General features: G+C 46.9%; 6 protein-coding genes and 5 long non-coding RNA genes across 15 annotated transcripts; 6 read left to right on the forward strand and 5 right to left on the reverse strand.

Moving 5' to 3' along the window:
- Nucleotides 1-16,950: 16,950 nt before the first annotated feature.
- KEAP1 (kelch like ECH associated protein 1) lies at nt 16,951-31,730 on the reverse strand. Of its 4 annotated transcripts, none has more exons than XM_078623110.1 (11): nt 31,575-31,730; nt 28,719-29,528; nt 26,159-26,260; nt 25,201-25,446; nt 24,412-24,618; nt 23,730-23,876; nt 22,483-22,817; nt 20,841-20,924; nt 19,898-20,019; nt 19,282-19,458; nt 16,951-18,241 (listed from the first exon to the last, which is right to left on the reverse strand). In XM_078623110.1, the coding sequence occupies exons 2-11, from the start codon at nt 28,983-28,985 to the stop codon at nt 18,090-18,092; spliced, it is 1,839 nt and encodes a 612-aa protein (XP_078479236.1). In that variant the 5' UTR covers nt 28,986-29,528; nt 31,575-31,730; the 3' UTR covers nt 16,951-18,089. The 4 variants fall into 4 exon arrangements, with proteins under 4 accessions (XP_078479236.1, XP_078479226.1, XP_078479240.1 ...); XM_078623100.1 differs by having other exon boundaries at nt 31,505-31,693; XM_078623114.1 differs by lacking the exon at nt 31,575-31,730 and adding an exon at nt 31,285-31,414.
- On the forward strand, nt 31,401-36,165 carry LOC144740303 (uncharacterized). The gene is made up of 2 exons (XR_013589614.1): nt 31,401-31,691; nt 32,959-36,165. It is a non-coding gene; the product is annotated as an uncharacterized LOC144740303 (long non-coding RNA).
- WDR83 (WD repeat domain 83) lies at nt 33,597-41,159 on the reverse strand. The gene is made up of 9 exons (XM_078623140.1): nt 40,937-41,159; nt 39,228-39,348; nt 38,909-39,014; nt 38,569-38,617; nt 38,007-38,133; nt 37,582-37,649; nt 36,554-36,662; nt 35,559-35,673; nt 33,597-34,923 (listed from the first exon to the last, which is right to left on the reverse strand). Exons 1-9 carry the CDS (start codon nt 41,037-41,039, stop codon nt 34,762-34,764), a joined length of 960 nt encoding a protein of 319 aa, XP_078479266.1. The 5' UTR covers nt 41,040-41,159; the 3' UTR covers nt 33,597-34,761.
- A 4,048-nt stretch (nt 41,160-45,207) lies between these two features.
- CTH (cystathionine gamma-lyase) lies at nt 45,208-62,891 on the forward strand. Its single transcript, XM_078623133.1, has 12 exons — nt 45,208-45,498; nt 55,875-55,956; nt 56,355-56,450; nt 57,878-57,987; nt 58,438-58,569; nt 59,248-59,305; nt 59,487-59,564; nt 60,022-60,174; nt 60,775-60,896; nt 61,315-61,367; nt 62,159-62,297; nt 62,691-62,891. The coding sequence occupies exons 1-12, from the start codon at nt 45,343-45,345 to the stop codon at nt 62,742-62,744; spliced, it is 1,233 nt and encodes a 410-aa protein (XP_078479259.1). The 5' UTR covers nt 45,208-45,342; the 3' UTR covers nt 62,745-62,891.
- Nucleotides 46,570-48,940, reverse strand: LOC144740298 (uncharacterized). The gene is made up of 2 exons (XR_013589611.1): nt 48,732-48,940; nt 46,570-47,076 (listed from the first exon to the last, which is right to left on the reverse strand). It is a non-coding gene; the product is annotated as an uncharacterized LOC144740298 (long non-coding RNA).
- Nucleotides 62,892-63,924: 1,033 nt separating the features above from the next.
- LOC144740286 (uncharacterized) lies at nt 63,925-74,502 on the reverse strand. 2 transcript variants are annotated; one of them, XR_013589607.1, is made up of 3 exons: nt 72,262-74,502; nt 69,310-69,418; nt 63,925-66,844 (listed from the first exon to the last, which is right to left on the reverse strand). It is a non-coding gene; the product is annotated as an uncharacterized LOC144740286 (long non-coding RNA). The 2 variants fall into 2 exon arrangements; XR_013589608.1 differs by having other exon boundaries at nt 63,925-69,418.
- On the forward strand, nt 74,501-79,960 carry LOC144740278 (ly-6/neurotoxin-like protein 1). The gene is made up of 3 exons (XM_078623150.1): nt 74,501-75,201; nt 77,160-77,273; nt 78,634-79,960. Exons 1-3 carry the CDS (start codon nt 75,138-75,140, stop codon nt 78,789-78,791), a joined length of 336 nt encoding a protein of 111 aa, XP_078479276.1. The 5' UTR covers nt 74,501-75,137; the 3' UTR covers nt 78,792-79,960.
- Nucleotides 79,961-86,061: 6,101 nt separating this feature from the next.
- On the reverse strand, nt 86,062-88,021 carry LOC144740319 (uncharacterized). Its single transcript, XR_013589616.1, has 2 exons — nt 87,809-88,021; nt 86,062-87,221 (listed from the first exon to the last, which is right to left on the reverse strand). It is a non-coding gene; the product is annotated as an uncharacterized LOC144740319 (long non-coding RNA).
- Nucleotides 88,022-99,160: 11,139 nt separating this feature from the next.
- LOC144740311 (uncharacterized) lies at nt 99,161-111,270 on the forward strand. Its single transcript, XM_078623183.1, has 5 exons — nt 99,161-99,309; nt 101,116-101,154; nt 103,735-103,836; nt 108,374-108,454; nt 110,388-111,270. Exons 1-5 carry the CDS (start codon nt 99,246-99,248, stop codon nt 110,483-110,485), a joined length of 384 nt encoding a protein of 127 aa, XP_078479309.1. The 5' UTR covers nt 99,161-99,245; the 3' UTR covers nt 110,486-111,270.
- A 3,970-nt stretch (nt 111,271-115,240) lies between these two features.
- Nucleotides 115,241-121,010, forward strand: LOC144740327 (uncharacterized). Its single transcript, XR_013589617.1, has 2 exons — nt 115,241-118,019; nt 119,798-121,010. It is a non-coding gene; the product is annotated as an uncharacterized LOC144740327 (long non-coding RNA).
- A 1,813-nt stretch (nt 121,011-122,823) lies between these two features.
- Nucleotides 122,824-135,865, forward strand: DHPS (deoxyhypusine synthase). The gene is made up of 10 exons (XM_078623227.1): nt 122,824-122,915; nt 126,899-127,128; nt 129,754-129,939; nt 130,173-130,294; nt 131,198-131,294; nt 131,489-131,575; nt 131,993-132,098; nt 132,380-132,483; nt 132,871-132,996; nt 133,570-135,865. Exons 1-10 carry the CDS (start codon nt 122,885-122,887, stop codon nt 133,666-133,668), a joined length of 1,188 nt encoding a protein of 395 aa, XP_078479353.1. The 5' UTR covers nt 122,824-122,884; the 3' UTR covers nt 133,669-135,865.
- The last annotated feature ends 8,314 nt before the right edge of the window (nt 135,866-144,179 follow it).

The following is a 144,179-nucleotide window of genomic DNA, read 5'->3' on the forward strand; positions in this document are numbered from 1 at the left end:
AAGCGGGTAGTCTGTTTCTCTTAGACAACGACACGATACGTGTGTACATACGAGTTTCCATGTGTGTGTGTCTATACTGGGGTGGTTAGAATAGTTGTTTATGCATCACCAGTAACGACATGGAGATTTAAAAAAAACGTTATACAAATGGTTACCGGTTTGCCGCATGCAACATACAGCAACGTCTAGTAATAAACATAACAGTGTTGCAATTTTAACTGATTAAATATGGAGCTGCCAAAGTTGTGGATTTGTTAACACACTGGCTCGAGCAATCCAGAGGTCGCAGGGTCCTCGCTTAACGCGTGTTCACACAACGCGCTTTCACTATAACGTGGTTCTTCCATTTGGGGACACTTCAAACACAACGTGGAACGCGGCCGTTATATAACGCGGACTGCGCCTCGTTATAACGCGGGTTCAAAGCAGTAACCGACGACGAACTACTTTCTTGAGCTGCACGGCTGAGCCGTAACGATACAGTAACGCGGCGGCGTACCCTCAGTTATTTGTCTCACTGTGTGTGCATAGTACATCGCATCTCGCCAAACTTTATCGTTACATTGTGTATGGGTAAATAGTTTTTTGCTTAACGCGTTTCTCGCTAAACGCGGCACTTTGCAACGAGACATTACTGTTAACTGCTAACATTGCACAGGTTCCTGGCTTTTGGAACCGGTATTCCATTCTGAAAACGGTTCCTGACTTACCGGCTTATCCTTAAGCGAGACGATTACGTATGCAAGTGAGTTGGTATTACTCCTGCGTTGGCAGTGGTGTCAACGCCAAATCTCGGCCACGGCAAAGATGATTGGCAAGCGATATCTTGACCAGAATTGTCCACCCCTTCACAAACCCACACTGACCAGCGTGATTAAGTATCGTCAAACAATCCCCTTGACTGACGCCGTGGGGATGCCTTCATCCAGCAGTGGATTGACAGACAGCTGACATAAGACGCACATACGCACACACTCACACACTCGTTAACAGCACTTACCCCAACAGGCTGAGTCGGCTACACGGGGGATCTTTGTCTTATGTACTTTTGTGTACATTAGTGTGTGTGTCTGGTGCATATATGGGGTAGCGATAGAGTAGGGGTTAGCGCGTTGTGCTACGAACCGAGTTCGAATGGTGTTGGCCGCTCACTGCCAACACCAGTGACAATTATTTGAACCGGTCCTGGGCCTCCCCTAGGGCAGCACAGCCTCAAATGAGTACCTGGTGCAGGGTGTAAACATCGCCACGAGGGAGACAAAGACGTCCGGGCGTGGTGTTGACCACTCACCCCTTCGTGTGCTGCTCCAGCCTTCGTAGGAGCTGACTAACAGGACCCTGTTTGGGGTTAAGGGCTGAGAGAGAGGGGATATTTGTCTTTGTCTTATTTGGTGCATATGTGACCTCTGACGTCAACAATCATAATCCATGTAGGTGAGGTTGGACGAAGTGGGAGAGGGGTATGGGGGGGTTAGCCCCCACCCTCCTAATCGATGTGGAGTGAGGCATCTGGATCTGTGCGTGGCCTTTGATAAAAGCCATTAGAGAGAGAAAGTCCAACCGGAGCTGACCAAACAACTCCACGCGCGAGGCGCGGAACACGAGAAATGTCACGGCGAGTGGTGCGAGACACGCGTCATCTCCATCACCACCACCATCATCACCGCCACCACCACCATCATCAACATCACCACCGACATCACCGTCATTATCATCACCACCACCACCAACAACATTATCATCGTCAGCTACAGCAGCATTTTTCAACACCACCATCACCATCAGCGTCATCATTGTTGTCGTCATTATTATCTCCAACATCGGCATCATCTTAATCAGCACCAGCAACTCCAATTCCATCATCATCTTCACCGTTGACACCTTCATCATAAGCAGCAGCAGCATCATCAGAAGAATTATCAACAGCAATACTATCATCACCATTCCCACCATCATTATCAGCAGCAGGATCTGCAACAGCATCTTCATGAATAACAGTAGCATATCCAACACCACCTTCATCATCATCACTAAACTACTACAATCTCCACTACCAACATCACCACCACCAATTTAACCATCAACACCATCACCACCACTACCTTCACTATAATCTTCACCATCATCCCTTTCGCCATCATAATTGTAATCATCACCATAAAAACCAACACCATCAACATTACCACTACCATCGCCACCCAAGACAAAGATCTCCCGTGTAGCCTCTAACAGACTGTTGGGGCAAGTGCTGTTAGAGAGCACCTATTGCCGCTACCACAACCATCACCGCTGTAATTATTTTCACTTCATATGCCGATGCCCCGTGGCAGGGCAGGACTTCCTGAACAAATAAACAGAGGTAATACCAGACAAATATCACTAAATACCACTCGATACCACTCAATATCTTTGCTCGCTTCCATACAACACCATCACCAATACACACACATATACACACCGGGTCACCCAATCACGGTGGCTAGGAGATGTTTACTACCTCGCCTGGTATACAGGAGGTCGTGGGTTTCGATCCCGACTCTGACGCCTGTATATTTGGAGTATGTAGAGTCTCTCTCCCCGTGGTCGCGTGGATTTTCCTCCGGGTCCTCCGGTTTTTCTCTCCATATTTAGAAATAACACGCGTTTAGAGTATTTGGCTGTTGTACATTTCCACATGATAAGCCACTTCGTTGAGCTATCATATGTGGCCAGGTCGCTTCTGAAAAATCGCTATATAGTTCAGTGCGCCTTATGTAGTAAAATAAAAAAAAATTGTTTAGTTTTTAATTCCTGCTCACGGCCAACATCAGTGACCACGATACGACCCGGCCCTGTCCCTCCTCTCTCTCCGTGCCGCCGTATTTCGAGGTTTTCGTTGTTTTGTTCTCTGAGATTTGTGCCTGCACTGCGGTGACGTCAACATTTATCGTGTCAACATTTAACAAATGATCCAATCCGTGTTAAATGACAAGAAAACACCATCGTAAGATAAAATAAAATAGTACAGGCCGTGCAGTCAACCATACGGTTCAAACAATACACGGACACGTGTACAAAAAAAAAGAAAACTCATCCTCTGCGCATCAGGCAACAAAAACCATCAACGGTTCCTAGTGAACTGCTTTGCGGTCCTCTGCAAGAGCTGCATTCGTACGAATGAGTGGAACCCTCTGCAATGAGGATTGTCAACTCCAGCCGATGTCGCTCACGTGGAGAGGCTGCTTTGGATAACGAAGCGTGAAAGGTAAGATGATGAATCACACTCGAGCCTCGTTGGCCAAATCACCGCCACATGAAGGGGATTCGATTGTTGTCTCGCATCATCGCCGATTCTACTCGGATTGATCTTCACGAGCCAGAGAGAAGTGATCAACGTACATGGTCCAGAAGAGAAATCGGTGTGAGACTAAGGTTGCACAGACTTTAGTCGTCCCGATGTATTTATACGGCTAAGACGAGGTAATCACGCGATGACCCACTCACTGATATTACACTGGCTGTTATTGGCCCCAGAAACAAATGGGAACCAGCTACGTGATGCCATCTCGGGTGGTACCGACAAGTGAACGATCTGCTGTGTGGGTTCGTGAACTCACGAATGTCAATGCTGTACCCCGGTTCCTCCAGTCCGGAGCAAAAAAAAGTCCCAACCTTTAGAGGTAGCGAGGATGACCCACGCCTTTAGAGGCCACAGGCGCCAAAATGTGTTTTGCGCGTCGCCTCTGAGAGTAACCATGTGTGTGGGTGGTGGCCCTGAGACTTGGCCACATTTGGGATTCCATCTTAAGCGGACCTCTGAGAGAATCTCGGTGCATCAGGCGACGAGGCTGTGAAGGAGACCCCCGTGCTGCTGCTGCTGCATGGCTACAGGGAGAGGGTGGCCGTGGATCGTCAGACTGCGCGAACAAATGTTGATGTTGACAGATGTATTCTGATTAGGTTCCTGGATTTTTCTGTTTGCGCATAGCCACTTTAAGATGTTTTCTTGTTCATGTTTTTGTTTTTTTGTTTTGTTGCGGTTGCACCCGATTCAATAGCCGAATGGCTCACAGGGTTATACCAAATAAACTGAAACTGTCTTATTGGAACACCCTCGTGTATTTAGAGTTTGTTCTCCTATAACGCAATTTCTCAACATGTTATGGAGAAATCGCGTGAAAATAAATGATATAGGGTAAAGCAGAGTCCTGGGTAACACGTGGGATGCGTATGCACGCTGAATACAAACCGAGGAGCCTGGGCAGCATCTCGAAGCATCCAGCAGCATCCCGCCTTGTGTGACGCTCCGCCGAGGCAGCCGTAACAACCGCTTGTTCTTACACGCGCGACGTAGATCTGTTCACTCAGTCGCGTTATATCCAATTCGTATCCGCGTTATAAAAAAACGTGTTCCCTAATACATTCATCACGTTATGTCCAATTCGCGTTATGAAAACAGGCATTGTAGAAGAACAGACTGTATAAATAAATGATGGTTCGCAGGAACTTTATCCTGCACTCACTGCTGGATGAAGGCCTCCCTCCCCACGTGGTATCAGTCATGGGGTTTGACCATACTTCTCCAGACCGGTCACTGCGGTTTGGTGAAGAAGATGGCGCCGGGTTCGTTTATATCCAGTATATCACTCACAACTTTCTCTCAGCCGTATCCGGGAATGTAATGATGATCACCGAGTTCGTAGTTCACTGCACTAAGCACTGCACCACCGCTCTCCCGTCGCATATGAAGTACGTGTAAATGTGTGTGCTAATTCCACATTCCCATGCCGGATGCCAGTATCACCCATAGAACGACCGCTGTTGAGTTCCCAAAAAGTGGAGCTGCTCGTTTTATCGACCGCAGAGGATTGACGATGATGATGCGCGTTCATCATGGTACTGGTTGTTATCGATGATAGTACAGGACCAACACTGATTATGCGACTAATGATGGCGAGGCTGCTGATCATGTGATGATACTCGTGGTGATGTTGCTTTTGATGATAGTGATGATGACGTCATTGATCAAGACGATGCTGCTGCTGATGATTCCTCTCTGCTGATTATGATTATGCTGCTGCTGATGATGATGCTGCTGCTGATTATGATGCTGCTGCTGCTGCTGATGATGATTTATGATGAACCGAGTCGCAGGTATTCACTGTCAGTCGCGAGCCCCTCGCGTCGGCGTCACCGCGACCATGCAGACTCTTTTCGAAATCCAGTAATGGCCATTCCACATTCCTATGGTGGGGGCGGGCAGCGGGGGGGGGGCATTCTCTTCACATTACAACCACCAACAAAATGTATATATGTTGAACTTCTTTCGCATCGTACGCAACCAGCGGCGCTAATCCGAGGTGCGGGGACAAGACAACAAAATCGCATTCATGAAGTGACAGCATCCTTCATCATAAACTAACCCAACACATTCGTCAACAACACTGTGGCCAATAACACTTCGAAGGAAAAACATATATACAATAATAATTTACATTTGTAAGGCGCATTTCATCCCAGGATCCCAATGCGCCATGTAGGGAAAGGAGAAACTAAGACAGGACCAGCAGCGTACACGTCCAAAACTATGTGGGAAATACCATTTTAGAGAGAGGTGCGTTTCCAGGGCAGATTTAAAATAGCACTAAAGATGATGCTTGTTTCATTATTAATCAGAGGCAACGCGTTCCATAGTCTAGGAAACGTTTCGGGCAATGGCCCTGGATCATTTGCTTGAAGGTGCAGGTATTCAAGCATCGAGATCTCACTCTCTCTCCATGGTGACATGTGTCGCGCAGAGACGGCGTCTCTCGTACGTGCGAGCAATTTCGCTGACGCGTTTGTTATGGATTTAATTGACTTTAATTGCGTGGTTGAGGCTCGCCGTTTCACTGATGTTGTTCTAATTATTGCTAATGAGAGCTTAAACAATACCGCCCGAGATGAATCCCACGTGGGTTACGTCACGGCATTCACTCTCCGCTCACCGCTTATTCACCCACACGCCCGTTCGTTATCTCCAACTCACTCACCACTTCCCTGTATGTATACTCATTCACTCGCTCACTTGGCCACTTTATTCAGCCACGTACCCACCCACTAACTCACATGGTTTCTCACTCACCCACTCATTCACTCACCGCTTATTCACCCACAGACCCGTTCATAATCTCCAACTCACTCACCCACTACTTCCCTGTACACTCATTCACTCGCTCACTTTTCTCTCACTCGGCCACTTTATTCAGCCATGTACCCACCCACTAACTCACATGGTTTCTCACTCACCCACTCATTCACTCACCGCTTATTCACCCACACACCTATTCATAATCTCCAACTCACTCACCCACTACTTCCCTGTACACTCATTCACTCGCTCACTTTTCTCTCACTCGGCCACTTTATTCAGCCACGTACCCACCCACTAACTCACATGGTTTCTCACTCGCCCACTCATTCAATCTCACACTCACCACGCACTCAAGTCACTAGCACATTCATTATCTCGTTTATCCGTCCACCAACTCAATAATTTTACACTCACGGACTCATTCACTCACACACTCACTCATTCACACAGCCTCCAACCCAGTCGCTCTCTTAACCCAATCACCGACTCATTCACTCACACACTCATTCACTCACACAGCCTCCAACCCAGTCGCTCTCTTAACACAATCACCGACTCATTCACTCACACACTCACTCATTCACACAGTCACTAACCCAGTCACTCTCTCAATCCACTCAGACTCATTCACTCACACACTCACTCACACAATCACGAACCAATTCGCTCTCTCAATCACTCATCCCCCCACTCATTCACTGCTCAAAGATAGTTCCTATCGCCTTAACATACTGTTGGGGAAAGCGTTGCGAGCGAGTACCTACTGTAACTCACCAATATTTTTTTCAATCCCTCACCACTTATTCACTTACCTACGAATAAAGACAGTGCTGATGAAAGCTATGATGATGATGGGGGAGGAGTTCATAACCAGGGTGATGTTGATGATGGCGGCATTGATGTGGATAATGACGTTGACGGTGAAGATGATGCCCTTCACAATGATGGCTCGATGGTCACCACTACAGGGGAAACAAAGGCGGTCGGTACGACGACGGTTCCCATTTACGGCTAACTACCATCACACCGACCCTCACCCATTATTTCTCGAATGTTCAGCACTTTCCAATGCACCCTGCTGGATGATGAAAGCCACCTCACACCGTGTCGGTCGTGTTGGGTGTTTAACCAAACTACAGCACGCTGGGCATCGGTGAAATCGAGCTTCATAGCTCATCGGGTTGCTCCAGCATGAAGAAAGATTCTGATTCTGGTCAGGGCGAGGTTGGTGCAATTCGAGGCTCAGGGTCAATTCAGATGATATCACTCGCCAGTGAAGGAGGAATCCGATGAGCTATAAAGCTCCTTCTAGGCAGGTGTCCAGTCTTGGAGGGTCGGAACTGAAGTTAACGCAGTGCAGTCACCACTATGCCACCACTCACTCCACTCGTAATACCGTTCAATTTCCTGCCCTTTCTAAATCCACTGCTGGATAAATACCCCCCCCCCCCTTGAGTCGCATCGGTCGTGGACGTTGTCTCAAGTTCATCATGAATTTAGGGGCGCGGATCCGGTTTCACATTTCAGACGCGACTCAGCAGTGACGTCAGCCCTGGCTGGGAATCCAACTCCGAGCATCGGGCTCGTAGCGCAGTGCGGCCAACCCACCCCACCCACTGAATGTGAAATTGACCACCTCAATGTGAAATGTAGTTGGTGCTCTGCATCTGCATGAGCCATGCGAAAGAAGAAGACCCCACCCCGTCGGTTCATAGCTTTTAAATTTGCAGCACATTCTCGGTCCACCGCTGGATGGAGGTTTGTCCACTCGGTTATGGAAGTTGTTTGACCAAACTTCCCCACTCTGACCTGTGCGGGAACTGGTTAAATCGGGGGAACGGGGGGTCAGTACCGGTTTAGATTTCAGATATCATTGGCCACCGATGTTACAGCCGTGGAGCCGGGGAATCGAACTCGATGCTGCTCCGCACTTAGCCACCGCTCCACCTCGCAAAGCCCCGACCACCGTCATTAACAGAGTCTCGCAAACAGCGTCTCGGCTCGTCTCGGCTCGGCTCGCGTGACATTTGTGGTGAGAAGGTCGCGGCTGGAGGCGCGGATAGGACGCGGGGAATGAGGTGGGGGGGGGGCTCGAATTAAACCGCGCGGCGCCCTGACCCCTGAGCCGATTAGAGGCGCGGCGGCGCGCGGAGCCTCAACATCGACAACGCCAAACACCAAACATCCTGCCGTCACCGCCGCCTCTTACATCACCGTCCACCACCACCAACCATCAACACCATCACCGCCGCCTCTTACAACACCGTCCACCATCAACACCACCACCATCAACCATCAACACCATCACCGCCGCCTCTTACAACACCGTCCACCATCAACACCACCACCATCAACCATCAACACCATCACCGCCGCCTCTTACAACACCGTCCACCATCAACACCACCACCATCAACCATCAACACCATCACCGCCGCCTCTTACAACACCGTCCACCATCAACACCACCACCATCAACCATCAACACCATCACCGCCGCCTCTTACAACACCGTCCACCATCAACACCATCACCATCAACCATCAACACCATCACCGCCGCCTCTTACAACACCATCCACCATCAACACCACCACCATCAACACCATCACTGCCGGCCTCTTACAACACAGTCCACCATCAACACCACCACCATCAACACCACCACCATCAACCATCAACACCATCGCCGCCGCCTCTTACATCACCGTCCACCATCAACACCACCACCATCAACACCATCGCCGCCGCCTCTTACAACACAGTCCACCATCAACACCACCACCATCAACACCATCACTGCCGCCTCTTACAACACAGTCCACCATCAACACCACCACCATCAACCATCAACACCATCGCCGCCGCCTCTTACAACACAGTCCACCATCAACACCACCACCATCAACACCATCACTGCCGCCTCTTACAACACAGTCCACCATCAACACCACCACCATCAACCATCAACACCATCGCCGCCGCCTCTTACAACGCAGTCCACCATCAATACCACCACCATCAACACCATCACTGCCGCCTCTTACAACACAGTCCACCATTAACACCACCACCATCAACACCATCACTGCCGCCTCTTACAACACAGTCCACCATCAACACCACCGCCACCACCATCAACACCATCACCGCCGCCTCTTACATCACCGTCCACCATCAACACCACCACCATCAACCATCAACACCATCACCGCCGCCTCTTACAACACAGTCCACCATCAACACCACCACCACCAATCATCAACACCATCACCGCCGCCTCTTACAACACAGTCCACCATCATCACCACCACCATCAACCATCAACACCACCACTGCCGCCTCTTACAACACAGTCCACCATCAACACCACCACCACCAACCATCAACACCATCACCGCCGCCTCTTACATCACCGTCCACCATCAACACCACCACCATCAACCATCAACACCATCACCGCCGCCTCTTACAACACAGTCCACCATCAACACCACCACCACCAACCATCAACACCATCACCGCCGCCTCTTACAACACAGTCCACCATCATCACCACCACCATCAACCATCAACACCACCACTGCCGCCTCTTACAACACAGTCCACCATCAACACCACCGCCACCGCCATCAACCATCAACACCATCATCAAAGCCATCAACACCGCCACCATCGACGCCACCACCACCATCAACCATCAACACCATCATCAAAACCATCAACACCACCACCAACACCACCATCGTCACCATCACCACCATCACCAACGCCATCCACCGCTCGCAGGCGAGCGCGGCCAATGGGTGACGCGGGGATAATGAGATTAATTGGTCTGGAGCGAGCGCGCGCGGTGATAATGATGACAATTAGGGGAGGCGAGGAGCGAGGGGAGGGGGAGGGTGGGAGAATAAAATCTGGGGGACAATGAGAGACACATTAAGGCAAATACAAACACGCACAGACACAAAGACAAAGATGCCCGTATATAGCCTGAGAATACTTTTGGGGCAAGTGCTGTTCGTGAGCACCGATGAAGGCTGGAACGGCACGCGCACGAGGAGATGGATGGACAGCAGCACGCCCGGCGTGGCGATGTTTACAAACCGCACCGGGTACTCATTTGAGGCTGAGTCGACCTAGGGGAGGCACAGGACCGGTTCGGATAATCGTCCCTAGTGATGGCCGTGAGCGGAAATCGAACTCGGGTCGCCTGGTTGATAGCGCAGCGCGCTAGCCACTACACTACCGCTCCCACACAACACTGACACACAACACTCTGACACAAAGACACACGCACACCATACTCAAAACAAGCACGGCCACGAAAGTCGTCCCAAAATGTGTTTGACCCCCTCCCAGAACGATTTAAGTTTAAGGTGTCGGTAATTGAAAGCAAATACATAATGTTGTCTCAGTCGTTTGGCATGTGTCTGGTAAATGTCAAGGTTTCCCAGATTCTTATGCCTAAATCTATTGGTTAAGCTGTTCAAGAAAACGCCACCAAGCACCAATGACGTGGCCATGACCAAGAGGGCTTCGGGAAGGAGGGCATCGCCATTCTTGTTTCGAGAAGACGAATGGGCAATGCCGAGATCCACCAGCAATCCCTGCAGCTCTGTGCTCACGGCCTCGGCAACGGGGTTCACCCATAGAGACATTTTATTTCCAGTTAAGCATCAAGACGATGATTTTTTTTTAAGAATAGGCGTTTCCCCTTTATATGGCAATAAACCAGGAGGTGTTAAGATGTTCAAACGCCACGTAGATTCCTATGTGAAAGGCATCAAGTCTGCATTGACCACACGTACTTGTGGCAAAACATGCAAACAAAAATGATCTGATGACACAGGCATTTCCTTTGAAACTGATTGGCCTATACATCAGAGACCTGAGCAGGAGGACATGTTCATTGAAGACGGTGGATATTGCGCGTATGGAATGGTGGTGAAATGTATAAACAATGACGTTCTACCACACCGATTACATCCGATGAGATGGCAGCTTTTCGGGAAGACTCGAATACACACGCAACCGCCATTTACCATTAAGCAGAGCCGTAACACTCACACACATATCACAAAGATCCCCCGTGTAGCCTTTACAGACTGTTGGGGCAAGTGCTGTTAGCGAGCACCTTTGAAGGCCGGCACGGCACACGAGGGGGTGGGTGGCCAGCACCACGCCCGGCCGCCTTTGTCTCCCCAGTGGCGATGTTTACACACCGCACCAGCTACTCATTTGAGGCTGAGTCGACCTTGGGAAGGCCCTGGACCGGTTCAGATAATCGTCACCGGTGTAGACCGTGAGCGGGAATCGAACTCGGGTCACGAGGTTCATAGCGCAGTGCGCTAACCGCTCCACCACCGCTCCCCACACGTATAGATGTGATATGTACACGCAGTATCACACACAAGAGACAAAGTTCCCCCGTATAGCCTTAACAACCCGTTGTGACAAGTGCTGCAAGCGAGCAGCACCCATCAAAGGCCGGCACGGTGCACGAGAGGGCGTCAGCCTCGGCCGCCTTTGTCTTCCCAGTGGCGATGTTTGCTCCACCGCCCCAGGTGCTCATTTGAGGCTGAGTCGACCGAGGGAGGGGACGCCCAGGTGGCGGTTCACATATTCGCCACTGTTATTGGTCGACGCACATTCACATCGACGGACACAGGCACACGCTCCGTTAATTGCGTCAGACTTGGATAATTGGCGCCGCTAATTGCGAGCGTGAGCCACACAGCGATAGGGGAAGTGGGGGGGGATTTTGATTTCGACTTGGGGGGGTGGGGGGGTGGGGAGTCGGTTGGCATAATTCAAAATAAACAAACTTACGCAGTACACACAGACAAAGATCCCCCGTGCAGCCTTCACGTAATTTTGGGGCAAGTGCTGTGAACGCGCACCAATGAAGGCCGGCACGGCACACGAGGGGGTGGGTTGGCCAGCAACCACGCCCGACCGTCTTTGTACTCATTTGAGGCTGAGTCGATCTAGGGGAGGCCTCCAGAACCGGTTCAAATAATCGTCACTGGTGTCCAATAATTCCGCTCGCCGGGTTTGGAGCGCAGCGCACTTACACAGATATGCACATTGACGCACATGCCCATTGTGCGCACATACACAGAGGTTGACGCAACAAACGGCAAAGACTTACATTGACAATGCGCCCATAAAGTAACGAGCAGAAAACACGCCGGAAGCAACCGGAGCGAGTGGGAAGTACCGAGCAAGGGAAGGAGAGAGGAGAAGCAACGAAGGTGATCCGAACACAAGGAAGTGGAAGTGGAAACATTTGATGAGAGAGAGAGAGCAGAGAGAGAAGAGGGGACCAGACGGAGTTGCCTGTGGTAGGAGGAGTTCCAGAGCGAGGAAGCACCGAAGCTAAATGAGCGACCACCAGAATTGAAGCAGCGGATCTCGGGAGCGAGGAGGTCAGAGTTATAATCTTAATTTGGAGCTTTCGTGACTGCAGGAATTACTCTGGTTCTTTCGGTAAAGTCACGTAGAAAGATAAAATAATAAATTAAATAATAGCATACGACGTTTCGATTGCAACACAAGCAATCGTCATCAGGTATAAATGAAATAGCAACAAAAATGTAACCAGAAAACTATAGACAGACATATAAGCAGACAGATATCACCAAGATACATAGAGAGAGAATAACACATAGGCACAGAGAGGGAGATCGTCTCTGTGGCGAGGCCTTAAATAGACAGAGTTGATGGAGCGGAGGGAGCTGCCTGGGAGGGAGAGACGGAAAAGTTTGCAGCGGTAGGGAGGAGGGTCAAGTCCGTGGATGGATGTAAATGCGAGGACAAGGATCTTGCGGTGCACACGATCGTGGGTGGGAAGAACAGCGGACTGAGGCCAAGAAGTTTGGGAAGGGACCCGGGTTGGCGGTGGTTATAGACCAGCTGTCGTTGCTGAAGGAATTGTGAGGTGGCATTGGGGACATTCAGCCTGGAGCGTGACAAACGCGTGGCGTAGGGCCTCGCAAGCAGTGGGTGGGGGGGGGTAGGCACGGAGACAGGCGAGGAAACGCTCAGCGTGAGGATCGAGAAGGTGCGCCAAGGATGCGGACAATGGGACTGAGGCTGCAGTCGGGAAGCTTCAAGTAGTTGAGTCACGAATTTGTTGGCAAGAACCAAACATAATAGCTGGCATTTAGCTGAAAGAAATGTGAACTATTGAAAGCAGTATGATGATCAAAAGTAAAGCCCTTTTCAGGTCTTTGGCAGATAGTACATCAGCCACCCGCGCACTTCCGATTAGCACGTTAGACTACGTACTGCGCGAAAGAAGTTCAACATACATACACGCAGGGAGTTGGCTAACTTCCTCCAACCCTGAGAGCCTCTGCAATCTCCACGGGGTCGTCCTCTCCCGATGTCCCATGATGTTGTTTGAGATGAGGGGGTTTCCCCTTCCCTTACAAAACCTGTAACAAAAATTCTCAACAATTCTGCAGACCTGATCTGGTGGGTGAAAGACCGGATCGCCATTCCTTGCCCTTCAGGATGGCCATAGGGGTGGCGCTTCAAGTGGCGTGCTCGACAGCATGAATTCTAGATTTTAAGCTTTCGTGACTGCAATGATTCATATTCTTAGGTTTTTTCGGTAAAGTCACGTAGGTAAAAAATTAAAATTAATAAAAGTAAAATAAAATAAAAATCACGACGTTTCGGAGGCAACACAAGCTTCCACCTGAAGACGGAAGCTTGTGTTGCCTCCGAAACGTCGTGATTTTAATTTTATTTTACTTTTATTAATTTTTATTTTTTACCTACGTGATTTTACCGAAAAAAACTAAGAATACGACAGCATGAAGTTGGTGCTCGATGATCGACAGCTACTGGGGCAGTTCTCAAGTCCTCCAAAGCGGCCCACGACTGCCACTCGTCCTTGCAGTGTCAAACGGCTCTCTAACCTCCAAGAAAAGGTGACAAGTAACAGTGAAAACGGGCGTTTCAGGATACAGGAAGACTGAATCCCTTACCGAGGGAGAGGGCAGAGGTATGGACCGGGTAACCCGTGCTGTCATAGCAAACGCGTGAGCTACAGCCCAAATGTGTACCCAACTTTCCTGTTATATCTTGAGCGGGAGGGGGTGGGGGGAAGGTGCCAACCACAGCTCCAAGCTACTGTTGCATTCCATGAGAACCATTAACAATCGGCATACCTCAATGTCTTCCCATCACAAGGAGGTAGTAAGTATGCACGTATACGACGGACACATAGAAAGGATGGACAACAGGAAGATTAAAAAGTGTGTTGTTCGGAAAAATGGAAGGAACCGGAAAGAAATGAATACCTAATAGAGAATAGCTTGACGACGACATGAGAGATGTGGTGTCAGAAAGATGTGCACATTACTTGAGCATATTGGCACAAGACAGAGGAAAGTGAAAACAAATGACGAAATGTGCAGTGGACACCTACGGGGCTATCTGCCCATGGACCGTGGTGGTGATGATGATGATGAACAGTCGGCAGAGGCCAGGCTATTGTGGGATTGAATGAGGCTCGAGGTCACCTTGGCCCAATACACCAAGTACTGTGAGCGGCGTTGGTTGATCTCAACTCCTACCACAAGGCTCTGACCGACAGTCACCCGGATGGATTTAACCCCATAATGTAATACCGGAGAGGCGTAAAGTACGAGCCCCATCTCTTGGTAGAAGTTATTATTGTTAATAATAAATTAAAACCTAATTGGAGATTTGTATTTGCCATAAGCCGTAACGAAAATTGTGGTATTGTTATGGTTAGTTTGTTCTGAGATCCAGCAAAAAATATTCTGCAATCCGTGGATCGCGATCTATGTATTGGTCACAGCTGATCGAGGCAAATGTCTACACCGGATGGTACACCACACAGTTACAAATCAGCGAACTACCGTTCTTGTTGAAGCTAATCTGACCCCTTGCCTTCCAATCACTCACATCCACGTGTTTATATCATGACCCACCCAGGCAATAAAGTCACCGAATAAGATGGTTCTCATGAGGAGCCACCTTAGCAAACATTTTAGATAACAGGTGGTGTCAGACTCATGAACGTTACCTGCAACCCTGCACGGATGTAGCGGTTTAGAGAACCACCACCATCATCTTCTGTTGAGATGAACAACATCAGCCTTGAACTCATAACTTCCCAGCTCTCATCACCACACTCCCGGGTTTCTTTCAATCATTTATCTATCCAGAATAACTACTCCGTGTTGTCTGTTATCTTGCCCAGAGGAGAAGACTCTCCACCCCTCGTGGTCGAAGGAGCCACAGCCAGTCCACCGGATGATGGACTGCTCCATCTCCCAACAGGTGAAAGGAATGGCATTCTTTCCTCCCCAGCGAGCGTTCGGACATGCCACATGGCAGCCATAGCAATCGCCCGTTTCTGGAGGTCCTCCAACGGGGAGGAGTTCCAGTCGTCGCTTGGTTGAGCCAAATGGCATTTGACCAGAGGGCGTTACAAATAACTGTGCTCTCTGGGCCTCTGGCATATCCTTGTGACCTGACTGTCGAGGCTGGGCACGCCAGGGTAGACAGCTGATTACTGCCAGCCTGTCATCCTGATGGCAGTGCCCAACTTGAGCTTTTATCATCTGGCACCCTGATAGAGATTGGGGGTTGTTCTGCTGCTACACATTTGCTGTAAATATCGATGCATGTGGATACACAATGATGCGTACACATATACAGACATTGTACACACATATGCACCACGTCCGGCCGCCTCTGTCTCCACGATGTTGATGCATACAATCTTCTTTTTTCGTATGAAGGGATGGAAAGCCAAGCGTTTTGAAATGTGTTACAGTTGAATGCTAATTTACAACGAACTATATGCACATATATACCTACCATAAACGTGTGCAGTGTAACAACATATGTCCGTAAGCATGGGCAAAGGGGGGTATTGGGACATTATAAAGTTTGGAAATGTGGATTTGGCGAAGAATCGAAGATATACACTGGATAGCAAGCCATATAAATTAAATTGTAATATCAAACGGGTTTTGAGAATAATAAGGGGAGACCCAGGACCGGTTAAAAATATTCGCAACTGATATTGGCATGCGAGCAGGAACAGAACAGCTGGTTCATAGCACAGTGAGTCAATCACTGCGCTACCGCTCCTCACATTGTAGACAATGATCCCTCGTCTAGTCTCATCTGATTGTTGGGGCAAGTGCAGTTAGTGACCACCTCTTCAGGCCGACACGGCACACAAGAGGGGGGGGGGGGATGTGACCAGCACCATACCCATCCGTCTTTATCTGCACAGTGCTGATACTTACACACCGCACCAGCTACTGATTGCAATGACGAGTGGACATATTGGAGGCCAAAGACCAGTTCAGGTATTCGTCATCGATGTTGGCTATGAGCAGGAATCAAACTCAGGTCGCCCGGTGTGTAGCACAGCACGCTAACCACTCCGCCACCGATTCCTATAACACATACATGATGCATGCATAGCCACATATTTGCACATGTATATACCGTACACACATCTCCACATACAACTGGTATTGGTAGTATCAGGTACCAATTACATATACCGCACATAGAGGAAGTTAACACATACATTAACACAGACACAACTATAATTCACAAGTCTTAAGGCTCTGTCACATCACCACAGCGCTTGTGGCACTTTGGGGTCATGTGATTTGTTGATGGCTCGCTGGTAGCATGTCACGGGATAGACCCAGGTATTACAGGACATAGTCATACCCACATGTCCATACAAGCACAGATGCATTCTACCCATCATCCTGGGTCACATGTAATTAGGTAAATGGGCGATCAGGCCATGGGCTCACAATTAGATTCACGTCCGACTTCTTTATTTAAAGCAGCAAATTATTTCATCATCATGAACATCATCACCGTCATTCACACATCATCAACATCACAAACATAACTATCATCAACATATTAACATCGACATCACAATTATAAATGTGACCATCATCACCACCAATATCAACATTATCATTACAATTAACAGATGTGACATTATCACCGACATCATCGTCATGACTCCATCTCAGAAGGGGAATTCAAAATGGCAACCATTATTCCTCGCCAGCGTCCAGAGGTCGTGACCGGTCATTGGGTCACTATCTCCCAAGAGGGTCACATTCAGTTCAGGTTCATCATCAGTCATTGTGTTCATCATCAGTCATTGGGTTCATCATCAGTCCCGGTGGAGTGATGGCTCTGTGGTTGTGACTGGTCACTAAGTTATGATTGGTTAAATGGTCACTGAGCCAAGAAAGTGTAAGGGGGGTGTTGTTACCACCCACTGGATCTACATCAGTTTAAAGGTGAAGGGGTCACAAGTGTTTGTGACCAACCACACTCATCAACACTCCCTCAGTATCTCTGTTTCCCCATCTCCATGTCTCTGCATCTCCACGTTTTCATATCTCCAAGTTTCCATGGCTCCGTGTCCATATGTCCTTGTCTCTCTGTCTCATTGTTTTCATTTTTCCACACCCACATCTGAATTCTTTCATATGCATGTGTCTCCATGTCCCCATGTGTTTCATGTTTTTGTGCCTCTGTGTTTCCACGTCTTCATGTCTCCCTTTCCCCATGTCTCCATATCCCCTTGCCTCTGTTTACTTGTGTCCCTGTTGTCCCATGTCCCCGTGTCTTAATGTCTCCGTGTCTCAGGACTCAAGACAGAAGACACAGGGCTCCATGGAAAAAGAGACACCAGTCTCAGTCTGCTTAAACACAGTGGTTGTGCCTGTGTCCTTGTGTCATTGTGTTTCTGTGTCTTCGTGCTTCCGTGTCCCAGTGTCCTCGAGTCTCAGTACTCGAGACAGGAGAAACAGGGCTCCCATTGTCATGGAAAGACAGGCCCCGGTCTGCTCAAACACCACGGTCGTTTCTGTATCTTCGTGTCCCCGTGTCGGTGTCTCCGTGCCTCTGGGTGCATGTCCCTGTGTCTTCACATCTCAGTACTCGAGACGGGCGAGACAGGGCTCCATGGTGACGGAGACACCGGCGCCGCTGCGCCCCGACGCCATGGGCGTCTCCTCAGTCCAGGTGTCCAACTCGGCGTTGTAACTCTCGACACTGGCAAGGAACGCCTGTCCGTCATAGCCGCCTTGGGGCACGGGTAAGACATGGGGGTGGGGGGACACGAGGACATGGGGGGTTAGGGGAATATGAGATACATGGGGAGATATGGGAGGGAGAAGGGGACAGAAGACAGAGCATGGAGTGGCACAGCAGACAGAGGCACATGGAGAGGTAGATACACAGGTACATGTGGGGGTACGTGGGGAAATAACGAGACGTGGGGAGACACAGAGCAACAGAAGCGCACAGGTAGACATGGGGGATACAGGTAAACATCGAGAGAGACAAGAATATGGGGACGGGGGAAATATGGAGCGACGGGAACAGAGAGAGAAATGGGAGTAACGGAGACAGGGGGAAGTGAGGAGACATGGAGAGACATAGCGGGACAGAGGCAGATATATGTACGCGTGTAGGAAGAAGATGGGGCCAGGGGGATATTTGGGGGGACATGGGGACAGATATGGGGGATATGGGAACAAAATAATACACGGGGGAGACAGAGGGACATAGGAACACAAGGACATGTATGTACACTGGCACATAAAGGAGCACAGTGGGATATGCAGACACGTGAAGACAATGGTAGACACACAGAGACGATTACATTTTTGTGAGCCCAAGACCGCAAGACCCTGTCACTCTCCAGTCCCTGGTCTGATCATGTCCCCCGTGTTCTCCCTTGTCTGTGTTTCCATGTAGCCTTGTCCTTGACTCACCTACTATATAGATTATTCTATGTTCCCATGTCCGTGTCTCACCCAGCATGCAGATTCTATCCCGAAGCATATCCTTATGTCCATGTGTGTCCCCGTGTGTCTCACCCCACACGCATTCTCACCTCGTGTCCCCAGGCTTCTCCGCATGTCCCTGTGCCTTCCCCCGTGTTCCTCATGACCTCGTGTTATCCCCCCCCCCCCCCCAGTGTTCCCAAGTGCCCCGGTGCCTCCCCTTATGTTGCCGTATCTCCACGTATGTCTCCCCCTGCATCCCCAAGTCTCCCCACGTGTCCCCTTATGCCCCCGTGTGTGTGTCCCGGCGTTGTCGTGTGTCTGCGTGTCTCACCCAGCACGTAAATCTTCCCCCCAAGGACAGTGACGCCCAGCGCGGATCTGCGATGTCTCATGTGAGACACGGGCGTCCATATGTCCGTCTCCGGGTCGTAGCGCTCTACGCTGTCCAGCTGCTCCACGCCGTCGTAGCCACCCAGCGCGTAGATGTATCGGTCCAGCGCAACCACTCCTAACAACCACAGCAACGCAACTATTACAACCACAACAACACTTCACGAACACCACCGCACTGTACAACTATAAGAATTACAACCACAAACTATCAATTAACGCAATCGTCAATAGCACAGTCGTCATAGCCGCCAAGTACGTACATGTGCCAGCCCATGTAGAAAGACCTTTAAATGGGCGGTACTTATCGATGTACACAGCTCTTTTGTCAATCCACTGAGTGGTGACAAATATCTGAACCGGTCCAAAGTCCCCCCCCTCAGTCGACTCAGCCTTAAATGAGTACCTGGTGCTGCCCACCCACCCACCCACCCCCTCATGTACCGTTTCGGCCTTCATAGTTGCTCGCTAACAGCATTTGCCCCAACAGTCTGTTAAAGGGAGTACGGGAGATCTGTGTGTTTTGTATAGGTATGTGAGTGCGTGTGCACGCGTACCTGCTCCACTGCGCACGGTTCCCATGGAGGCGACCGGAAGCCACGCATCGTTTTCAGGATGATAACACTCAACCGAGGAGAGTCGGTGCACCCCGTCAAACCCTCCTACAGCGTACAGCAACCTACAACCACCCGACAACCATCACTCCTCCTATAGTGTAGAGCAATCTACAACAACCACCCAACATCCATCACTATACAACACTGATAAACCTCCTACAGCATACAGCAACCAATACAACTACACAAGCACTCCACAACAACCATTGCTATACTACCACAATATCATTCAAAGCCACCTACATCATCCTACAACAACCACACAACCACCATCATTATATTACCACAACAAAACAACAATCAAAGCCTCCTAAAGTACAAAGCAACCTACAGCCACCACACAGCAGCCACCACTATACGAGTAGCCACACAACAATCATCACTACACGACACTCGAATCCTCCTGAAGCGTACAGCAACCTATAAAGCAATGGCATAACAGCCATACAAGACCATCACTGCATCACCACAACAGCACTTAAACCCTCTTGCAGCGTACAGCAACCTACACAACAACCACACAACAACAACAACTATCGCACTACCAGTATAACACAATAAACCACAACAACCTACATTTTGCAACCTAAACAACATCACACAGAATACGCAGAGCTCTCCTTGTTGTCCCATGTCTCCGTATCCCCAAGTCCCCAAAGCCACGTCGCTTGGCCTTCCAGTGTACTCCCATGTCTCCCGCTTTCTCTTATCTGCCCAGTGTGTCCGTGTCTTTTATCTCAGTGTCTTTGTATCCTCGTGTCTCAGAGTCTATGTGTCTCTCCTGCCTCCAGCACGTCCCCCGTGTAGATCTGTCTCCGTGTCTCCGAGTCCCTGTGTCTCTCTGCCTCTCAGTGTGTCCCGTGTCCCCGTGTCTCCACGTCACCTGTTCAGAACGGCCACGCCGACGCCGATACGGGCTGTGGACATGGGCTCCACCCGAGACCACTCATCTCTCTCAGGATCGTACCTGGGACACGGGGACATAGGGATGCACGGGTACACAGGGACACAAGGATACATACAGGGAAACAGAGGGAAACAGGACACTCAAAACACAGGGTAACATGAGACACAAGGACATACAAGGACACATGAGTGGACAGGCCAAAATGACACAAAGGGACATGGACACACAGGGAGATGGGACACAAAAACACACATGGGTGTACAGAGAGACACAGGAAAACAGAGACAGGGGACTCGGGGACATACAAAGAAATAGCGGGAGACACTGGAACACACAAAGAGACAAGCAAGGGAAACAGACACATACGGGGATACATGGGAGAGCATGGGGAAAAGAGACAGAGGGGGACACGGGGACAGAGAGAAACACCAATCATGCACAGGCCTGGTGTCCTCCACTTTCAGTTTCCACTTCTCACGCTCGACACGGATGTGGTTTAAACACCCATGTACCTGTGTTTCCCCCATAGCACCCATCTCCACTTTCATCTTCGTCTCTCCACAGTGCTTTAGTTTAGACACACGTCTTTTCCCGTCTACCCACGTATACCTGTTACCCGTTGTTTCCCCTACCTGCCCTCACTCTCAATGCTCACGTGGTGCAGACACCTGGGTGAGGTGTCCTTGCATCCTGCTGTGTCCCCCTGTATTTGTGTCCTATATGTTTCTCCCTATCCCCCCTGTCAATCTCATCTCCACCACTCGACATTGCCATGGTGGAGACACCCATGTCTCCCCTGTTTCCTTGTCCCCCGTTTTCCCCGCTACACCTCCCGCCCCTCGTCCCGACCGCTCCACACTGCCGTGGTGCGGGTAACGCACGTGTTCCCACGTCTCACCCATATCCCCGTGTCCTTATCTCACCTGTCCACGCTACTCTTAACTCACCTGTCCCTGTATCTTCCCATGTCTCTTTCTCGAATCCACCATGTCTCCCTATTTCTCTTCACCTGCAGCTGAGTCACTCCCTGATCCCGTGACTCCCAATGTCTCCCCCTCTAATCCCCCCCATGTCTCCCTATTTCTCTTCACCTGCAGCTGAGTCACCCCCTGATCCCGTGTCTCCCAGTGTCTCCCCCTCTAATCCCCCCCATGTCTCCCTATTTCTCTTCACCTGCAGCTGAGACACCCTCCGGTGTTGCTCCCGCATCTCGCCAAACCCCCACCCCTGAGCACCCCCCCCCCCACCAACCCATGTCCCCCCCACCAACCCATGTCCCCCCCCACCAACCCATGTCCCCCCACTAACCCATGTCCCCCCCCACCAACCCATGTCCCCCCCCACCAACCCATGTCCCCCCCACCAACCCATGTCCCCCCCCACCAACCCATGTCCCCCCCACCAACCCATGTCCCCCTCACCAACCCATGTCCCCCCCCCACCAACCCATGTCCCCCCCCACCAACCCATGTCCCCCCCCACCAACCCATGTCCCCCCCACCAACCCATGTCCCCCCCCACCAACCCATGTCCCCCCCACCAACCCATGTCCCCCCCACCAACCCATGTCCCCCCCCCCACCAACCCATGTCCTCCCCCACCAACCCATGTCCCCCACCTCTCGACGCTGCTGTGGTGCATGCACCCGTGAGAGCCCCCCACGGCGTAGATGAGCCCGTCGATGACGCCGAGGCCGACACGGTTGCGCGCCACGCTCATGGGCTGCCGGCGCGTCCACTGGTTGCTCATGGGGTTGAAGCAGTCGAGCGCCGACGAGTCGGTGTTGCCGTCGGGGGAGTTGTTGCGGCCGCCGGCGGCGTAGAGCAGGCCGTGCACCACGCAGCTCGCCAGCCCCGAGCGCGGCACCGGCAGGTCGGACAGGCGCAGCCACGACGTGCGGCCGGGGCACCACGCCTCCACGCTCGGCAGGGACTGGCGTAGGTACCCGCCCACCTGCGACCACGGGGGAAGGGGGAGCAAGGGGGCGTGGGTGGGGGAGGAGCAGCAGGAGGAGAAACGTGAGGATGAGGAACAGGAGAGGGGGAGCAGCTGGAAAAGCAGGGAAGGCATCATTGGGAGGAGCAGTGAAAGGAGCATGGTGGAGTGTGCATGTACATGTACACGTGGTGCATAGTTACCATGTATATAAGCTGGGGCACGCCGAGTGTGCTGTCTGTAGTGTCGTGTATAGATCAGTGTTGGGCAACCTGCAGCCCTTGGGCCACATGCGGCTCATGGAGGCCCTTGTGGTGGCCTGGTCTAAGTGTATTCAGGGATATGTGTGGTCATGATTAGTGCACAAGCACGATTTCAAGCTAGCGGCCTACTGCGGTGAAGGAGGGCCACTCATGTGGCCCACCGACTCGTCTAGATTGTCCATCACTGGTACGGATGGTGTATGTGAGTGTGTGTGTGAATCTGTGTTTAGTGTATGTGGAGTGTGTGCACTGTGTGTAAGAGATGGGGCACTGCGGGGGTGCAGTGTGTGTGGTGTAGTGTGTAGATGGTGTGTGCGTGTGTGTATAGTTTCTGTGTTTAGTGGGGAGTGGCAGTTCAGCGGTTGGCGCGCTGTGCCATGAACCCGGCGACCCGAGATCGAATCCCGCTCACGGCCAACACCAGTGACAATTATCTGAACCAGTCCTGGGCCTCCCCTAGGTTGACTCGGCCTCAAAAATTAGTAGCTGGTAAGATGTGTAAACATCGCCACTGGGAAGACAAAGGCGGCCGGGCGTGGTGCTGGCTACGCACCTCCTCGTTAGCCGTGCTGGCCTTTCATAGGTGTTCGTGAACAGCACTTGCCCCAACAGTCTGTTAAAGGCTATAGGTCTTTGTACGTGTTTAGTGTTCTTGGAGTGTGCTCACCGTGTATACGAGCTGGGGCACGGCAGGGGTGCGGCCCTTGGCTGCGCAGGCGCTGGGCTGGTGCAGCGTGAGCTCGTGGAAGACGCGTGCCAGGTAATCCTTGCAAGCAGAGTCTGACCTCAGCAGCTCACACTTCTGTAGCTGAGCCTGCGACACGGGGACACAATAAACAGGTAGGTGAAGGAGAGATGAGGGAATGTAACACTCAAATGTCCGCACAGATGGATTGATAATCCTACTTTTTGTACTGCCTTCTGCTAGCCACCTCACGGCTCCAATAAATCTCTGTATGATCTGCTAACTCTTGCCTCCAAAGCACTGGATCGTGGGCATCCACCCACCACTGCCGCAAACATCAGCATTCAGGAGACAAAGGCAGCTGGGCATGATGCTGGCCACATTACCCCCACAAGTGTCATGGCGATCTTCATAGGTGCTCGCTCACAGCCCTTGCCCGAATGCTCTGTGTGGGCTACATGGGGGATCTTTGTTTTTGTGTACCTGGACAAAGCCTGTCCATTTACACACGTCCTTATGTCCCTGCACGCGTCTGTGTGTATTTGCACATGTCTGTGTGTACTACTTATGTCCCCGCACGTGTCCGTGTGTACTTGCACGTGTCCGTGTGTACTTGCACGTGTCCGTGTGTACTGGCACGTGTCCGTGTGTGCCCCGCACGCACCTGCAGGAAGCTGGGTGTGAGAGAGTGGCAGCGCACGGCGTTGATCAGGGCGTGTATGTAGGGCCGACGGTTGGCGCAGTCGTAGCGAACCCACTCGAGGCACGCGTTGTAGACCTCCGACTCGCAGCGCACGTTCAGCTCGTCGCGGCTGATCAGCGTCAGCAGCTGGCAGTGGGACAGGTTGTAGAACTCCTCCTGTTTGCACACCTGAGACAGCAGGGACAGAGGGAGATGGCAAGGCCAGTTATGGAGGACTTCCATCTGGAACGCAAGGGACGCAGGGAGACGGTGACACAGAGACAAGCGGGAGACAGTGGGAGATAGGGAGTTGGTTTGACACAACTCCTCCCATTTACACACTTGAGACATGGCAAGACGAAAAAGACATAGGAGACATGTTATAAAACTCCTGTTAGAAAACCCGAGATGGGAAAAACAGAGACACAGTGAGAGACCGGTTCGAGAAGTCCTCCTACTAACAGATTGAAGCAGACAGACCATACGAGAGAGATGATACAAACAAAACACAAAAATACAGCCTCTTGAGTGAAATCGTGATGCCAATGTGTACCAGCCGTAGTGTATATGGTACAGTGTGCATACCGTCACATATAATCTGTTTGTGTCGGAGTATATTGTGTGAGACATCTCATCGAAGTCGCATTAGACGCAGTTGCACGCGCCTCTCTGGAACTCTGCATATTGTGTCCAGTTGTCGTGCACACTCTCTTTGTGCACAGTGCACACAGGATAGTGCGCACGGTGTAGTGTACATGTGCGAGTTGAGACCTCGCTGAAGTGCCGGTAGATGTAGTCGCGCGCGCCCCTCTGCAGCTCCGTGCAGCCGATGTGCTCGGCGAAGCTGGCGATGCCGATGGCATTGCTCGGGTCCAGCTGCTTGAGCAGGAAGTCACAGCAGGCGGTGACGACGGCGTCCATTTGGTACATGGCGGCGCCGCTCATCACGTGCAGCACACAACGTTCGCCCACGGAGACGCGCGCCGTGTACGCAAACTCCACCAGCCGCTCCATCACCTAGACACAGACGTATACACACATACATATACACACCCACATATACCAAAGACAAAGATCCCCCGTATAGCCTTAACAGGCTGTTGGGGCAAGTGCTGTTAGCAAACACCTATGAAGGCCAGAACGACCCAAGAGGAGGTGGGTGACCAAGTACTAATGATTACACACTGCACCAGGTACTCATTTGAGGCTGAATCGTCCTGGGAGAGGGCCAGGACTGGTTCAAATAATCACGACTGATGTGAGCCGTGGGCAGAAATTTAACTTGGGTTACCGGGTTTGTAGCGTAGTGCGCTATGCACTGCGCCATCGCTCTACCCACACATTCACGCACACAAACTGACACAGGCACTGCATACACACACCAAACATACACAATCATCATACGGTGTGAGAGTGTGAGTGATCAGACGGTAAGTTAGTGTATGCTTTAGTGGGTAGATAAGTGAGTGGGTAAATATGATTGAATGCGTCGGTGAATGGGAGAGTGGTTTACTGAGTTGGGTATGTGTGTAAGAGGATGAGTGGGTGATTAAGTGAGTTGGTTGTGAGGGCATAGGTGAGGGGGTGAGGGGGTGAGGGAGCAAGTGGATGAGTGAGTAGATGAGCGATTGAGATAATTTTTAAGAGGTTTAGTGGCTGAATGTGGGTGGGTGAGTAGTAATGAGTGATCGAGTGAATGTCTAAGTGGGCGAGTTGTTGAGTGAGTGACCTTGGGGTGGACGCCCTCTATGGTGACAACCTCCATGGCGCTCTCCTTCAGCCCAGCTGTGAACATGGCTCGAAACACGGGGCTACAGGAGGCCAGCACCACCTGGCATGGGGTACAGGGACACAGCGGCACGCTCGCTTACCAACACACTCACTATACAACACACTGTTCAGGGCGAGTGCTGTTAGCAAGCAGCTATAAAGGTCGACATTGGATACCGTGGATAGCAACATGCCCGTCCACCCCAATGTAGATGCTTAGACACCGAATCAAGTACTCATTTAAGGCAACGTATGAGAGGTCCAGGACCAGTTCAGATATACGAAACTCATGTTGGCCGTGAGTGGGAATCAAACTCAGGTTGCCGGGTTTGTAACGCGGTGCACCAACTACGATGCTTCCACTCTCTACTTATAAACTCACTTACTCCCTCACACACATGTTCACTTACTCATGCAATCACTCATGCACTCATTCATAAAGTTACTCGCATGCTTTCTCACTAATACAATTACACATTCACTCATACACTAATGTATTCATTTACAAACAAAACAAAGATCCCATGTATAGCCTTAACAGACTGTTGGGGCAAGTGCTGTTAGCGAGCACCTATGAAGGCCTGCACGGCACACGAGGGAGTGGGCAACCAACACCACGCCCGGCCGCCTTTGTCTCCCAAGTGGCAATGTTTGCACACTGCACCAGGCACTCATTTGAGGCTGAGTCGACATAGGGAAGGCCCAGGACCGGTTCAGATAATCGTCACTGGTGTTTACCGTGAGCAGGAAACGAAACCCAGGTCGCCGGGTTCGTAGCGCAGCACGCTAATCGCTACACCACCGCTCCCCACTATTTACATACCCCCTTACACACTCACTCAATCATCACAGTAATTGGCATTTGCCAGTAAATAGTTGTGACGTCATGATGGTGATTATGTCTGGCTAGGTGCACCTCTAATACATACGAAGTGTCGAAGTTTTTCTGCCAGGAGACCACGGGACAGGTCCATTTATGATGGGTTAACTGAGATGACGAGCAGATGCTCCACTTGTTCTCCCCACTATTCAAACTTGATATGCTTTAACTGTGTTACGCTCTGCTCGTTGTTGTGAGCATCGCTCCTCCACCCTCCTTCGTTGCTGGATGGCAATTTTCTCCAACTGCCCAGTAGCGACCTTCACGAACTGCCTCCACAGAGACAGTGGCTGGACAAGCGGGTTACACGACCCAGCCAACACAACTATGCCTGCTGGGAGCTCACTGATGGGACTATGTCCAGATCTCTCATGGTTTTGTCAGAGATGTTTCAAACCGGCTCAGGTATTCCTCTATAGGGGTCCACATTTTGTAAGCATAGAAAAATGAGGGCACGACTGTGGCCGAGAAGACCCAGAGCTTCATGTGGAGCGATAGGCCAGCGTTAAGCAGCCAATGAAAAGAGAATTCCGCTCGACTGTTTCAGAGTAGTACCTCTGCTGCTGAACCAGAACTGGCTATAAGTACACTGCCCAGGTACAGGAACTCCTCCATCTTCTCTATGAATACCACATCGATTATGGAGAGCTGAGGGGCTGGAGTGATTGATGAAACAAAGTACTGAGGCAGGTGCTTTGTTTTGGTGTGGCCGACTGTTAAATAGTGATGACGTCAGTGAATACACCAAGGTAAATAGCGAACTCCTGGCCATATAACTTTACTGAGGCCTGCCCACCCCCATACTGCCCCATACCACCTTTCTCCTCCCAATGTAACCCCATGCCTCCCAGAGTTTCCCTGTGTTGCCCCAATCTCCTTCTGTCTCTCACTGCCTCCATCCGGTATCTCGTCTGGTCCTCAAATCCTCCCCGTGTCTTCCTGTGCCTATCTTCACCTTCCCCTCTGCCCGTGTCTCCCCATGTTCCCTGTAACTCCCAGCACCTCCCCTTACCCTGTTTCTCCCATATTTCCTTTCACCTCTCCATGCCTCGCATCAATTATCTGTCTCTCTTAAATTCCCATATCTACATATTCTTTGTCTTCACCATGTGTGCCTCAATGTTCCTCTCTTCACAATGTCTTGTGTCTCCCCATGTCTCACGGCATCTAAATTTGTACTTCTTGTCTCCCGTCTCTTCCTGTTTTCCCGTATTCCCCGAACCACCCAGCGTCTCCCTGCACATACCGTGTTACTTGTGTCTTTCCTCTCCCGGTATTAGCATCTCCCCCTGTGTTCCTGTCTACTCATGCCTTTCAGTGTCTCTTATCCACCCCTCCATCTTCTGTCCACCCTCCTGTGTGTCACTGTGTCTCCACATCATACATTTCAACGTTCCTCTTGTCATGTCTTCCAACGTCTCCTCATGCCTCCCTGCATTTTTCCTTGTTCTTTTGTGTATGCCTTCTCTTGTCCCTGTCTCCCTGTGACACTAAATTTACATAATTCCCTGCTTTCTTGAGTCCCCGTATTATCCTTCATATTCTCGTGTCTACCCCTTGTTTCCTTTATCTTCCCTATGTGCCCCCCCTAATACTGTCTTCCCTCCCGCATGTCCGTGTCATCCCTCCGTGTCTTTACCTTGTGCGCCTCCACGTCCTTTTCGTCCCCACCGGCCCGCACGCGCAGCGTCACGTCACACAGCTGCCTGCGCAGTCGCAGATCGTTGAGCACGGTGAAAGCGGCGACGGCGTGGCCTTCAAGCGAGTAGTCAAGAACGCCGGCGCCCCGCATGGAGGGCAGCACCACCGCCCCGCAGCCCCATGGCTCTGAGCCACACTGATTCCCCGGGGACGCCGTGGGGAGATACGGGGGGCAAGGGGAGTCGCAGTCACGGTCCTCAGACATGGCCAGGGAGATACGGGCCGGGGGCGGCACGGTTGGAATACTGGTGGGGCACACGGATTAAGAGAGGTGCGAGGAGATACAGGAAGAAGGAAAGCACAGGAAGAAGAAGGGAGGCACAAGACACAGGACGGCGGAAGATAGGGGGATATGGAAGTCACAGGAGGAGAAAGGTGGCAGCGGGAGATACGGCGAAATGCGTGGAGACACAGGGGCAGATGTGGTCGATTGTGGTTTTGGCGGGCTGTTGGAGAATATATGTACCAGTGTGATTGATTTTGTTGTGTCGTTGTGAATCGGAGACACCAAAACAGGTGTGGTCACTATCGTTGATCACGGTTCAGGTTCCTCAGCTAAGGGTGCGTTTGAGGTTATGGTTATAGTTGTGGCTATGATTATGGTTGTCGGCCGCAGTTGTGCAGTGCCGTTGGAGGTGGCGTTTTCGGATCCACCACGTGCACCCATCACTCGGCAATTGGTGCTGTCTAGTGAGACAACTCCCAGGGCATCATCTGCAGGCCACAAAGGCTGACTCGGGATCGCAACCTGTGAGGGACGGTAGAATAAGACGAAATTAACTGCGTGGGACATTCACGGTTTGTAAGCACATATCAAGGCTCATAAGGACATGTGTGTGAGGAGTGGTGGTGGTGGGGTCACGACAAACGAATGCCAACCCACCTTTGCGTCACTCTCAGTGATGAGATACACAACCATACTATTATCACCACCACAACCATTACCATCATAAGTAGCATTATGTAAATTAGCATTATTAGTGGGGGGGGGGGGGGGGGGGTAATTAATACAACACGATAATTACAATCAAAACTCCCCCAACAACCACAAACTACACTAACCACAACCATGAGACCAACCCATACAACAACCACCACAACTCCCACGAGCAAAAACAACCGCGACTGTCCTGCAAAAACTACATCATGACTACAACCACCACCACATATACAACACCTTCCTCTGTACAACAACCACTACCGTACTGTACTTACAACTACGACGACTAAAACTACCACCAGCACTATGATACGGAGCCGACCAACAACCACAACAATCACCAACAACCACCAACACCACAATTACAGCAACTACGAATAACAACCTCAACAAAACACAATCACTGCCCTCGACCAAAGCCTCAATCAGTCTCAACAATCGCACAAACAGTCGCAACAACAGCAACAATCACAGTGTCAACCAGTCTCAACAATCACACAACCAACAACAATCACAGTGTCAACCAGTCTCAACAATCACACAACCAACCACAATCACAGTGTCAACCAGTCTCAATAATCGCACAACCAACAACAACATCAAACCCAACACCTTCAATTGTCGATAGCCACACAAACCAGTTTTGACTACATCAACAACCACATTGTCATCAAGGCCCCCCCAACAACCAAGACGTCAACCACAGTCAACACCCACAGTCTCAACAACCACAAAGTAGCAATAGTTACAGCAACTACAATGTCAACAAGGCCTCTACAACCACAGTCCAGAACAAGCACAGTCTCAACAGCTACAGCAACCACAATGTCACCAAGGTGTCTACAACCACGATCTCAAACATAGTCTACAAACACAGTCAACAACCAGTCAACACCCACAGTCTACAACAACCACAATGTCGCCAATGCCTCTCTACAACACCCACAGTCTACAACACCCAGTCTCAAAAACCACAGTCTCTACAGCCACAGTGTAAACAGCTACAGCAACCACAATGTTAACAAGGCCTCTACAACCACAATCCACAACAACCATAGTCTCAACAGCTACAGCAACCACAATATCAATACGGTCTCTACAACCAGTCAACAACTAGTCAACAACCACAATGTCAACAAGGCCTCGACAACCACAGTCAACAACCACAGTCTAAAACAGACACAGCAACTACAATGTCAACAAGGCCTCTACAACCACAGTCAACAACCACAGTCTACAACAGACACAACAACTACATTGTCAACAAGGTGTCTACAACACAGTCAACAACCACAGTCTACAACACAGTCAACAACCACAGTCTACAACAGACACAGCAACCACAATGTCAACAAGGCCTCGACAACCACAGTCAACAACCAGTCACCACCCACAATCTACAACAACCACAATGTCCCCAAGGCTTCTACAAGCACGTTCTCAGCCACAGTCAACAACCACATTGCCAACCACACAGTCAACACCCACAGCCTACAACCGCATTGCCAACCACAGCCTCGACATCAACAATCACAAACCAGCCTAGGGGCCGCCACGGCCTCACCTCGTCTCTCTCTCCTGTCGTCATCTCTCATCATCCCCTCATCTCTCCTCCCCTCCTCATCACCCTCACCTCGTCATCTATCATCCCCTCATCTCTCATCTCTCATCCCTCCTCGCCCTCCTCATCACCCTCACATCGTTTCCCGCTCTCTGCTGCTCCCTCCCCGCCCCCCCGTCTTCCTGCTCCGATTCCCCGCCTCGCGTCTCCACCTCCACCTCACCTCATCTCTCCTCGCGTCTCTCCCGCTTCACCTCTTCCTCTCCACACCGCTCGCGTCGTGAGCCCCTCACCTCGTCTCTCCTCGTCTCACTTCGTCTCTCCTCGTCCTCTCGGCCCCGCTTCTGGGCCGAGGAGAGCGGCACAGTCACCGTGAGTCAGCAGTCGCGGCCTCGGGCAGCGACTTCACAGTAAGAGTCCCTCCCCTCCCTGCCGCCCATAGACCAGATACGGGCAGAACCTTCACAATAAGAGTCCCCCCTGTCGCCCATAGACCAGACACGGGCAGAACCTTCACAGTAAGAGCCCCCCCCCCCCCCCTGTCGCCCATAGACCAGATACGGGCAGAACCTTCACAGTAAGATTCTAGATTTGAAGCTTTCGTGACTGCAAGGATTCATACTCTTAGTTCTTTCGGTAAAGTCACGTAGGTAAAAAATGAAATAAAAATAAAACAACAGTAAGAGTCCCCCCTGTCGCCCATAGACCAGACACGGGCAGAACCTTAACAATAAGAGCTCCCCCTGTCGCCCATAGACCAGACACGGGCAGAACCTTCACAGTAAGAGCCCCCCCCCCCCTGTCGCCCATAGACCAGATACGGGCAGAACCTTCACAGTAAGAGTCCCCCCTGTCGCCCATAGACCAGACACGGGCAGAACCTTCACAGTAAGAGTCCCCCCTGTCGCCCACAAACCAGACACGGGCAGAACCTTCACAGTAAGAGCCCCCCCCCCCCGTCGCCCACAGACCAGACACGGGCAGAACCTTCACAGTAAGAGCCCCCCCCTGTCGCCCATAGACCAGACACGGGCAAAACCTTCACAGTAAAAGTCCCCCCTGTCGCCCATAGACCAGACACGGGCAGAACCTTCACAGTAAAAGTCCCCACCCCCTGTCGCCCACAGCCTAGAATGTACCCACCCCATGTGTCGCCCACAAACCAGATACGGGCAGAGACTTCACAATAAGAACCCCAATGGATCGTACAAATTAGATACGGGTATAGACTGTATAATAAGAGTTCATGTTTTTCTTTTTCTTATAACTCATATAAGCGCATTCATAATAAGTGCTCCCCAGGGTTTTCCTATATCTTGGATACGAACAGAACTTTCATAATAAGAGTTCCCCTGTGAGTCCTTTGGCCAAGATAATGCGAGAGCCTTCACAATGAGCGTCACTGTGCCTCCTTTAGACCACGCAAACAAGGTCAGCGTTTTCATAATAAAGGCTCCCGTTTATTCGATCGACCGGACACGGACATAATCTTATTAAGTTTGCCCTGTAGCTCCTCCCTACAGATCAGATACGGTCGGTGAGCGAACCCGTGCCTGCTATAAACCACGCAGGCAAGGTCAGAGCTTTCATAATAAGCCATCATCACCCACCCCCGTATCTCCAATCGGACACGAACCGAATCTAAAGGCTGATCAGCCTTTCATGTATCTCATACAGACCAGACAGGGTCGGAGTCTTCACAAGAATGTCTGCAGCAAACAACGGGCAGCGCTTTCATCAAAGGAGTTCCCGGTGTCTCGTACACAGGCGAATCATTCTTCACGAGGACCCCGCATCTCCTTTGGACTAAGTTCAGAGCCGACACAAGACATGCCCCCCCCCCCACTGGCCAAATGGCTCAAGAGACACGAGTGCCAAGTCGAGACACCGCCGAGAGGCTGGGTTCGAATTGAGGCAACTGCCTGTGCTTGAACAGAGTTCTCAAGTGTAGCGAGATGGTCTCCAGTCGGTCAGACATGACTTTTAGGCGAAAACCCAAACGTTACATTTAATTTTACTCTTATAAATTAGGCTACATTTTAGCTGAGAATTTGATCTATTTTATAATCATGCTATTAACATGATTCGATAGTGGGGCAGAGGGAAAAGCACTGCCCCCTAGCGTTACACATTGGTGAGTTATAATGGATCTCAAGAGGTAGTTCTGTGATGTTTACTTCCACGAACGCTTCTGTAATATGAACATTCATAGCTGATTCTTTGTTCTCCTGACAACGCCCAGAGCACAGCGGGTAAGAAATTGGGGTAAAAGTACCCATTGTCATAACCCTCCCACACAACCGCCTGACCCCAAATGACATTAAAAACTTTTATTTCAAAACGCGTGGTGTTTGGTGTAACACAGTATAAACAAAGTATATTGTACATTGCTCAACGGCATCATGCAGGGATATTGTGGGCAGCAGATGACTGTGCAGCAAAATCCATTGGATTAATATGCTCCCTTAACCAGTGCGATGTATATCACACTGGTATGTTAAACTTATTTCGCACCCTACGTAGCCAACAGCGCATGAGATGCAATTAAACCCCCCTCTGCCCCATGACATGTAAGGCATGAGGAGGACCTCAACCAGCAATGGACTGACAAAGACGAATGTACATGTAAATAGTGTATAGTGTGGTGTAGTGCGTGGAGCGTGTGCCAGTGGAGAACAGGTTGTGCTTCTGCCAGCAAGCCTTCGATACTTCACATAACCTCAACGTGCACCTAGCCTGGCATAAGCGCTTCGTGGTAAACGGGGGCTGTTGCTGTTCAAGTGTGTTTTTAATGTTTTACAGTGAAGTATAATGTGTCGTGTAGGTTGTGCGTTGTGTGGTGTAATGTGTGTAGTGGTGCAGGCCTTCGTTCGGTTCAGATGTCACTGGCCACTGATGTTGGCCAAAGCCAGGAATCTAACTCAGGTTGCTAGGTCCAGAATATAGTTCGCAAACCACTGTACAAATGCTCCACCCGTTGACCAATTTTGTGAAGTATAATATATAGTGTAGGTTATAATTTGTCTGTTGTGTAGTACAGTGTATACGCTGTCTGGTGAGATGATATCTCCCTTGTCACGTATACAGGTCATGGGTTTAATCCTGACCTTGAAGCCCGGAAATTTGGAGATTGCATGTTCTCCCAGTGGATTCTTCTCAGGGTCCTCCGGTTTTCCCTCCACATTTAGAAACATACATTTCGAGTATTTGGCTGAAATAAATTTCCACATGATAAGCCACTACGTTGAGCTGCCATTTGTGGCCAGGTCACTTCTGAAAAAGAGCCATATAGCTCAGTGGGCCCTTCCTAGTAAAATAAAAAATTGTTTAGTTTACAGTTTAGTTCAGTATTTTGTGTAATATAGTGTGTGTTGTGTGTTGAGTGTGCTGCGTTGTGTAGTATAAGCTAATGTCGTTTCTGTGGTGTAATACGGTGTGGTATAAAGTGTAGTGTGTGGTCGAAGTTGTGATCAGTGGGCCCTATGTTTCCCCCTCTTTCTCCTCGGCTTTCTCCTCGTCGCTCTTCGTCATCCACACATCCACCGTCCCCTCAGACGCCGTGAGGAGGATGGGGCTGCTCGGGTGGAACGAGAGTGAGTGGACGACTGCACTGCCCACGACGAGAGTGAGAGCGAGTGAGGCCTGCAAACAAGTAGACACAGACACAAGAGAGACGTGGACAGAGATATATGGTGACATGGAGATATAAGAAAACATGGTGGTAATGGTGTAATGAGGTATTGATGCTTACCTTTCCTATACTTTGCACTCCTATCGTGTTTTTGTATTGTTCGTTGTTGTAACTTTATGACCCACCCCAACTGGACATGTGAAAAAGAGCTTTATAGCTCATCGTATTCCTCCAGTGTACATAACAATTCTGATTCTGAAGTGGGCACAGGGCAGTGCTCATCTCCGCCCATGAACCTGATCTGGCAGTGGAAATTCCACATTCCTATGGCATGCGCCAGTCTCAACATAGGATGCCCATTGTTGACTTCCCACAGTTATTGTGGTCGTGAGGTGGCAGGTAGGTAGTGAGAGGGGGAGGTGAGGTGTATTGAGGAGGTGGTAGGGGGGTGGTGACATGTGAGGTGGTGGTGAGATTGTGAGAAGTTATAGTGAGGGGATGCAAATGTGGTTCATGTAATAAGGGGGTATGTGGTGTGTCATGAGTTGGTGAAGAGGTGCCAAGGTGATGAGGAGATGTAGGGTTGTGGTGAGAATCTAAATGAGATATTTGCAGTGATGCGGAGGTGGTGATGAGGAGGAATCACCTGCACGAGGTCCCAGAAATAGACCTTCCCATCCTCGGAGCCGCTCACCACATGGGTGTCTCGCTCTGAGAGAGCGCAGTCGAGGCTATAGCGTCCACTCACGTGTCCTGTGTACCTAGAGACAGAGACACAGACACACGGAGTCACTGAGAAGGGCGGCAGCAGGGTAGAACAGCAGTAACACTCGTGCCTCACAGCAATAAGGTCCTGGGTTCGATTCCTGACTCGGATGCCGTTCTGTGAGGCGTTTGTATGTTCTCCCCCCGTTCTGCATAGTTTTCCTCCGGGTTCTCCTGTTTCCTCCCATAGTAAAAAAAACATACAATGTAGGTAGTATTGGATAAACATCCCAATGCTGAAAAATTACCTGCAAATTACTAATTTTATATTACACACAGCAACATCACCCCCAAATGTAATAACTTGGCAGGACCCTCCTAAAATAGTGTCGTGAGACTAAGTGAGGCTTTCCTGGGTAAAACACAAGCGAAGAGCCAGACACTGAGATGCTGAGGCACTGGGACAGAGACACGGCAGCAGCGAGACAAACACATAGAAACATCGACTCAACAAGAATGACACCGATACACAGATACTGAGACACTGAGACAGAGATTGAAACTCAGATACAGATGATAGAGGTTGGTCTTAATGTTGTTCATGATAAAGTTGGTGATGATGTCCCCACCCCGAGGAGCTCCGCATGTCATTCCAATGATGTTGATGATTATGTTGACGGTGATAGTATTTAAGGTGATGATGGTGATATTGATGATGGTTATGTTGATAAAGTGGTTTTATTGTTGATCGAAGTGATGTTGGTGATGCGGTTGATATTGATGTTGATGGTTATGTTACTAGTGTTCATGTTGATGGAGGCGATTTTGATGGTGATTATTTTGACGATGGTGTTGATGGTGATATCGATTTTTTTATATGGTGATGTGGATGGTGACGAGGATGTTGATGGGGTTGATGGTGTTTGATGTCTGTACTCTGAGAGGAGCTCCCCCGTGTCATTGTCCATGAGCCTCAATGTCGAGTCCAAGGCTGAGCTCAGGCAACACTGAGAGTCTCGCGTCATCGCCACGCACACCACAGGGCCTAGTCAACATGGAGACACACAAATACAACAAAGATAAAGATTCCCCACATAGTCTAAACAGACTGTTGGGGCAAGTACTTTTAGTGAGCACCTATGAAGGTCGGCACGGCACACAAGGGGGTGGATGGCCAGCACCATTCCCGGCCGCCTTTGTCTCCCTCGTGGCGATGTTTACACATCGCACCAGGTACACATTTGAGGCCGAGTCGACCTAGAGGAGGCCCAGGACCGGTTCAGATAATCGTCACTGGTGCTAGCCGTAACCGGGAATCGAACTCGGGTTGCCGCGTTTATAGCAGTGCACTAACCGCTACACTACCGCACACACACAAGAGTATCACGTCAACGACAATCTCACATAATGGGCACAAACATCACGGGGCCGACAACATGCATAGTCCTATGCAGACATTAACATATCCACTTGCACATACAAAAACTCATACATGAAGTTACTCGCATGCTTTCTCACTAACCCAATGACACATTCACTCATACACTAATATACTCATTAACAAACAAACAAAACATATCCCCTGTATAGCCTTTAACAGACTGTTGGAGCAAGTGCTGTTAGCAAGTATCTTTGAAGACCAGCAGTCCACAAGGAGGTATTTGTTTACACACTGCACTTGGTACTTATTTTATGCGGATTTGACCTGGGGGGTGCGCAGGACTATTTATTTATATTGCTCACCACTGACATTACCCATGGCAGGAAATTGAAACCAGGTCATCCTGTTAGTGACACAGAGCACGAATCACTATGTCAATGCTCCCCACACATACATACATACAGATGCACTCACAAAAAGCTTAATTTGAACCTATCTACGTTACTTTACCGAAAGACCCAAAAAATAATCTCTACAAAGACAGGGTTAGGTCTGGGGTTAGGTCTGGGGTCGGGTCACTCACTGCCCACAAAGTCTGTGTGAAGTTGACCCATGCGGAGGTCGTACCTCCTCACCCGGCCATCCACCGACCTACATACCATCACCAACAACACTATCAGCATCATTATTAACATCTGTTATCGTCATTATCATTACCATGAACAACATCATAGTGTGGTTGACCACAGTACAGTTGAGTGGTTGAATGTGCTTAAGTGATCAGGTGTGTGGCTGTGCATGGTTGACTGAGTGTGGTTGTGATTGAGTGAATTTAGCATGGTTGAGAGTCGATAAGCATAGTGGAGTGTGCGGTTGTGAAGTCATTGTTTAAAGTGGTTGACAATGGTTGGGAGTGGAGTGTGTTTGAGTGATTGAGTTTGGTTGGCAGTCGTGAAGCATGTGTCCCCCATGTTGTCTCGTGGTGTTCCCCGTGCGTGTGTTGTCCACCCCGTGATGATGTCCCCCTGGGTGACATCCAGCCCCGTGACTCCATCTGTGGCTTCGCTCAGCGTCTGTATGGGACGTTGTCCGCGTGTCCTCACATCCCAGCACCGCACAGACGTGTCCTCTGAGCCTGTGGCAGGGTACACGGGAACAGGGGTTACAGGGATGCAAGGTACGAGCAGTCACATTCCATCATCTCATGGATGTCTTCAGAGTCTGGAACACAGGGACACGTGGACATGGGAACATAGGTAGAAACACGGGCACACAATGAGTCACATGCTAAATGTGTCTTCCATGCAGTGCCGAGCTCCAGCTCCTATTGAATGGGAGGAGGGGTAGCAGTAGAGTCGTTGAGTAGGCCACCATAACAGTGATACACCACTAAGGAATGTAAACTTGGGTGGGCCAAAGGCACAAATGGTGGTACAGGGCCCACCTCAGCAAACAGAGTGCCGACATTGCTTCTGAGCCTGGGACACAGGGACATGTGAACGTATGGGCACGGGGACATACGTTGTTTGGGGACACACGTGATGACATTGGACATGAGACTGTGCCGTACCTGACAAAATGACTGTTGATTCCTCATTAAAACGGACACAGCTCACCTTCTGTGGGGACACAATCACACAGAAACAGAAGAGACAAGTCCCCCCGTGTGTTCAAATGACCCTTTTTACGTTCATACACATATCACCATGTCTCCAAATACCCGTCCTCCTGTGTGTACTCATGCCTCTACCATATCCCTGTGTAACCCCTTAGCTCCATGTGTCCCCATGTCTCTCCTCTTACCCCCATGGCCCCATATCCCCATGTGTCCAGATAGCTCCCCTTTGTAACCCTGGATGTTAGTGTCTCCATGTACTCTGTGTGTGACCATGTCCCTGTGTTTCCCGTACCCCCGCATGTCCTCGTAATTTCCTCAGCATATGTCCGCTGGCCACATCCCACAAGGCGACCGTCTTGTCCGACGAACACGAGGTCAGCTGCGAGTTATCACACGAGCTGAGACACAGGCGGACACAAGATACAGGGAGACACAGAAACAAGGAGATGATGTCAGCTGATATTTATCACATTAACTGAAGACACATGGGGACTTGGAGACGCAAGAGACAGCGGAGAGTATTGCACAAGCTGAGACACGTGCACATGGCAACACACATAGACAAGGGGACACATAGAAATGGGGGCACACGCGGATAGAAGTTGTCTCACCCAGCCGCGTCCAGCACCTCGTATCCGTGTCCGCTGTACGTGTGAAGGAGCCTCCCGGTCTCTGGGTTCCACAGCTTCAGGGATTTGTCACTGCCACACGTCAGACAGTAGTTCCCATCCACTGCATCGCACAGACACGGAGGACACGGACGCATAGCGTCGAAGCGTCGTTCATTATACAATCTGAGACACGAGCACGCTGACATACGGCAGACACGGACATAAAGACAACCATCAGCTGCCGTGATACACGGGGGCACAAAGATATACCCAGCTGTGAACACGACTAGTGCTGGCTGGGTGGGTGTACCTCGGTTCGCAGTAGACGCACTGTGCTACTGACCCGGCGTCCCCAGTTCGATTCCTGAACACGGCAAACATCGGCGGCGGGTGCTATCTGAAACGGCGCTGACCTCCCCTAGGTCTTGTCAGCCTTAAACGAATACTGTACACCAGCTCTGGGGGAAGACAAATGTGGCCGGACGTGGTGTTGGTCAACGCCATCCAGCTCTGACGTGTCCCTTACCGGCCACTCATAAGTGCTCGCTAACAGCACTTGCCTCAACAGTCTCGAGAAAGAAAAAAAGTGGGGGGTTTTCAAATGTTCTTGCTGTGGTTTTCACACCTGATGACGATTGCTTGTGTTGCAATCGAAACGTCGTGATAATTTTATTGTTTTATTTTTATTATTTCCCTTCTACGTGACTTTACCGAAAGAACCAATAATTTGAATCCCTGCAGTCACGAAAGCTTTAAATCAAAATTTAGTCTCTAGAAAGTTTGAAAAAAGTGGCGGGTTTTCAAATTTTCTTGCTGTGGTTTTCACACCTGATGATGATTGCTTGTATTGCCATCGAAACGTCGTGATAATTGTATCGTTTTATTTGTATTATTTCCCTTCTACGTGACTTTACCGAAAGAACCAAGAATATGAATCCCTGCAGTCACGAAAGCTTTAAATCGAAATTTGGTCTCTAGAAAGTTAAACACACGTGCAATGTGTTCTTCTCTTAGTGTGGGGAGCGGTCACGGCCCACACCAGCGATAGCGGTTATCTGAACCGGTCCCGGGCCTCCCCTAGGTCGACTCGGCCTCAAGTGTGTACCTGGCGCGGTGTGTAGTAAACATCGCCACGAGGGAGACAAAGGCGGTCGGGCGTGGTGTTGGCCACCCCACCCCCTCGTATGACGTCCCGGCCTTCACAGGTGCTCGCTAACAGCACTTGCCCCAACAATCTACACACGCGGGATCTTTGTCTTTGTCTTGTCTGAGCAACATGAATTAGCACATTCATATAGCCGGGACCACATACCATCGATAAACAAACATTTAGTACGTCCCGCAGTCACGCCGCCTATTTTGTTCACATCAGAGGACTGCCGAGTGTAAATAAAGTAAAGTATGTTCAACACTAGAAGTGCAGTTTTAGTGACTGCAGAGATCCATACTTGACCGAAATAACCAAAGAGTTTGTTTAACACGTAGGCTTTCGCGACCAATATCATCACATAATATAGTTTTTCGGTAAGGGTTTAAATCGCGTAAATAAAATAAAGTATAACGATCGCATGCGAACACGAGACGGTGGCCTCTTGATGAATAACGTCACGAAGGTTTTGCCGACCCCCTGGATTACCAGGCCGAAGCCTGGCGCCTATCCTAGCGGCCCGCGGGCTTGACGAGAGCCCCGGCCCCGCCGCCGCGGTTACCGTTGAAGCGCACGGCTCGCACGGCGCCCTGCCCGCACGCCAGGCTCCGCGCGCGGTGAGACGGCAACTCCGGGGGCCGCGGACGGGGCAGAGGGAACGCCATGGGCTGGGGTGGGCTGGGCTGGGGTGGGCTGGGCAGCAGCAGGAGAAGGAGGAGTGGGGGGGGAGACGTTAGCGGGGGTCCGAGGTGGTGGTTGGGGGTGGCTGGAAGAGCACGGGGGGAGGGAGGCAGTCTCGGGGCACGGAGGGTGCGGGGGGGGTGGGGGATTGTGGTGGTGGTGGGGGGGTGGTGAGATTGTGGTGGGAGGGGGGTGATGGTGGGGGTGGTGGTGTGATGGTGGGGGGGGATGGTGGTGGCGGGGGGGATGGTGGTGGCGGGGGGGAGATTGTGGTGGGGGGGGATTGTGGTGGGGGGAGGGAGGTTGTGGTGGGGGGGATTGTGGTGGGGGGGGGGGGATTGTGGTGGGGGGGGGGGGATTGTGGTGGGGGGGGGGGATTGTGGTGGGGGGGGGGGATTGTGGTGGGGGGGGGGGATTGTGGTGGGGGGGGGGGATTGTGGTGGGGGGAGGGTGATGGTGGGGGATTGTGGGGGGTAATAGTGGGGGGTGGAGGTGGGTGGTTATGGGGGTGGGGAGTGCAGCGCCACATGAAATACGCACTACAATGACAATATTTTAAAGCGATTTGAAGCATGTTTTATTTTTGGGGGGGGGGGCAGTGCTTTGTAACGTCATAGTTGAGGGTGGTAGTCTGACTTTTTGTGACGCCGTATGACGAAGGGGGGGGGGTCAAAAATCGCCCAAAATCGCGTGACGTCATTTATGGACGGCCCCTTATTGGTCACCCTGTGCCCTTATAAATCTCAACCTTCATCCTACAAAGTCTCATCACAAGGAAAGAAAACTCAATTTCCCCTGTACAAGAACACGGGTAAACTGTGTGGTTGACACGCAATTTATCCTGTAATCATATTCGCCCCAGTATGTAAAGTGAAGCCACAACTGCCTGGGGGAGGGAGTTTTGCAATTACTTTGTCCCGCAAAAATTGGGCGGAGGAAAAACATTCGCAGGCACGACTGCCCTTAAAACCTCATCCCTAACTCCGAACTCTTTACCACCCAATCCGTAACCCCTGACTACACGAAAACTATAAATAATTCACGTCTCATCAGATTTAATCAGCTTATGGTAAACGCAACATGCCAAGCAAGTTCTTTCATTAGATTTAAAATCTGCCATATTTACTGCTTACAAGTCGGCTTCTTCCCCGAATTATCTCCATTAAAAAACCAACCACACTGGTTGAAGAGAAGCGATGGAGTGGCCGATTGATGGTGCAACGTGAAAATCAGGTTTTCCGATGACTTCTGTGGATCAAATGCTGACGTCGAGACGTCGTTTGATTGTATCAGCTGTTGTGCCCAAGTATTTCAATCACTCGAGGCTGCCCTTGTTTACGATTATAACACTGCTCAACACACTTTTTCTGGCATAAGGTATTCCAACGGTTTTAATGTAATTTTGGGATGCTGATTCCAAATCTGGCATCAGTTTTTGTCTATCACATCAGGTTTTTGAGATATCAAATATTGCATTTTCAATAAAAACTGCAGAAGAAAAATATTAAATAAATGTGGATATGTACATAAAATTATATTATAAACACACTATCCTAAAAATACAGCACCATATTTTAACACTAAAGCAGTCACTGACTCGCAACAACTTGCAATCATAAGTGACAGAGTTAATTTTGGGTAAAATAAATGAAAATGGGGTATGCCGGTAGCATAAAATGAGATGTGATAGAGAAAATCTGAGATCAGATTTGGAATCAGCACCCTGAAATTAGTCTAAAACAGCTGCAAAAGTCCAGGCCAGAATTTTTTTTTTTGTTGACCAGTATTACTCTCAAGCAGTGGTTCTTAATCTTTACTGCAGCCTTGTATGCCTTTGGTTCTCAATCGTTAAAACATGTATAATGTTAACAAATACGTAGGTTTGATGAAACAAAGTAGTTGTATTTACAGCTGTGAATAGGAAATCAACCAGTGGTAGAAAATCTTCATTCCTATGTCGTGGGACGAGTTTGTGAATTATGGTAATCACTATATACATTCTTGCTTCTGTCGATAAAGTCACGTAGATAGAAAATTTGGTCATCACTGTGGATTTCCCCACAAAGTGGTTACCCATTGTATTCAGCCCAGAGGTACATATAGTGGCTGAGTCAACCCCCAACGAGGATTTGAACTCGGAGCCTCCAGATTTCACGAGCCACCTGACCCCAAGTGTTGTGCTGATCACACTAAAGTGTTAAATAGTTAATTTGGTCGTTGTACAATATTCCTAAAGGGACCTGTACTCGTTCGTTCTTTGCAACATTGATTTTTTTTGTCATTATTTTGTTGTCGCTGCTGTCAGGCACCACTGATCTCACCTTGTGGAATAGCTAGGAAACTGGATAAACGGAATACTAATCCGTGTAACAATTCAAGTTTTCAGTCACCAAATGACGCAATGGCAGTATCATGTTTGACCAAAATTCACACTCATACGACCAATTCGATTCTTGGCATTTTTGGAATTAAAAAAATATTTTCCAAACGCATTATTTCACGCATGAGCACATTTGAAATGATGAACCGATGCCTCCATCCACCCACATCGTTACATGCCTAATAGAAAAATGTGGGTTACTCCCTGGCTAACGCCCCTAGTGATGGAAGGTTTACAAAATGTTGCATCAGCAGAGTTTGGGGGCTGGGCGGGTGCCAGGTTGAAAGTCCGGCCGCGTGTGTAAATTAGCAACGATTCTCATTACGATTCCGGTAATGGTTCTTTTTTAAACGGTCCTTCGTATTTAAAGCAGTGCCTAAATGATTGGAATTTGACCTACTGTTCTCTGGAGCAGAAAACAATTCGGACAACCGTGAACCAATGTCAAATTTGAGACTCGCGTTAAAAGACCGGGTTAAATGATTACCAAAATGTACTTCCTATTCGAGACAAAATACAAAATGTGAGAATTTAGGTTAGGTCATAGTCCCATATCAGCCACTATAACTTTTTCAATGACATCCACTTTTAGACAACATATGTTCGGCTGTCTTCAGTATAGATGTACATTATCCAGGGTGATCTAAATGTCTTGTGACCCCCATTTAATTATCTAAAAGTTAAATATTTTTTAAGTAAGGTTTATTTGAAACAAAAATTAATGTGCAAAGGAAAAACATGTTAGGGGTCAATGAATTGGAGGTCACGACATCTGGACCACCCTCTGGTGTTTTAATCTCATCAGCTAACATTCCTTAATTTGGGTTTTAAATTGGCTTGTGTGAATAGACACATGTATAATATGTATTGCAAACATGTCAAATTTATTTCCAAGAGAGAGAATGGGTTTAGTACTCTTGGAATAAATCACAAGTCATAATGTTGGCTCAAAGTTGATCCAAAGTCAGAGGGATAGAGTTGGGTGTTAGGGATTAATTCTAGATTTGAAGCTTTTGTGACTGCAAGGATTCATACTCTTATCTTCTTGGTTCTTTCGGTAAAGTCACGTAGAAGGGAAGTAATAAAATAATAAAAATAAAACATAATAAATGTTTTATGTTTTATTTTTATTATTTTATTACTTCCCTTCTACGTGACTTTACCGAAAGAACCAAGAAGATGAATCCCTGCAGTCACGAAAGCTTTAAATCGAAATTCATACTCTTAGTTCTTTCGGTAAAGTCACGTAGGTAAAAAAATTAATTAAAATTAATTATTATATATTATTATTGTGTTATTTTAATTTCATTTTTTACCTACGTGACTTTACCAAAAGAACTAAGAGTATGTTAGGGATTAATTTACGGGTTAGAGTTAACATGCTTTGGAGTTCAGCTTAGAGTTAATATGGCAGTGTTAGGGTTAGTGCTAGTATTATTGGTTATTTATGGTTAGCGCAAACATTATTGGTTCGAAAAAAAGCTTCGTGTTCATATTATTGGTGAGAGTTGGGGTGAGTGAGCGTTAAGTCAAGATTTATATTTGTTAGTGAACATAGGGTCATCATAATTCGCTGGAGTAGTGTTTTATGGTGTAGATTATCAAGGCTGGGGGTCACGGCCAGCATCTGGGTTGGACTTCGGGGTTGTGTTTGTGCTCAAATCTGCCAACTCATCACCAACTTTTGACCCTGCCTTACTGTGACCCTATCCCTCACGCTCTCCCCCCCGCCCTATCAAGTGACGTCACCCGCCAAGCCCCGCCCCTAAGGGGGTGTGTCAGCCAATGGGCGCGCGTCTTGGTGTTTATAACCGCGGTCCTCTCTCTCATCCACCCCTTCCTCTTGTCGCCCTCGAGCTTAGTTGCCCGGCGCGGCTCTCTCTCTCTCTGCCTGCAGGCACGCGACGATGGCGGGAGAGGATGTCTTCCTGCCGCCCTTCCCACACTTCGCCACGGATGCTGTGCACGCGGGGCAAGAGCCCGAGCAATGGAACTCCATGGCCGTGGTGCCGCCCATCTCCATGGCAACCACGTTCAAGCAACGGGGCCCCGGGGAGCACGCGGTGAGGGGCGGGGCGCGCGGGGGTGAAGGGGCGGGGCGACAGTCGCTGGGGGGAGGGGCGTACCTCCCGGAGACGCCCACATCCGGGCACTTGAACATCTGTTTCATTTTTCGATTTAAAGCTTTCGTGACTGCAGGGATTCATCTTCTTGGTTCTTTCGGTAAAGTCACGTAGAAGGGAAGTAATAAAATAATAAAAATAAAACATAATAAAATAATTATATTATTATTTTTCGATTATTTTATTATGTTTTATTTTTATTATTTTATTACTTCCCTTCTACGTGACTTTACCGAAAGAACCAAGAAGATGAATCTGTTTCATTGTCAGGAACTTGAACATCTGGGTGATCATTGGACACTTTTTCACATGGGTTGTGATCGGATACTTGTTCATCTGTCTGATCATCAAACACTTGTACATCTGGGTGATCATCGTGTACTCTGGCATCTGGTACTTAAATCATTCAATAGACCACCCGTGGTACCCATGTTAGGGACTTTTCAACACGTAGTTACTTTCCTATGAATCCATGTGATGAGAAAAAACCCCAACCAAGCACTTTTATAAACATCTGATATTGAAGTTGTGTTGGTGGATGGAGGGCAGTGCAGCAAAATCTGTAATACAGTACAGTTCTTTATTGATATGCTCCCACTTTTGTATGTACAGTATGTTGACATTATTTTGCACCGGAGGTGGAGCTATAAAGCACTTTTTCGCAGATGTCCACTAGGGGCAGACATCAGTGTCACCAGCTCTCCTCTGTATTTATCTACATTTAAGCAGCTGGGTACTTGAGTATTCGTCTGTGTTCGGCCAAAAGCAGCTTACCTCCACAACGGGGGTGGGGGGTGAATTAGGGAATGTGATTGTGACCGGTGAAGTGTAAAAAAACAGCACTCGTATTGCCAATCATTACCCAACACAACACTTTGCAGGAGGTACAAATGTCATCCATCTGGTGAGCCCAGATGCCACCAAATGGCTTTCCCCATTCAACATAGTACACAGTTCCTCGGTCGGTTGCTTTTCAAATGCCATACGAAAAAATGTAGCTTAGGAATCCAGTTTAATTCGTAAATCCATATCCAGTTTAATTCATAAATCCATGCATCGTTACGTAACCAGAATTTGTGAGAGTTTGTGCCAGGTGTGTATGCTTACTGTGTGTTGGATGTGATATATTACACAAGCAACTGTCTCATCTGCAAAACATTCCCGGTAGGATTCGTTTCAGCAGCAAACTATGGAGTGGTTTTCACTTCTCCTTGAGTCACATCAGCAGACCTCGACGTGATATGCCCCCCAGTAAGTGTGGATAATGAATTATTTGTTTAGTATTACACAGCCAGTAAGTGTGAATTCTGTATATTTCCCTGAGCAAGTGGGAAATAGTGTCGGGATGTGTTTACGATTTTGGAACTCGCCTGGAAAAATCTGAATTGTTTTTTTTCATTGATTCTAAAATGCGATATCATGCGACATGAGATCATTTCGTGAAATAACCTCCGTGCTTTCCCCACCGAAAGCCGATGAGTCGTGTGACATCATCTTTGTAAGTACAAAGACACAAATCTGAAAGAAAAAAAGATCAGAAATGTTTCATCAAATTGTCACCCCTGTCATGTAACATATTTAATATTGGCTCTGACCTTAGTGGGAATAATGCCACGTGTTTGAATTCTGCCCCTCTGCTGGGGAAGAGAGCCCTGATGATGCAACACATGTATGTATACAGTACTTGATGTAACGATCCACCCATTCATTAGTCAACATCGATTCTTACACGAATAGTATCATGTTTGTGAGACTTGATTATTTACTATTTGTGCAAATGATATGCCAAAGTTTTGTTTACGCTTAAGAAGCCTGAATAAACCTGTACAAAGTAGAAAATACAAGAAACAATACGAAAAAAACAGCTATTTTAATGAATGACTGATAATCATGACTGACATGGCATCGAATTGATGTGGGAGTTGACTCACATCGAATGGATTTGTAAAGTGTTGAATTTTGACTGCATCTCAAGTTTGTCTGCACTACTCCCCAAACGAAACATGTACACACATCTACACACACACACCTGCTATGTATACACTCTCCCACCGACAAAGCCACCCATTCAAATATTAAACCACATAATCAGCCATTTACAACACAAACTCACCTATTCAACCTTCTCAATCATCCACTCAACCATGTACACATTTACACAAACACCCATTTAGCTACACACATTCACATGTGATCGTCCACACAGCCTCACTTATTCAGCCACACACGCGCCGATGAAACCACACACGGACACGGACACCCACGCACTCGTGGACACATCCACACAATCCTCAATTCGCAGTACTCGCACACAGTCACCCATTCACTCACCCATTCACCTACACCAGGGGTAGGCAATCTGCGTCTCTTTAGGGGTTGCTTCGTGATGTTATTTATTAAGAGCCTCCGTCTCGTTTTTAGGACTTGCATTGCGGCTCTTGAAATATTTAGGGTTTTTTTATTTTACCGAATTTGGAAAAAAAGGTATCTTCTTGTTATTTTGCTTGCTGACCCCTGACCTAAACCCACCCATACACTTATGCACACATCCTCCCACAAAATCATCCATTCAGAGTGCACACACAAACACACACCCACACACAGTCCTCCAACCACACAGCTGTTTTGTCTCGTAAACACTTACCTCGTCACCTACGCTAAACAACAAAAATCCCAACATATCCATATTGTATAAATATCAAAACAAATTCAACACGTTCGACAATAACACTGCCTCAAAAGGAAAATTATATAATCTGCGACGTTTTGTTGAATAGCCCCTTTTCATTGTAAATTAATAGGCCAGAGATATTGAACAGGAAATGCACCATACATCATGCAGCTTAATAAGAATAATATATTTTTAAATCTTGATGAAAAGTTTTAAATTGACGTATGAATAGTTACCTATTGGTTAATGATGAGTAACGGGAAAACTGTTCAATAATGAGTCTGTTGGGGTAAAGTTGGTTACCAAGCATTGGTTAACAACTGGCACAAATAATGAGAGTTTAATTTCATGGTATAGCCCTGTGAGCCATTCGGCTCTTAAGAGAATAGCGTGGTAAGCACAACTTTGTTTTCCCAATGGTGATGTTTACACACACCACCAGGTACTCATTTAAGGCTGAGTCGACCTAGGTGAGGCCAAAGAAGTTTCTCATTCCACTTACCATTGATGTTATCTGTGGCAGGGAATCTCAACTCGGCTCGCTGGGTTCGTAGTGCAGTGCGATAACCCAATGCGCCACTGATCCAATCTCTCCCCACACACGCAGCTCTTGTGACTGGATGCCTCCCCCACACACAGGACTTTGTCACTGTGTAACCGTGGCCTCAGGAAAATGGTACAGCCCCCCTCATGTGGGCCCCCGAGTTGAACTCCTGGTATCACAGCCAATCTCAGTGGTTTTGCTCCGTCAGCAATATATGATATCGTTTGCTGTCGAGGGGGTGGGTAGTTTCCAAATGCTTAATCTGATCATGTTAATAAAATGCTCACAGTGACTGTGCTTTTCTGTGTTTTATTCATGGACATTAACTATTAAAAGAACACAGTGGATACACCCAACTGCTCCTGACGGGTTGTCTGACTTGACCGCCTGCATGTGAAATTGTAGTTTTTGCTCTGCATCAACATCAGCCATATGAAAGAAAGAAGAATAATTGTACTGGTTCTGCTTCACTAGCAGCACTCGGAGAGGTCGGGCCACTCGATATGCATGACACTATCCATATAAATAATCATAACAGTTGCAGTAACGTGTGCATCAACTTGGGACTATTTATCCTTTTGGGTTTTTTAGTGCACGTGTGTGTTTGTGTGTGCATTCGTTCATCTGTCTGCGTGTTTTTCTGTGTGAACATCTGTTTGTACAGCCGGGTTTCCGAGTAACACTGTTCTTGGGAATCTTACATCATATGCAAAATATTGTTATATTTTTATAGTTTCAGATACTTGGACCCTAACCATTAAAATGCAGTGTTTTCTAGCCTATTATTTATTTCATGGGCAGTTCCACGAATTAGGCAATCTCGCAGCTTCAAAATCACCCTAATTATCCATATTGAAAACAATTTTGAAGGTAATTACCTATAGTTTTAGGAAATATAGTTTATGTATGGGATATATTAATAGTTTTAAAAACGTACGCGAAATTGAATGCACCATCACCATTCCAGTGTTGATCGTGAAACGGTCAGTCTTGGTAATTCTTACACCGCGGCATTAGATGAGTATTTCTCCCTTCGTCAAAAAAGGTAGACAAATTATTTCTCTCTGAATCACAGTCCTAATTGGTCAACACGCTACGCTACTTCGTGATTATACCGATGATTACTCGCATCTCTTTCAAAGTGTTCCAAATTTGTGTCCAAATTCATGGAACTGCTCTTTCTCTGGGTGTTGGCCTTTTCTCAGTTATGCCAGTGCTAAGCGGGCAGGCATACGGAGCGAGTTTTTCTTGATAAAATTGTGTGTGGGTGTTTCCACTATAATTGGTGTGTTTTGTGTGGTTATGAATAGGTAATTATTTCCTGCAATTATGCAAGGTGGACGAGTACATCTTGTGACATTGGGTGTTGGCATTATTATTCTATTTTGAGTTTGTGTAATTAAGTTATGAATGTGTTCTTGTGCATACGTGCCGAATATGCGGCGTCTTTTATATGTTTTTACTTTATTATGTGTACAATTATAGTGTATTATCGTATTTCACGAGTGTTTATGTGTATAGAGAATGCTGAACAAGTGGTTTGAGCACTGCGTTACGAAGGTGCTTGCACGAGCTTTATTTCTAGCCAGGGCGAACATCAGTGGAGTGGCATCAGCAATTATCCTGGGTGCCTTCTTCACAAATCCACAATGACCAGCATTGTGAAGTATGGCTTAACAACCACTGTGACGAACATGGTGTGGGAAGACTTTCACCCAGCAGTGGATTGACAAAGGGTTGTGAAAATGTATACATGCGAATGCAAGGCAGTGATTACAGCAGTAGTGTGTCTATGTACTGCATATGCATGTATGAGTAATATGTGTGCCACAGCGCCATCCATGTCCTAAGCCTGGCAGAATGACTGGCGTCTAACTCCTGCACACAAGCTAATTTCATCGCTCCATCTCCACGGTGAACGTGTTATCCGGCATGTTCCACCTTTGCCTGCCATTCCATCATTAGCCTCTACCGCCGGCCATCATCCTTTTAGCAATATCCTGGCCAGCTCTCGTAGTTAAGTGAGTAGTATAAAAATAGGTTTTATCCTTTTTGGCAATGAAAAGGTAAAACCTATTCGTATACTTAGATACTGGCAAGAAAGATCCCATGCATAAGTGAGTAGTGTTTGTATATGTGTGTGTATGTTCGAAAGCAGGGCTGCGAGTACAGCAGGAGTGGGTTGTGTTTACAATCCGTGTATGTATTATGTACGTACATGATACGTGCGTGTGTGTGCGTCACAATACCATCTATGTCTCAAGCTTGGCAGTGAAATTTGGCACCACACAGCCACTCGCAGAGCTGAGCCAATGCATACAGCTGTCACAACTCGTATACACAAAGTTCTGAACTACAGGCGACCGTTTGGCCCCTCGCCTTTCAGAGGTGCTTGGCACTGAATGCTTCCACTGTGGACTAAGGGCCTCAAGGTCCCTGTGATGCCCTGTCCTTTGCCAGTTTATTTTGGCAATTAATTATGTATCACATTCTAAAAATGTTTACAGGCTACAATCAAATTTACAGGCTGTAGTCTTCTGCTGATTGAAGTCCTCCCCATGCCGTGTCATCATGGGGGTTGGTTGACCATACTTCGCCACGCTGATCAGTGAAGGGGTGGGGGGCCAGGGCAGTTCAGGAATTGCTCGCTAAGTTCAAGCTGCAGTGCAATAACCACTGCACTACCCCTCCACTCAACATATACTGTACCAATATATAGCCTACGTGTACCACTGCCTATGACTAAATCACCCAAAGCAACATGTTATATGATACCGCATATAAGAACAGCAGAGGGAAATGCAGAAACGTCCATTGTTGTGCTATATCTTCTTGGTTCTTTCGGTAAAGTCACGTAGAAGGGAAGTAATAAAATAATAAAAATAAAACATAATAAAACAATTCTCACGACGTTTCGGCCACAACGCAAGCAGCCATCCTCAGGCGAAGGATGGCTGCTTGCGTTGTGGCCGAAACGTCGTGAGAATTGTTTTATTATGTTTTATTTTTATTATTTTATTACTTCCCTTCTACGTGACTTTACCGAAAGAACCAAGAAGATGAATCCCTGCAGTCACGAAAGCTTTAAATCGAAATTTGTTGTGCTATACTTCTCCTATTTCTATGATGCCCATCTTCACCAACCCACACTGACCAGCATGAAGTATGGCCAAATACTCCCCACGACCCACGTGGAATGGAGAGGCCCTCATCCAGCAGCACATTCAAAATAGAGATGTACATATACACACGAATGCACAACGCAAGCCCAGTCATTGATAGGGGGGGGGGGGGGGCATCGGCTTGTATAGCTCCAGCATGAGACACCACAAACTCAAAATTCTGCACCTGCCTCTGTTCGTCGTAATGGTGCTAAACAACGACAAAGGATGTCAAAGCCTCTCTCAAGAGTAGCAATCAAATGCTTCTCCTCTGTCATGGCACTGTCACCTCTGTCCATGGTGCTGAACATGCGGCCGTCTCACTCTGGCCTGGCTCTGCCTTTATATCGGGACTCGCCCAACCAGGACCCGCCCAATCAGGATAGGTCTCCAATCATCCAAGTGTGCTCACTCAACTAATGGCTCAACAACCAATGGCGTGGCAATGGGTTTATTTTGTTGGCACCAGTTGAGTGCCCAAACAAAGATGCCATTGTTCAGTCCATTGTTTGCTCATCATGAACGTTAAGCTCCCTGATCCTCTTTCTAAGAAAGAGAGATTTGCTTTCCCTCCTGCTGCACACTATAGTCCAAAGCCCCGATGACCAGGCATACAATCCCACATTGTGTACAGATGGTTTCCCCCCCCCCCACCACCCCCCCCCCCCCCCCCCAGTGTGTGTGTGCATTTTATCACCAATCATAATATATCCACTGCTGGATGAAGACCTCCCAAAGTCATCATCATTAAATCTTGACTTAAAGCTTTCGTGACTGCAGGAATTCATATTCTTTTGGTCTTTTGGTAAAGTCATATAGATAGGTTCAAAGAAAATAACAAAAAAACTACGACGTTTCGATCGCAACACAAGCGGTCGTCATCAGGAAAAGGGGATTAGCTTCTAAAGACAAACTGCTTATAAAGCATTGAAATGGACGTAGCCCAAATGTCAGCAGCCAGTGCCAATGCAAGTGGTGGGCAGCGACCGCGGCGGTGGTGGGCTTTCCAGCAATCAAAGGACTGCCAGGCAAAACATATTTTTTCACATGATGACGAATGTTTGTGTTACGATCCAAACGTCGTGATATTTTTTCTATGTACGTGGCTTTACCGAAAGACCCAAAGAATATAAAGATTAGCATGTCAATGCAAGATCGCCGAGCATCCTCCACGGCGAGTGTGCCAAGGTGGCTTTGTTAATGTGAGAGATTAGCATGTTAATGGGAGATCGTGAAGCAGTAGCTTCGAGGATGGCGCGAGTATGGCGCGCGAGGTAGCTGTGTTAGTGAGAAATTTAATCTGTTAATGTAAGAAATCGGAGCCGAAAATAACAACCAACATCAGAAGGTGGTTGGATGGGAACATCACAGCCAGTTCAGACTTAAACTGGTTAATAATGTCCTTCCAATGATTGCTCAGTTTGTACTCATCTTCTCGGTTGAAATGGTGTCTGTGTCTATATATATGGATGGCTTCATGAACGAATCTTTGTTGATAGCCAGTGGGTTTGCAAAGTACCTTCGTCTTGGAGAAAAAAAACATTTGTTTGAGCCCACCGCATTAAAACAATGATCAGCCACAGCCGAGGTATTGGTCCTACCGTGTTTCAGATCTGCCTTATGTTCACGAACACAGTCCGAGACATGTCATCATTGTCATCTCACAGTCTTGCAATGCTCATGCACACAAGCCGACTTCATGATTTTACCTCCGTGGTGGGCATTCTCTTGGGTGTGTTTCGACCTTTGAGTGGCAAAGCCATCATTAGTCTCAACCAACGGCCATCATTTCTTCCATGTCAGGTATCCTGACCAAGCTCACTTAACTTTTCCCAATGGTCAGTAGTGTTTGCATAATTTGTATATGTGTAATGCGAGCGCAAGCGGGGTTCGCTGCTGGCCTTTGGGCCAATCACATGGGCCGGGGTATTGGGGGGCGGAGCCAGTATGGGGGCGTATGTGAAGGTCCCCGCTCACCTCGGGTCCAATCGGAAGCGAGGTGAGTGGGGGCGGAACCTAGGGGCGGAGCCAGCAGGGCGCAATGCAGAGGCGAGATCTGGAAGGTTCGAAGGCACGTGGTGTGAGGGAGGAGACAGGGTCACGTGGCGACGTCCGTCATTACATATGTGCGAGTACACGTTTCACGTTATCTTGATTAACCAGGTGAGAATTCAAGAGGCCAGGATGGTTTCATTTGCAAGAGTGACTTGGGTATTTAGTCTGCCAGTAGGAGACGATATGATTGCTATGTATAATCTCAATTTAGGAATTTGCGAGTAATTTTCGAATTTGGACCCTGACGCCAGCAGACAATTACCTACTTTTGCAACAAGCAGTGAACACGCTATCACTAGGCCATGTTACCGCCCGTACAGCAGCAGTAGGTTGTGTGTGTGTATTTGTGTATAATGTGTTGGTGTGCAGTGACGGTCCGTGTATTTTACACCTAGGCCTTCAGTGCTATCCTCCCGCAATTAAACTGCCTTCGAATAACCTCACAATGACATTAGGGCTATAGGCTGTTGTCATTCGACGTAACCACCCCATATTCACAGTGACAGTAACCTTTATCGAGTGGAATAAAGTCATTTAACACGAGGCTCAACACCTGAGAGTTAAAATACACTAATTGCAGAGACATGAATACATGGTAACTGAAACCATCAAGGATGTACCACTATTACGCAGTATGACAGGATGCTGCATCACAAATATACATCGCATAGCCCAAATCAATGTCATTACTAAAGAAACAAGAACAAACTCAATAACCAGTCACGTTTACTCATACGACCACCAAGCAAGCAAAAATGCCGTAAAACACAAATAACACAATCAGGATTCAACAGACTTTCCCACAGAAAATAAAATCTAAAGCACTACATCTAAAAATCTAAACGTCACAAAAGAAAGTTTAAATAAATCTTAGTTGATGCTACGTTACGTGCTAGCTAGTTTTACTTCAGTTAGCTAACTGGCCCTCCGATCACGCCACACGAAAAATGCTGACGTAGGCGGCTAGGCCAGCTAGAGGGCACCGGCGTGCCAAGAACACGCCCACCATGGCAAACTCGACATCTGATTGGTTAAAGAAATGGCAATCGACAACATCGTCCCCATTTGCTTCAACAGCAGAGGGGTTTCACTAGAAATCTTGAAGGCCTCCGGGTAGATTTTTCACCCGGAGACAGCACAGGCGGAAAATCTGATTGGATAAAACCTCTAATTTATGAGCTGCACTGGAAGCAGTACAACCGAGGGAGAGAGTAGCAATGAAATGACGTGAATTGACTGATGGGAACGAACTTTGTAAAATACATATAGCATTAATGAAAATATATACTAAATTATACAAATATTATTTTCAGATTCTGACAATCTCTAGGCCAGCAGAGAAAGCCTTGCTGGCTCTGACGGGGCCCGCCTTTGTAATAATAATAATGGTGTGTATATGTGTATATGTGTGTGTGGGGAGCAGTAGTGTAGTGGTTAGCACGCTGCACTGGTGACCCGGTTTTGATTGCTTACAGACAACACCAGTGACGATTATCTGAACCGGTCCTGAGCCTCCCCTAGGTCGACTCGGCCTCACATGAGTACCGTCGGGCATGGTACTGGTCACACACCCCATCGTGTACCATGCCGGCATTCATAGGTGCTCAAAACAGCACTTGCCAAAAAGTCAATTCAGGCGATAAGGGGGATTTTTGTCTTTGTGGGTGGATTCGTGGCGCAATGGTTCATACACTGCGCTAGATCGACTCGGGGTTAATTGAGTGGCGAGTGTGTCGTCCTGGCATCACCGCCCCCTCGTGCATCACTTAAGCCTTATAAGGTACTCGCTAACGGAACTTGCCCCAACAATCTGTAAGGCTACACGGGACATCCTTACATATTATATAAACATTGTCTATGTGTGTGTGTATGTGTGTGTTTCCAGGGTTTTGAGTACAGCAGGAGTGGGAATCCTACCAGGAACTGCCTGGAGAAGGCCGTGGCCACCCTGGATGGCGCCAAATATGGCAAGAACCTCATTAATGAATATTCATAGTCATTAATATAATTATCTCATGTATATTCGATGCATAATTAATATGTCCAGTGTCTTAGGTTCGATTGCCATTCACGGCCAACACCAGCGACAGATATATGAACTGGCCCTGGGCCTGCCCTAGGTCGACTCAGTCTCAAATGAGTACCTGGTTACGGTGTGTAAACATCGTCACTGGGGAGCCAAAGGCAGTCAGGTGTTGTGCTGGTCACCCACCCCCTCGTGGACCCGTATTGGCCTTCATAGTTGCTCACTAACAGCACTTTCTAAAAATGTCTTTTAAGGCTATAAGGGGGATCGTTGCCTTTGTATGTGCCTGTGAGTGTCCCTGTGTGTACATGTGTGCGTGTCTCCTTGTGTGCGTCTCAGCTATGGCGTTCTCATCGGGCCTCGCCGCGACCGTGACGGTCACTCACCTCCTCAAGGCCGGCGATGGCGTCATCTGCATGGACGACGTTTACGGAGGTTGGGACCCTCGCCACACCTCGCCAAAGCCTCTTGATCGCTGACGCCGACTCATCACGATCATCACCTCCTCCTCATAACCATCACTTCATCCTCATAACCATCACTTCCTCATCATCATCATTTCCATCTCATCATCCGCCACCTTGATAACCCATTATCTCCACCTGACCATAACCGTAATCTCATGTTTTTCATATCTCATCCTCCTCACCACCACTTCCCCATTTCCATCACCTCACACTTCCCCATCATCTCCTTACTCATCACAATCACCACCTCTCCACTTGCTCCTCATCAGCACCTCGCATTTCAAATGACTCCACGTATGCACAGGGTTCTCATTGCAGCTGGACAGATTTCTTCACTCACCTGTACACACGGGGCTGTGATCTCACCTGTGTTGTGTGAGTGCGTTAGTGAGTATATATCTATGCATGTGTCTGTATTGTTCTTGGCCCATTGTATGCCGTGCCGGCCTTCATAGGTGCTTGCTAACAGCACTTTCCCCAACAGTATGCTTAGGCTATAAGAGGATATTTGTCTTTGTATGGGTCTGTGTTTTGCATGTCATTATGTGTGGAATGTATCTGTATGGGTGTGTGCAGGTGTGTATCTAGTGTAGCGGTTAGCGCGCTTCGCTATGAACCTGGCGACCCGGGTTCGATTCCCGCTCACGGCCAACACCATTAACGACTATCTGAACCGATCCTTGGCCTCCCCTAGGTCGACTCGGCCTCAAATGAGTACCTGGTGTGATGTGTCAATACATCGCCACTAGGGAGACAATGGTGGCTGAGCGTAGTGTTGGCCACCCCCTCGTGTGCCATGATGGCCTTCATAGGTGCTCGCTAACAGCACTTGCCCCAACAGTCTGTTCAGGCTATATGGGGGATTTTTCTCTTTGTCACTATTGTGTGTGTGTGTCTGTGTGTGTGAGTGTCTGTGTGTGTGTTTGTGTGTGTGTCTGTGTGTGTGAGTGTCTGTGTGTGTGTTTGTGGATGAGTTGTGTGGGGGGTTCACACATTGCACTACAAACCCCACCACGGTCAACTATGGTGGCAAATATCTGAACCAGTCCTGGGCCTTAGGTAGGTCAACTCAACCTTAAGATTAGCACTGGGGAGACAAAGGCGGCTGGGTGTTGTGCCGACGAGACCCTCCCTCGTGTGCTGTGCGGACCTTCGTAGGTGATCGCGAAGAGCACTTGCCCAAGTAATCTGCTCAAGGCTATTTATGTGGATCTTTATCTTTGTTTTGTCTTTGTTTTATACTGCATGTGCCTGTGTGTGCAAGTGGATACTTGTGTGTCTATGTATGTGTCTGTATCTGTGTGTTTGCGTATGCAAGTGTGTATGTGTGTGCGTCTGTGTTTAGTCTTTTGTGTGTTGTTGTGTCTATGTATCTGTGTGTATCGTGCGGCACAGGTACGAACAGGTATTACAGGCAAGTTGCCGCTAACCTGGGCATCCAAGTGTCTTTTGTCGACTGCTCTGACCTCACGGCTTTGGAGGCGGCGATCAAACCCAATACACGGGTATGTGAGCGCACGCAGTGTAGAGGTGTATGAGCCAGTGTGGGTGATCAGGTGTGCGAGTGAGCAGGTGTGTGGATGAGCGTGTGTGGGCGAGTGTCTGTGTGAACAGGTGTATGTGTAGCCCCATTAACCCCTTACTCAATGTGCTGTGTGTGTATTGGTCGGGAGCAGTAGTGTATTGGTTCGCGCACTGCTCTACGAACCCGACGACCCAAGTTCGATTCCTGCTGGCAGCCAACATTGGTCATGAATAGTTGAACCAGTGCTGGGCTAAATGAGTACCTGGTGCGATGTGTAGATATCAGCATTGGGGCGACAAGGACGTTCGGGCGTGGTGTTGACCATTTTACCCCCTCGTGTGCCTCGCCGGCTTCATAGGTGCTCGCTAACAGCAGCTGCCCACCTCAAGTCTGTTAAGACTAATGGGAGGATCTTTGTCTTTGTGTGTAGATGGTATGGGTGGAGAGCCCCACCAACCCCTTGCTCAAGGTGCTCGACATCCGTGCCTGCGCCGATGTCGTCCATGCCAAGGGTGACATCCTCCTCGTCGTTGACAACACCTTCATGTCGGCCTACTTCCAGGTGAGTGTGTGTCCCCGTCTCTCTGTGTCTCCCCAGTGTCTGTGTCCCTCTGTCCCCGTGTCTGTCTCTCTGTGTCTCCCCAGTGTCTGTGTCCCTTTGTCCCCGTGTCTGTCTCTCTGTGTCTCCCCAGTGTCTGTGTCCCTCTGTCCCCGTGTCTGTGTCTCTGACTGTCTGTGTCTCCCCAGTGTTTTGTCTCCTTGTGTCTTTTGTGTTCCCATCTCCGCGTGGCTCTCTCCCCACACGTCAGGGTGGTGTGTGCTTATGTCTCATCACAGAGTTCCCACGTCTACGTGTTTCTATATTTCTCTCTATGTCCTCAAGTCGGTGTGTCTCCTTCTTGGTCCGTATCATTGTGCCTCCGTGTCCCTGTGTCTCTGACTGGCGCTCTGGGCTCCGTGCCTCTATGTCTGTCTGTCCTCAAGTTTTTGTCTTTGCCCCAAGTGGCCCTGTATGTCCCGTGCCTTCGTGTGTCCACGCTTATTTCTCATGATATATTTGCCTTTGCCTGGGACTTTTTGTGTGTGTCTGGGGCCCCATGTCTCTGTATCTCTTCTCTCCCTGTCTCCTTATCTTTTCCGTGTGTCCTTGTGTTGATGTGACGTATTCCTGTGTCTACTTGCCACTGTCCCTTTACCCACATGTGTCTTCCTGTGTCCCTGTGTCTCTGTGTGTCTGCAGCGCCCCCTGTCCCTGGGTGCTGACCTCTGCATGTACTCCGCCACCAAGTACATGAATGGTGAGAAATGCACGCAGCAGCACATCCCACAGAGCCATGCCACTTGCACTCTCTTGCATTGGCGCGCGGTGATGGTGTTCATGGTGACGTCACACTGACGCGGTGAAGTTGTTGATGTGACGGTCATGTGGTGATGTTGATGGCGTCTGACTTTGATGTCGCCGGTGTTGATGTGGTTCAGGTCACAGTGATGTGGTGATGGGCCTCGTCTCTCTCAATAGAGGCGATGTGTTTGAGAAACTCAAGTTTCTGCAGAATGGTACGTGAGCAGCACCTCGTGTCCCTGTCTCCATGTCTTTCTGTCTCCTTGTGTCTCTGTCCACGTCTCTCCGTCTTTCTCTCCCCACATCTCCACCCGTAGAAGTAGTGTCCTTCCCCCTTATCTGTGTGTTCCCATGTCCCTATGTCGTCATGCATTCTGTGTGTCCTCGCAGCGTGTTTCCATGTATCCCCGTGTATTTTTGTTTGCGCCTCTCTTCATTTCCTTACGTCTCCACATCCCCATGTCTCTGAGTTTCCCCTGTTCCTATCCTAAGATGTGTATCCAACCTCACCGTGTGTCCTTGTGTGTGTGTGTGTGTTCCCTGTGTGTCTCACTATTTATATCCGCGTCTCAAAGAGTGTCTCCACATCTCGATGTGTTATCCCCGTTGTCTCACCAAGTATCTCCTGTGTCTCTCTGTGTGCGTGTCTGCTTGTCCCCCGTGCATCTCTAGCTGTGGGTGCCGTGCCGTCCCCCTTTGACTGCTTCCTCGTGTCTCGGGGGCTCAAGACGCTGCCCGTGCGCATGAAGCAGCATTTCCACTCGGCAAAGGCGGTCGCCATTTTCCTGGAGCAGGATCCCCGCGTCACCAGGGTCCTATACCCGGGTACGCGCACATCCACTAGGACAAAGATCCCCCGTTTAGTCTTTAACGTGGGCAAGTGGTGTTAGCGAGCACCTATGAAGTCCGCAACGGTACACAAGAGGGTGGGTGGCCAGCACTACGCCCGACCGCCTTTGTATTTCTCGTGCCGGTGTTTACACACCGCACCAGGTATACTCATTTGAGACTGAGTCGACCTAGGGGAGGCCCATGACCGGTTCAGATATTCGTCACTGGTGTTGACAGTCAGCGGGAATCGAACCCGTGTCGCCAGGTTCGTAGCGCAGCGCGCTAACTTTTACCCTACCGCTCCCCACACGGGGACACACACGGGGACACACTGGTTATATACCCGGGTACGCACAAGCATGGGGACACGGGGACACACACGGGGACACACGGGTCATGTACCCAAAAGTGCAGGGACACAGAGCCACAAGGAAATGCGCATACAAGAATATGCACACACAGGCGAGCACATCGGTGACACGGATACCCGTGGGGAGAAGGAGACACGAGGACGAGGAGCTATGAAGGAGATGCGCGGATATGCCCTTGAGTAATGGCTGCCGTCCCCGTGTCTGTTTGTCCTTGTGTCTCCAGGCCTCCCGTCTCACCCGCAGTACGAAGTGTCACTGAAACAGACGAGCGGTGCCTCGGGGATGGTGACGTTCTACATCCGAGGGGGCCTGAAGGAGTCGAAGACATTCCTGAGTAGCCTCAAGGTAAGAAACAGGAATTGGTGGAAGACACTGGGAAAGACGCAGAGATGTGGGGAGAGGTGAAGAAGTCCAAAGAGTTAAAATAAGACACAGGTGGATTCTGGGGGAGGTGAAGAGAGACACAGGAGAGGTGAAAGATGACAGAAGCATAACTGGTGACATGGGAAGGGATGGGAAGATATGACAAGGGGAGGCGGATATGGGGAGGCATAGGAAGGTGAAGGTATATACGATGACATGGAGACATGTGGCGAACTGTGGAAATGATGGGACACGAAGACATGGGCAGGCACGGAGAGGTGAATGGAGATATGGGGCGACACAGAGAGGCATGGGGAGACTTTAGGACAGGACACATGATGAGTCTTTTGTTGCAGTGTGATGTAGCCATGTGCAACCCGTGTGTTCCCGTGTATCCCAGGTATTCACTCTGGCTGAGAGTCTTGGTGGATACGAGAGCCTGGCAGAACACCCGTGAGTGCAACAACCACAACAACAACCACACCAATAACAACAACTCCCACATTTACCATAACCACCACGCAACCAGTACTACAATCGTTATCAATCACAACTACAACACAGACACCAAAACTGCAACAACCAACACAGCAGCCACAACGCCACTGCAGTGACAACCATTACAATAACAATGTCCCTTATTTAACCCGGAAAATCTCGGCACTGAGTCTCAAGAATCTCTATGCATGAGCGTCCTGAACTGGGATGTTTAAGTCAATTCTGTTCACGAGAGTTTGGCTCGTGTCGGCCAAGTGTATGTGCGAGCAGGTAACACTCGAAGCTCCGCACAGATTGATTTAGGAATCTCCTGCTGTGCCTCTATCTGTGTGTTTAGTAGTTGTGGTGGTTCTTGTTTAGTGGTTGCGTGGTCGCTGGTGTGTGGTTGTTGCTTGTTTGGGGCTGTGATTGCTGTTAAGTTATGGTCGTTATGAGTATTTTTTAAGTTGCTTTTGTTGCGTGTTTTGTTGTTTAATTGTCTTTGGTTGTTGTTGTTGATTAGTTGTCGTCATTACTTTCTTGTCTGTGGTTGTTTTTGTGGTTGTTCAGTTGTGTCCGTCCGATTGTTGTGCTGTTTTTATGGTAGTGATTGTGTATTTTTCTTTGGTTGTTGTTTAGTTATTTGGTGATTGTATCGTTGTAATTCTTGCTCTTTGAGTGATTGTTATTTACTTCATGCTGCAGTTGTTTAGTTTTTGATAAGTCATGGATGTGGTTGTTGCTTAGTTGTTGTCATTGTTGTGCAGGGCCCTCATGACCCACGCGTCTGTCCCCGATGACGTGCGTGCAACTCTGGGAATCTCGGACGCGCTGATCCGTCTATCCGTGGGGCTCGAAGAGACGGAAGACATGATTGCGGACATTGACATGGGACTGAGACTCGCGGTGAGACATGAGTACAACCGCCACTACACAGACAACTACTACTATTTCAAGATACACACAATGCAACGACCAGTATACTATAACATCTAAATACTACAACCATCAAATACAAATATTACAACCACCATCAGTCACCTCTGTCACCACCATCAGTGTGGTTGATGAGATTGCTAGGATTTTGATTGTTGGCACTGTGGTAATTATGTTGTTGTGGTTGTTGATCAAGTGTTATTATTTTGGTTGCTTTTTCTAGTTGATGACGTTTGTTGCTGTGCCTGTGGTTGTCGACGTGAATGCTGTTGTGGTTGCCGTGCTTTGCGGTTGTTGATGTGGTTGATTCGTAGCTCTGCTTTGGAGTGGCTGTTGTTGACGGGATTTTTGTTGTGGTTGCAGTGTCCGGACATCCCCGTGCCACCGTACAGCACCAACAAGACATCATCTCATTAACGTCTGCTCTTTAGAGTCTCAATACCTCGTTACAATTACCTCATTAACTTGACCTTGTTAGGAGCCCGTCCACTAAACCGTTGTGAGTTTGAGTCGAGGCTGTGAATGTAACATACAAATAAACATGACAATGGCTTCCAAAGCAAAGACCGGGTACTTGTGCATGTGTGCACACACACTTGTGCACGTGTGCACACACACGTGCATATGTAGTGAGCCCAAAGACGAGGGAGAGCCGGTACTTGAGGCAACAGTTTATTTAACAAATAACTCGACGCAAGGTCCCTACTATGAAGGGCAACGGCCCCCTACACCTGCTACCTGGGGAGGTATGGCCCCAGGGCTATCGTGCCTCCTGACACTGGGACCCACTCTACACTCAGCCCTCCGGCTAGGGGCTCTAGGGGAGGCGATCCTGACCCGACCCAGCCAAGGTCCTCGGGTCCTGGCCACTGGCCCACTCAGTCCCGGCCCTGACAAGGAAGTCGGGTCTGGGGGTACCCAAGGTCCGACCACTGTCCCACCTCAGTCCCGGCCCTTAGAAGGACAGCGGGTCTGGAGGTCCCAGGGTCCTACTCTAAGCCCGGTCTTCTGTCTTCGGCTTGAGGACGACTGCCGAACCCGTTCAGGGGTCCGGCTTTTATACACTTCCTCGGGTCTCTCTGCCCCTGGCCACGCCTCCCTTCCAGAGTGTTCCAGGGGATCCTAGAATATTCCCCCAGCCACCCTCTTGGGGTCTGGGGGACCTCGGTGGCCCACATATCACCCCCTACTGACGTATGCCCGCTAGTGCAGGTAAGTACACCGTGTGTTCATGGCGTTACACATACATACACAATCACGCAAAGATCCTTAACAGACTGTTGGAGCAAGTGCTGTCAGCGAATGTCTATCGAGGCCAACACGGTGCACATGAGGCTAGTATGGCTTACACTACACTCGGCTGTCTTTGTCTCTCCAGTGCTCATGCATACACACTGCGCCAGGTACTTCTTTATGGCGGAGTCGACCTAGGGGAGCCCCAGGACCATTTCAGATATTCATCACTGATCTTGGCCGTGTGCAGGAATCGAACTCTGATCGCTGGGTTCATAGCGCTGAGCAATAACCACGATGTTATCGCTTCTCACACGCATGGACAGAATACGTAACGCACATGCACACAGACATGCGGTTACAATGTACAGCTTCACACGTGGACTCGTGTACACGTGTCAAGTTTATTCCATTAAGCAGGTGAGAACGTGTACTCACATGCATGTACAAATACACACGCACTTATGTTTATACACTAGATATGGATTAACGCTGACATGCACAAATAGTCATCATTTAGCCTTATATTCTGTTGGGATAAGATCTATTGGAGAATGAAGCCAAGTTGAGGCTCGAGACGGCATCAGATACCACCTGCTACTGGTGTCATGAGGCACGTTCCCACACCCACTTGGTAAGGTTGAGGCCAGCACTTAAAATAAATGTTAGCCAACCTGGAGCATTATTAACTCGGCTAATGATGCAACGTATGCATGTTGAACTTCTTTTGTAGCCAACCGTGGGAATCGGAGATGCGGGAAACGCACAAATATCAAACTCAACATCTGTTAATCCACCAAATTTGACGGATCAGTTTGGCAGTTTTTTTCCAGCCCGCATCCCCCCCCACGATCGATGTTGTTGATAGGGCCTTCGTCTCTCAACTTTACAGTGTTAAAACAGGAAGTGTGCCGTGCTCGCTGAAACGTTCCCCAACAGCTTAGAGCGTTATGCCTTTTGGCATATTTTAATGGAGTTTTCATGACCCGTGTGTTAGAGAAGGATTTGAGTACGTTGGACGGCAGTGTGGCGTCGTGGTAACGACTGTGGATTCACAGCAAGAAGGACCCGTGAGTTTAAGTCGGGCCCATTTCTCTGCGGAGTTTGTACATTTCCCCCAGATGTTTTCTCGTGCCTGCCTACTGCTGCCAATTACTCATTTGGCACCACTGCCAGGGATGAATAAAAATATTAATACGATGGAGTCCATTTGTCGGATATGTCGGGTTCAATTTCAAGTTCATGTATTAGGTATAGCCCTGTGAGCCATTCGGCTCTTGAATCGGGTGCAACCGCAACAAACAAAAAACTAAAATATGAGCAAAAAACATCTTAAAGTAAATATTTTACTAAGTGTGGCATGGGAGGGTATCCCAGAGTTCTAACGATAGGAAGGCTCGTGGCAGGCTTGTGCTGAATGAACTCAAGTTGAATAGGGTTGAAAAACATTGTATTCGTACTTGAAGATAACGCACGTGGTGGTGGGGGGGGCACAGAGCGTGTGAGGTAATAACGTATATTGAGTTATGGCCATCATGAGTAGCAACAGCATTGCCATCAGGAGGATCATCATCAGTGGCAGCAACGGCACGTCATCGGCAGTGACATCGGCACTATCGACAACAGCGGAACCATCGGCATCATCAGCAGAAACAACAGCAGCAACAGAAGCATTATCTTTCGATTTAAAGCTTTCGTGACTGCAGGGATTCATCTTCTTGGTTCTTTCGGTAAAGTCACGTAGAAGGGAAATAATAATAAAATAATAAAAATGAAACAATAAAATACAATTCTCACGACGTTTCGGCCACAACGCAAGCAGCCGTCCTCAGGTGAAGAACAGGTCTGTCGGAAAGACAGCGTCAGAATGAAAACCACCAAGCTTGGCAGCGTATATTTAAGCAGAAGCATTATCGTCAACAGCGGCATAATGCACGGGCATATTATGACTTTGAAACCCCCCGCCCACCTCCTATGTATTCCACAAGTAATGACTAATCCCATATCTGCATTTCCCATAAATATGCTAAATTCCTCTTGATATGCAAATTATTTTGTCAAGGCGCTCTTCCCCCTGCAACCCAGCTTAAATATACGCTCCAAGCCTGGTGGTGTTTCATTCAGACGCTGTCTTTCCGACAGACCTGTTCTTCACCTGAGGACGGCTGCTTGCGTTGTGGCCGAAACGTCGTGAGAATTATTTTATTATGTTTTATTTTTATTATTTTATTATTTCCCTTCTACGTGACTTTACCGAAAGAACCAAGAAGAAGCGGCAGCAGTCTTCATCACCACCGCCGCCCGCTCTCACTGTGCACAGAACACCATTCTCTGTCGGTAGATAAGGTATTTGGTGTGCTATGCAGAAAGGCAAATTAGCCGAAACGTCGCCCTTTGTACGCATTTGACCCTATTTAAGGCGGCGTTATTGACGACTGCGTTGTTGAGTTGTGTTGCATCGGTAGAGGTCGCTATGATCGCAGGGTGCGCAGATCGGCGTTTGGAGAGGGCACGAGTGAGGACGGACGAACGGCGTCGTGGCCCAGGGCTGGCACGTGCCAGACGGCGGAACTTGAAGCTGTGCACAAAGATTACTCTGCGGGTTGTTCAGCTTGCCGATTAAACAGAACGCACAATTCACTTCGCGTGAAATGCACAAAAACATCGGTTTTCCATCGCACGAAACAATTGTAAACGTAGATGGTACAAATTTTGATTTAAAGCTTTCGTGACTACAGGGATTCATATTCTTGGTTCTTTCGGTAAAGTCACGTAGAAGGGAAATAATAATATAATATTAATATTAAACGTCGTGAGAATTTTTATTGTTTTATATTTATATTATTTTATTATTTCCCTTCGACGTGACTTTACCGAAAGAACCAAGAATATGTAGATGGTACAAATAACATAAAAATATCGACATCGCGTTGCTAATCTTTTCACTGAAAGATGCGTGGTATCGACAAACTTCAACACACCTTAGGACAGGGCATTTCAATTGCTGGTGAACTGCGCAAGGATTCTTATCTCTGAAGATGTGGATCCTCACCCTAAGAACTAATGGAGAAACAGCGTCATCGAGCAGAACACGGAGACACTCGGGGAAATATGTAAACGTTTTTGTTTATTGGTCCAAACGTTTCGATGTTATGCAGCAAACCGGTAACCGTTTATTTTCCATGGGGTTACCAATAATGCAAATAAACCCCACTTTTAACAACCCTATTGGACACCATCACTTAATTACACAGCAAATCAACACATTTGTCAACCACACCGACCTGTAAAGGAAAACATAATATATGTGACTTTTCAGAAATAGCCATTCTTCATATAGCACATATAGCACATACATCGACATGCCAGAGAGACGGAGTGAATAATTACAGTTGGAGACCGCACTTTACCCCATGGGGCCTCTGAGAATTAATCTGCGAACTTAATTTGGAGCTTTCGTGACTGCTATTATTTAATGTATTATTTACTCTTTATACGTGACTTTACCGAAAGAATCAAATAATAAATTTCGATTTAAAAATTTCGTGACTGCAGGGATTCATCTTCTTGGTTCTTTCGGTAAAGTCACGTTGAAGGGAAATAATAAAATAATAAAAATAAAACATACAAACATATTCTCACGACGTTTCGGCCACAATGCAAGCAGACGTCCTCAGGTGAATGGACGCTGTCTATCCGACAGACCTGTTCTTCACCTGAGGACGGTTGCTTGCGTTGTGGCCGAAACGTCGTGACAATTATTTTATTATATTTTATTTTTATTATTTTATTATTTCCCTTCTACGTGACTTTACCGAAAGAACCAAGACGATGAATCAAATAATAATTCACGTGCGGTTTGGGAGTTAAATGTTTTAAAAAATATAATCAGATTCCCAGTTTTTTTTATTGGCATACGAATCGTTACCTAACAGTGGCTATTGATTAACAAACCCTTCAAAAATCATAATGTATTACTACACAAAATCATGTACATTAAAAGTAAAGTATTAGAATGTTGCTGGCACACATTGAATTGTTAATCATTTGTAACGGAACACTTTTATTGAACAAACAGGGTAGCCTCGTCAGTGTATTGGAAAACACTACGCCAACAGTAAAGAACTAATGGCTGACTCATCGTTCAATGTTGTGGCTTTTATATGTTTTCCTTTCTTAACTTTTTTTATTTATACATTATATATGTGCTACTTTGGCATTTAAAGGTTAGTGTGACCTCGCAACATTGAAAAGTTTCCCGACGTTTGCATGGGGACGTTTGCATGGGGAAAAAAACGCATTTGAACCACCTCCTAACTGCAAGTCCGCGATTACGAGGTTATGCATGTTGAACGTATTTCCCACCGTACGTAAGCCAACCGTGCTAACCGGAGGTGCGGGCCGGACTGCCCAGGTGGCCATCGCCAGACGATTTTAATCAACCACCCGTGATTTAAACAGAGTTCTTTCAAGTGTAGCGAGTGAATGGTCTCAGCCCGATCACTGGTGACTGGATTAGTGGATCGAACAAATGTTGTTAAACTCCCTTCCCGTGGGCGTCGAGGAGGTGCCATATCCTGGCTTGTCAGGAGAAGGCAATACAGCAAATGGGCGAATCTCAATCTGGTATTATCTGTTTAACACGTAGGCTTTCGCGACCAATATTATTCATAATCAACGTTTTTGGGTTTAGATCGCGTTATTTATAAATGTGTTGTAACCCTCCACCACCCGACACGGCCAATCAGCAAAAAAATTGTCACGTTGACAAAAGACAAATAGTTCACTACTTTAGCCCACCGGTGTGTTGAAGCGTGAAACCACAACATTTACAATTTGAGTGCGACGTTTCGCTGGTGATTGCATCCAGCATCATCGGGCAATTGCCCGTCGTACTCAAATTGTAAATGTTGTGGTTTCACGCTTCAACACACCGGTGGGCTAAAGCAGTGAACTATTTGTCTTTTGTCAACGTGACACTTTTTTGGAGGGTTACGACACATTTATAAATATCGCGATCTAAACCCAAAAACGTTGATTATGACTGGTATTATCTGTATGGAGATCGAGCGTTGACCCCTCGCACGCGTGGCTTTTCTGCAGGTGCTCCGGTTTGATCCCACACGTTAAACAAACACTCATCATGAATTAGCTGAAAATATCTCAAACTAAAAACCCAATGCAGGACCCTCCTAAAAAAATTGTACTTCCGTTCAGTGTGGCTTTCCTAGAACAGGACCCTGCGGGGTGGGCTGGTAGGAATAATACTAATACCGGTACAGGGATATCGACCGCACACACACGCGCACACACACGCACATACACACACGCACATACACGCACACACGCACGCACACACACACGCACACACACATGCACGCACGCACACGCACACACACACACGTAATGAAGTTGTGTTGCTACGCTTCCAGTTCGCCGTGAATAACGATCCGAAGCCCAATAGCGCCCATTCATCACGCCGCTCGAATGGGCCGGACACGCACACACGCACGCACACACACACGCACACAGTCACACATATGCACACAGTCACACATATACACACACGCACGCACACACGCACACACAGACACGCACACACACGCGCATACACACGCACACACACGCACGCAAACACACACGCACACACACACTCACACATATACACACACGCGCATACACACACGCACACACACACTCACACATATACACACACGCACGCACACGCGCACACACACGCACCTCTCACCTGCAAGGCAGCGGTCGCCGCTTCTCCTCCCACATCTCTCGTCGCGGCAGCTGTAACGATGGTGCAAGTTTGTTTTTATCATCAATTCCTCCTCCACCCCTCCCCGCCACTGTTCACCCACCAGAATAAATGAGTTCGCCCATAGTCAGTCGATCAAAAAGTTTTGCCGTGAGGCGCTGGAAGCGACGGCCATCTTGTTTAATTCACGATCAAGGTGTTGATGCCTTCAGGGAAGTCGTGTACTGTATACGCAACTGCGCATAATTCTGTGAGTCACTCATAACTGCTTTGCCGTTACTTATTGCCAATTATGGACTATTGTCCTATCATCTCATAGAGTCCCTGGCACATAATAATATGCTACACAGTGGCAGTGGGTGTCGCAAAATGCCGATTTTTTTACTATTAAACCCCAATGATCCGATCGAAATTAGGGATTTCGATGGGATCATTGGAGGGGGCACGTGCCCCCCCCTCCTCCGCCAGTGAGGAGGGGGGAGTGGAGGGGGTGGACGTCGCGCCCCGCCCGCTCACAGGGAGCGGGGAGGCGGGCGTCAATCGGTAATGCCATCCTCTCTGTCAGTCTCACTCCGATTTCATTCCAGTGATGCTTAAAACTTGGTCTGCATGCCTTCGGACTGTTGGCGTCAAATAATAATGGCAAAAAAAATATTTCGAGTCATTTTGTCAATCCACAGCTCCACTGCTATAGGAGGCCCTCCCCACACCATGGGCCAATGCGAGTGATTTGACCATCCTGTACGTTACCACGCTGGTCAGTGCATCGAGCATAAATAGTCCTGTGCAGTCCAAAACACCAACTTTAATGGGCGACGTTTGGGCCAATGGCCCTTTTTTCACAGCACATAAGTACAGTACGACGGTGTATTTCGCTTCAACGCCCTCTGCTTCCAACAACGTAGCCCTGGAAGCGAGATGTTAACTCCGTTGCCTGGTATGCAGGAGGTCGTGTGTTCGATCCCGACCCTAACGCCTGTATATTTGGAGTCTGCGGTGTCTCTCACCCCGTGATCGTGTGAATTTTTATCCGGGTGGTCTGGTTTTCACCTCCACATTTAGAAACATGCGTTTAGAGCATTTGGCTGCTATAAATGTCCACATGATGGGCCACTTCGTTGAGCTATCAATTGTGGCTTAGGTCGCTTCTAGAAAAATAGCTAAATAGCTCAGTGACCTTACCTGGTAAACTAAAACATAGTTTTTTTTTGTTTAGCTCTGAAAAAAACTACAACACCGGTTTAAAGTATGGTGGTCGCTCATCCAAGCACTATGCAGATTCGTCCCAGCTTGGCTTTAGAGATCTGACGAGATCGGACATATTGTGCATGATTTTTCCATAGCCCCTCTGCGCATTCATTCGTTCGGCCAATTATTTTAAGCGGTAAAATGTTTTGCTTCATGTTCGAGGAAACTGAAATGCCCAGACCTACCCAGCACCTCCACTCAGTGGAAAAATCCATGAATTCGATTCCCGGTTGGGTGCCACTCAGCCCTATTATAATCTTCATCACCATCATTCTTTGAGGTCGCTAAAATGTGTCACCTGTTGTGTATATACCCCCTTTTTATATTTTTTTATATTATTTTTTTTTAAGAATTATTCTGCCAACATATATAATTATTTTTTTTAATAGACATGGGGCAACGTGGAACGAACACGCCCCCACACTTCCACAGATGCGCGCATACCTCACCTCAAAGGGCTAGAGGGCATGAAAGAGGGCAATAAAGGCCATAAAAACTCCCCTAATTTCACACAAGAGGAACAAGGGAGGGGGGAATGGCAGGCGGAGGGTCAGGATGACATCCTTTCGTTAAAAAGCCTTACAAAAAAAAACCCTTTGATAAATACAAAACCAGGCCACGAAATATATAATTATATTCTTAACAAAGGAAACAACATTGACGACAAAAAGCACAGACGGGTTTTGAACCATGTTAGATAAACAAGTTACCAACTTAGCCATGAAGATTAAGCAAACAGTATCTATCCTCACTCCAATTGGAAACCAGACTACAGTCACCAGGGTCGCGACCCACCATTGTTAAATTCCATACGGACATTATGTACACTTGGTAGTTCGACACGGCCGGGCCGAAGCATCAAATAATAATTATGGCTTGGGTCACTCCAAAACAAAAATTCCTAGCCGGGATATCAGATTAAATAATCACAAGAAGTCAAATAATAAGTACGGAATTAAAGTGGATCTCCTAGAGGAGCTAAGGGCGGAGAAGTCTCTCATAATTAACCAAACGCAACACCCCATGAGAAGCGAGCAACACGGCCGTCTTTGTTTTCCCGAAGAGGATCTCCACACGCAGGCACAAAGCCAGGAAATGGCCCCATAAAGATCGTAGCGCGCGGGCAACGACTCGAGAAAGGAAATTAATAAATAAAACACGTGCAGGGCGTTCCAACACGGACAGCAGGATTTGCACACGCGAGCAAATAACATTTCCATGGGAGATCGGGTCATGATGAAACATCAGGAACACGGTTTCGGCATAACTTGGGCATAATGGAACTAAGCGCATTTCAACTTCCAAACCAAAACAACTTAAGCTGTGTGAGACAAAAGATATGATCCCCGAGCAAGGGAGGGAATAATTAAGCTCGCTTAACGTGTAGGTTTTCACGACAAATATTATTCAGAAACAAAAACATGGATTAGAATATTTTTTTTATATAACTCGATGCGAACGCAATCGTCGGTCTGGTTAATGGATAACTTAGGTGGCGCCGTCGCGAGGCCCCCACCCCTCCTTCCAGAATAATTACACAGCTGTGTCTTCAAAGCTAATAAACGAACATACGAACACGCCCACAACGCACACGAACAAAGAGAAAAGTTATATGACACAGCCTTTGAACAAACTCGGGAACACTAGTGGACTTTCCCGATATAAGCAAAGGCAAAATCCACCCACCATCTCGTCTCCGGGGCTTCAGCCCCACCACAGACCGTCACGGGGCGTCGGTTCCACCTCCTCTCGTCACCGCCAACGAAGAAGTTTTTCGTCATCCAGAATGACGAGGTTTGCGGGGTAGCGACGTGCAGCAACAAGCCGAGGTCTGCACCACCTGAGAAGAATCGCTACCCTGAGTCGCCGAGCTGCGAGTGAAGCTGACGGAGACTCCAGCTACCACTCCCGAGTCAACACAGACACCTGCAACAAACGAAGCATCGCTCCTCGTCAGAGTGATGACCAGCGAACAACCCGCAGGAAAGGCGGAGATCGCCAAGCGAGCAAAGCAGAAAGCGCGAAGCAGTAGAGAAAGCCTGATTGAACGGCTCTGAGGAGGAGGACAGCGCCAACGCATGCGCCGTGTGTTTGAGGCGCACACCGACCAACGGCCAGTGAGAACAGACTATACGTCCAGAGCGACGGCGAGCATCGTGCCGACTCAACAATCGTCCAGCAGTGGAGAAGCCGGGGGCTGCCACCAAGAGAGAGCAAGAGCTATCGAATGCGCAGTGTGTTTGATGCACACCAACACCCAGTGAGCACCACAAGACGTCCAGCAGCGAGGACGGAATCATCGCGCAACACGACGGCGAGCGTCGTGCAAAATCAATCGAGCAGTGGAGAAAGAGAGTCAAAACCTTCAGAACGAGCGCCGCCAAGCGCCGCCGCTCACCTCGCAGCGGAGAAAGTCTCGGCTGCAACTCGCACGGACAGAGGAATCTCCTAATCGGTCGTATCGCTCTCCACACACAGACTCAAGGAAGCGCACAGAGAATATCTTGTCAAACCGGTTTCTTTGTCAGAGTCTCGCCAAAGAATTAATTAAAACAGAGCCAGATTCGCTCTCACACCACCACACACGCCCTCACCCACCATTGACTCAAACATTCCGTTACCAGATTTAATCTTGCCAACGAATCGATTGAAATATGCTTCGCTTTCGGGGTACAATAAGTGCTTTTACTACCGCAAAATGAAGTGTGTCATGCTTGTTTTCAAACTCGGTCAGTCGCCGATTGTGATCGATACATGGGGGAACTAATGAGATGCCTGGTGAAAGGTAGAGGTTAGAAGTGTTTTTAGTCATTCAATTTCGTAATTGCATAATCTCGCAAATGCATAAGTTTTTGTCATTCATATTAGTTCATTGCATAATCTTGCTCATGAATTATTGACGCATGTTTGACCTGCATGATAGAATGTCACATGCTTGTTAGAATAAAATTGTTATCACAGAAGCATATCGAGTGTTCCTTCCAAGTCCATGCAAAACTGTCTTATTCTTGAGAACTGTATCCTGTGATGAGATCTGAAACTGGAGACCTAAAATATCATAACACACACTAGGATGATCGGTAAATGTTTAATCAATGATAATCGTGTTATCCTGATTGATATAACTCTGGATAAACGAAACTAAGCCTAATTATCATAACTGCACATATTAACATAGTCGCAAGTATCCGCATAAATTACTACGATTATCTCCGTGATTATCATAATTTATGCATATAATTACTTACATTATCATAATTTATGCATATCGATACACACATTAACATAATTAATGCGATTTGCGCATTTTTCGGAAAATTATTATTTTTTATTATTTTTTTCAAAATTTCATAACCCAACACATACAACACACCACTCTGTGGGACGTAAACAAGCAGTGGTCGTTTCCCGCCATAGGAATGTGCCATTTCCAACACTGGTTCAGGAAAGCCAGTGAAGATGAGGGCTGCCCTCTTTCCTTGTATGAACAAAATTCGGTTCAACTTTTCAATCAGTGGTTCTGTATCGTAAAGTAATCCTGGCTGATGATCATAATGATGATGATGCAGATGAAGATATTCAGTTTAACACGTAGCCTTTCGCGATCAATATCATCAATAGTAGAGGTTTTCTTTCTTGTTAGATTTTGTAAATATAAAAGTGTCGTTAAACCCGCCACCACCCGACACAGCCAATTAGTAAGGTTTGTCACGTAAACAGAACATGCCAATTCGTTACTAGTAAATGTTGTAGGTTTGCTCTCCAACACACGGGTGTGCTGTACTAGTAACGAATTGACACATTATGTTTACGTTGTAAACCTTACTAATTGGCTGTGTCGGGTGGTGGCGGGTTTAACGACACGTTTATATTTACGGGATTTTACCCCCAAAAAAAGATATTATGGAGATGAAGATATTGTTAAAGCTGGGACTGCTGCTGCTGATGATGATGATGGAAAGAGGCATGATACTGTAATGAAGCTTTCCTGGAAAAAGTACATCAATGATTATGATACCGCTACGCTGCTGATGATATTTTTCTTGCTGCTGGGACTGTTGCTGCTGCTGATGACATTCTTATGTATGCGTACTCAAGAGGATTTCCATAGGTAAATGAACATTGTCATGATGATAATGATGAAGAAGCTGTTTCTTATTCTTATTTATATTCCTCTTTCGCATTTTTTGGGGTTGCAACAGATTACAAATTGAACCTGCAACTGCTGTTTTTAATGGCGGCGACGATGATTATGATGATGATGGCGACGTTGTTATGAGAAGGCGCTATCTTTGATCTCACAAAAACACGCTAAATATAATCCGAAAACTCCACTGTGGTTGCGTCTGGACCTAATCTGCAAGCACACATTTTCTTGTGCGGTCGTCTCGGGATTTTCATAGGGGCAGGTCCCACCGCAGTCCCAACACAGACAGAATTGCCTCCCTATAAATAAAGAGAGAGTGGGGCTCCGCTCTCCACTCGCTCCATCTCCTCTTTGGTGGTCCACCCTCCCCACGTCTCTTCCGTACTCCTCGTCATCGTCTCTCCAGGTCGCCGTGATGGAGGTCACTCCTCACCTACTCATTCTCCTCACCTGCCTGTTCACCTTCCTGCTCACCTCAGGTGCGTTGTCAATGCAGGCTTCGTCAATCCATTCCTGGATGATGGCCTCCCCGCCTCGTGCGAGTCTTTGACCGTACCTCGCCGTGCTGGGCACTGCGGGTTCGTGAAGGTGGGGAGCATGGAGCATAGTACGAGACAACAATAGAATGTGTTGCACTGCCATCTGGTGACAATGTAGCCCCGGGGGCAGCCTATAACATCTGCTGTGCACCGTTAGGTCATTGCGGTTGTACGCCGCTGTTCGAATAATGGTAGCGCAATGGATGATGGACCGATTCACGCCATTTCAACGTCCCCAAAGCTCCTTTGAGTGCCATCCGGGCCGTCCATTAGTGTCTAGTGAGCGTAACGCGAGTCCCGTATGACATGAACACACGGTGATTTAACAGTGGGCGGTTTGTTAGCGCTCTGAAAATCGCGTCTTCTTTCTTCTGATTTGTTCTTGCGAAGGGTCAGCAATGTGTTCAGGAGCCGAATGCCAATTGTCGACGTCTGAGTGTACGGCATTGAATGCGGCAGGCGAATTCACGACTCGTGGTCTGCGACACCGTCGTGGGAAGTGGCCCGTGGAAGTCTTGCAGATACCATTTGTTTTTATTCCCCCCCCCCACAAAATTCCAGATGTTTTATTGTGCTGTTGACAGTGGGGGCCCCCATGGTTCTGAAATGTTGTCAGTCGCTGTTATACTATAGAAGGATCGCGAGGAGCGGTGGTGCAGTGGTTAGCACACTCTATTGAGCCTGACAACCCGAGGAAAGTTAATTCCCGGCCACAGCTAAGATCATTCGCGAGTATTATTTGAACCAGTCCTGGATGCCCCCCAAAGCAAAGCTTGACCAACCCGCAATGACCAAGGTGGTGAAGTATGGTAAAGACAACAACACCCTGCGTGATGGACGTAGCGTAGGGAGCGAGACTTTCATACAGCAGTGGATTCATGAATGGCTGTAACGTTATTAGTTTTTTACAGGATTCTGTTACTTCTGAAAACTCGTGTGGATTGGGGTCGAGAAAATAGGTACCGCTTTGTGGAAATTTAACCAGTGGTTTCCATCATGAGACCCCGCCCGTGTGTGCGGTCCACGCACGTGCACAGCCCTCGTGTCAATCCACTGCTGGATGAGGAGAGCACGGCGTTGGGAGTACAAATGCACGGGGTGTCTTCACCAGAATGTTGTGAACTACAGCTCAACATTCGCACGTGACAATTAACAAAGTTTGTCCATGTCCTTAGTGACAACCACTCATCCTGAACTTTCCTTCTCCCACATCGCTCAACTCTGCATGACCTCCTGCTTCCATCTGTGCAACATCTCTCGATATTCACTGACTTCCTGATCCCATGCCTTCTTCACATCCTTACAATTGGAACTCTTTCCTCTACAGTCTCTCAAATACATCATATCCGAACTCAAGATGATCTGAGATGCAGCTGCCATGGTTTTAACCCAAATTCGTAAACGATATCACATGAACCTGATGCATATTGTAATTAATTCCTTCATGAAATACGATATTGCATCGACTGCCTTCAACATCCTCCACGGACTCGCCCCTGGCTATCTCTCCCCTCTCATCTCGCTTCATGCGCTCTTCGCTTCAGAAAACCAAGCGTTTGTATCGAATCCCCCAGGAAACCTCCACTCAATGGGAGGTCGCTGCTTCTCCTGTGCTGGCCTTACGGTCTGCAACTCTCGCCTCCTGGTCTTCTTCACTGCTCATTCTGGCTTTCTGTTCAAGCCCAGGCTGAAGACCTCCCTCTTGTTCTCTATGTCTGACTGCCTCCTAACTCAATGTCTTAATTACCGTTCCTACTGCACAAGAGCCTCTCATTTGTCTCGCGCCATTTACTATGTTTACACAACGAGGGTCACTCCACTGCCGTAACATGTCTTGAGATGTCGTTGCAAGTAGACGCTTTGTAAAATGGCATCGTTTCTGTCCTGTCTGTTCTCAGGCCATGCTTTGAAATGTCATGAGTGTAATGGCGTCGATCAATGCAAGAATTCGAAACCAATTGAGTGTCCAGCTGACAAGGCCTACAACTGCATCACGGATTTCAACGGAACAAGTGAGTAGCGAGCCCGGGGTCTCTCTTCCTGGCTGACCTCCTCCTCATGGGCCACACACAGTGTTGACGCCAGCATGCCTAGCCACCTTTGTCTCACTGCCTTTGATAATGCCACCATTACCACTAACAACATCACCACAAAAAAATGTATCTTTATAAAGTTTAGGTAATTCTAGTATGATGTAATTGAACCGAACCCCCAGCAAGGCCATCTACTTAACGACGAGAGAAAATTCACACGAAATGTCGTTTTCAATGAAGTCTTCCAGATGTAAAATGATATAAGCTTTTAATGAAGAAATACAATTATCAAATTCAAAACATAATACAATTCAGAGATGTTTCATTTTAAAACTTCAAAACGAACATCGGGTGCTTGCGTGAATACGTCGTTCGTGTTAATTTTTTTTGTGACTTTCCTGGCCGAAGGCCGTAAATGGTTGAGCCATAGGCGCCCCCGAACAACCCCTAGTTTGCATATATTCGTATATACATGGCATGTATTGTGAGCATGAATTTATTTTAATCGATTACTACATGCATGACACATGCCTGAATACGTCAAGTTGCAAGCTTAAATCCTGCTTGGGAGATTACTCAGTTGATCATCCCTCTAAAGCAGATCCAAAAAGTAGAGCACTTCTTTACAAGAATTTACTAATGCTTGTCCTACATAAAGACCAGCTTCTGACATAGTAATGTGGAATATCGACCACTGGCTCAACAATAACTTTATCTACAAATAACTTCCTGCAGTGAGTGCTGGTGGTGTTACACGAATACCACGTGATAGGGAATTGTTAGGCACGCTAGAGTCTTTTTAGTTTTTTTTCCAGTGTGCAGATTCTAAAAGTTTGCTAAGTGCGTGGACATCCCGTGAGTGCCGTCGTGAGAGTGTGAGACACGTTGCTCATGAGACCTGAGAGCTCGCGAGTCGCTAGACCGCAATTGGTCTCCCACTGTGTGCCGGGGTGGTCCGCTGGCTCAGAGGTCAGAGAGTTGACCAGGCAGCTGCCTGTGATTAACCGGGTTCTCGAGTGGAGTGCTTTAGACTCAGCCCAGTCATCGTTGCACGAGAAACAAAAACCCCATCACATTAAAATTTGGTTCTGCGCTTAATTTGGATAAATTCCAGCATTGACAATTCAAACCGTCGGTTCGACTGTCATTCAACGAATATTGCTCGCTGTGGCTGGGCGAGTGGGAGTGCCGCTCCCTACTGTGTGGACCAGAGGTAACTTGAAACGGACCTCACCTTTTTGTTCCCTCTTCTCTTCTCGTGTTTCAACAGTTGCCCGGCCATCTCGATCCCCACCGTCCCTGCTAACACGTGACATATTTCCCCGCTTGCTCCCTTCAGGAAAAGGTTGCGAGGATACGTGCGAAAATACATCCGTTTGCTGCAAATTTGACAACTGCAACAGCGGATCTGCACGGGGCTTGTCTGACCCCCTCTTGCAAAGCCTCACCCTGCCTCTGCTGACCACGGCGATGTTTCTGCTAAAATGGGGCTCGTAGCGTCGCGGCCACGACAGTGATAGCAGATGCATTCGTATCGGAGTTATTATTGTCTGACACATAATATGACTTTGAGACCCCCCCCCACCTCCTACGCATTCCACAAGTAGTGATTAATCCCATATCTGCATTTGCCATAAATATGCTAAATTCCTCTGTTGATATGCAACTTCCTTTGTCAAGGCGCCCTTCCTCCCCTAACCCAGCTTAAATATACGCTGCCAAGCTTGGTGGTGTTCATTCAGACGCTGTCTTTCCGACAGACCTGTTCTTCACCTGAGGACGGCTGCCTGCGTTGTGGCCGAAACGTCGGGAGAATTGTATTTTATTATGTTTTATTTTTATTATTTTATTATTTCCCTTCAACGTGACTTTACCGAAAGAACCAAGAAGATGACACGTACATACAACATACAACTTTGCGCGTTAAGATTTTATTAAAACGTATTGAGACATCGCCTGTTGATGCTCCCATGGCACACGATCATGGGGTATTCACTTAAGGCTGAGCGTCCTAAGGGAGACCCCAGGATCCGATAAAGATGTTCGCCACTGCTATTTGGTCGTGAGCGGGAATCGAACTCGAGTCGACGGAATAATTCGAAGCGCAATCCGCGAACTGCTGCGCCACCGCTCCGCACACACACGCACACAAACACCGCACACACGCACACAAACACCGCACACACGCACACAAACACCGCACACACGCACACAAACACCGCACGCACGCACACAAACACCGCACGCACGCACACAAACCCCGCTCGCACGCACACAAACACCGCACACACGCACACAAACACCGCACGCGCGCACACAAACACCGCACGCGCGCACACAAACACCGCACACACGCACACAAACACCGCACACACGCACACAAACACCGCACGCACGCACACAAACACCGCACACACGCACACAAACACCGCACGCACGCACACAAACACCGCGCACACGCACACAAACACCGCGCACACGCACACAAACACCGCACACACGCACACAAACACCGTACGTGCTCAGGTGAAGGCGTCTCTCATGAACGTTGTGTGTCTGCAATGAGCCCTTTGATAAATACTCGCCCCAACCCCTTCTGAAGTAATTCGCTTTCTCACTATGATCCTGTCTGGCTGGAAAAAAAATAAAAGTACTTTGAAAACAAAGACTATGCCATAATGATGATTGTGTTGGTGATTGATTCTGCTCCTGCTATTGATAACTAATTATGAATGTTATCATTGTTATGATGTTGATTCTGATAATTGTTGATGCTGATGATGATGCAGCCACTTCTGCTGTTGATGTTCTGATGTTGTTCAAGCTTCTAAACTCAGTTTGATGGGTTCATACAAAGACCCCCCGTATAACTTGAACTGACTGTTGGGGCAAGTGCTGTTCGCGGTCACTTATGATGGCCGGCACGGAATACGAGGGGGTGGGTGACCAACACCACGTTCGGCCGCCTTTGTCTCCCTAGTGGCGATGTTTGCACACCGTACCAGGTACTCATTTGAGACTGAGTCGACTTAGGGGAGGCCCAGGACTGGTTCAGATAATGGTCACTGGTGTTGGCCGTGAGCGGCAATCGAGTTGGAGTCGCCACGTTTGTAGCGTTACCCGCTCCACTACCGCTTTACCCTTTACCTTTACACGGTAAAAAGGGTAAATTACCTTACCTTGGTACAACACGTGAAAAAGGGTTATAACGGTAAATGCTAGGTAGAGCGCTTTACTCATGTAGAATACTCTCGAATCGGGCGTTAAGGCTGTCGACGACACCATCCTCCATAACCTCCTCGTCCCAGTCGTCTTGGTCGATGGCGATCTCATCAACAAGTGTGCGGGTCGACCGGGCCCTCGTATCCCTGCGTCAATGTGTTGACCAAGGTCTTGAACTTGTCGCTGCCGGCGGCTCGCAAAGAGATTGCACCTCGGATAACAAAATCAACCGCCGCGTTCTCACACTTTACCAGGAGGCGATCCGGGATTGCTGGCCGGCTCAGCGTTTGCTGCATTAGGCAGCTCGCCAACGCCGACGTCCCGACCTCGCTGCCGCCTGGGGCGAGCACGTTGTGCTTCTTGAGGTGGGCTTTCCACCCCGACGCGTTCGTGTTGGGTGGAAAACCATTTCCCTTGCTGCACACGGGGATCACCCTCCATCCAATCGTGCGTGTGCTCCCACGGGAACGCATGCCGCTGCCTCTTTCGATTGCTGTTCGCAGCGACCCCAAAAATGCCGTTGCTGGCATCCTCGTCCTCTAGTACCTCGACCTCAAGAACGTGGACCGTCTCCATCTGGTTCGACATCACGCATCGCAATTTAAAATGTAAACCACGGACTGCGCCACGGAGCTTTTAGCGGTAAACAAGGCACCGTATTTACCGGGTAATACTTCGCGCTACCTTTACCCTACCGGGTAATTCTTCTGAGCTACCTTTACCCTACCCTTTACCTTTACCCTTTTACCCGGTAAAAAAGGTAATTTACCTTACCTTGCCAAGGCCTACCCACCGGTGAGGTCCACGGTCATACGGCAGGTAACACGCGCAAGGATTCAGCACTCCGCACCCAGAACTCCCCTCTCCTTTCTCCCCTTTATATCCCCTGGTCCACATTCCTTGCCGGTCAATCATTGCCCAGGGCTTTTGTCCTCGAAGATGACTCGCTGACCAAGCATGTCTGAGTCGAAACTAATATTTTCCCAGGGCTTTGCCCCAAATTATGATTCACTGGTCATGTGTCTGCCGAGTCTCCAACACATTTGTGCAGCCCATTGTCTATCCACTGCTGGATGACGGCTCCACACGCGTGTGTCGGACATTGGGGGGTTGTTTGAACTTCATCATGCTCGTCAGTGCAGGTTGGAGAAGGGGATCTTAGGATCCGTAATGATCCTCTGATAACGGGAATATACTCCAACAATTAAGGGCCGGAGCGGTTCCACCCCTTGATTTGGATCAATGCAAGCTGGTGAATCAAGGTCTTCAAGGAAACAATTTGATTCTTCAATAAAATCCCATATTAGTGATGATTGGGGGTGATTTTTTTCAATGAAGTTTGTTATTAAATTAAGACACTCCGTGGTGTGTCTGTCATCAACAAATGTGAGATGATAAAAAAAAATCCATGTACGTGTTTGCATTAATTTAGCAAAATTAGGATTTTGGAAAAGCTCTTCTAATGTTACTATGAATAACTTTTGAGAAAGCGTGTCTCTTTGTTCCTTCCTTGTGAAGAGTTTTTACCTAAATATATTTTATTCAGGCCTTGTTTTGTGAGTGCTTGTATGATTTTCACCGAGTCAAATGCCTTTTCATAATGTACAAATGGTACTGTACTGGATATTGATTTATCATTTAAAATAACATATGTAAAGGAACAACAGGAACCTATATAAAAAATATAATAAAGAATGTTGCAAAGTTGTCCTCATGATATAACAGCTAAAGAATAGTAGTCTAAAACAATTTGCTACAAAATTTTGAATATAAATGTTGGACGGATACAACTGGGACATATATTAATGTTGGTATACCCAACGGAGTTATTTAAGGCAAATGAGGATAAAATGTATGAAAAACGTGATTTTGGAAAATTTAACTTGATAATGCAAATCAGCATATTAATGTGCCTAAAAAAATATTGTATTTAACCAGAACATACTTCATGCTTTGACATATGAATTGGATGCATGTCCATTATAGTGACCAAAAAAGGGAACACACGAATGAGAGAACATGCTCAAGTTAAGTTACACCATCTTGGCTGCTCAGAAAAGTAAGGTGATTGTGGCTTTGAGGAATATTTATGTAAACAATTACACAACACCGATCTATAAACTCGCTTGACACCTGTCAGCAGCGAGCGACACTTTTAATGTCGTCGTACTCCTCCGAAATGTCATCGTGGCACAAACGACGTTTGCAGAAAAACTATTACACCACTTCTACGGGGAAGTTCCAAGTTTACCTTTTTTCTCTCTCTCTGGGTTTTTTGTTCTCTCTCTCTGCCTGTATATTTAGTGTAATTTTTTCTGTCTACACTCGTTTTTTGTCGGTCTTAGGTTCTGCTCTGTCTGTGTGTCTCCGTTCCTCTTGTTTTTATCTTTTGTCTTTCTTTGGAATTTTCACACTTAAATTCTAACTTAGCAATCTTTGAAATACGTAATCGACCAGGCTATGCGTTAATTGTGTGTTGACCGACTCTCTGTGTCGTTTTACATAACATTTCGATACTTTGCGAGGTTATTTAATTTTAGTGTGTTTCTTTCTCCCTCTAAGCCTGCGTACTTCTCTACGCGTCTCCTCGTACTCATTGACATGTAAATTTTGTCTCTAACCCCTCCCTCTCGCTGCCTCCGCCCCCCTCTGTCTATTTAAGGCCACCCCACAGAGACGATCACCCCTCTCTGTACCTGTGTTGCTCGCTCTATGTATCTTGGTGATATCTGTCTGCTTATATGTCTGTCTATAGTTTTCTGGTTAGATTTTATGTCGCTATTTCATTATACCTGATGATGATTGCTTGTGTTGCGATCGAAACGTCGTATGCTATTATTTAATTTATTATTTTATCTTTATACGTGACTTTACCGAAAGAACCAAAGAATAATTCCTGCAGTCACGAAAGCTCCAAAATTAAGATCGGTTTCATAGACTTCAGCCTTGGGCCTTTGGCATTAAAAGGCTGCCAATCATTAGAATTTGTTTGCGCAATTCACCACCACAGTAATTATAAACCTATTGTGTAAAAATAAATGTAATGCTTTTGCTCAGTTTAAATGAGATCATGGTGTTAAACAGCAAACTCTAGCACCACTTGTAAATGTATATGTTTAGCCGATTAGTATTTTTTTGTACCAGAAAAGATGTTATCGAGATTGTGGGAACCTGCTGTACGTTGTTCCTTCTTAAGGATTTGAATCGTACAATTTTAAAAGTTAAATGCCTGGGCCTGTTGACTGTGGCGAAGCACGACTACAACACAGCAGCGTTGGATGATGTTTGTATGTCTGTGGTTTGCAGTACAACACTGATGCCCTTTGATGGATCTCCACCAGCAAGCTTTGACCAACATGCACTAAGCCAGCTTTAATCCCTACTCGTCTCTAGAAATACATTACTAGTGCCACCTATTGGTGGAAGTTATTATTATTTGAATACGGCATGCAAGTAGCTGCCACTCTCCTCACCAACACGGCGAGAGCGGTAAAGGGTTCCAAGTCCGTTTGTTCCATCTCCGTCACACACAGACACAGCTCCCTCCTTCATACGGAGCTCTCTCCTCTCGTCCCTCCTCCTCCGACGTGTCCCCTCTTGTCCCCACCGCCCCCGATCCCATTCCCCTTCACCTCATCCCTGTCACCTGATTCCCCAGTCACTAATCACACACATCGTCAGCAATCAATGGCGGAGCCAGGATTTTCAGGTAGGGGGGGCAACCTCTCCAGCAATGAAACATGATCAAGGAGTTGTTAGTAAGTAAGGACTTGTCCCTTGCTTTTCATTCGACGCGTGTGCGGCGATGGTTGCAGCCATCGATCGAGGGTAGAATTCGAACCGCGTTGTGTGATCGGCATCGCGCTCGCTGAAGGTGTTGATGCCTTCAGGGAAGTCGTGGACTGAATACGCAACTGCGCACAATTCTGTGAATCACTTATAACTGCTTTGCTGTTACTTATTGCCAATTATGGACTTAGACTATTGTCCTATCATCTCATAGAGTCCCTGGCACATAATAATATGCTACACAGTGGCCAAGAAGATGTAGGGGATGTTATGGGGACTGTTGTGGAGGACCGTCGCATGTTTATGAATTCTTGGAGATTTATATTTGCCCTCGGCCATGACGGAAATCGTCACCTGCTTATGTTGGAGTTTCTTCCGATTCATCCCGAGATCCACACAAAGAACGTGTTGCGATCCACCCGTGGGTAACGTTCAGAGGTCGCAAACGCGTTTTGATTCCTTACCCGTACCCGGCCGCACCAGGGTCGCAAACGGGTACCCGTACCCGGCCGTACCCGTACCCTACCCGGCCGGGTACCTGATTGCGACCTCTGGGATGAAGCCATGTTGCAGGCCCGGGTGGGTTGATTCTAGGAACTTGAATTGTGAGAAGAGACAAGACGTTGGGAAATGAGTGACAAACAGTTACTCACCAGTGACTCACGGCCTACCCGTACCCGGCCGCACCAGAGTCGCAAACGGGTACCCGTCCGGGTACGGGTAGCCGGGTATCGGGTAGGGTACGGGTATCGGGTACCCGGTTGCGACCTCTGGTAGCGCTCCACGCATTGGCCACCGCTGCAATCAACGGATTGTGAGCGGTCTCCACTCTTAGGCTGGGTTCACACGACAGCCTCAAGTGACGCAATGGGGGGGGAGGTGCGTAATCGATTAAACACGTAACTTGTTTCCAGCTGCTTGCAATTCAAATGCGGTTTTTAAGGGTTGGACTGCGTGTTGAGCAGGGGGGTGGGGTTACAAATTGCTCAACGCAGGGACTGTGGTGATAATGTGACGTAACATTTCTAAAGGTCAAGGTTGAAGGACGGGTCGGGTTGGGTTGGGTGGGGGGTAAAGAGGCAGCTAAAGCAGCCTTGGGATTGGTTCAAAGGAATCGCAGCCATATTTGATGAACCGCCATTTTATAAAAATGTGCTCGTGATATCTTGAGATGAATAGAAGTGAAGGGGGCATTTTTACATGGTTCGCGTGACCAATACTGCACCGCATCCAACCCGCATTCCGTTAGGGGGACAGACTAAATAGGCTGTGACAATACCAGAACTGTCTAATAATGGGGAAATACACACGGGGAAATGTACAATTCCTGGAATGTTATACTGGGGTGGAAGGTAGGAACTGTAAGAGGCCTAAGGTCGACTAAAACTATGAATGTACACGGAAAGTGACCCTGACTTTTCCCTCACCTGTGGTGGCGATAGTGGTGGTGGTGTGAACAAGTTTTGTCATGTAAGGCATGCGGCGTTCACCATATCTAAGCCTAAAAACCTGAAACCAACCTTATAGCTGACAAGCTTTCTATGGTCAACTTTATACTGGTAGGAACGAAGTGTACCAGACCACCAATAGATTATATCGTCCGTCCGTCCGTGTATCAACATCGCCCCCTACTGCAAACACTTGGCATGACCCTGTCCGACAAGATGGCCGCCCGCTCCCCCTGCGATCTGTGAATTAAACAAGATGGCCGTCGCTTCCAGCGCCTCACGGCAAAACTTTTTGATCGACTGACTATGGGCGAACTCATTTATTCTGGTGGGTGAACAGTGGCGGGGAGGGGTGGAGGAGGAATTGATGATAAAAACAAACTTGCACCATCGTTACAGCTGCCGCGACGAGAGATGTGGGAGGAGAAGCGGCGACCGCTGCCTTGCAGGTGAGAGGTGCGTGTGTGTGTGTGCGCGTGTGTGCGTGTGCGTGTGTATGTGTGTGCGTGTGTGTGTGCGTGTGTATGCGCGTGTGTGTGCGAGTGTGTTTGCGTGCGTGCGTGTGTGTGCGTGTGTATGCGCGTGTGTGTGCGTGTCTGTGTGTGCGCGTGTGTGCGTGTCTGTGTGTGCGTGTGTGCGTGCGTGTGTGTATATGTGTGCGTGTGTATGCGCGTGTGTGTGCGTGTCCGGCCCACTCGAGCGGCGTGATGAATGGGCGCTATTGGGCTTCGGATCGTTATTCACGGCGAACTGGAAGCGTAGCAACACAACTTCATTACGTGTGCGTGCGTGCATGTGTGTGTACGTGTGTGTGTGTGTACGTGCGGTGTGTGTGCGTGTGTGTGCGTGTGTACGTGTATGTGCGTGTGTGCGCGTATGTGCGTGTGTGTGTGCGCGTGTGTGTGCGGTCGATATCCCTGTACCGGTATTAGTATTATTCCTACCAGCCCACCCCGCAGGGTCCTGTTTTTCAATTAACAACATGATATAAAACAGAACATCTGAAGAATATAATTAAAAACACGCCAGTGCAGTAATCTCCTGAAATAGGGTCTTGACACCCACATTTTTTCTGAGTACAAAAATTTACCAATATATGCTGGCTCCTATGAAACGATCTACAGTGTTCGTTAACTAATTTTGAATCATATGGATGAGGAATGATTATATTTTTTTAATGGAAAACGATTAAAAACTACTTTTGAAAAGTTATCTGCGGTTTCTGTTAGACCTCTTTGGCTGCAATGGCCATCATGGTTGCCACTTTAGTGCAAAATGGCCATCATCAGAGGCAGGCTAAGTCCAGCCAGATAGTGGGCGGATGGGGCCGTGGCAGCGTTTAAAAGGCTCTTGTTACAGCCATCCTTCTGGCAGCAGTGGTTGGTGTAGGTCTTGTCTTTTGAATAGGCCATACAGCTCCTGGTGCAGCCCTTGCTCACGCTCAAAACATCTGAAGAGCCGGGGATATCTGCAGGGACAGACAAACTACGTTGTTGACATACTTTGTGATTTATTTCCAAGCACGTACTTGTAATTAAGGTGAAATAGATTATTATGCAAGCTATGCATTGAAGTGTGCATTTTTTTTTATCATGGCAAGTGGTATTATGAATACAGTATGTTTTGGGCCTCCTCTCATATCAACTTGGCGTTGAATGTGTGTGAACCTGAGAAACCGGGGAATTAAAGTAAGCCTGGCTTGGTATTGGTCACAACACATTGCGTGCAGTGTTGACCTTCATAACTCGATTGCAAACAGCACTCTCTCGTTCAGTCTAAAAGGGAGGCTGCAGTGACATTAAAAGTGCCGCAGTGATGCAACAGTGAAGTCACGAACTCCAAGGACACAGCCAAGGTGTATATCTATCAAAATAAGAACTGTCGATTTTGGATTGTTTTCTTTGTCAAAAGTCTGATTCATGGCCGAGGTGCAATTGCATCGAGTTTACCAAAAGGTAAACGTGGAGGAAAATTATCCGATTAGAAACTCGATGAGTTAAATCTGGACGGAGTCACTTACTCGCGGCTCGGGGAAGGGGAGGGGGAATAACTTACTTATGGACTCTGCTGTCTCGTAGCAGTATCTTGCGTCTGCATTTATACAGAACTCTGCGTTCTTCTTCGTGCAGGTGTCGAATGAGTCGCAGGTAACGCACTTGAGTGGGCTAGGTGCGTTACAGCTGTCTCCATTACATCGAGCTACAACTATAGATGGCAGGAAAAAAGCGAGGTCGCTCATGCACCCCTTATTCAGGTATGTGGCGGCACCTGTAACAGACAAAGTCAAACAGTGATGCCACGTGGCGGTCTTAACGCTGTTAGACTTCTGCGGGCACCGACTCCATCGGTAGTCCTGAGCCAGCGGTGGAAATTCCACATTCCTATGGTGGAGGGCAGTCAACAATGAACAATCACCACTGTTAGACAAAACCAAGTGGAGCTAAAAAATGTTGTTCACCCTGGAGGAATGGTGGTTGGTGGTGATGATGATGGGATCATGAGTCGACTTCCTGCTCAAATGTAACCTGTCCCTTAATTCACAGCCCTGATTAATCCACCACGTGCTCATGTAAACAAGAGGTTCCCTCCCCTCACCTGTTTCTCCAACAGCTGTGAAGCAAGCAGTTTCCATGGGGTCGGTGCAGTACGTTGGCTGAGCATTGCTGCATTCTGCCTCTGAGGTGCAGGTTACACACTGCAGAGGCAAACCAATGTTGCAGCTATTTGTTCTGCAGCAAATTTTATGTTGGCACCCGGCGGCCTCTGCACACCCCTTAGCCACACTGTTGCGAGCACCTGTTCCAGAGACCAAGGGAGGAGAGACCACAGGGGAAGGCAAGGACAGGTGAGACGTACGGATCTGTGATGCAAGTCGAGATATGTATACGCATGTGGAGTCATATAGCAATATATACATACATACTGTATATACATATACGACAACATATGTATACAAATGTATACATGACAATACTTTTTACTTCCAATCTGTTGTTCATTGCATAATACAAAGTATTGAGCATCAACTTGAATTCATGAAGCGTCTTACTGCAGACCACACATCTCAAGAGATGCTGCACAACAGTGAGGCGCAAACACCCGGGGAACATTGTTTTACATTGGACAACATTGGTTGCCGGTTAAATAATGTGGGTTTGTTAACAAAACGATTGCCACGGGGCATTCCTCTCCTCAACTGATCTGGTTTCGAGGACTCGTTGTCAAAGACAAAGATCCCCCGTGTTGCCTTCACAGACTGTCGGGGCAAGTGCTGTTAGCGAGCAGCTGTGAAGGCCGGCACGGCACACGAGGGGGTGGGTGGCCAGCACCACGCCCGGCCGCCTTTGTTTCCTTAGTGGCTATGTTTACACATAGCACCATGTACTCATTTGAGGTTGAGTCGACCTAGGGGAGGCCCAGGACCGGTTCAGATAATCGTCACCAATGTTGGCCGTGAGCGGGAATAAAACTTGGGTCGCCGGGTTCGTAGCGCAGAGTGCTAACCGCTACACTACCGCTCCACAGACACACACATAACACAAATACACATATCCAGACACACAAACACCATCACGTGTATGTTGCGCGTTCTCATGCAATTCACCAGGCGTGGACACCACCTCTGTGTAGCAGTGATCTTGTCCTGCCATGCAGTCTCTGGGCATGGTTTCGGTTTTGCACGATTCGCCCTGGCACTGGATACATTTCAGCGTCTGACCTGCCGAGGCATTCACACGCATATATACGTACAGACATGAGGACATTTCACAATTCATATACAGACACAAGCTGGCGGGCAGAGTGTCCTGCAGACGAGCCGGAACGTCCATCTGTATACCAGTAGTTGTCAACGGCAGTCCTCGCGACCCTGACACCGAACAACTCACCGGATATTTGAACCTTATGGCGGGACCCCGGGGTCACACAAGCCCCCGGCTCTCGCATAAACTGCGTTGCGACCTCATTTTTTATCTGTTGAAGGCGAACGATACGGCAATCTATTCCTCTCGACGAGCTCTACACGATGCGCTAATCAAAGTTTTGTTTCTTCTGCGCGCTTGGACGACATGACGACAGAATAATCCGCGCCAGGTGAGTCGCGGCGTTTATGTGCGCGGTGGGACCAGAGTCGCAAAATAATAATTCATTAATTAAACAATTCTTACGTTTATTCGGGACCCCGCGGTCCCGCCATAAGGTTCATTGTTTAGCCGGGGAATTCTTTACCTGTTTCAAACTTCTCTAAGTTTCTTTGGCACAGAGTAGCCTGTTATAATGCTTCTTAGGTAACTGGACGTTATAAACAAGGACATTTACATACGCACGAAATGTCAACGGTCTCTCTCGCCTGGTAGAGGACGTCAATCACATGAGACAATTGATCTCATTGCGCTCTCTTCTGTCTCAATTAAGGGCATCGATTATTCGCAAGAGAACAATTCTCAAAGGACCCTTTGCCTAAATGGTAAATAAAGTAAATCAGTGACAGAAATGAATTAATGTGAATGCAACTCTCCCCTGGCTAAATGGATGGACACTTGTAGGCGAAAGGAACTGACCTGTAGCTAAAGCTGCCAGACAGGTGATGCCAAGGAGGAACAGCTGGGTTGCAGGCTCCATCACCAGAGACGACGAGGAGGTATGGTACAACTTTCGATGATGGGAGATGGAGCGGCTGGTAATGCTTGCAGGCAGGAACTAACTGATGACAACCAACGCAAGGTCCCTTTTGTATTTATATATTGCGTTTGTCAGCTTGTTCGTTTTATTGCTGTGGAGGCATCACTATAAAATTATTAATTTCGCAATTAATATTGCCAGTTGGAATTTGACTGACGCTTATTTTATGAGTTTGTGGAGGGCTATATTTACATAGTTGGCTGGGTTACGAGAGTAAGTATGGCTGTTAATGGTAATTCGTGAGAACAGCGTGGATGGTTAAGTGCGTTGGCCATTTTGCAACAAGCTGGCACGACATCACCTTGGAAGCGGGATTGGCGGAAAATGTTCAAATGAAGCCACGTGTGCAAATCTCTGGGGGTCGGTGTGGAAGTGGTGACAATGCTGCTGCTTATACTGCATACATGCTTATTTTACTGATGATCGTGCACTGATGCTGCTGTCACAGCTACGTTGACACAAACCTATGCCACACTCTTAAAGTAGTACGCACTTTATAGCGGATGAAGTATGTCCATAGGATATAGATTATGTATAGGAACTGAGAAAAAAATAAACCAAAAGGGACATACAAAGTCCGTCACGTTAATAAAAAGCGTTCAACCTCTAAATCAAGGGACGGGGAGCCCCATACGGCCTGTGGACTGCACGCGACCTGCGACTTCATTTCATACGATCCGCGGACACATGCGGGTTGTACCTCTACAGGCAGCCCACTAACAACGAGCGAACGTCTCCTAGAACCGCTGTGGCAATGTCCCAGAGGCGGTCAACGCTTTGGTCCTGTGTACAGTCACACGGTGTGATGTCAGTGTCTGCATTCTACCTCTGCAGCAGGCGTACCGTACCAAATCTCTACACGCAGGCTTGTATATAGGACGCAGATTGTGTATAGGACACACTGTTCAAAGGCTCATCATCGTTAGCCTTGGATATTAATTAACCATTGCCTAGCCAAATGCAGAGTCCGCGAGGCATTGTACAGTCTGTTCTCCAATAGCGCGGAAGTTGCGTTCCTGAAGAACACCGTGTTATGAAAAAAATCGTGTTATAATAACCATAACCCCTTAATCGGAATTAAGGGGTTATGGAGTAGGAGGTTTCTAAAACAAACAAAGAATCCTTGCCGTCGCACTTATGTGTGTTGCAGAAGCACAACTTTGCTTAATTGTTTTCTGCATGACCACGAATAGTGCACAACTTGGATTCTGTAAGTCCCATTGCGCAAATAATATCATGTGTTCTTTCGTTTCGTTTATACTGCTTTATCACATCGAATTTTTGTTCAAGGGTAATAGCTTTTCTTTTGTTTACTTCACTTCCACTTGTACAACTACCAGAACGCTTCGTAGCCTTGCCACTCATTGTAATTAAAATAAACAAAGTTGTATGCAAAGTGAGACAAATTATATAGGGTAAATCATGAAGGGTAAAACACGTGAGATGCGTTTGCAGGCTGAACAAAGACTGAGGTGCGTGGGTAGCATCTAGAAACATCCAGCAGCATCCCGCCTTGTGTGATGCTACGCCGAGGTAGCCGTACAACCGCTTATTCCTACTTGCACGACGTATTTCTGTTTAATCACATTATATCAAATTCGCACCCGCGTTATCAAAATGTGTTCCCCAATACATTCATTGCGTTATATCTCATTTGTGTTATGAAAACACGCGTTATGAACTGACTATACTCAGTGGAAATTGATATGGACTATATAAAGGTATGGACTGAATAAAGTAAATTTTGAGGTGTGATGAAAAATTACATTGTATTGGAAATACTGACTAATCCATTTATGTACGGTCAGTAGTAGTTATAGGGTTGTACTTTAGTTTTCGTCATTGCATTTCATTCATCACGTTTTTGAACCAGCTGTCCAGGTTTTGGCCAACACCTAGCGCACTTTTCACCCAGTCTCTACGAGTCATTATGTATCTCTATGTGTCTCTATGTATATCTATGTGTCTCTATATATCTGTAGTGAGTCCAACTGAGTCGCAGACGTTGTCTTGGGAGCAACACTAATTATTACATCAACTCAAACACAACACAACATAACGTAACCTACACTTGGGTGTTGAACGCCCATCTAACCACGCTACGGCAGATCTAGACACGGTTCCGCTATCCCCCTCCGCACCACAAGCTGGGTCCCGGACCACGTGGCTAGAGGCTTCTTCAACCCGACGTGGATCTTCTTCACCAACAACCCGAAGAGCCCCGAGCCCCTCACGGGCCCCGTTATATTGGCCTGGGCTGGGGCTGGCTCCGCCCCTCGCCCCGCCCACCTTCTAGATCTCTCGAGCTCTTTCCCGAAGGCTCCTGAGAGCTCCTCTATACCACGTGACCACCCAGCGGCCCCCGTCCACCGGTGGCCCCCCTCCAATATCATCCGGTCACGTGTCGGCAGGTCAACCAGCGTATCATGCCCCAACGTAACCCTGGCTGGCTGACACTCTCGTTCCCTCACCGGGATCCCGCACCGCACACTGTACGTGGTGCTTCCATGCTGACCAGCGCTCACCAAAGTCCCGCTAGGGCTGGTACTACACCCAGTAACTGGGCTACACATAATGGCAACACATTATCCGACGTTGCTTCGCAAGCCCGTCACCACACAGTGACATTCACAGTCACTGCATATCTATAAGAGTATGTTAGTTAATTTGTAACTCTTTGAGCCAGCTGGCCAGGTTTGGCCAAAACCTACCCAAACATTAAAACGAACAATAACATATTTAAGAATCACAATAGATAAACAACGTATATACTCTATTAATATATAGTAGGTTGTTTTACTTAAAATCGCATTGGTGGTCCTCAAACTCTCCGGGATACTGTCCCAGTGTCTAAACAGGATATTATTACGTCATTTAAAACACCATGAGCACCCATTGAATGTTTGTAATTTAAAAGCAGTACTTTCTTCAACGCCATCGACCTGAGTAAGAGTACAGAAGGTATATTTTCCCTTCAGATGATTTACAATTTCCATTTTTTTTTAAACCTTGTGTGAACACGAGGGATAAAGTTATTTTTCCTTCCATCTGCTGAGATTTAATTTAGTGAACTCATTAAGGTGCTTCGTCGAATGAGGTACCTGGCATTTGGGCTAAAACGGGGGTAAGTAGTAGTGTTGGAGATTGAGCAAGTGTTAGGCATATAGGATTATCAATAGGTGTAGGGCTAGTATTCAGGATAGTGTGAGGGTTGGGATGGTATTAGCGTTAAGGACAACGTTAATGGTTGGCGATAGAAAATTGTGTTAAGGTTAGGGATTACTTTATTATAATTAGTCATAGAATATACGGGATTGACCTCTAAAATCCTAACCCTGGCACCTAGGGATCCTACTAAAGAGCTTTATAGCTCACCAGATTTCTCCAGTATAAACACATTATGATTCTAACTGTCGTCTGTACATTGCACCTATGCACACCCATATCACAAAATCAATTGTTGCCTACACTTCGAGGCCACGTTGCTTAACGACAAGATGATTTGAACACGGATGACTTATATTTGTATTGTGTGATACGCCCTTAATGAAACCCGAGATGGAACTTTGCTCCACGTTGTTTATTTTATGAAACAGTCGTAAAAAAACATAACAGCGAGCCACAGTTAAAACCGATTTGTACGTGGCCCCGGCAATTGTGAAATTTTCCACCGCTGGCTCTGGGAGGATATAGTTTGAGTTTATAACTGTGTGATCCATGTGTATAAATATACACACACCCCAGTAAAATCAAAGCGATAGAGCCATCGCCTATTACAATATTCACGGTGGCGAGATGTTCACTACCTCAATGGTAATGTTTGTACACCTCGCGAGGCCCTTAACCAACGTTGAGTCGACGTCCCAGCGAAGCCCCCAAGACAGGTCCAGACACCACTTGCAGGGCTGTATTATCCAATAGGCCACAGTATACACTGTGCCGAGGGCCCACGAAAACTAAAGGGCCTGCGAATTTTTGTTCACCATGTATTGTTGTTGTTTGTATGATGAAAAAAAGTAACCAAGATATCTTCTTCAATACATATGTTGATATAGCAAGGATAGGCAAGCGCGCTCCCATCGCATTTGGGCACACACTAAATAATAACTAACGTATCAGCAGTCACGACATCTGTCAAGCGGCTGGACGAAGCATCGCGTGAAACAAGCGGAGTGACAGCGGTGGTCGTTGTAACATGGGGCAGTAGCGGTACCAGCTGGACAAGATGCTTAATCCGGCCCTGACCACTTGCACTGATGTTAACCGTGGCCTAGAATCAAAACGTAGACAGCTGGGTTTGGAGCGAAGTGCACGAACTGATATGCCAGCACCAAAGACAAAGATCCCCCGTGTAGCATTCAGAAACTTTTGTGGAAAGTGCTGTTAGCGAGCACCTATAAAGGACTTACACGGCACACGAGGTGGTGGGTGACCATCACTAAGCCCGGCGGCCTTTGTCTCCCTCGTGACGATGTTTCCACACCACCAGGTGCTGAGTCGACCTGGGGAGGGGGGGGGGGTCTCAGGGCCAGTTGGTATTATTCGCCAATGTTATTGGTCGTGAGTGGAAATCGAACTCAGTACGGTAACTGATGTTGACAGCACCACACACACACGTACAGACGGAAACACACGCACAAGCAATGGGAATATAAGCTCACTTTCTTTTTCACTAATAACCACTCATTGTGAGCAATCATGTGGCTCAATGAACCCATTTCCTGGTGTGAGATGAGATATTGATCCGTTCTTTTGAACATCAAGTGGAGATGGACAAGGGTTTTAACAACAAATTGCGTGCAGAGTACACTGTGCACGACAACAACAGCCGTCAGTCACCACGGCGCTCGTAACAGGCTAGGTGCACTTTTAGGCCACATGAAGTGTGGAAGGCTCGCTTCTGGTAGGAGGTCACGGGAAAGACCCAGGTGTTGTGGGTTGACTTAACGAGATCACTTGCAATTGCACCGCCTGCGCTCCCCACTGTGCCAACTTACTGCGCTTTTATTGCCCGGTGATTCGCTCCTCTGCCCTCCGTTGTTGTTGGCAGTGCTACTGCCTCCAACTGCCCAGTAGCGTCCTTCACGAGCCTCCTCTACAGAGGCCGACCTTGACACCGCTGGTACCAGTCGACGGGAAGTTCACTCAGCTCCACGTCCTCCCATACCGCATCAGCTCCATCTCATCTGCAGCCCGCGCCTCGCCCGTTTAGCCCCCTCTACCCGTTAAAACAGAAGCTGCTTGGGCATGATTGTGGTGACTTGGCATGCGGGCAACATGACCCAGCCAACGCAGCCTCCCCCTGCCAGAGGAGCTCACTGATGGGAATGTGTCCCAGATCTTTCAAGAATCTGTGAGTTCTTCACGCAATTCAAACTGGCTGAAAGCAGGATGGCCCTATGCAGGCCAGCCTGAAAGTTTCAAGCTGGCGCAGATGTCTCTGTACTGCAGTGCATGTTTTGCAAACATAGTGAACAGATGGCATGATTGTGGCCGAGGAGACCCCGGGGCTTCGTGTGGAATGACATGCCAAGCGGCTTCTACACGACGCGACGTAATTATATTCAGCAAGCTCCAGGTTCAGCAGCAGAGTGTCCAACCTTCTCAGAATGTATCATGGGACCTCTCTTGCCACTATCAAAATAGAAGAATAGGCTTTACCCTTTATGGCAACTTGCTTTTAAGGGATTACATCTTGAATCATTGCCTCACTTGATGCAGCAAATCTGGCTGTGACGGCCCCACCTGATGACGGAGACTTGTGTTGCCTCCGAAACGTCGTGATTTTTATTTTTTATTTTATTTTACTTTCATTAATTTTTATGTTTTACCTACGTGACTTTACCGAAAAAACCTAAGAATAGGTGTTAAGATGTTAAAGACCAAATTGAAACCCTTTTGCAAGGAATCATATCTGCATTAACCACATACACTTATGGTGAACATGCAAACAAACAAAAACATATTCTTGGGAATAATAAAATATTAATTATTTTTTTTCCCACTTCTACGTGACTTTACCGAAAGAACCAAGAATATGAATCCCTGCAGTCACGAAAGCTTTAAATCAAAACAAAAACATGCTCTAGTAGTATATGAATTGTCTTTTCAACTGGCTCATTCTTCACAATCTGTACACACACAATGAATACTGTACACACATACGCACAATACATAAATACACATTTACGACGTGCGTTTACATGCACGTGGAGGAGCGGCGCCGCAACGGTTCGTTCACGCGTCGTGCTACGAACGTGGCAACCTGATCTCGATCCCCAGCCACAGCTGACATGAGTGGCGAGCGATTCTGTGGCTTCTCCACAAAACCCATATATAAACAAGCACTACACCAGCGTGGTGAAGTATGGTCAACACAACCCTCATGACCGGCACGGTGTGGGGAGATCGTCGTCATCCAGCAGTGGATTGAAACTGTCTGGATGACTCGAAACTGCTTAACTGGCTTTGCCCGCTTTCTGTGGAGATTGTGCTGCACGCCACAGGACAATGAGCTTCTGGGTTAACTCGTGGAGTCTGACCCTGCCCTGTGAGTTCACTTCATCAGTCAGGCCGTAAGAGTTTGTGGCCCAGAACGATTATTGTTGTTATTTTACCAGGTAAGGCCCACTGAGCTATATAGCTCTTTTTCAGAAGTGACCTGGCCACAAATGATAGCTCAACGAAGTGGCTTATCGTGTGCAAATGTATAGCAGCCATCTATTATAAATAAATGTTGAGTCTAAATGTGAAGGGGAAAACCGGAGGACCCGGAGAAACATCCACGATACCACGGGGAGGGAGACATGCAGATTCCAAATATACAGGCGTCTCAGGGTCGGGATCGAACCCACGTTCTCCTGCATACCAGGCGAGGGAGTTAACATCTGATATGATTCAGGGAAGCCCAAAAGTCAGGACACAGGGTTATTTAATCTATCTGAACACTGGCATTAAAACATTTTATTGGTTATTTTTTCAGTTAATATTTAATCCATTATAATTATTAATACGATATCTATTATTTATTTTTCCTTTTCAGGTGGCATTTACAAAACTCGACCAAGAACCCTGAATGAATTGAGACAAAACATCACTGATGAATACGTGTCTTCGTGTCTATGTTTTGTCTCTCTCTCAAATGTAGCAATCTTTGGAAGAACGTAATCAACCAAGTGGGGTGATGACTGTTTTGTTGGCCGACTCTCTGTGTTGTATTGCACTATATTTCCAAGTTAACTATGTTTGTTTTCTTATTCATTTGTACCGGATGATGGTTGCTTGTGTTGCAATCTAAACGTCGTATTCTATTATTATTTAATTAAATTTATTCCTTGTAAAAGGTTTAAGTTTGGTGTTTTAACATTTTAACACCTGTTTTGTTGCCAGAAAAAATGGGAAAACCTATTATCATATTTTGGTACGGGCAAAGGAGATCCCATGATGTAAAATAACATTGTTTTAAATCGGGTGTTACTGATGTTCGTGCTGTTTCTAACGAAATGATAGCTAGAAAAATTGTATACTGCTGATGATGATGCTGCTGCTGATTACTGGATGCTGATGTATAAGCAGTCGTTGGGAAGACACTGAGCTTTATTGTGAGCGACAGAGCGGAATAATTAGAGGCATCTTCTTTAACGCCTCTTCATCACCTGGCATGGAAGCAACACGCTCCTGTGAACAGCGTCACTGGACCGAAAATGTGTGAGTGCGGGTGTGTCTCTACGTGTATGTATGTATGTGTATGTATTACGTGCGTACATACATACACATACGTATATGTGTATGTATGTACCTCCTAACGCGGTTATCTGGCTTGACCACCCGAGTGTGAAATTGTAGTTGTTGCTCTGCATCTAAATTCGCCATACGAAAGAACATTATATTTATTTTAACAAATCACAAAGTGTTATTAAATGTATTTTAACAGATGTTCAAAATTACTTCCATTAACATGAATACATTTATGAAGTGTTTTTTTAAATGAATCTGATAAAAAAAAAATTTGGCCTAAACTTATTCAGAGTTCTTGATTGAGTTTGTAAACGACGGATTTCAGGTGCCCCCATAGGTAAAGAAAAGTAGATATTAATAACGAGAATAGATGGAATATGAACTCAAGGAAATAAATATGAAGAAAATGTTTAATGCCAGTGTTAAATTAAATGAAATAACCGAATGTGTCCTGACTTTTGGCGGTTAGCACGCTGCACAAGCGCGCTGCGCTACAAACCTGGCGACCCGAGTTTGATTCCCGCTCATGGCCAATACGAGTTACGACTATCTGAACCGCTTCTGGACCTTCATATGTGCTACTTGGCAACATCACTTGCCCCAACAGTCTCCTACAGGGTATGGGGGATCTTAGTCTTTGTATGCATGCATGTGTATAGGTATGTCAGGAGCGCACTGTGCTCCGAACCCGGCTACCCGAGTTGCGATTCCCGCTCACGACCAATAACAGTGGCGAATATCAGAACAGGTCCTGGGCACCCCCAAGGTCAACTCAACCTCAAATGAGTACCAGGTACAATGTGTAAACATTGCCAATAGGAGGACAAATGCGGCCGGGCGTGCGTGGTGCTGGCCTCCCATCCACCCCCTCGTGTGCCACAGTGGTGGCCTTCAAAGGTGATACTCGCTAACAGCACTTGCCCCGACCGTTCATCCTCTAAGGGGGGGGGGGGGGGTTCTTTGTCTTTGCACGCGTCATAGATTCTCACTTGCATATAAAAGGCTCCCCCGTCTCATCCTCCTCCTCCCCGAGATAGGGACCCGGTGCTGAGAGACGTGAGGACCCACGGACACCATGGTGGCTTTGCGCTCTCCACTGCTCCTCGCCGTGCTGGCCCTGCTCTGCTCCTCCTGCGCGGGTGAGCGTCTCCCACCCCCCCCCCACCACTGTCCACGGCCTTCATTAAAATACATTGCCAACGAGTAATTTACGATTAAACCAGTGGGCAACGTTTACCCAATTGCGTGTGCGCGTGTGTGTGTTGGCACAGTGGATGAGCACAGGTGGGGCATCTGTTAGTCATCTCAACCCATAATGCATGGGCAGCCGCCATGCATATAACGGTGGCGAGATGTTAACTACCTCGTCTGGTATCCAGGAGGTCGCGGGTTCGATCACGACCCCAATGCCTGTATATTTGGAGTCTGCAGGTCTCCCTCCCTGTGGTCGTGTGGATTTTTCTCCGAGTCCTCTAATTTTTACCTCCTCATTTAGAAACATGTGTTTAGAGCATTTGGCTGCTATAAATTTCCACATAAGCCACTTTGGTTGAGCTATCATTTGTGGCCAGGTCGCTTCTGAAAAGAGCTATTAAGCTCAGTGAGCCTTACCTAGTAAAATAAAATCACACATGTAAGTTGTAATAACAGGCGCACCTCCACTGAGCACGGTTAGCTACACACGGTGCGCATGAAGTGCAAGTTCAACATACGGGGCTATGTTTCCATTTAAAGCTTTCGTGACTGCAGGGATTCATCTTCTTGGTTCTTTCGGCAAAGTCACGTAGAAGGGAAGTAATAAAATACTACTTGACGGACTTGTTCTCCACCTGAGGACGGCTGCTTGCGTTGTGGCCGAAACGTCGTGAGAATTATTTTATTATGTTTTATTATTATTATTTTATTACTTCCCTTCTACGTGACTTTACCGAAAGAACCAAGAAGATACGGGGCTATGTTTTGGGTAGCACAATCAATTGTTGTATTGTACTGCTGCGTCCCGACGTCTGTGCTCCCCGCCTTCACCAACCCTTACTGACCAGCGTGGTGAAGTTATGGTCAAATGTCCACCCGCACCGCGTGGGGATGACCCTCATACAGCAGTAGATTGGCAAAAGCTGCACAGTAAGTGCACGTTCAGATCTTCATCGTGGCGCACTAGCGTCCCCAACTGTTTAGGGCACGTAACAACCAATGTGTTGCTCAAAATAATTACAGTACTGTACTATTAATGCGTACAAGATTAATTCCACTCTTATGTCGAAGCCGATCCAGAGTTTGCTTATCTTGAGTCAATGCTGCTGAAATAACTCCCTCCCAGAAGTCCGTGAGGCCGATGGGTTGTGTGGGAAATATTTGTTTTGTTTATATGGAGGGTGGGATAGATGAAGGAGACATTGCTTGCTTATTTTGTTATATATTGTTGATGTATATTTTAAATGTTTGTCATTCCGTTGATAACTCGAGAAGCAAGAGCAATATAAGCATGAACAATGCACAAACGATTGTGAAGTAAAACATTTCCAAAAATGCACCGTTTTTTTTTAAGGGAACGTGACCTGACCTGGGTAGCGGGCAAAATCTCTTGAGCGGAAAATGAAACAAACAGCTGGGCGACCACCGCCTCACTGCCATCTGCAAGTGTAAAAGCAATCAATATTGAGCGAATACTACTACCAGTGTGTATGGGCTGCGGAACTTGACAAAAGAAGGAAGCGATGGCAAAGATGTGGCTGTGAATCAATAACATTCATAGTCCGGGAATAAAAACCATCAGTGATTCTCAAAGTTCGTTTTCAAGAGGCACCTCCATTAGAAACGGTAGTGCTGCTGTTGTTGATGATTATGCAGCTAATGATTATGATGATGATGCAGCGGCAATTGCTGCTGCCGCTGATGCTGATTATGGAGCTGCAACTGATAGCGATAATTGCTTTTTTTTGCAGAAGCGAGTTCATCTAACGGACAGTCTCGTCAGAGGCGGGGTAAGTCACAAGTCGCTCCTGCACATCTATAAAAACGCACACCGCATATTCACAAGCATAGCATCGTTCTCTGGATAGACTGGCCCGCGTCATGGGAATACGGAATGTCCGTCACTTGCTAAGAATCGCTAACGAGGTTGAGCAGCGATTAGTCGATTAAGAAACGATTCTCAAGCTGAAGACACGCGCTTTATATGTGTAGGGGATCTGCGAGCCATCCTCACGCACTCGGACCACGCAAACATGAAATATCCGCACTCAGCAGAGCACACATCAATCACACGCATAGGGAATGCACGAGACGGGAGTCACGGCTTAAAGGGCACTGACGTCACACGGACCTGGCGTTAAAGTTCAAGTTCATTTATTAGGTATCGCCCAGTGAGCCATTCGGCTCTTGAATCGGGTGCAACCGCAACAAACAAAAAAAACAAAAACATGAACAAAAAACATCTTAAAGTGACTATGTGCAAACAAAAAATCCAAGAAAAGACAGTAAAATATTGCAGAAAAATCACCGTACACAAAAATGTGCAAAAATCCCAGTGGGATGCAAATCAAACAACAACAACCACAAGACAACTTAGATTAAGTCCATCAGTCTAACTCTGTACTACAACAAACATGGCCAAACCAAAAAACTTATCGAAAATCACCAAAATAAAGCCATAAAAGCATTGAAACAGTGGTCATAGGAACTGTGACCGAATTTTCACAATAAACGGCGTGCGAGACGGAGAAGTGGAATGGGAACGAGGGCGAAGATGGAGGGTTTAAAAGGGGCTGTTAATACTCTTAGGTTTTTTCGGTAAAGTCACGTAGGTAAAAAAAATAATAGAAATAATAATAGAAATAAAATAATAAATCACGACGTTTCGGAGGCAACACAAGTCTCCGTCATCAGGTGGGACCGTCGCAGCTAAATTTACCGTATCAAGGGGCTGTTAATCGCGTGTTCGGGGTTGGTTCTAGGAACGAGTGTGGCTGTGGTTTAAAGAATAAAGAGGCGCTGAACCAGTCTCCGACTCCTCTTCATATGTGTGTAAAGAAAACAAATAGATCCATACGTGTTGTATGTAATGGGTTCACGTTACCTCTGCAGCCACTAGAGGCGCTACCATTCACTGCAATAAAAAAAAGACTCGATTATTGAATTGAATCGGGACGGTTCAAAGAATCGCCTCGACGGGTCGATCGTTGCTCCGTCACTGTAGATTAAACAGGTACAATGGGAGCAAATATAGGTGCATGGGGAGGATAATAATAATAATTAAAGTTATAACGCGCGCAAATTTGCGGCCGTAACTGCCGCAACTCAGAGGCGCGGAGCCAAGCTCAGAGTCGCTCGAAAGCACGTGGCTGTAGAGGTGAGTTCTTAAGTCTCTCTTGAAGGAGGCGATTGAGGTGATGCTGCAAATGTGCAGAGGGATGGCGTTCCAGACTGTTGGGGCTGCCACCGAGAAGCGGCGCATATACGTGACCATCCTGGATCTTTTTCTTTTTGGTTCTTTCGGTAAAGTCACGTAGAAGGGAAATAATAAAATAATAAAAATAAAACATAATAAAATACAATTCTCACTGTGAGAAAATAATAAAAATAAACATAATAAAATACAATTCTCACTGTGAGAATTAAAATACAATTCTCACTGTGAGAATTGTATTTAATTATGTATTATTTTTATTATTGTATTATTTCCCTTCTACGTGACTTTACCGAAAGAACCAAGAAGATGAATCCCTGCAGTCACGAAAGCTTTAAATCGAAAAATACTAATCCTGGATCTTGGTATCAAGAGGAGGTCGTGAGTCGCGCTGCGCAGGCATCTGCCGTGTGCTGAGCTGCAAGTTGTCAATATAGAAGAAAGGTACGGGGGGCAGGCACATGTGTAGGCATTGCGGCAGAGGCAGGCGATCTTGTACATGACCCTGCTGGCGATGGGTAGCCAGTTGAGGGCACGGAGACAGGCGAGTGAGTCGAGACGGGGATGAGTGTGGCCAATGACGACGCGTGCCAGGTTGTTTTGTAGTCTTTGAAGTTTCTTTAGGCTGCCAGCGGAGGTCCGGACTAGGACGGAGTTGCAATAGTCAAGGCGAGACCCAACTGTGCAAAATGTGTGACCCATCATTTGTACATTTATAGTACCACAATAATCGAAGTAATCTCAATGCATGTTTTTTAAACATCTGTCAGAGGAAGGAACGAAGGATGCAATGAATTTGACACGTGTATCTTATTTATTTCTAAAAATAGAAATGAATAATGAAAATTATAGAAATAATCATAGAAATAAAATAATAAATCACGACGTTTCGGAGGCCACACAAGTCTCCGTCATCAGGTGGGACCGTCACAGCTAAATTTACTGCTGTGACGTTCCCACCTGATGACGGAGACTTGTGTGGCCTTCGAAACGTCGTGATTTATTATTTTATTTCTATTATTTTAATTATGTATTTTTATTATTTATTTTTATTTTTACCTACGTGACTTTACCGAAAAAAACCTAAGAGTATGAATCCTTGCAGTCACGAAAGCTTCAAATCTAGAATTAACGTGTAATCTTCTGTTTCCCCCAGCGTTTTTCTCGAAGAAATCTATGCAGTTTGAAGACCGCAGCAATCATTTAGGAGATGTTAGCGGCCAACTAGGGCTCAGCGAGCCTTCAGAATCATCTACAGGTAAGATGTCACGTTCGAACATTCTTGTCGCGGCCAACGCGGTTGCGACCACCACACCTCGTGCTTGCCTTGGGTGGTTCAGAATGGCTGCGTTAGAGGCGCAGATTCAGCAAAGCTGAGCATCAAGCCTCAGGTCTGAGTGTCTATCTCAGCATTGTCGTCAGTAATTATCTATTCACTGCTGGATGAAGTCCTCCGTAAGCCATTGCCATTTATCATGATATTGCAATACAACAAAGATCCCCCATATAGCCATTAACAGACTGTTGTGGAAAATTATGTTTGCGAGCACCTATGCAGGCCAGCACAGCACACACAGGGGTGGGTGGCCAGCACCACGCCCGGCCGCCTTTGCCTTCCCAGTGACGATGTTTACACACCGCACCGGATAATTATATGAGACCGAGTCGACCTGGCACATGCATACACAATTATTGTAGCGGCCTCTCGGGCACGTACCCTCCTTTCGTTGCGATTCTGTTATTAATCTCGACCATCGGGCCATCGTTCCTTCTAGTGACGTAGTCCTGCGCAAAGTCCACGTACTTTTATTCAACAGCTGATGTGACTTCTCTCTCTCTCTCTTGCGTTCGAATGTCTCCCCCATCCGTGTGTTCCTCCGCCTGTATCCCGGCTGTAATTCCAATCGTGCCACCTCTCCATGCTTCCTTGCGCAATGTTCACCCTTTTGTTCAAATTTTCATTGTCAATGTCCGTGTTTGCGATCCATGAGTCAGAACATTGCATTATTATTATTATCTCATGCACACATTAATTAATGTATTACTAATTTGTAACACGCATTCATTTATCTTGTAAAATATGGTTCTTCGGGGGGCACGGGACGGGTAAATGAAAGAGACATTCTGACGAAAGGCCGATGTGAGAGAGAGAGATCCCAGTGGAGGGATTCCAGACGACTTGAGCCGCGACGAAGCAAGAGATGAGTTTGACAGGCGGGAGGAGGGCCACTGGAGGCAGACCGCACAGCAAGTCACACCAATGCATTGCGACGCGCTCGCTACGCTGCTTAACCTGATCTGGTGTCGGTTTTTTTGTTTTGACAATGAAAAGAACAAAAAAATAACAACATTAAATTTTATGACTTGTTTTTCAGCCCTGTCGTTTTAGCCCTTCGGCTAGAGCACCCCACCCCCCCCACACATACAGGCTCCTCTTTTCTCTGACCGCCTTTTGACGAAGATGCGAGGCGTTGTTTTGACCACCGCAGACCCCCGCCTCACCATCCACCCCACCACTTCCCCGCCTCAAACCTCCCCCAATCCTACCACGGAGTCACAGCAATGGTTTTACTGGTAGGAACGAAGTGGACCAGACCACCAATAGATGATATCGTCCGTCCGTCCGTCCGCGTTTGTCCGTCCGTCCGCCCGCCCGCGTTTGTCCGTCCGTCCGTCCGCGTTTGTCCGTCCGTCCGTCCGCGTTTGTCCGTCCGTCCGTCCGTGTATCAACATCGCCCCCTACTGCAAACACTTGGCATGACCCTGTCCGACAAGATGGCCGCCCGCTCCCCCTGCGATGTGAATTAAAAAAGATGGCCGTCGCTTCCGGCGCATCACGGCAAAACTTTAAACTTCGCTTCAAAATTACTTTACTGAAACGCAGCACGTTTATTTTAAAAAATTACTTTACTGAAACGCAGCACGTTTTTTTTTAACACAGAGACAAGAAACATTTATTAACACAGAGACGAGATACATTTAATCGCCTTATTTGTGCACGAAAAGCACGGCGCGAGACCTAGTGCGGCAGGCTTCGCGAGGCCTAGTGCGGCAGGCTTATTAACACAGAGATGAAACGCAGCGCGTTTATTTAAAAAAAAATACTTTACTGAAACGCAGCACGTTTTTATAACACAGAGACAAGAAACATTTATTAACACAGAGACGAGATACATTTAATCGCCTTATTTGTGCACGAAAAGCACGGCGCGAGGCCTAGTGCGGCAGGCTTCGCGAGGCCTAGTGCGGCAGGCTCATTAACACAGAGATGAAACGCAGCACGTTTATTGTTGTTGTTGTGCATATTGGCAGTGGTACCTGACTCGGCTGAATCTGCAGCCCGGCAGCGGCAGAGCAGAGGCAGCGAGAGGCCTCGTCGCTGCTGCTATTCACTCGCTTATAGTTCTACCGTGTTCACTACATCTCTGTCGTGTTCACTACATCTGCTGTGTTCACTACATCTCTGCCGTGTTCACTATCATCTCTACATCTCTGTCGTGTTCACTATCATCTCTACATCTCTGTCGTGTTCACTACATCTCTGTCGTGTTCACTATCATCTCTACATCTCTGTCGTGTTCACTATATCTCTGTCGTGTTCACTATCATCTCTACATCTCTGTCGTGTTCACTGCATCTCTGCCGTGTTCACCACATCTCTGTCGTGTTCACCACATCTCTGCCGTGTTCACTACATCTCTGCCGTGTTCACTACATCTGCTGTGTTCACTACATCTCTGCCGTGTTCACTATCATCTCTACATCTCTGTCGTGTTCACTATATCTCTGTCGTGTTCACTATCATCTCTACATCTCTGTCGTGTTCACTACATCTCTGCCGTGTTCACCACATCTCTGCCGTGTTCACCACATCTCTGCCGTGTTCACCACATCTCTGCCGTGTTCACCACATCTCGGCCGTGTTCACCACATCTCGGCCGTGTTCACCACATCTCTGCCGTGTTCACCACATCTCTGTCGTGTTCACTACATCGTATTCACACGCAAGTATTTCTACTTGTGCTGCAATCTTTGATTATTTAGCTGCTGGCTGCATGTTTGGTGGCGATGCTACCGTTATAGCAGCACCAACTGCGGTTGGTTCTGGGTCCATGGAAACGACGCTTTTCACTGCGAGTTTGTAAAGGGTTCCAGCAGCAAATGCGGTCTCTGTTTCAGCAAGCATCTTTTCAACGTGGGCGTCCAGACAACCATTGGGGTCTTCAAAGTCGTGGTTGTTTTCGGTATCCATGTCGTGCGCGCAAATAAAAACTCGAAGTGCCAAACAAACACTGCTCAATGTAGTACTGTTATATGAATATGCCAAACGCCCGTTTATTCAACTCTATGTAGACGACATAAAATGCACCAAGGTGCCGTTTATTCCCTCTATTTTATTTCACCTTTATACTAGTAAATGCATTCGAGTTTCTCCATCTAAGGTCAATTAATCTCAGATGTGATCGTTTGGAAATGAAAGACTACGAGTCTTTAAATCTCACAGCGTTTCTTGTCAAAACAAACACTTTTAATTAACGTTACACTAGAATACAGTAATTTTTTCTTTAACTCCTCTATACCCGGTCGATATCCCTGTACCGGTACTAAGTATTATTCCTACCAGCCCACCCCGCAGGGTCCTGTTATTTAAGAGCCATTTTTTGTCAGTCCACGGCTGTGGATAAAGCCCTGCTCAGTCCGCTCCCCACTCGGTAAAAGACGCCGCTATTGATTTGTTGAAACGTGTCCACTGTCACTCTGCGCACAAGCCGAGAATTAGAGGTGGCACTGGGGAGATCGATGCAGCACGACAAATCGGCGGGGAAATTGTCCTTGAAGAAGTCGTGATCTTACCTGGAGAGCGGCCAGAACCTGAACGGAGTGGTCGATTGCTTTCTGATTGCTCGCTCGAAACACCTCCTTACAGATGACTGAGTTCCACTATTTTTTACGCCATCATATCAATATGGATGTACTTCCACTGAAAGATGTTTGGTTTCGTTTGCCAATTATTGGGCTTTTAACCGGAGAACCAAGAGTATGAATGAGCATGAGCGCAACGGCGCCGCTGAAGCTTATTAACGGACATGATCTATCTACTGCTCGATTCCATCTCTCTCGGTCTTGTGACGCGGAAATTAATCTAGCCACTGCACACCAGCTGATTTCATCGCTCCATCTCTTCAGCGGACACTCTCTTGCCACGTGTTCCCTCCTTTGCCCAAATAGTATTATAATGCTAATCCCATTTATCCTACAAGAAAAGACTCGTTGAGTCCCAATACTTTTTTAAAAAACAGAGTCCTGCATTGGGATGTTTGGCAAATTGCATTAATAACTGGCTTCACGTGGGAGCAAACTGGGGAAAACAATCTGCCACACAAACAAGCGGATGACACGCAAAGCTTCGCACACTTATAGTCAACAATCCATAGCTGTACCGACATCTCCTGTTTAGGCTACAGATTTGACACATTGCGTCTCAGTCACGACTGTCACTGCTAGGATGCCTTTAAAGTTATAGAAGTGACTAAGCACACTGCATTAATAAACACCGTGTCGCCCGAATGAAAACGTTCCCCTCCAGTGCTTGATTAGTATCGGCTAAGATGTTCGGGTGACGTCGAATGGTGTTCGCGGGACGTTTCAATACTGGTAGAGCTCATGTGGATGCTGGGCATATGATATGAAGTCGCGGGCCGGATTAGGTCCATGGCCCATAAGTTCTCCACCCCTTGTCATCTCATCTCCTCGACTAAAAGTCTCCGTGTCCAAACTTTCTGCGCTTCACACAGTTTGCCTCCTGGAGAAATGTTTGACGAACCTGGAGTTGTGCATTGGACTGAAGAACCAAGGTCTGCAACAACAGCATCAGCGTGAGTTTGTTTGATAATATTGTACATTTGCGGGTTTAATTTTGACCAAAGTTCATAAGAAGGCTATAGGTTCATCGCTATTCAACTGCTCATCATCAACAGCAGAAATACCACGGTCAATCGACCGTGCCACGTCACGGTCGATTAAAGGTGTGGCGCGACTTTGTGAGAAGGAAGCACTTGGTTGTCAAATGACTGCCTCCCGTCATGGTAATGTGAAATTTCCACCACTGAACTGGCTGTTGGCCGTCACGAAGATGAGCGCCACCCCAATGCTCGTTTGAGTAGAGCAACGCTTTGACTCACAGAGCCAGATTAAGTTCCAAAACTTAACAAAGAAGACGACAAAATTGGGCTCAATATAAATGTGCAATACATAGTGGTGTAGAAGTGCGTTAAACTAAATAAACTAAGTATTGGAGAAGGCACAGCTCGAAAACACAAGCATGGGTATAACTAGGGCAGTTGTGGAATGCGGGATTGAATCAAAACGATGAAAGGAAGAGGTACGTGAGAGCAGGTTGGCGTTCTTTTGAGAAGCCGACATTGGTACTGTAATTAAAACAATATAATCATCATGTATTATGTGCGCATATAGTTGTCCATCTAATTTGGACTCATATATAATAGAGAGTGAGCTTGCCTACAGACATCTGGCAATTTATAAGCATTGGTTCAAGCAAGTGTTGTTGGATCTGTGGCCACGTCTGTGAAGATATCTGTGGGTTAGATACGGTACTTTGTGTGGAATTGGATGGGGCGAGCCGGTTTGTTGGGTGTGTTGGGTGTGGACGGTGTGGACACTCCCCCAGGGAAGGGGTCGGCATCCAAAACATGAACAAGAGACATTTTTGTCGAATTCCGTACAAAACTCAATATTTCAAGAGCCTCAATTCACGTGAACACATACGTAGCCGCATGCAGCTCCGGAGCCGAAGATTGCTTGATCCCTGCCCCAGGGAATGAGGCAATTGGGGATTTAATAAAGAAATGCTTAGTTAAAGGAGATATCTCCACCTATGGAAGTGGGCTGAGCCAGCGATAAGAAGGATCTTGGGGGAGGGGTGAGCTGGTGTTTTGGGTGCGGCTGGGTAACTTTCTGCTATATTTTAAGCAGTTTTCAAAATAACTCTTACAATATTTTAAATTAAAAAAAACACCAAATAGATGCCGATCCTGTTGTTGTGGCTGCTCCAATCAACTCTTGAGTCTCACCATCTGATGATGAGACACTGAATTTCAAAATAGGCATACAACCTTTGCTTGTGTTGAACCAACGCTACTGGAATTATACACTACCAGAAGTCCGCGCGTGGCCGATGGGATGGGTAAAACATACTTTAATTTTTACGTGGAGGAACAGATATGTGAAGGAGGCATTTCGTCTGCGTTTTTTACATTTTTAACACAAAAGTAATACTGTATACCAATACGGTATGCCTAAATGTGCCACATGCTAAACCGGGTCCAGACTACATCATCCATGGCTGTGTTTTGGGCAGATTTATAAACCACGTCGTCATAACAACTAATCAATGTTTAGAACGTGGAAATGACATGTCGGTGTGGAGGAGTGAATCATCTCAACGACCTATATCTAAATTTAGATTTAAAGCTTTCGTGACTGCAGGGATTCATATTCTTGGTTCTTTCGGTAAAATCACGTAGAAGGGAAATAATAAGATAATATAAATATATTATCCCTTCTACGTGCCTTTACCGAAAGAACCAAGAATATGACCTATATCTATTCATGTCTCGGGTGAGCCTATCCCTCAGGGGACCATAGATTTACGAGCAACTCAAACGCTGCATTAGCGAGTCCACATCTGTCCCGCGGGCTACAATTTGAAGAATTCCGAAACACGTTGCCTACGTGTCTATGTACAGAGGTGGTCATTAACGCTCTTCGTTTGTCTCCTCGGGCCCCCAGGTGTACCACGTGACGGGTCCCGATGCCTCGCACGATATCAAGAATGCAGTGTCTCGTGTTCCAAGAACCCTGGAGAAGTGGGGGGAGGGGGGCAATGAGGAGCCGCCCGCCCTCCTCCTCCTCCCACATACACACCTAGATTCAATCCTGGCAAAAAGCAAAGTTTACCCATGTGTCAAAATGAACAGTGTACCAAGTATGGAATAAATGCAATTGTACCTTCGTGTCAAAATTAAACGTGCATCAATGTGTCAAAAAGCAAAGTGTACCCATGTGTTTAAATTGCACCGATGTACTTATTGTGGAAAAAAACAAGTGTCCCCTTTACGTGAAAATTAAACGTGTGGCTGTGTGTCAAAGTTAAACTCTATTTCAAAAGGCAACGTGCATCTATGTGACCAGATTCAATGTGTACCAATTTGTTAAAATTAAATGTTTACTCACGTGTCAAAAGGCAGAGTCACCTGTATTCTGTGACGTCGACGTGTCGATGTGAAGTATGTACACGCGTGTCATAAATAAAATGTACCATATTTAAATAGCGCACCTATGAGATAAACAGCAAAAGTGTACCCATGTGTCCAAATGCAAGTGCACATTGGGCATCCATCAGTTTCATTAAAAAAAAAGTGTTCTCATCTGTCTTTAGGCAAAGTGTGACCGACGTGCCCAAAGTCAGTGTACAATTTGTCAAAATTCAATGTTCTTCCGTTTTGAGAACAATGAAAAGTTATCTCAAATATGACGCAATGCATCTTACACCCAAGTGTCAATAGTGAAAGTGCGATCATGAATTTACTGCCCACAGAAGTTCTTTGCCTCAGTAAATTCGCGGATTATAGGCATAAACACTTTCTATGTTCCAAATACAGCTACATTTACATGTGGGTCTTTGTTAATTTTTTGCTTGATTACATTTAAATGTCTGCAATTTACCTAAGCGTGTCTCTGCAGCTCCGCTTGTCTTTTTGCATATTGCGTTTGTCCATCTACAGCATTAAAAATTGGGCTTGGGCAGGACACGCCGTGGCGATGATGGTCGGTGGTTGGGAATAACCGCGGAGTGGCAGCCAATGGAGGGATCGCCCCGAAGAACATCTCCACCAAGATGGAGCAATGAAATCAGCTCGTCCACCTGAGCTAGACCAGTGGTTCTTAATCTTGACTGAAGCCTTGCACTCCTTAGGTTCTCAATCGTAAAATATATATATTTCTCAAACCAATAAATACATGGGTTTTATTAAACAAAGTAGTTGCACTTACTTAATTTGTGTTTCGATTATTTACCTTCTAATAAAAATCTGGCATGTCTCGCACCGCCAGAAAGGGCACATCACACCCCACAGAGGATGCGTGCATCCCAGATGTAGAACCACTGAGTTAGACGGACTGGGTTACATCATAGGATCGGAAGGGGTGGCCGACGGCTGTCGGATCCTTCATGCAGCAGTGGATAGACCACGGCTGATGATAATGATGATGAATCGAGCATTATTGACACTCATGAACTAGCTTTGATTGACGCGTCTCTTAACAAAACACGCCATCAGCGCAGGTGAATTGGCAGGGTGGCTGCTCCGGTACCTGATACTGCACCGCTGTTTGACTTGATTTGTCATTAGCTTAGTCTCCAGATTATAAGACGCACAAGCAAACACCCCCCCCCCCCCCCTTCATTCTAGATTTGAAGCTTTTGTGACTGCATGGATTCATACTCTTAGGTTTTTTCGGTAAAGTCACGTGGGTAAAAATAAGTAATAAAAAAAATTGAAAAAATTATAGAAATAAAATAATAAATCACGACGTTTCGGAGGCAACACAAGCTTCCGTCTTCAGGTGAAATCGTCACAGAAAAATTGCTGTTTGATTTTGTCATTGCCGTATTCCCCAGATTATAAGACGCACAAGCCAACACCCACCCCCCTCCTTTATTTGAAAGCATAAGCTGGGTTGTGTCTTATAAACAGGCACGCGTTGTGTGTGACCAGATGTTAAGAACTTCATTCCGGGCACAAATGTGGGGTGTGTCTTGGTGACCCACCCCAACTGGACATCTGTGAAAAAGAGCTTTATAGCTCATCGGATTCCTCCTCCAGTCTCAATCAAGATTCTGATTCTGATCATTTCAGGAGCGTCCCTATAATCTGGAGAACACGGCAGGGTTTGTTGGTACTCTATACCTTTATTTAGATTATTTTGCTGAGGCAAGTGCTGTTAGCCCCCGGTGGCGAGATGTTATCTGCCTCGCCTGGTATGCAGGAGGTCGTGAGTTAATTCGCGACACTGACGCCTGCTGCTGTATATTAGAAGTTGGCGGTGTTTATCTCCCCGTGGTCGCGTCGATTTTTCTCCTGGTCCTCCGGTTTTTACCTCCACATTTAGAAATGTACGTTTTGAGTATTTGGCTGCTATGAATTACCACGTGATACACTACTTTGTTGAACTATAATTTGTGGCCAGGTCGCTTCTGAATATTACGTTAATACCACAGTGGGCTTTACCTGGTAAGGTAAAAAAAACATAGTTAATTTGTATCTGTATATTTTCCTATACTTTGCCCTCATATCGTGTTTTTTACATTGTTGTCGTTCTAAACCCGCCCCTTACTGGCGATATGGGAAACTACTGAACATCTGTGAAAAAAGGGCTTCATGGCTCATCGGATTCTTCCAGTAAAATAAACATTCTCATTCTAAGAAAAACTACGTGATATTAAAACCAGGTAACCTTAAAGCCAGATGTTGTAAATTAGCTGACAGGAGCGGTCGTGGAAGGACGAGGGTCAACTCCGTCACGAGGAGAAGACCTAAAGCCAGACGGTGGCGTTGGTGGTGGTGATGATGGCGAGACTGTCAGTGCGGACGCGTCGACTGCGTAAACAATTAAAAGAAGACCTAAAGCAGCCAGATAACACTGCGAGGGTGGTCATTGAAGGATGTTTCACCCGCTAAACGGCTGTGGGATCTCAGAATCAGAATATGTATGGACACTGGAGGAATCCGATCAGCTATAAAGCTCTTTTTCACAGATGTCCATTCGGCGGGTATGAATGTTACAATAACAAACAATAATAAGACATGATTGTAGTGCAAAGTACTTATTTTTCAGAAGCTCAAAAAATTGACCCATCATTTGGACATTTATAGCAGCACAATAATCGAAGTCATCTCAATGCATGTTTTGTAAACATCTGGCAGAGGAAGGAACGAAGGAAGCGATGAATTTGACACGTGTATCTTCTGTTTCCCCCAGCGTTTTTCTCTTAGAAATCTATGCAATTTGAAGACCGCAGCAATCATTTAGGAGATGTCAGCGACCAACTAGGGCTCAGCGAGCCTTCAGAATCACCTACAGGAAAGATGTCACGTTCGAACATTCTTGTCGCGGCCAACGCGGTTGTGACCACCACACCTCGTGCTTGCCTTGGGTGGTTCAGAATGGCTGCGTTAGAGGCGCAGAGTCAGCAAAGCTGAGCATCAAGCCTCAGGTCTGAGTGTCTATCTCAGCATTGTCGTCAGTAATTATCTATTCACTGCTGGATAGTCTTCCGTAAGCGATTGCCATTTATCATGATATTGCAATACAACAACGATCCCCCATATAGCCATTAACAGACATAAAAGAGGTTGTTTGGGGTTAGATCACGTAAATATGTAAAAGTGTCATTAAAACCCGCCACTACCCGACACAGCCAACGAGTAAGGGTTGTCACGTAAACAGAACCTGTCAATTCGTCACTTGTACAGCACACCGGTGTAGTGTATAGTGTAGTGTATAGTAGTGTAGTGTATTGTGTATAGTAGTGTATAGTGTAGTGTGTAGTAGTGTAGTGTATTCTGTATAGTAGTGTATAGTGTAGTGTATAATAGTGTAGTGTATAATAGTGTAGTGCATTGTGTATAGTAGTGTATAGTGTAGTGTATAATAGTGTAGTGCATTGTGTATAGTAGTGTATAGTGTAGTGTATAGTGGAGTATACTAGTACAGCACACTGGTGTGTTTGAGAGCCAAGCCACAACATTTACAAACTGAGTACGATGTTTCGGCAGTAATTACAACTAGCTTCATCAGGCGAAAGCCTACGTGTTAAACTCATTAACTGACTGTTGGGGAAAATGTTTGCGAGCACCTATGCAGGCCAGCACGGCATACACAGGGGTGGGTGGCCAGCATCACGCCCGGCCGCCTTTGCCTTCCCAGTGACGATGTTTACACATCGCACCGGATAATCATATGAGACCGAGTCGACCTAGAACATATGTAGTGACATCACGGATGTCACTGTAGGGTGCCGGCCCTAGAGGCATGGCGTGCGATGTACTTACATCGAGGACATCACGTATGTAGCGACATCGTGGATGTCACTGGGTCATGCCGGCTCTAGCGAGGCACGGCGTGCGATGTATTGCCATCGCGAACACCCCGTATATGTGGGTGTAGTACCAGCCCTAGAGGGGCTCGGTGAGCGCTGATTCATGGCGCTGAGTGGCACCACGCGTGGCGTGCAGTGCCGACCCCGACAGGATGGGGTGTGAGAGTGTCAGCCATGGAGTAGGGTTACTACAGGCCATGGCACTCTGGTTGATCCTGGAAGGCACGTGACAGGTAAGATCTACACAGGGGCCCCAAGTGGGGGCTAGCGGTGGTCACGTGTTGGGGTGAGACGCTACGAGAGGATTCGAGAAGGTGGTCGTGGCCAAGGGCGGGGCCAGCCACAACCAGTGCTGAAAAAAACCGGGTCCCCAGAGGGACCGGGGTTCAGCGTTGCTGTTGTTATCCTGAAGATCAGCGACGCGGGTGCGAGCAACGTCATTTGACCTCCGACCCTTGACCCCCGTTCAGCGCGTGTGAGTGCTGCGCGGGGTTGTGTGAGGGGAGGCGTCGCGTTTGATTGGCGGAGAGGCAACGGAGTGTTTTCAGGCAGCCGCGAGCCAGCGACGAGCCATGCCCCCCAAGCAGGACTCGCGGACTCGCGGGGGTGTGACCCAGGGAGGAGAGCCGGCGGGCGGCAGCCCTTCTCCCGCGAGCGATGAGCACAGCAGCAGCAGCAGCTGCTCACACACGAGTGAGGGATCGGGAGACGGCGGACCCCCTACGGCCGGCGCCCAGCAGGGAGAGGCCTCGGGGGACAGCGGCCTCAACACATGCTTTTTTGCGCATTGTTTTTTGTTCAAATGTTCATTGTCAATTTCCGTGTTTGTGATCCGAGACCGAGGCCGATGTGCGGCGCCGTCGATGCGAGAGAGAGATAACCCAGTGGAGGGATTCTAGAGGGCTGGAGCCGCGACGACAGAGAAGCGAAGCTCAGCTTCGTCCAGTGCGAGAGATGAGTTTGACAGGCGGCAGGAGGGCCACTGGAGGCAGACCGCACAGCAAGTCACACCAATGCATTGCGATGCGCTCGCTACGCTGCTTAACCTGATCTGGTCTCGTTTTTTTTGTTTTGACAATGAAAAGAACTAAAAAATAACAACATTAAATTTTATGACTTGTTGTTCAGCCCTGTCGTTTTAGCCCTTCGGCTAGAGCACACCCCCCCCACACACATACAGGCTCCTCTTTTCTCTGACCGCCTTTTGACGAAGATGCGAGGCGTTGTTTTGACCACCACAGACCCCCGCCTCACCATCCACCCCACCACTTCCCCACCTCAAACCTCCCCCGATCCTACCACGGAGTCCCAGTAATGGTTTTATTTAAGAGCCATTTTTTTGTCAGTCCACGGCTGTGGATAAAGCCCTGCTCACTCCGCTCTCCACTCGGTAAAAGACGCCGCTATTGATTTGTTGAAACGTGTCCACTGTCACTCTGCGCACAAGCCGAGAATTAGAGGTGGCACTGGGGAGATCGATGCAGCACGACAAATCGGCGGGGAAATTGTCCTTGAAGAAGTCGTGATCTTACCTGGAGAGCGGCCATAACCTTAACGGAGTGGTCGATTGCTTTTTGATTGCTCGCTCGAAACACCTCCTTACAGATGACTGAGTTCCACTATTTTTCACGCCATTATATTAATATGGATGTACTTCCACTGAAAGATGTTTGGTTTCGTTTGCCAATTATTGCGCTTTTAACCGGAGAACCAAGAGTATGAATGAGCGTAAGCGCAATGGCGCCGCTGAAACTTATTAACGGCCATGATTTATTTACTGCTCGATTGAAGGCTTCCCTAAGTCGTTTCCATCTCTCTCGGTCTTGTGACGCAGAAATCCATCTAGCCACTGCACACCAGCTGATTTCATTGCTCCATCTCTTCAGCGTACACTTTCTTGCCACGTGTTCCCTCCTTTGTCCAAATAGTATTATAATGCTAATCCCATTTATCCCACAATAAAAGCCTCGTTGAGTCCCAATACATTTTTTTAAAACACAGTCCTGCATTGGGATGTTTAGAAAATTTCATTAATAACTGGCTTCATATGGGAGCAAACTGGGAAAAAAAAATCTGCCACACAAACAAGCGGATGACACGCAAAGCTTCGCACACTTATAGTCAAAAATCCATAGCTGTGTAATGGGTTCCGGAGACACTTGTAGAGGTAACTTCTTTATTACAATACAACACTCCAACAGTCCTGATACTCTGTTACAGCCTAGGGACACAACCTAGGGACACAGCCTCCTCCTAGCGTACCTGACTCTAGTTACGCTCTGGGGTCCTCCGGCTACAATTACCCTAGGGGAGGCTACCTGACCCGACCCAGCCAAGGTGCGGGCCTAGACTCTGGCTTCCTCGGAACTCGCCCTTAAAAGGGCGTAGAGCCAAGAGTCCCAGAGTCCCACCACTGGCCCGCACAGCGTCCCGGCCCTTACAAGGACAAGCGTGACGAGGGGGTCCAGGGTCCTAAGCTGGCTGGTCTTGGGTCTTGAGCTGCAACTGGCCCCGATCGGCCAGGGAGCGGCCCTTTTATCCCTCTTGCCCATCGAGGGGTGAGGTTGTGTGGGCTCCCAGATACCCCACAGAGCATACACAGCCCCCCGTTGGTGGCGCCAAGGGGCTTAGCTGTCTGGGTTGTCTGGGATCCTAGAGCCTGGTGCCGAGGGCTTAGCTGCCAAGGATCCTAGAGCCCCCAGCAGCCCCCCCCCCCCCTCTTGGGCTGGCACAGTGGCCCCTCCCTTGGGGGTCCGAGGTACCTGCAGATGGCCCTGTCCACCACTGCCGGTAAGTGTAGCCCACCTATGGCACTACAGCTGTATCGGCATCTCCTGTTTAGGCTACAGATTTGACACATGCGTCTCAGTCACGACTGTCACTGCTAGGATGCCTTTAAAGTTATAGAAGTGACTAAGCACATTGAATTAATAAACACCGTGTCGCCCGACTTGAAAACATTTCCCTCCAGTGCTTGATTAGTATCGGCTAAGATGTTCGGGTGACGTCGAATGGTGTTCGCGGGACGTTTCAATACTGGTAGAGCTCATGTGGATGCTGGCCGTATGATATGTAGTCGCAGGCCGGATTAGGTCCATGGCCCATAAGTTCTCCACCCCTTGTCCTCTCATCTCCTCGACTAAAAGTCTCCGTGTCCAAACTTCCTGCGCTTCACACAGTTTGCCTCCTGGAGAAATGTTTGACGAACCTGGAGTTGTGCATTGGACTGAGGAACCAAGGTCTGCAACAACAGCATCAGCGTGAGTTTGTTTGATAATATTGTACATTTGCGGGTTTCATCTTGTACTCTTAGTTCTTTCGGTAAAGTCACGTAGGTAAAAAATGAAATCTTGACCAGAGCTCATCAGAAGGATACAGGTTCATCGCTATCCAACTGCTCATCATCAACAGCAGAAATACCACGGTCAATCGACCGTGCGCCACCCCAATGCTCGTTTGAGCAGAGCTCAATATAAACGTGCAATACATAGTGGTGTAGAAGTGCGTTAAACTAAATAAACTAAGTATTGGAGAAGGCACAGCTCGAAAACACAAGCATGAGTATAACTAGGGCAGTTGTGGAATGCGGGATTGAATCAAAACGATGAAAGGAAGAGGTACGTGAGAGCAGGTTGGCGTTCTTTTGAGAAGCCGACATTGGTACTGTAATTAAAACAATATAATCATGTATTATGTGCGCATATAGTTGTCCATCTAATTCGGACTCATATATAATAGAGAGTGAGCTTGCCTACAGACATCTGGCAATTTATAAGCATTGGTTCAAGCAAGTGTTGTTGGATCTGTGGCCACGTCTGTGAAGATATCTGTGGGTTAGATACGGTACTTTGTGTGGAATTGGATGGGGCGAGCCGGTTTGTTGGGTGTGTTGGGTGTGGACGGTGTGGACACTCCCCCAGGGAAGGGGTCGGCATCCAAAACATGAACAAGAGACATTTTTGTCGAATTCCGTACAAAACTCAATATTTCAAGAGCCTCAATTCACGTGAACACATACATACGTAGCCACATGCAGCTCCGGAGCCGAAGATTGCTTGATCCCTGCCCCAGGGAATGAGGCAATTGAGGATTTAATGAAGAAATACTTAGTTAAAGGAGATATCTCCACCTATGGAAGTGGGGTGAGCCAGCGATAAGAAGGATCTTGGGGGAGGGGTGAGCTGGTGTTTTGGGTGCGGCTGGGTAACTTTCTGTTATATTTTAAGCAGTTTTCAAAATAACTTTTACAATATTAAAAAAAACACCAAATAGATGCCGATCCTGTTGTTGTGGCCGCTCCAATCAACTCTTGAGTCTCACTATCTGATGATGAGACACTGAATTTCAAAATAGGCATACAACCTTTGCTTGTGTTGAACCAACGCTACTGGAATTATACACTACCAGAAGTCCGCGCGTGGCCGATGGGATGGGTAAAACATACTTTAGTTTTTACGTGGAGGAACGGATATGTGAAGGAGGCATTTCGTCTGCGTTTTTTACATTTTTAACACAAAAGTAATACTGTATACCAATACGGTATGCCTAAATGTGCCACATGCTAAACCGGGTCCAGACTACATCATCCATGGCTGTGTTTTGGGCAGATTTATAAACCACGTCGTCATAACAACTAATCAATGTTTAGAACGTGGAAATGACATGTCGGTGTGGAGGAGTGAATCATCTCAACGACCTATATCTAAATTTAGATTTAAAGCTTTCGTGACTGCAGGGATTCATATTCTTGGTTCTTTCGGTAAAGTCACGTAGAAGGGAAATAATAAGATAATATAAATATATTGTCCCTTCTACGTGCCTTTACCGAAAGAACCAAGAATATGACCTATATCTATTCATGTCTCGGGTGAGCCTATCCCTCAGGGGACCATAGATTTACGAGCAACTCAAACGCTGCATTAGCGAGTCCACATCTGTCCCGCGGGCTACAATTTGAAGAATTCCGAAACACGTTGCCTACGTGTCTATGTACAGAGGTGGTCATTAACGCTCTTCGTTTGTCTCCTCGGGCTCCCAGGTGTACCACGTGACGGGTCCCGATGCCTCGCACGATATCAAGAATGCAGTGTCTCGTGTTCCAAGAGCCCTGGAGAAGTGGGGGGAGGGGGGCAATGAGGAGCCGCCCCCCCTCCTCCTCCTCCCACATACACACCTAGAGTCAATCCTGGCAAAAAGCAAGGTGTACCCATGTGTCAAAATGAACAGTGTACCAAGTATGGAATAAATGCAATTGTACCATCGTGTCAAAATTAAACGTGCATCAATGTGTCAAAAAGCAAAGTGTACCCATGTGTTTAAAATGCACCAATGTACTTATTGTGGAAAAAAACAAGTGTCCCCTTTACGTGAAAATTAAACCTGTGGCTGTCTGTCAAAGTTAAACTCTATTTCAAAAGGCAACGTGCATCTATGTGACAAGATTCAATGTGTACCACCTGTATTCTGTGACGTCGAAGTGAAGTATGTACACGCGTGTCAAATAAAATGTACCATATTTAAATAGCGCACCTATGAGATAAAAAGCAAAAGTGTACCCATGTGTCCAAATGCAAGTGCACATTGGGCATCCATCAGTTTCATTTAAAAAAGTGTACTCATCTGTCTTTAGGCAAAGTGTGACCTACGTGCCAAAAGTCAGTGTACAATTTGTCAAAAATTCAATATTCTTCCGTTTTGAGAACAATGAAAAAAATTATCTAAAAAATGACGCAATGCATCTTACACCCAAGTGTCAATAGTGAAAGTGCGATCATTAATGTTCTGCCCTACATAAGTTCTTTGCCTCAGTAAATTCGCGGATTATAGGCATAAACACTTTCTATGTTCCAAATACAGCTACATTTACATGTGGGTCTTTGTTAATTTTTTGCTTGATTACATTTAAATGTCTGCAATTTACCTAAGCGTGTCTCTGCAGCTCCGCTTGTCTTTTTGCATATTGCGTTTGTCCATCTACAGCATTAAAAATTGGGCTTGGGCAGGACACGCCATGGCTAGAAGGGACGATGGTCGGTGGTTGGGAATAACCGCGGAGTGGCAGCCAATGGAGGGATCACCCCGAAGAACATCTCCACAAAGATGGAGCAATGAAATCAGCTCGTCCACCTGAGCTAGACCAGTGGTTCTTAATCTTGACTGAAGCCTTGCACGCCTTTGGTTCTCAATCGTAAAATATATATTTCTAAAACCAATAAATACATCGGTTTGATTAAACAAAGTAGTTGCACTTATTTAATTTGTGTTTCGATTATTTACCTTCTGAAAAAATCTGGCATGTCTCGCACCGCCAGAAAGGGCATCTCGCACCCCACAGAGAATGCGTGCACCCCAGATGTAGAATCACTGAGTTAGACGGACTGGGTTACATCATCGGATCGGAAGGGGTGGCCGACGGCTGTCGGATCCTTCATGCAGCAGTGGATAGACCACGGCTGATGATAATGATGAATCGTGCATGCATTATTGACACTCATGAACTAGCTTTGATTGACGCGTCTCTTAACAAAACACGCCATCAGCGCAGGTGAATTGCCAGGGTGGCTGCTCCGGCACCTGATACTGCACCGCTGTTTGAGTTGATTTGTCATTGCCGTATTTTCCAGATTATAAGACGCACAAGCCAACACTCACCCCCCCTCCTTTATTTGAAAGCATAAGCTGGGTTGTGTCTTATAAACAGTCACGCGTTGTGTGTGACCAGATGTTAAGAACTTCATTCCGGGCACAAATGTGGGGTGTGTCTTGGTGACCCACCCCTACTGGACATCTGTGAAAAAGAGCTTAATAGCTCATCGGATTCCTCCTCCAGTCTAAATCAAGATTCTGATTCTGATCCTTTCAGGAGCGTCCCTATAATCTGGAGAACACGGCAGGGTTTGTTGGTACTCTATACGTTTATTTAGATTATTTTGCCGAGGCAAGTGCTGTTAGCCCCCGGTGGCGAGATGTTATCTGCCTCGCCTGGTATGCAGGAGGTCGTGAGTTCATTCGCGACACTGACGCCTGCTGCTGTATATTAGAAGTTGGGGGTGTTTATCTCCCCGTGGTCGCGTCGATTTTCTCCGGGTCCTCCGGTTTTTACCTCCATATTTAGAAACCTACGTTTTGAGTATTTGGCTGCTATGAATTACCTTTTGATAAACTACTTTGTTGAGCTATAATTTGCGGCCAGGTCGCTTCTGAATATTACGTTAATACCACAGTGGACTTTACCTGGTGAGATAAAAAAAAACATAGTTAATTTGTATTTGTATATTTTCTTATACTTACATTGTTTATTGTTGTAACGTTCTGACCCGCCCCTTACTGGAGATCCGTGAACAAAAAGCTTCATAGCTCGTCGGATTCCTCCAGCCATAAATAAACATACTGAAAATAGGGTTTTCCCCTTTTTTCTGGCAACAAAACAGGTGTTAAGATGTAAAAAAAACACCAAACTGAAACCTTTTAGGAGGAATCATGTCCGCATTAACCACAATGCTTGTGGTCAAAATGCATTGTCCTTGAAATTGATTAGTCCACACCAGAGACAGCTTTCTTTTTTGGTTCTTTCGGTAAAGTCACGTAGATAGAAAAATAACAAGAAAATAATAAAAATCACGACGTTTCGACCGCAACACAATCAATCGTCTTCAGGTGAAAAATCATACAGCAGGCGAACTGCTGAGTCAGGAGAAATAAATAAACAAATATCCCGATATTCTTGGTTCTTTCGGTAAAGTCACGTAGAAGAGAAATAATAAAATAATAAAAATATAAAACAATAAAATTCTCACGATATTTTTATTATTGTATTATTTCCCCTCTACGTGACTTTACCGAAAGAACCAAGAATATGAATCCCTGCAGTCACGAAAGCTTTAAATCAAAATATTCCGATCCCAAAAACGCAAGCGCTCGCGATTGCTTCGACGCCCGATTACGCCGTCGCATGACGTCACCCGTCATTGTAACCCTGCGAGTGCAGTCGTTTGACGTCATCACGCACCAAACGCATCCGTGCACCGCGGCATTCCGCGTGACGTAGAAATGAAAAAGAGCAACATTGTCAAGCCCCTTCGATGACGTCATCGCGCACGCATAAAGCTCTCGACGCCGGAGCGCGATGGACCTTTCGCGGCAGCTGCTCGTGGCGGGTGAGTGTCGAACACATTCGCCGTTGTCACGAGAGACTCGTTTATCGTGTTCGCTCTGAATCTGTGAGTAGTATGAGCTCTGTGATTTGTATTTGTAATAGTCGACTCGTTCATAGGCATTTCCCTCGTGGCGTTGGACTTGACTCCATCAACCCATTCATTCCACGTGATGGTTGGTGGTGGTGGTTGTTGTTGCTGCAGGGTGTTTTAATCGCGGTTATTATTGGTATGAATGAGTGCTATATTGAGGGGGTTTATCGCTCGCACACGCTGATCTTGTTACACACGTGCGCATCACTTCAGACTGTTGGGGCAAGTGCAGTTAGCGAGCACATGTGGAGGCACATCACGGGCCACGGTGTGTGGGTGGTTGGGTGGTTGTGTGTGTGTGTGGGTGGTTGGGTGGGTGGTTGGGTGTGTGTGTGGGTGGTTGGGTGGGTGGTTGTGTGTGTGGGACCTCGGGGAGGCCCCAGGGGTTCAGATCATTGAGAGCGGGAATCGAACTCTGATCGCCGAACCGTTACACTCCCGCTCCCACACCACTACGTTCACACCCACACTACATTAACACGCCACACATTACACTATATACTGTACAGCACTTTACACACTATACTATGTTACACCACAGACTGAAATATGTATATTCTGTGAGCTTTACACCACGCACTACACCGTACCCATCTACATCCCACTGTACATTACAGTAGTGTATAGGGTGGTCCAAATGTCTTGTGACCCCCCATTTAATTCTCTAGCCCTTCATATATAATAGGGTTTTCCCCTTTTTTCTGGCAAAAAAACAGATGTTAAGATATTATTGGTTCTTTCGGTAAAGTCACGTAGAAGGGAAATAATAAAAATAAAACAATTAAATTCTCACGACGTTTCGATTGCAATACACGCAATCAGCATCAGGTGTGTGAAAACCACAGCAAGAAAATTTTAAAAAATGTTTTCAAAACATTTCTTGCTGTGGTTTTCACACCTGATGATGATTGCTTGTATTGCAATGGAATGGTCGTGAGAATTTTATTGTTTTATTTTTATTATTTTATTATTTCCCTTCTATGTGACTTTACCGAAAGAACTAAGAATATGAATCCCTGCAGTCACGAAAGCTCTAAATCGAAATTTAGGTGTTAAGATGTTAAAACACCAAACTGAAACCTTTTTAAAGGAATCATGTCCCCAATTATATTCCTTAAATAATCATCAAATAGAGCAAGTCAAATTCGATAAGTATCTTGGGGTCATCATTGATTCAAAACTGAATTTTCAAGATCGCATTGATTCTTAATTTTAGAACTTTCGTGACTGCAGGAATTATTATTTGTTTCTTTCGGTTAAGTCACGTCTAAAGATAAAATAATAAATTAAATTAAATAATAGAATACGACGTTTCGATTGCAACACAAGCAATCATCATCAGGTATAATGAAATAGCGACATAAAATTTAACCAGAAAACTATAGACAGACATTAGCAGACAGATATTACCAAGATACATAGCGAGAGCAACACAAGTAACAGAGAGGGGTGATCGTCTCTGTGTGGTGGCCTTTTTTTTCTCTAACCCTCCTCCCTCTCTCTGCCTCCGCCCCCCTCTGTCTATTTAAGGCCACCGCACAGAGACGATCACCCCTCTCTGTTACCTGTGTTGCTCTCGCTATGTATCTTGGTGATATCTGTCTGCTAATATGTCTGTCTATAGTTTTCTGGTTAGATTTTATGTCGCTATTTCATTATACCTGATGATGATTGCTTGTGTTGCAATCGAAACGTCGTATTCTATTATTTAATTTAATTTATTATTTTATCTTTAGACGTGACTTAACCGAAAGAAACAAATAATAATTCCTGCAGTCACGAAAGTTCTAAAATTAAGATTGAACCACTTCTACGGGGAAGTTTTAAGCTTATCTTTTTTCTCTCTCTGTGGCGACTTGTTTTCTCTGCCTGTGTCCTCTCTTTAGATTGTTCACACTTAAATTCTAACTTAGCAATCTTTGAAATACGTAATCAACCAGGCTATCGTTAATTGTGTGTTGACCGACCCTCTGTGTTGTATTACATTACATTTCGATATTTTACTAGGTTATTTAATTTTAGTGTGTCCTTCTCCTGATTTTCAGGCTTGCTTGCCGTGCCATCGCATTCGCAGCACCACGTCTGTTGACCACTCATTGATATGCTAATTTTTTCTCTAACCCTCCTCCCTCTCTATGCCTCCGCCCCCCCTGTCTATTTAAGGCCACCACACAAAGACGATCACCCCTCTCTGTTACCTGTGTTGCTCTCGCTATGTATCTTGGTGATATCTGTCTGCTAATATGTCTGTCTATAGTTTTCTGGTTAGATTTTATGTCGCTATTTCATTATACCTGATGATGATTGCTTGTGTTGCAATCGAAACGTCGTATTCTATTATTTAATTTAATTTATTATTTTATCTTTAGACGTGACTTAACCGAAAGAAACAAATAATAATCGCATTGATTATATTGGTAAATAGACAAAATTTTAAATTGGGTTTCTGTATCGATACAAGCACTGCTTCCCCCCTATGTTCCGCTTGTAATTGATAAAAGCTACCATACTGCCTCTAATTGATTACTGACATCGTATATAGATCAGCCCCCAATACTATACTGAAGAAACTTGACTTAATTAATCACTCGGCCTTAAGATTTGCATTGAACTGCCCATATAGGGCCCACCACTGCGATCTCTAAATTGGGTCAAACTTAACTTATCTTAATGATCGACGGCTTGTGCATCAGATCTTATTTATTCACGATATACTTACAAAAAAATCAGCAGACTACCTGCTGGATCTCCTTACTGTTTCGAAGAACAAATGTGACCTAAGGTCTTTGCTCATTTACCAGCTTCACATTCCTTATTGACATACAAATACTGGAGGAAGGGCCTTTTCTATTGATGCCCCCAGGGTCTGGAATGCTATCGCCAATAAACTGCAACTTTGATCACTACCTGTGAGATATTCACTTAAAACTGCTCTAGAGGAGTTGTACACCCCTAGCTGCCACTGCTATTCAGAATGGCCTGAAATAAAATGTATCATTCCGGATGACCGCTGCAAAGTATGATCTCGAGTTTTGATTATAGTGTTCAGATCTTTAAAGGTGTATTGAAAAATGTTGATACTGCTACTGATACTCGTGCTGTTATGGAGTGACTCATGCAGCCAGCTATGGCTGCAAAGTTTGGTCGTACATGTTATGTGTATCGTTTATTGTTAAATTTGAATCACAGTTCTTATGATCACTGTTACATTGTTTTTATAGCTTTATTTTGGTGATTTTGAAAACGTTTTGGTTTAGCCATGTTTGTTTGTTGTAGTACAGAGTTAGCCTGATAACTTTAATCAAAATTGTCTTATGGTTATTGTTTGACTTGCATCCCACTGGGATTTTTGCACAGCGTCGAAATGCGGTGTTTTTTCTGTAAGACTTTGCTGTTTTTTCCTGGATTTTTCTGTTGCGTGTAGTCACTTGAAGATGTTCCTTGTTTGTTGTGGTTGCACCCGAGTCAAGAGCCGCATGGCTCACAGGGTTATATATATAAAAGGGAAATTTGTGAATGTGTCTGTTCAAAATGTTTAGCATACTTCCCGACATGCAACAATCTTGAAATTTGCTATGTGGGTACTTTCCAAACTGTACACCATGCAAAAATTATAAAAATAGACATTTGTATTTTTGGGGGGGGCGCAATAATGCATATATTTTGCACGGCAAATGAGCTGTGACGTCACATCTGTCATGTGACCCGTATGCAGAAGCGTAACGCAGTGTGCCTGCTCATGTCACGCATCCCCCCCACCAACCCTCCGCGGGTAAAGTGAAATACAAATGTGTTGCAGGTCTAGCCTACCAAAATGAAATACACAGCTCAAGGGAACCTACTTGCATGTCTTTGGCTCGTGGCTGAGAACTCCCTGCTCTCTTCCCTCTCAGGTGACGAGACCTTCCCCGAGGACGACGACGACACAATGGCCACCACCATTCCTCACATGGCCCATGAGGCGCTGTTTGTGCGCAGCACGGATCTTCCCACGCACACCCCCCGCGTGCGCGGATACGATTTCAACGGCGGCATTGATCACCACGCACTGCTCGGCAGCCTCCTGACCACGGGCTTCCAGGCCACCGCGTTTGGGCAGGCGGTGCTGGAAGTCAACCGCATGGTTTGACAATAGGCGATGCACACTTAACCACCACACCTAACCACAGCTCGTGTTGAGCAGAATTTCATAACCATCTGACTGGATGAAACTGCACTCAAAATGCAGTTTACCAATTACCAACCGCATGGTTGATGACAAGTCACTCATGGGCAATACATACTCAACCACCACACTTAACTACAACTCATGTTGAACAGAATAATGCAGCATTTGTAGCTCTCGTGCTTTTTTGGGGTTGTACCTTGTTGTTTGGCATGATGTCTGACGTTTCGCTTCAGGAATTGAAAATGCTGCCAGCACGTGTAGGGAAAGCTCGGACATCATGCCAAACAACCCGAAAAAAGCACATCGAAGAGCTGTGCACCGCCACTGAAATAAATCACACTCCATTTTAAACTAACCAACTGTTATCAAGAACTAAACAGCGTTGAGCATGATTAGCCTAATCACCCCGAATGAGCCTGTTGTCATTGGATCTCAGAAGCTGAGGAGGTTGAGTCTGGATAGTGCTTTGACGGCTGACCGCAACTCAACTAGATCATCGTAGGCTGCTATGGGGCTATATGGCGGGCAAATAAACCCCTCGACCCACATAGTGTGTGTGGGGAGATTAATCTAGTGGTCGATTGGCAAAAGGGACATGTAAATGTACGTATAACCATGATAAAGTACAGTTGACTATCACGAAATACATTTGACCACAAATGAACCCACACACCAGTTTTTATTTGCTCATATAAATCTTGGCACCAACTTTGAATCCATCTTTATTAAGTTATATCCTCGTCATTAATTCCTAATGGTTATAATGAGTTAAATATGGCAGTAACCTCAATACTGTATATGAAAAGAAATCTCAGGGTGTGTCTGTAAAATCGATTTTTACGCTCGTAATAGGTGTGTAGAGGTGATAGCTACTCGTCCGTGATTCAAGACATGACAGGTGCATAAAATCATGAATGCGAGAATGGATTCCACTATGTAACACAATTTTTGTTCCTGGGTAGTAAGTGTTATTTCCTAAGTGCTTATGCCTAAAAAGTATAGAAAACGGCTATTATTCCCCCACAAACTTTGCTTTTGTGACCAGGACGGTGATATTTCGAAATGTACCTATTTTCAATGAGAAAAGGGGCAAATTTGTGTCTTTTCGTTGACATAAAGTCAGAAAAAAACTACATATGAATCAAAATTAACATGTATTTATGCTAAAGTAATACAAAAAAATACTACAACATATTTAGAAGTGAGTAGTTTTTATAGATTTACGATTATACTGTAAATCATTTTCACGAATCAGCCCCCAAATGTAGTCTCCAATCATGTCCATGGTAGCGGCGTTCAACGTCCAGTATATCCTGGTGGAAGCGCTCGCCTTGCTCCTCCGAGTACGCTCCCATGTTCTCCTTGAATTGATCAAGATGAGCATCAAGGATATGGACTTTGAGGGTAGCCTAGTTCTTCACCAGTGTCTCAACCAGCTCCACATAGTTTTCGACCTTGTGATTGCCCAGGAAGCCACGAACCACTGCAACAAAGCTGTTCCAAGCCGCTTTCTCCCTACTGGTTAGCTTCTTGCGGAATTCATTGCACTCCAGGATCTTTTTTATCTGTAGTCCGACGAAGACACTGGCTTTGACCTTTGCCTCAGCTTAGGGAAGAAGTCTTGAAGGTACTTGAAGGCTGCTGACTCCTTATCTACAGCTCTGACAAATTGTTTCATAAGACCCAATTTGATGTGCAGTGGTGGCATCAACTCGGTCCGCTGTGGCCAGTCCCGCCTGTGGTAGTGCGCCTTGATGTCCCTGCTGTCCCAAAGGCAAAGGTAGCAGGGAAACTTGGTAAAACTGCCTTGGAGACCCATCAGGAATGCCACCATTTTTAAGTCTCCGATGACCCAGCTATACTCGTCATACTTAAAGGCATCCAGCAAGGTCTTGATGCTGTTCTAATCCTCTGAGGTACACCGAGTGAGCCAGGGGAAAAGGCGGGTACTTGTTACCATTATGGAGCAGCACGGATTTGAGGCTCCTGGATGAGCTGTCAATGAAGAGGCGCCACTCATTCTGGTTACAGGCGATTCCGATTTCCTCGAACAGACTGGTCACATTGTGGCAGAAGCAGAGCCCATCTTGACGGGTGAAGAAGCTGCGAAAAGGTTGGTGACGCTTCCTCTGGTCTGCGACCTGCACACTTTCATCCAACAAGTTCCACTGCTTGAGTCTAGACGTCAAGAGCTCGGCATTGGACTTGGTGAGACCAAGATCTCTGATCAAGTCGTTGAGGTCTTTTTGGTTGGGGTAGTATGGGTTTCTCTCCTCAGCTCCACCTCCGAAATTGTCATCTGGATCTACAACATCTTCCTCGCTCTCTTCTAAAGACGGCTGCTCTCTCTCCGGAGGAGTGGGTACGGGGAGCTCATGGCAGTGTGGCACCGGGGCGATGGATGAAGGTCTGAATCTATCTGGAATGTTCTGTAAAATAGGTAAATTTCAAAATATCACTGTCCTGGTCACAAAAGCAAAGTTTGTGGGGAATAATAGCAAAAAATACTTTTGTTACACAGTGTTATTTATTATTCTTTTAATCAATGCACGTCTTGTAAACATACATGTATTGTCTCAGATCGCCAAACGCAAAGAGCCTATCCCTGTGGATCAAGATAGTGATGGCGATGGGTTGGTGGTGAAGGCCTCGGAATCATCTGATGAGAAACCTCTCAAAAATTGCACCATCTTCCTCGGATACACTTCCAACATGATCTCATGTGGAGTGCGGGAGTCCCTGAAATTCTTGGTGCAGCACAGCATGGTGAGTGGTGGTAGAGGTGATGTTGGTGTTTATTATAGTAGTGATAGTTGTGACAGTGGCAATGGTGGTTGTGGTGATGGAGTAGGTGATGATGCTGTTGGTAATAAGGATGAGTGTTGATGTGGTGGTGGAAGATATGCTGTTGGTGATGACGTTGATGATTAATAATGGTGGTTGTGTTGGAGTTGGTGATGGTACTATTGGTGGCAATCACGAGGATGTTTATGATGTAGGTGGACGTGATTGTGACGACGGCGGGTGGAGTAGAGGAGGACCTCATTAAGTGCATGGCTCACACCTTCGTGGGGGACTTCGCACTCAAGGGCAAGGACCTTCGTCTAAAGGGGATCAACAGGTGAGAGATAATGGGGTCAGTAGATACATATTTAACCTTGCAGAATGTACATGCATATACGCTACATGTGATTGTCTTTGTGTGGTAGGCAGGAGTAGTGCTGGCACAGTATTGGTTACCGCATTGCGCTATGAACCCGGTAGCCTGAGTTATTCCCGGCCATGGCTCACATCAGTGGCGAGTAACAATAGAATCAGTCCTGTTCTTCCTCAAGTACCGAGTGTGTGCAAACATTGTCACCGAGTACACAAAGGTGGTGGTCTCAACCACATCATCTCCTTATGCGCCATTCTTGCCTTAATCGGTGTGCGCTAACTGCTCTTGCGTCAGGGAATGTATTTTGTGTTGTGTGTAGTCTGCATGTAATGATTCCTCTAACCTCCACTGATTTCAGTCACTGTGTTGTCGAGACCATTTGTACCATCTCGTTGGCATTGTTGCTCATTTTATCCATCTCATTTGTTCAGCTTGGTTCACTCAATAGCCTAAATGTAATCACGCATAATATTCGGAAATATTACATTATCGAATCTCACGAGCACAATTCGATGCATGTGTCATGAGCATAAGAACCAATTTTAATCCTGGAAGGAATTCATCATTACATGCCTTCTCTTATTTTTTTATTTAAAGAAAATTTGCATCACCACTCCATCCTGTTTTGTATTGTGGACTTGCAGTTTTTTCACTTACTATAAGCTTGTTCATGCTAATGCATTTTTGCAACCTTTACATGTTTATGTATGCATACCGTGTAAATGTGTACGTGCTTATATCTTATTATTAAGTCTCATGACTCAGTGGAGGGTCTTGCCAAGATTTAGAAGCAGGAGGTTGATTGCTATGCATATTCAAATTGAGTAATTTCCTAATATGTATGAATTTTGGATGCTGTGTCACCAGAACTGGCAATCTCCTTGTACCCAACAATAACTACTGTCTGTTCGAGGACTGGGTGATGCCCATATTGGATCAAATGTTGTTGGAGCAAACAACTCAGGTAGGACTTGTGATGGCTCATCAGCATCGACAGCAGCAGTAACATCAGCAACAGTCATTCTTATCATCAGCTGCAGCAGATGCATCATATTATCAGCAGCGGCTCTGTCATCATCATTACCAAAATGATTATAACGAAAATGAGTGAAGGCATTAATCAATGAGACTTAATGAAGGTCAACTTTCCACCCTCAGAACATGAAGTGGACTCCATCTAAGATGATTGCTCGTCTGGGGAAGGAGATTGACAACCCGGATTCTGTGTGCTATTGGGCTTACAAGGTGGACAACACAATCTTTAACCAGTTTTGCTTGTCTTCTTGCACACCCACACTCACCCATTCGCACACCCACTCACTCGCCACTCAACAACTCAATTACACACCTGTCCACTTGAAGACACTCTCAATTGCTAATCCACAATGACCGACACCGACTCACCCACCTACTTACCCACTTATTTATTCACTCTGAGCTATGAAAATGGTGACCTGGGTTCGATTTCCAGTAATGGATAAAATCACTGCCATGCAACATCATCATTTCATCTTACATTATCAATTATCACAAGTACAATTCCATGCATGCATTGTAATCATATGAAATTTTTGTTATTGAATTCATGATTAATTACATCCCGTTATTGTTAATACGCCTTATAAGCCTATATGGGGATCTTTGTTTTGTTGTTGTTTATAGAACAACATCCAAATCTTTAGCCCAGCAATCACAGACGGCTCCTTGGGAGACATGCTCTACTTCCACTCATACCGCAACCCAGGCCTAATTTTGGACGTCATTGAAGGTAAACTCCACACCCAGGCCACAAACCCAGGCGTAGTGTTTCTAATGGCCAATTTTTACTCTCTGAAAGACAGCTCATATCTTGTGACTTACCACCACCACTCTTTAGCAAATGACAGCTGCTGCTAATGATGCTTGTGATTATGATAATCATGATTATACTATTGCTGCTGCTGATATTACTGCCCTTTCTGATAATTATGCTCCACCTGCTTTGTTGATGATGCTGAAAACAATTATGATACAGCTACTGATGATGTGCTGATACTGCTGTTGTTGCAGACATCAGATTGATGAACAACCATGCTGTGCATGCGAAGAACACGGGGATGATTATTCTCGGAGGTGGTGTAATCAAACACCATATTTGCAATGCAAATCTTATGGTGAGAATCCACAATGTTGCTCGTAAATGAAGATACAGAATAAAAAACAAACTGCTCTTTTCCACTAGCTATGTCTATGCTGAGTGATCGATGCTGTTCCACATGAGTGTGAAGCTTCACAGTTAAACAAATTTCTCGTTTGTAACCCTAATTGATTTGCTGATCTCACCGACTGCTTCATATCCTGTGTTGCTGAATCTATTGACATCTTGGATTTATCAATTGACCACTACGATTCGTCAATTTCTTGATCACCTCTTCCCCCGGTTGCTTGATTTCTTTGATCGCCAACTGTTGATTCCTTGATCACCTGACAGATTACCGCCATGATTTCCATCAGTTCTGACGTGTCTCTGATCCCCATGGCACTGGTTCCCTCCATCACAGAGGAACGGTGCCAACTTCTCAGTGAACATCAACACCGCCCAGGAGTTTGACGGCTCCGACTCGGGGGCCAGACCCGATGAAGCTGTATCCTGGGGCAAGATCAGCATCACTGCCAAGCCCGTCAAGGTGCTCGCAGAGCCACGCTAAGACTGCCCTAGGGGTCGGTGTTAAATTACTGCCCCAGTGGTCAGTGGTAATGATTATAGCTCTATGATACATATGGCCAAACTAAGGCTCCCTTGGGGGGGGGGGGGGGTGTTAATAACTTAGGCTCATAGAGCCAAACTAAGGCTCCTCTATGCCTCAGTGTTAGTGCTTGAAGCTTTGAGAGTACAACCAAGATTCCCTTGTAATTTATAGAGCCACTCAGGTTTCCTTAGCGTTCATAGTCAGAATATCACTCCCCTAGGATTCAGTGTTCATGCCTAAGCTTCACGGAGCAAACTGGGACTGTGTGTATGTACATAATTATGTATATGTAGCAGCATTTTGATGCTCTACAAATTCATACTAATTGTAATCCTGCATCTTTGTTTACTTGAATTTAACATCACCTTGTCCTGTGCTATGCCGACATTAACTGGTGCTTGCTCACAGCACTTGCCTCAACATTCTATAAGGCTAGACAGGGGATCTTTGTATGATTGTGTGTAAATATATATTCGTGTGTTTCTGTTTGTGTTGTGTGTGTGTGTGTAGGTTTATGCGGATGCTTCCCTCGTGTTCCCTCTCCTTGTGGCCGAGACGTTCGCCCGTGAACATTTTTCTTTAGAATCTTCCAAGAAGCCTGGTGAATAGCCTGGACAGAGGGGGGCTGGGGAAGGCGGGAGGGAGTGGGAGGGACAGAGGAGGAGACGGGAGAAAGGCAGAGTAGGGATTGATGACAGTTTAACACGTATGCTTACGCAATCAATATTATCCATAACGTGGGTTTAATCTCCAATTAATGAGCATGTTTTGTTTATGGGACAAACATTACTAATGGGCTGTTGGGTGCTGTCCGGGTTTAATGGCATTTATACGTATGCAATCTAACCCAAAATATTTTTTTTATGGATAGATAAGAGAGGAGAGCGAATTTGGGAAGAGTAAATGTTCGTTGGGTTTATATTTTGGTTAACTTTAAACTTTGTAAATATGATGTTTTAAAAAAATATTTCAGCATGTAGTTTAACTGCTGATGTTTTATTGGAGTTGCTTTCCATGAGAGTTATGTTTATGCTGCTTCAGTGACACGAGCACGGGTATGGCCAGCACCACGCCTGGCCACCTTTGTTTGTTAAGTGTTGATGTTTACCCATTGCACACAGTACTCAATTTAATGGCGAGTGGAACTTCAATCAATCGGTTTGTTTATCACATGGAATGTCTTATTTGGCCAGCTACCCAGATCGTTTGCAAGGCAGATCCGTGGTGCATCAGCACAGAACATGAAAAACAACAAAGCTAAACTTAGAGGAATATGTCACGGCAGAAGAGCTACGGTTAAAAATCGTGCTCAAAGAACAATTATGTTAAAATAAACAGGCATATTGCACAAAAAACAAGCATTGCACCAAAAACAAGGATGATGTGATGAATGATTTGAAAGGAGATATCAGCGAGGTGAAACGAAATCGATTGAGCAAATAAAACAACACCATTATGAGAATGTGAAAAGTAACAGCGAATGGGTTAGGTACAGGTACAGTCTAACTGCAATCTGAGCTGTAAGTAATTTTAAATTATGAGAGTGGTCCGGGATCTAGGACTATTAATGGAGTATGCTAACGACTAATCTATAAACTATTGTTATTTTACCAGGTAAGACCCACTGAGCTATATAGCTTTTTTACAGAAGCGACCTGCCCAAAAATGATAGCTCAATGAGAAGTGAATTCCGTTCAAATTTATAACAGCCAAATACTAAACACGTTTAAAAATGTGGAGGGAAAAACCGGAGGACCCGGAGAAAAATCCACCACCAAATATACAGGCGTCAGGATCGAGCCCACGACCTCCTATATACCAGGCGAGGTAGTTAATATCTCGCCACTAAACTCGTATAAACACACAAATCTAGTCTGAAGACTCAAAGTAATCTCAGCAATTCCTGAAGAAGGCCAGTCATCCAAAACATCTGTCTTTGTCCTCTGACAGTACAAATGTCCTGTTCTATTTTTCTTCATCATAGCACTCGTATTTGTCACTGATTTGCAGTGTATGAAAAACACTAAGCAAGTAATGCCACGGTTATTTCACTCGTTTCGCATTGCTATGTTGACTAACGTATTGTTTAATGACTATCTCAACAAAGCTTCTCCCGTGTGTGACAGTCTGAGACACAGCGTGGGTGTGAGGCTACTTGAGAAGAAATTTGTTTGGGTTGTGTCTCTACAGTGGTAATTTATATTCTAATTTACCTCATGCTCTAAAGACTGTCCGCAAAGTCACAATAGTCACAATATACTTTACAATATCTGCCTACATTAATGCTTTTCAACAATGGTTACCAATTTTTTGGGAAGCTCATTCTAACCATATAAGCTGGCAACACCACCCACTTTAACATCGCCACTACTTGGGTGACCCCATCCCTTTGCCTGTATCTTCATAGTTATGCATGAAGCATTGAACTTTTTAAAAGTTGGGACAAAATCCCGATTTTGATCAACGTTTTAGAAAACCACCTTTCTGAAACCACCGGGTGTGTCGCGGCCGAACGAGTTCATTTGGTAGCCTAATTTTTGCTTCTAAAGTAAAGATTGTTGCACAAAATGAGTTGGCAATCAAGGTGTAGGATTCAGTTGTGCTGTGACTGACCGATTACACGTAGATATCCTCGAAATGAGGCACTGGACGGGTACAATTTTGTGGACAGTTTGTCAAAAGTGGGCAGTAATGTATTTGTTGCAGTAATTTGCACATGCTGTCAACGCTGCCTTTCCTGTATGAAACTGGGAATTCATATTTTGCCGTTAACACAATAAAACAAAATTGTGACAGGCGTCCTTTATATAACCGTGTGGAGCCCATTGAGATATTTTTTATTTTATTTAACCTGGTCGGGGATCATTGACATTATCTTGTGATCGATGTCCTTTAACTGAGGACCCATTGAGAATAGATTTGGCTTGACATCCGTTATTTCACAAAGTGAGGGCCTATCAACCTGATTTATTGTGAAAAAGCAACACTCGTCAGATGTTTGAGGCAATGGCACTTGTTATATTACATGAATATGACACCTTTAAATCTGCAAAGTTTAAAGAGACGTGGGAACGTAGGACAATCTATGACTGCTGCACTGCCCTCTGCTGACCACAACATGAAAAATTTCTGTAAAAAAATACGTTTAAAAACACTTCATATCAATTCATTAACATAAATATATAATTGGCGACGTTTCGGGCAATGACCTTTCAAATCACATGGATAGCGCTGGAGACTAGGGGGGGGGGAGGCTAATGAGCATTACATTTTAAAATTGTTTCCTGATAAGATTATATTTATTTGGCTACAGTTACGTAACAGTGCGTAACAAACCTTTCGACAGTTTAAAGGTATCGATAAATCCACATGCATTTTAAGTAATACACGAACGTACTGGTCAGTCCCTTAGTGCCTACCTTATTACAGAGCAATTCAAACCTCATTGGTCACCCCGTGCCCTTTTACATCTTAACGTTCATCCTACAAAATCTCAACATGGGAGAAACAAAGTTAAAAAAAGATGCCCGTATTTATTAAACCGCTGTATGCCTCGTGAACCTGAAAACTCAATTCCCCTGTACAAGAATACGGGTAACCCACATGGGTTAACACGGTTGTGACCATTGAAACCTCATTTGCAAGTAGCAAAATATGATAATTGGTTTTTTACCCTTTTATCTGGCAACAAAACTGACGCCTTTTTTTACAAGGAGTCATGTTTGCATTGACCACAATACCTGCAGTCGGAATGCAAACCAAAAACTGATAATGTATGCACTGTCCTTGAAATTGATTGGTCCACACCGAGACAGCTTTCTTTAGAGCCTAGTCTCACATGGTGTTGGACCAGATGACGCCAGATAAAAGGGTAACAAAACCAATTATCACGGTTGTGACCTTGTATGCCTTTAGATTAATAGGGCACTCTCCCATACACGTTGCTACATCTCTAAGGTGACGAGCGTTGCCCTGATGCTCGAGGGCCCTTGTTGGCAAGGGGGCTTCTGAACCCAGAGGCAACAACATGGCACGTTCGTCAATGACATTGCATTCAAAAGAAAACGTGGGGGGTGGTGGGGGGGGCAACTGCCTATTTTCATAGCCACACTGTTCACAGAAGCTGACGTTACTGACAAAATGCGTCTAGACCATTTATATTTACGTAAAAGTGTGATTTCAACCGCACGCCGATTTCGCTGCTGCAACAACAACGGCGGCGTCTTGGTGGTGGTCCCTCGCCCAACGTGGCGGGCAGAATTAACAACGCGATGACGTCATCCCATCCTCCCCACCGGACGTCACCCGCAGGAGAATGACGTCACCCGCAGGAGAGTTTGTCGCCGACGCCGATGTTTGCTGGAACAGCGGCGGCTCAGTGGCGGGCCGAATTAACAACGCGATGACGTCATCCGCCCCCCCACAACTTCCAAAAGGCGTGCATCATCACACGACCATCTGTCAGATGGGGGGGTTTTGACTTAAAACTTTCGTGACTGCAGGAATTCATGTTCTTTGGTTCTTTCGGTAAATAAAATAATCAGGTAAATAAAATAATAATAAACCATTGCTACAGTCTACATTGTAGACTGCCAGTACACTCACCCAGCTTAGTAACCATTGCTACAGTCTACATTATAGACTGCCAGTACACTCACCCAGCTTAGTAACCATTGCTACAGTCTACATTATAGACTGCCAGTACACTCACCCAGCTTAGTAACCATTGCTACAGTCTACATTATAGACTGCCAGTACACTCACCCAGCTTAGTAACCAGGCTACAGTCTACATTATAGACTGCCAGTACACTCACCAAACTTGGTAACCATTGCTACAGTCCACATTGTTGACTGCCAGTGCACTAATTCCGATTGGGAACCGGGCTACAGTCTACATTAGTGTTTTTTAGCTTTTTATTACTTTTATATTATTTTTATTCACTTTATTTTTTGTTATTATTTTTCTATCTTCGTAATTTTAACCGAAAGAACCAAAGAATATGGAAGGGGGAGGTCAACGTTGAAAGTTGCGTGACGTCACAGTCAAAGTCACCCACACGGGAGGGGGGGAGGGGGCGGGGGGGGGTTAACGGACTCACCCCGTAGCAAAATGGCCGCCTGAAACGCACGCACATCGCCCCCACCCTCGTTTGACGTGCTTGGTGCGAGTTAAAGCAACAAAAATGTATTTAAAACATTAAACGCAAATACGTGACGAAAAAAATCAGAGGCGGACGAATTACAATGCGCATTTAAAATGCAATCGCGGTCTGTTTAATTATCTCCGAGTTGGCAATGGGGTCTGTGCCAGAGCTGAGTTCCCCCCTTTGAAACCTTTCGCAAAACAACACCGGCGGCTGCAACTTCTCCCGCGGAAACTTCACTGCATTTCGCCTCAATTACAGCCCGAATTACATCCAAAACCTCAGCAAACCAACAAGGATCCGCGCGACAACCATTCATGCGAACAATATACTGCAATTTCCGAACAAAATGAGCGAAAACCCCGCCTCGCCGGATCCCGTCGCCAAGGGGGCCGATCCGGCCTGGTCGCGCCGCCTGGATAGGTCGCCCTCCCCACGGCAGGCGATCCAGGCGAGCACGAGGCTTTGCAGACCAGGTAGGCCTCGTCTTCGGTCCTTCGACAACAGCGGCGCTAACAAATCATCAACAACCTCCCCAACCAAAGCAGACACGCAGATCCAGGGTCTCAGCCACGAGCTGCAGCTGGGCTACCGCTTGCTGCAGGACTTCACCACGGAGCGGTACAAGGCGGTGGGATCGCACTTCTTGGGGCCGGAGTACGCGGCGGGGAAACAGGCCGCTGCGGGCCCCCCCGTTTGCCTGGGCGCCATGCGGGAGAGGTTCACGCGGGGCCGGTACGCGACCCTGGCCGAGGTGGTGTCGGACCTGCGTCTCGTGGTGGAGACTTGTTACCGCGCACGCGGCGTGGACCACTGGCTCAGTAAACGCGCTCAGCGCATGGAGCTCATCCTGGAGCAGAAGCTCGCGTTGCTCTCCAGGTCAGTGGTGATGAGAATGATGTTGTTGTGTGTTAGTGGCCACGGGTAAGTGGATGGACTGGGACCTGTCATGCAAATATGGAGGTTTAATCTGGGAAATGACATTGTGTGTGTGTGATAAGTGCGAGTGAGGGTTGGTGTGTACGTGCGAAATAATTGTGGGATATTGTTTAAGATGAACGTATATCCTGTGACGTGTGTGAGCGGCCTGCGACCCGTCATGGGAATGTGGAATTGCCGTCACGGGAACTTACAACTTTGTGTGAGATGTGTGTATGGGTTTGAGAGCTATACGTGTATGTATGACCTATAAACCCTGTGTTGTGTCGTGGGAATGTGGAGGAGTACTGCAGATTTGTATTGCTGTGTTCACTGAATGTGTACGAATCTTTTTCATCTTGACTTAAAGCTTTCGTGACTGCAGGAATTCATACTCTTTGGATCTTTCGGTAAAGTTAAAGAGTAATCGTTTTTCATATTGGAAGCATCGTTACATCACTTATTACGCCGTGTAACGTCATCGGAACATAGTGGCGACGGCGGTTTGGTAAACGTTTGTGTCGTTACATTTCTGTATATTATGGATGTATCGATTTCAAATTTAGAACTGTAATGATGAATGAGGATCAATTTGAATGCATAAAATGCCGTGCTATATTCGATGGTTATCGATGCATACTTGTAATCGGCGAATAATATGATCTTACTTTTTATAAAGGTGAAATAAGCACCTAGCCTGGTACAAGCGCTGCGGTGACGTCACGTCGGTTGCTGCAATTCGGATTAACCCTTTCCCATTCCGATGATACTTATATTTGAGATTTTTTAAAAGGCTCCTTCGTATTGCTGTCTCTTATTGATATTCAATATTTCTTTTTTTCCACCATTAACCGACGTCTATTTAATATATTTCCGAATATTTTCATCACCCTAACATCCATTTCTCGCATTCACTATTCGATGTATTTATCCTGCACGTAATCTATATCTATGAATCGTTACAATCTTAGTGTAGTAAGTGTGATTACGTTACGTTGTGGGTATGTGCGTGCGATTTAATTATAGACGACACATTTCGAATGACCCTCTTAACAATTTATTGATTAATGAAAAATCCACAGCTCCATATCTTGCAGAGGAGGCTTTACATAATACATTTACAGGTATTGAGATTGGTGAGAGACATGCAAAGACTTTGTAATAAAATGTTTTCTCGATAATTTCTCCCCTATTATTTTAGTGGGGCTTCCATGAATGGATCGCCCTGTTTAATGAGGGTGATTATATGTACAGTATACAAGAGTATATATCCAGTACCTGTCAATCATATAAAACAAAAAATACATTGACAACAATCACTTTTTTAAGCTAATGGATTTCTAAATTGGTTTGTAATTTATCATGAAAGCAAGGCAGTGTAAGGGAAGTGCCCAGGCTCATCTCACATTGTATTTTGCTCATGAATGCATGTTAATGCTCATGAATGCATGTTAAGTAAAAATATGTTAAGTCAATTTATCACTCACTGCATGTAGCAAGCACAAACCCAATGCATTTCTATTGTGACTGGTCACTGAAAACTTGTTTTTATTTTTGCTAGCAGCAGAGGGCAGTGCAGCATAATACATCGTGAATCCATACTAACCAATATGAAGTATGATGAAACCTCAACCCACATGGTATGGAGAAGTCCTCATTAATCGGTGGATTGACAACAGCGGTGTACATGTTTTATATGTGGATTTTCCAAAGTTTTCCACCTCACCTCTCTCAAATTGATCCACTGCCCTTCATGTGCAGTCTGCTCCAGCAACCAAAGCTTTTATTAAAGCTCCCAGTTAACCTTTGCTCAGTGGAAGGTCTCTCCAGCTTCTCTGTTGCCTCTGTGGTCTGACATACAGGAATGCCTCACTTGAGTTTCATAACTTTTTCAGAAGGTTATCTGACTGGTCAATGCATATTGGTGAAGATAAGGCCTCTTAGATAAGATGTCGCTCGCCACTGACATTCGCCATGGCCGGGAATCAAACTCAGGACGCCGGGTTCATAGTGTAGTTTTGCGATAATCATTGTGCCGCTGCGCCCCCCTTTATTAACATACATTTACTTGTATTTCCTCCCCTCCAGGCCCCTCCGAGAACAGACCTCGCTGTACGCCACCACACACGGTCGCTATGGCAATGACGATGACCGCTCGCCAGGCCTCGTATCGTCGCGCCGGCGAGCCACAGCGCGCTCTGCCTACTCTTCGTCTCCCACCGCCTCTGCAGGAGAGTCAGCCATGTTGACGGCAATCAGAGCCGAGGAGCAGCAGAAGGCACGGGACGAGAGACGGTGACTATCTCACCAAGATAGCAAACACAAAGCGGAAACTGAAAATGTTATTTTTTAAGTAATTTCCTCGCCCCCATTATATTCCACTTGCCTTTAACCAAATGACCCAAAATGCATCTCATCTCAGATCTCAGGAGCTAAGCAGATTTGAATCTGGATGGTGCTTGGATTGGTGGCCACCATACATATAACAGATTTTATACGCTGTCACCGAGCTACATGGTGGTCAGTAGATGGCAGTTATGATGTATTGTTGAGCTCACCATACTTGACAGCATTGTAAAGTTTGGTCAGATAACCCCCAGGACCCACAGGGCGTGGGGAGGCCCTCATATATTGTTCAAAGGGCTGCACATTGACACACTCCCATTACGCTGATGGTCATGTCATCGTGTTGTCCTGACACGATTACACCTCCATTTGGCATTCACAATGAGCAGCGTGACATCGTTCCGAAGAAACTGCCCTGAAAGATGTCACACTCAGAGCACAACTTATAATTGCTTTTCATATGTGGCAACCACATTCCAGTCAAATGCAGTGTTTAATTCTCAACTGTGGAATTAGCCAGATTAACTGAAATGTTTTTGTATAATTGTGTTTTTTTTAAACCCAAGTTGAGATCATCAACTTACAATATAAATAAAAAATGATAATCATTTAATAACCATTAAATAATGTTAAATAATTTATTTTCCAATACGATTGCAATTACTGTAGGATTTTAAATAGTATTCTTACAAGAACTATGTATTATAAAGTAATTCTTCAGGAAAAATAATCCCTTTCTCCCCCCTTGCAGCTTGCGTGAGTAGGAGCATCATAAGTTGAAGGAAGAGAACCTCTACTACTCTTATCCCACAGTAACTACAATCATAAAGTAATCCTACAGAACTAACTTGATTATAATGAGTCATCTCTCCTTCCCTTCTTGCTTGTGCAGTGTGCGTGATCAGGAGCGTCGTGAGGCGGAGGAGGCCAGCCTCCGCCACGCCGAGGAGTGGGAGCACGCCCTCTTCTCCACGGCCGCCCCCCTCGTTCCTGAGGAATTGTGGGAGCTGCCGGCTGTGGGCCATTTCCTTTGCCTGGCACAGTCAGCCCTTGGACTCCCGGAGTTGGCATTCTACGAGCTCGAACGCTGCCTGCTCATGCCCCGTGCCAGCTCCTTCCTCGCACGCATCATGACGGCGCTGCTGCTTCCGCCGCACAGAAGGCACAGACACGGTGAGCGAGGTGGGGGATGGTCGCGTAGCTATTGGACGTGCAGGTGGTACAGCTGCACTGAGGGGGCCCACTGACCAGAGGAGCCCAGGCACCGAGCTATGAAGTGGGGGGGAAATTGAATAGAGGTGCGGATCCAATGTCATTCCTTGCACCATAGCTCCTCATACTAACCACACTACACCACTGTGTGGTGGTGAGTGATGGTGGTTTTCGAGTTTTATGCTGGTGAGTGCTTTGAGTGACAGTGGTGAGTGTTTTGACTTGTCTTCCATGTGCTTCCCATACGCATCTCTCATGTTTCCACTATGCTTCCCTTGGCTTTTTCTCATTGTTTTACCCTTGCTTTCAACCACGTACTATCATACCTCCCCAACACTTATAATCTCTTCCACTTTGCCTCTTTTTCAACATTGTTGACTCCTACCCTCCCTTTTCCCCCATGCATCCCTGCTCACCCCTACCGTGCACAGCTCCAGGAGGAGGAAACAGCACGGGCAGCGGTGCTGGCGTTGGGCGCAGCATGAGCTACGCGGTGTGGGAGCGGCGTCTGCGCGAGCGTGTACGCGCGTGGTACGCCGACGTCGGCGCCGCCCCCTGCGCCGCTCTGCGCGCACGGGCGCTGGGGCTGCCCCCGCAGCTCTTCGCGGTGCTCGGGGAGTCGAGCCCGCTTGAGAGCCGGTCCTTCCACCAGCTGCCGCTTGCCCAGCGTGTCTGGCTGCTCAAGGTGCGTGGCAGGGAGAGATAGCGCACGCACGGCCTAGCCATGTACAGCGAGGCCTATGGCTACTTTGGCCCAAACACGGCCTGTTGCATATGGCCCACAGGCACGTGAAGCCTACTGCTTTGAAATGAGCCGCAGGTGATGTTTACACATCACTCCAGGCATCTTCGCCCCACTAATCGGGTATTGGAGGGGAATATTTTTGACCTGGCAACATTGTGTTATTTTATTGCGGTTAATCACTTATGGTACTGTGAGCGCCTCTTTCAGTGACAAAATTTACTGATTTGTGTGTTCATGTGTGGTCTGGCAAAGGTATTTGACAAGCCTATTCCTCTTCCCACCCCTCTACTCATTTTCCACCACTATCTTTCTATTCCATCCTTGCTCTGACCTTCTGTTTGTCTCCCGTCTCCCACCTCCATTTATCTCCCCACTCTCCTCCCCTCTCGTCGCTCCATTTCTCCCTTTGTCCACCCCTCCTCCCCCCCCCCATAGGGCCTGTGCGAGCACGTGTTTGAAACTGAGCGCTCGGTGCAGGCGGCTGTGCTAGCCCAACCCATCCATGAGTGCCGAGAGGTGGTCTTGGGATACGACGCCCATGACTTCTGCTACATACACTTCCCACAGTTCTGCGGCCTCGACTTCCGTGTCTACAAACAGGTGACCTTTCACCGCAATGGATCAAGGGTCATGAGTGACAATAGTAAGAATATCAAGAATGCAGCAGTAGAAGTAGCATAAGAAGTTGTATTATCATTATGATCATCAGCAGCACCAATAGTAAAAATATAACCATAATCATCATAACTAACA

The sequence above is a fragment of the Lampetra planeri genome, chromosome 3 (genome assembly GCF_965212315.1).
Source record: "Lampetra planeri chromosome 3, kcLamPlan1.2.h2, whole genome shotgun sequence".
NCBI lineage: Eukaryota > Metazoa > Chordata > Hyperoartia > Petromyzontiformes > Petromyzontidae > Lampetra > Lampetra planeri.

Coding starts and splice junctions, on each gene's coding strand:
- WDR83 (XM_078623140.1), bottom strand. CDS start 41,039: ATGGCGTTCCCTCTGCCCCGTCCGCGGCCCCCGGAGTTGCCGTCTCAC. Junction 38,134..38,568: donor ATCAACAGTCATTTTGTCAG/GTACGGCACAGT, acceptor ACCCTGCCACAG/GCTCAGAGGACACGTCTGTG. Junction 35,674..36,553: donor ACGGGGGAGCTCCTCTCAGA/GTACAGACATCA, acceptor CTCTGTCTCTAG/GTACACAGGACACGTGAGTG.
- CTH (XM_078623133.1), top strand. CDS start 45,343: ATGGCGGGAGAGGATGTCTTCCTGCCGCCCTTCCCACACTTCGCCACG. Junction 57,988..58,437: donor CGATCAAACCCAATACACGG/GTATGTGAGCGC, acceptor CTTTGTGTGTAG/ATGGTATGGGTGGAGAGCCC. Junction 60,175..60,774: donor CACCAGGGTCCTATACCCGG/GTACGCGCACAT, acceptor TTGTGTCTCCAG/GCCTCCCGTCTCACCCGCAG.
- LOC144740311 (XM_078623183.1), top strand. CDS start 99,246: ATGGTGGCTTTGCGCTCTCCACTGCTCCTCGCCGTGCTGGCCCTGCTC. Junction 101,155..103,734: donor ACAGTCTCGTCAGAGGCGGG/GTAAGTCACAAG, acceptor TGTTTCCCCCAG/CGTTTTTCTCGAAGAAATCT. Junction 108,455..110,387: donor TCTGCAACAACAGCATCAGC/GTGAGTTTGTTT, acceptor TCGGGCCCCCAG/GTGTACCACGTGACGGGTCC.
- KEAP1 (XM_078623110.1), bottom strand. CDS start 28,985: ATGTCTGAGGACCGTGACTGCGACTCCCCTTGCCCCCCGTATCTCCCC. Junction 24,619..25,200: donor TCTACCGGCACTTCAGCGAG/GTCTCAACTCGC, acceptor CTGCTGTCTCAG/GTGTGCAAACAGGAGGAGTT. Junction 22,818..23,729: donor TGCCCCAGCTCGTATACACG/GTGAGCACACTC, acceptor CCGTGGTCGCAG/GTGGGCGGGTACCTACGCCA.
- LOC144740278 (XM_078623150.1), top strand. CDS start 75,138: ATGGAGGTCACTCCTCACCTACTCATTCTCCTCACCTGCCTGTTCACC. Junction 75,202..77,159: donor CACCTTCCTGCTCACCTCAG/GTGCGTTGTCAA, acceptor GTCTGTTCTCAG/GCCATGCTTTGAAATGTCAT. Junction 77,274..78,633: donor CACGGATTTCAACGGAACAA/GTGAGTAGCGAG, acceptor TGCTCCCTTCAG/GAAAAGGTTGCGAGGATACG.
- DHPS (XM_078623227.1), top strand. CDS start 122,885: ATGGACCTTTCGCGGCAGCTGCTCGTGGCGG. Junction 131,295..131,488: donor TGTTGGAGCAAACAACTCAG/GTAGGACTTGTG, acceptor TTCCACCCTCAG/AACATGAAGTGGACTCCATC. Junction 131,576..131,992: donor TGTGCTATTGGGCTTACAAG/GTGGACAACACA, acceptor TGTTGTTTATAG/AACAACATCCAAATCTTTAG.